This window comes from Diabrotica virgifera, chromosome 2 (genome assembly GCF_917563875.1).
Source record: "Diabrotica virgifera virgifera chromosome 2, PGI_DIABVI_V3a".
NCBI classification, from domain to species: Eukaryota; Metazoa; Arthropoda; class Insecta; order Coleoptera; family Chrysomelidae; genus Diabrotica; species Diabrotica virgifera.
The window spans coordinates 64,134,898-64,249,039 of record NC_065444.1 but is presented as its reverse complement, the minus strand read 5'-3'; the positions used below and the strand labels follow the sequence as shown (position 1 = coordinate 64,249,039).

At 33.1% G+C, this 114,142-nt stretch overlaps 1 protein-coding gene across 1 annotated transcript; it reads right to left on the bottom strand.

The window, feature by feature from the left end:
- Positions 1–10,599: 10,599 nt before the first annotated feature.
- LOC114330082 (sulfotransferase 1C4-like) lies at positions 10,600–108,938 on the bottom strand. The gene is made up of 8 exons (XM_050642606.1): positions 108,863–108,938; positions 87,983–88,115; positions 76,513–76,647; positions 59,578–59,677; positions 52,790–52,988; positions 48,855–48,981; positions 22,527–22,621; positions 10,600–12,891 (listed from the first exon to the last, which is right to left on the bottom strand). The coding sequence occupies exons 1-8, from the start codon at positions 108,863–108,865 to the stop codon at positions 12,601–12,603; spliced, it is 1,083 nt and encodes a 360-aa protein (XP_050498563.1). The 5' UTR covers positions 108,866–108,938; the 3' UTR covers positions 10,600–12,600.
- Positions 108,939–114,142: the final 5,204 nt, after the last annotated feature.

Below are 114,142 nucleotides of genomic sequence, written 5' to 3'. Positions count from 1 at the left end.
ATTTTCTTCGATTCATTTTGATATGTGCATAGTTCCCTCCAGTTTCTCACTTCCACAATTTTGATATCTCTCATGACCTGGTCTTTCCATCGCTCTCTGGGTTTTCCCCTTGGTCTTTCAGTTTCTGGTTTCCATCTGGTGATCTTTTTAATCAGTAGGTCGTTTTTCCTTCTCTGCATGTGTCCCAGCCATCTCAGTCTCTTAATCTCATTAATAAATCTAACTATATCTTCTTCCTTCATTATGTCTCGTTCATGGTTCATTCTTCTTCTCATTTATCCGTTGTCCATTCTTATCGGGCCCATAATCCGTCTGAGGATTTTCCTTTCGAATATTCTCAATTTTTCTTCATCTGTTTCCGTGAGGCACATTGTCTCAGCTGCGTATGTAACTACTTGTCTGATTGCAACTCTGTATATCCTACGATATCTCTAGTATGTTTTGTTGCCTGCTAGTATTGGCTCTGTTACTTCTTCACTTCTCTTATTTTGGCCATTTACTACTACACCCAAATATTTGAATTGTTGAATTCTTTCAAAAGTGTAGTTTTCTATTTTGATTTATCTCATCCTGTTATCTTGTCTTCTAGAGCAGAGTAGATATTTTGTTTTTCCTTCGTTAATTGCTTCGTTATTGCCTGCTAGTATTCGCTCCGTTACTTCTTCACTTCTCTTATTTTGACCATTTACTACTACTCCCAAATATTTGAATTGTTGAATTCTTTCAAAAGTGTAGTTTTCTATTTTGATTTATCTCATCCTGTTATCTTCTCTTCTAGAGCAGAGTAGATAATTTGTTTTTTCTTCGTTAATTTCTAGACCTCTTTTCCGTACTTCCTTTGCCAGGATTGTTACTGCTTCTTTTAATATTTCCTTGTCTCTTCCCATAAGAACTATATCATCTGCATATGCAACTATTTGTGTTGAGGAATGGGCTGTAGTTCATTTACTTTTGCTGGTCTTGACTGTACCTTCTACTGCTCAGCCGATTACGATACTTTAATTTCACTACCTATATTTGGGAAAATGCAGACTCACACAAGTACGTTGATGCAAAGAATGCTGTGAGCTAGCAGATATACTTGCCTCAAAGATGAATATTTGTCAGACGATACAAAAGATCAAAATTGTCGTATTGGTCGCTCTGGACTTAAGGTATATATCCGAAATTATTTTCAGTATCTCATTTTGGACGGAATTGATCTTAGTATTGAAAGTAATGGATATTTCAATGACAAATTTTTTCACGTATTCACAAAAAAAATGGATTAGACATGAATGTTACTATATCTGTCAGTTTTTTAAAATCAGCGAAGCGTCTTTCAAACTTGCTATGAACTGCTTGCAGCTCCGCGATCGACTTCAAAAACTTTGGCGATCGACCGGTCGATTGCGATTAACACTTTGAGCACCACCGGCTTACAGTCTTGCTATTATCGTACAGTGTATACATATATATGTAAGTTGTGTTTTATAAGATTTATTATGAAAAACGATTAAGATGTAACACTATTAGATATTTTAACTATTGAGAAACCGAGAAAAGTTATTTTAACACCTGACAAGTGAGCTGAGTCAGTAAGCCCTTCACTCAGCAAGTCTCTCCATGCGCTCTTACCTTATTTGACTTACATTTCCATTAAAAAATTTTGTGATGATTCTTACCCAAAAAGTATTTAGATCTAACAGTAGATATTTTACCTATTGAGAAACCGGAGAAAGTTATTCTAACACCTGACAAGTGAGCTGAGTCAGGGAGCCCCTCACTCAGCAAGTCTCTCCATGCGTTCTTACCTTATTTGACTCCCATTGCCATTAAAAAATGTTGGGATGATTCTTAGCCCAAAAAGGATTAAGATGTAACATCTGTAGATATTTTAGCTATTGAGAAACCGAGAAAAGTTATTCTAACAACTGACAAGTGAGCTGAGTCAGGGAGCCCCTCACTCAGCAAGTCTCTCCATGCGTTCTTACCTTATTTGACTCCCATTGCCATTAAAAAATGTTGGGATGATTCTTAGCCCAAAAAGGATTAAGATATAACATCTGTAGATATTTAACTATTGAGAAACCGAGAACAGTTATTCTAACAACTGACAAGTGAGCTGAGTCAGGGAGCCCCTCACTCAGCAAGTCTCTCCATGCGTTCTTACCTTATTTGACTCCCATTGCCATTAAAAAATGTTGGGATGATTCTTAGCCCAAAAAGGATTAAGATGTAACATCTGTAGATATTTTAGCTATTGAGAAACCGAGAAAAGTTATTCTAACAACTGACAAGTGAGCTGAGTCAGGGAGCCCCTCACTCAGCAAGTCTCTCCATGCGTTCTTACCTTATTTGACTCCCATTGCCATTAAAAAATGTTGGGATGATTCTTAGCCCAAAAAGGATTAAGATGTAACATCTGTAGATATTTTAGCTATTGAGAAACCGAGAAAAGTTATTCTAACAACTGACAAGTGAGCTGAGTCAGGGAGCCCCTCACTCAGCAAGTCTCTCCATGCGTTCTTACCTTATTTGATTCCCATTGCCATTAAAAAATGTTGGGATGATTCTTAGCCCAAAAAGGATTTAGATGTAACATCTGTAGATATTTAACTATTGAGAAACCGAGAAAAGTTATTCTAACAACTGACAAGTGAGCTGAGTCAGGGAGCCCCTCACTCAGCAAGTCTCTCCATGCGTTCTTACCTTATTTGACTCCCATTGCCATTAAAAAATGTTGGGATGATTCTTAGCCCAAAAAGGATTAAGATGTAACATCTGTAGATATTTTAGCTATTGAGAAACCGAGAAAAGTTATTCTAACAACTGACAAGTGAGCTGAGTCAGGGAGCCCCTCACTCAGCAAGTCTCTCCATGCGTTCTTACCTTATTTGACTCCCATTGCCATTAAAAAATGTTGGGATGATTCTTAGCCCAAAAAGGATTTAGATGTAACATCTGTAGATATTTAACTATGGAGAAACCGAGAAAAGTTATTCTAACACCTGACAAGTGAGCTGAGTCAGGGAGCCCCTCACTCAGCAAGTCTCTCCATGCGTTCTTACCTTATTTGACTCCCATTGCCATTAAAAAATGTTGGGATGATTCTTAGCCCAAAAAGGATTAAGATGTAACATCTGTAGATATTTTAGCTATTGAGAAACCGAGAAAAGTTATTCTAACAACTGACAAGTGAGCTGAGTCAGGGAGCCCCTCACTCAGCAAGTCTCTCCATGCGTTCTTACCTTATTTGACTCCCATTGCCATTAAAAAATGTTGGGATGATTCTTAACCCAAAAAGGATTTAGATGTAGCATCTGTAGATATTTTAGCTATTGAGAAACCGAGAAAAGTTATTCTAACAACTGACAAGTGAGCTGAGTCAGGGAGCCCCTCACTCAGCAAGTCTCTCCATGCGTTCTTACCTTATTTGACTCCCATTGCCATTAAAAAATGTTGGGATGATTCTTAGCCCAAAAAAGATTTAGATGTAACATCTGTAGATATTTAACTATTGAGAAACCGAGAAAAGTTATTCTAACAACTGACAAGTGAGCTAAGTCAGGGAGCCCCTCACTCAGCAAGTCTCTCCATGCGTTCTTACCTTATTTGACTCCCATTGCCATTAAAAAATGTTGGGATGATTCTTAGCCCAAAAAGGATTTAGATGTAGCATCTGTAGATATTTTAGCTATTGAGAAACCGAGAAAAGTTATTCTAACAACTGACAAGTAAGCTGAGTCAGGGAGCCCCTCACTCAGCAAGTCTCTCCATGCGTTCTTACCTTATTTGACTCCCATTGCCATTAAAAAATGTTGGGATGATTCTTAGCCCAAAAAGGATTAAGATGTAACATCTGTAGATATTTTAGCTATTGAGAAACCGAGAAAAGTTATTCTAACAACTAACAAGTGAGCTGAGTCAGGGAGCCCCTCACTCAGCAAGTCTCTCCATGCGTTCTTACCTTATTCGACTCCCATTGCCATTAAAAAATGTTGGGATGATTCTTAGCCCAAAAAGGATTTAGATGTAACATCTGTAGATATTTAACTATTGAGAAACCGAGAAAAGTTATTCTAACAACTGACAAGTGAGCTGAGTCAGGGAGCCCCTCACTCAGCAAGTCTCTCCATGCGTTCTTACCTTATTTGACTCCCATTGCCATTAAAAAATGTTGGGATGATTCTTAGCCCAAAAAGGATTTAGATGTAGCATGTGTAGATATTTTAGCTATTGAGAAACCGAGAAAAGTTATTCTAACAACTGACAAGTGAGCTGAGTCAGGGAGCCCCTCACTCAGCAAGTCTCTCCATGCGTTCTTACCTTATTTGACTCCCATTGCCATTAAAAAATGTTGGGATGATTCTTAGCCCAAAAAGGATTTAGATGTAACATCTGTAGATATTTAACTGTTGAGAAACCGAGAAAAGTTATTCTAACAACTGACAAGTGAGCTGAGTCAGGGAGCCCCTCACTCAGCAAGTCTCTCCATGCGTTCTTACCTTATTTGACTCCCATTGCCATTAAGAAATGTTGGGATGATTCTTAGCCCAAAAAGGATTTATATGTAGCATCTGTAGATATTTTAGCTATTGAGAAACCGAGAAAAGTTATTCTAACAACTGACAAGTGACCTGAGTCAGGGAGCCCCTCACTCAGCAAGTCTCTCCATGCGTTCTTACCTTATTTGACTCCCATTGCCATTAAAAAATGTTGGGATGATTCTTAGCCCAAAAAGGATTTAGATGTAACATCTGTAGATATTTTAGCTATTGAGAAACCGAGAAAAGTTATTCTAACAAGTGAGCTGAGTCAGGGAGCCCCTCACTCAGCAAGTCTCTCTATGCGTTCTTACCTTATTTGACTCCCATTGCCATTAAAAAATGTTGGGATGATTCTTAGCCCAAAAAGGATTTAGATGTAACATCTGTAGATATTTTAGCTATTGATAAACCGAGAAAAGTTATTCTAACCACTGACAAGTGAGCTGAGTCAGGGAGCCCCTCACTCAGCAAGTCTCTCCATGCGTTCTTACCTTATTTAACTCCCATTGCCATTAAAAAATATTGGGATGATTTTTAGCCCAAAAAGGATTAAGATGTAACATCTGTAGATATTTTAGCTATTGAGAAACCGAGAAAAGTTATTCTAACAACTGACAAGTGAGCTGAGTCAGGGAGCCCCTCACTCAGCAAGTCTCTCCATGCGTTCTTACCTTATTTGACTCCCATTGCCATTAAAAAATGTTGGGATGATTCTTAACCCAAAAAGGATTTAGATGTAGCATCTGTAGATATTTTAGCTATTGAGAAACCGAGAAAAGTTATTCTAACAACTGACAAGTGAGCTGAGTCAGGGAGCCCCTCACTCAGCAAGTCTCTCCATGCGTTCTTACCTTATTTGACTCCCATTGCCATTAAAAAATGTTGGGATGATTCTTAGCCCAAAAAAGATTTAGATGTAACATCTGTAGATATTTAACTATTGAGAAACCGAGAAAAGTTATTCTAACAACTGACAAGTGAGCTAAGTCAGGGAGCCCCTCACTCAGCAAGTCTCTCCATGCGTTCTTACCTTATTTGACTCCCATTGCCATTAAAAAATGTTGGGATGATTCTTAGCCCAAAAAGGATTTAGATGTAGCATCTGTAGATATTTTAGCTATTGAGAAACCGAGAAAAGTTATTCTAACAACTGACAAGTAAGCTGAGTCAGGGAGCCCCTCACTCAGCAAGTCTCTCCATGCGTTCTTACCTTATTTGACTCCCATTGCCATTAAAAAATGTTGGGATGATTCTTAGCCCAAAAAGGATTAAGATGTAACATCTGTAGATATTTTAGCTATTGAGAAACCGAGAAAAGTTATTCTAACAACTAACAAGTGAGCTGAGTCAGGGAGCCCCTCACTCAGCAAGTCTCTCCATGCGTTCTTACCTTATTCGACTCCCATTGCCATTAAAAAATGTTGGGATGATTCTTAGCCCAAAAAGGATTTAGATGTAACATCTGTAGATATTTAACTATTGAGAAACCGAGAAAAGTTATTCTAACAACTGACAAGTGAGCTGAGTCAGGGAGCCCCTCACTCAGCAAGTCTCTCCATGCGTTCTTACCTTATTTGACTCCCATTGCCATTAAAAAATGTTGGGATGATTCTTAGCCCAAAAAGGATTTAGATGTAGCATGTGTAGATATTTTAGCTATTGAGAAACCGAGAAAAGTTATTCTAACAACTGACAAGTGAGCTGAGTCAGGGAGCCCCTCACTCAGCAAGTCTCTCCATGCGTTCTTACCTTATTTGACTCCCATTGCCATTAAAAAATGTTGGGATGATTCTTAGCCCAAAAAGGATTTAGATGTAACATCTGTAGATATTTAACTGTTGAGAAACCGAGAAAAGTTATTCTAACAACTGACAAGTGAGCTGAGTCAGGGAGCCCCTCACTCAGCAAGTCTCTCCATGCGTTCTTACCTTATTTGACTCCCATTGCCATTAAGAAATGTTGGGATGATTCTTAGCCCAAAAAGGATTTATATGTAGCATCTGTAGATATTTTAGCTATTGAGAAACCGAGAAAAGTTATTCTAACAACTGACAAGTGACCTGAGTCAGGGAGCCCCTCACTCAGCAAGTCTCTCCATGCGTTCTTACCTTATTTGACTCCCATTGCCATTAAAAAATGTTGGGATGATTCTTAGCCCAAAAAGGATTTAGATGTAACATCTGTAGATATTTTAGCTATTGAGAAACCGAGAAAAGTTATTCTAACAAGTGAGCTGAGTCAGGGAGCCCCTCACTCAGCAAGTCTCTCTATGCGTTCTTACCTTATTTGACTCCCATTGCCATTAAAAAATGTTGGGATGATTCTTAGCCCAAAAAGGATTTAGATGTAACATCTGTAGATATTTTAGCTATTGATAAACCGAGAAAAGTTATTCTAACCACTGACAAGTGAGCTGAGTCAGGGAGCCCCTCACTCAGCAAGTCTCTCCATGCGTTCTTACCTTATTTAACTCCCATTGCCATTAAAAAATATTGGGATGATTTTTAGCCCAAAAAGGATTTAGATGTAATATCAGTAGATATTTTACCTATTGAGAAACCGGAGAAATTTATTCTAACATCTTACAAGTGATCTGAGTCAAGGAGCCCCTCACTCAGCAAGTCTCTCCATGCGCTCTGACCTTATTTGACTCCCATTGCCATTAAAAAATGTTGGGATGATTCTTATCCCAAAAAGGATTTAGATGTAACATCAGTAGATATTTTACCTATTAAAAAACCGGAGAAAGTTGTTATTCTAACAACGGACAAGTGAGCTGAGTCATGGGAGCCTCTCACCCAGCAAGTCTCTCTATGCGTTCTTACCTTATTTGACTTCCATTGCCATTATAAAATGTTCGGGTGATTCTTACCCTAACTTAGGGGTCAAAGTGAAACTACCAAAAATACCGGAAAATGTGTCCCGCTTTTATCAACAATTAATGAAATAACGTCAAATATCTGGTAGAAGATTTTGAGCTATTCAAAAAGAGTTATAATATCTTATTACATAATTAATAAATAATTACCAGAGAACGGCAGTTCTCGTCAGTGGCGCGCACACACACCCCCTACACGTACTATATATACACGAAATTTTTGATTTTCTCAATCTGACTGAATTGAAAATTGGGCCAACTCCCATCCTTAACTTCAGGAAAAGACTTACCCATTCATATGTCGACCATCCATTTTGGTCCAACGTTGTGGATTTTACGGTCCTTCCTATTTAGAGACTGTTTTTAGTCCTCATTCCCAAAACTCCCAAAAACTTCAAAAATTTAAGTCGGACCTTTGCGGCTTCTAATAGTACTGATCATTACCTTTCCAACGCATGTCTAATTTTGAAAATCGGTTACACCATTCAAAAGTTACCGAGCTCAAAAATATGACTCAATTTCTGTTTAAAAAAGGGAAAATGTTTGTGGATATGTATTGTTGTGATCTTACTTTTGAAATCTAATGATGTTCTCAGATGTAATTTATCTTAATTAATTAATCAATAATTATCTCATCAATCAAACAGATCAAATACCAATATAGTGTCAATCTCAGGGCTAAATTATAATATCAATTACTTACTTTCGTGGCTTCAAAGTATTTCTCAGTGGATTCCTAATCGGGATAGATAAAAGAGAGTAAAATAATACACACATACGGATTTCAATTAGAAATTATAAAAATCGTTTATTTTATCTAAATGGCAATAACTGCTTAATATTTCTTATATCTTATCTTTCTATCTTTATTTAATACAACAGTTACAAAAATGGGAATCTTATTTCTTTATGTCTCCAAATTTATTTTATTTATAATGAACTATTATGATTTATCCGTAACAAATTGATTTAGGTTTGATGAAAAATTTTTTTACTAGTGATTGTGTGGCTCAATTTTAAATGTGGTATTTAATACACAAACCATACATTCATGTCATAACAAATTAGACTGACCTTTACTGATGATTTGACAATGTCTTCACACAAAACACGTTTCCTATTGGCATGGGTTGCGATCCAACGACTCGTCCAAGTCTTCCAGTAATGCCTCGGCTCCTTTGAAAACTACGCCTCGTACAGCACTCGTTACTGCCTTCTCCTGATGCCGTGTTCCACTTTTATATCGGCCTATCACTCGTTCCACGATATCTTACTTTTTAATTTTCAAAAAACAATACTAACTAACCGGGCGTTTCACTTTTTTGTACACTCTTCTCGAAAACTGGACTTCGCCTCTCGATCGCTCAAAACACACTGACTCTCATTGCTCATTCATTCTCCTCCTTCCAAATACCCCTTCCAGCATTCAAAAATCAACCAATCCAAAGCAACTTTCAATTATCCGTATTTACCAACACAAACTTTCGTTTTTCTAAATATCTTAATGGATTTCAAGAAAAAATAATATTCCACATTTCAATTTTACTTTCCACATTAACCCTCTTTACAAATTTAATAACCTATTATATTATTTACTAGAATATGAATTATCGGTATTCACACCTTTCCACGAACACTTTCTTTTTAAACATCACTCTAATTGTTTACTTGAGTCGTATTGTTCCTGGGGTTCGTAAACACTTCTCCGAAACACTTTCTTAAAAACTACCTATACATAATTTGTTTTATACAGGGTGTTCCAAATTTACATGCCCGCGGTCGAGAAAAACGAAAACCTTTATTTTTATTTTAATTTTAAATATAACTATAGACTTTTATTTCTTATGTCAAATAGGAATATAACAGTATGTATGTGGAAAAGTTAAACCAATCTTAATTTTTTTTCTGTGTTTGAAGAGGGGGTCAGGTCCGAATCAGAACCGGTGTAATTTTTAAATTTTGACCAACCATAAGCCAGCTATAGGACTTGGTAGGTACAAAATGGTATATTTTTGGGGGTATATATCTTCGGTTCAAGAAGAGACAGGAGAATCGCAAATACACTAAATCAATGTGTTGAGTTAATGCTTTCAAATGGTGTCTAAGCCGTCAGGATCAGACATACACACGGCTCAGTATAGCCGAAAAACTGAAAAACAAACTTCGAAAATTTTGGTTTTTCAACAATTACTCAAAATTTCAACCTACGAATTGCGCCAATAACTGAGCGTTTGTAAAAGGACTCTAGACGAATCTAACGGTGTATACCTCATATCCGGAAAAATTCGAATTTTTAAGTTATAGGCTTCATAAATATGATCAAATCTATTTCCTATGGGAAAAAACGGTTTTTCAAGCTCAATAATTCCTGTAATAGCTTTAGTTATCATACTTGACTTTAGATGCATCAGATACTACTTGTCAATACGTTTCAAACTCATGTTTAGTGATCAAAATCGATCAAAAGCCGTTTAGAAGTTATTAAGCTACAAAAGTATAATCCAATCAACGATTATTCCCGAAACGGTTTATGTAGTTGTAGTGGTTACGACGCTAAATTTGATCTGACAACGGGCAATCCGAGTATATTTACCGACCATCCCAATATTTTTGTCGATCTATTTCGAATAGAAAAAAGTCTAGTGTACATTCGACGGACACTAGATCATTTGGGAGATAATGCGACAAAGGCGACCATCTATAAAGCTTAACGTACCATACATTTAATTTATAAATAACTTTGAAAAACTCCTGATACAAGAATAAAGAACCGCTAAACGCCGTAAAAATAAGTGGTGCATATAATATTCCAGCTACAAAAGATCTGATATAAATATTACGTGGCGCGAAAATGTATTTTCCTTTTGATGCAAAAAAAAATTCTAGTTTTATTTTAAAGGATTTTTCCATAATATTTGCTAAATTTGAAGTAAACGCGCCACAAAAGAGTTTCAAAATTCAAACTGTATCAAAGTTACTCTTTTGTGGCGCGTTTTACTTGAGCAAATTGAGCAAATATTATGAAAAAATCTTTTAAAATAAAACTAGAATTTTGTTTTGCATCAAAATGAAAATAAATTCTCGCGCCACATTATATTAATATCAGATCTTCTGTAGCTGGAATATTGTATGCGCCACTCATTTTTACGGTGTTTAGCGGTTTTTTATTCTTGTTTAATATATACACTGTAAAATGACAAACGTGTTTATTACAACAATTACAATAGTAATATTAAAATAACTCAATATTAAATAAATAAGTTAACTGCATTTATTCAGTGGCGTGCTGGAACTTTTCAAGCGGCCCGGTGGTTTTATAGAAAAGCGGCCTCCCATCCTCATTTTACCTTCTATTATCAGGATGTTTTATTCGTTATTTAAAAAAACAAAAAAAAAAAAAACAAAAATAAAAATTATTTTTGAATCAAATATAAAACTTCGAATTCAATGATTTTTTTAATTTGCTGTATTTTTTCATTTAAGAATAATAATCTTACAAATAATAAATGACATGTATGACAATATTGTATGCAGTAACGCAGAAACCATAATTTCCTGAATAAATATAATATGAATTTGATGTAAATTAAGATGAAAGTAAAATAAGATTTTAAGAATTTTTCAATTATGTATTAAGCTCAATTTTAGTAAATTAATTATGCAAGAGAGTACAAATGCAAGTAGAGTGCAAATACTTTAATTTAAAAATATTTAAAATGTTAATACAACGCAATAATCTAAATATTCTTTTGCGATTATTTTATAAAATAATTACTTAACTCTTGATCAATAATTGCCGCATTAAAGTAGATTGTTGAGCAAATACGTCGATTATTCCATCATTTTTAAGCTGATACAAAGCTTCTTTTTCTATAGCCATTAGCATAAAAGTGATCTTGTGTTAAAGTACTTCTTAACCGATTTTTTATGCCTTTCAATGTTGAAAAGCTTTTTTTGCAAGTTACTGGTGTCACTGAAAGAGTTAATAAATGCTTTATATTATACTACATATTTAAATTTGGATAAGCACACAGCACACTGATATAAGTTGTACTCATGCAAAACAGCGTAACAGCAAGCTATACAATCTTTACACTTTTTAGTACCACACGGAGGTGAAGTTTTCACGATATCGATATTGTCATTTGTTACTTCATGTTCATTATCACTTAGATTAATAAGTTTTCTTCAATCCATTTATCCGCTTGACCATTGATTTCATCATCAAAATAAGATCTCCATCCTCCACTGTTTCCAGATCGAACAAAATTTCCTTCAGTTCGATTTAAAATGCCCAAATCTTTTGCAAGTTACTGGTGTCACTGAAAGAGTTAATAAATGCTTTATATTATACTACATATTTAAATTTGGATAAGCACACAGCACACTGATATAAGTTGTACTTATGCAAAACAGCGTAACAGCAAGCTATACAATCTTTACACTTTTTAGTACCACACGGAGGTGAAGTTTTCACGATATCGATATTGTCATTTGTTACTTCATGTTCATTATCACTTAGATTAATAATAACATATTATTATCCTTCATATTTTCTGTAGACTGAACATATTCATCATTAACTCGATCTTCTATAATCTCAGGATGTATTGTGCAAAATCCTATTTTTAATACAATCCATTTATCAGAAAAATCCACGAGTTCTTCTCTAATAGCAGTTGCAGAAATGGTAGGATAAAAATTTCTTAATTTTTTAGTATACCATTTTTATTATATCAAAATTTCTAGGATGTAGAGTGCTTAGATCATCATAAAACGATTTCATTTGTCTTGATCAAATCGTTTTTCGATACTTCCAATAATTCGGTCAAAAATGTGCAAGACGTTTTTCCATTTTTATTCTGCAGAGTACATACATGTTTGAAGGAAATTGGAAAACTATAAATATACTTGTATGTATGAAAATAAATAATATTATCTGTAGCAGTCTACTTATGTATATAGACTATAGAGTCTTATTCGTTTACTTAAACTGTATTTCACAATTAAAAAAAAATTTTTTTAAATGTTTTATTCATATTATTAGCAAAATTAACATCCGATTGGAAATTAAAAAATATTTTTTTTATTACATCTAAAAATGTTTGTGAAAACCTATTTGACCGGCCTCAAGAGGCCGCGGCCTCTCGGTGATTGCACCGATTCATTTATATGGCCAGCACGCCACTGCATTTATTTAGGAAATTCAATATTCAGTAGCCTTAAGTTTTCTTCAATCCATTTATCCGCTTGACCATTGATTTCATCATCAAAATAAGATCTCCATCCTCCACTGTTTCCAGATCGAACAAAATTTCCTTCAGTTCGATTTAAAATGCCCAAATCTTTGAAATCTTCGTTATTTACTGACTTATTGTTCTTGAAGTTGTCTATACTAAGATGGTTGCTTAGATGGGACAATTCTTCTGTTGAGTAGCTTTTCCCCAAAAACTTTGATAACTTTTGAAGGACTGGATCAAGATTCTAAACAAAAACAAAATGAGTGTAAAAAATATACAACTGTGAAAATTAAGGGAGTGGGCGCAAAATGTTGATCCAATATTATTTTAATGCATTTATTTTTTTCGAATCCTGAGAAAACTAATAAATATTTTGAAAAATTTAAAAGCAGAATGAAAGATTACATAATTATCGAGTGCCGAAAGTCCCTTAGAACAAACAAAAAATTCTTTTGACTGAAATATTTGAAATTAAAAATCACACTAAATTTTCTCTTTTTATTTTCAACCCTGTAACTTATTAAGCGGGTAGTAAGCGGTGGTAGCGGGTAGATACTTCTCTGCGATCCCGGCAGGGAATAGATCTACTTCAGGAATAGCACACCTGCCCACGCGAGCTCATGGATTTCCCCAGCATCCCTTCACCGGGGAAACCATGTCCTATCCCAAAGCAATCCCATCTCCACCCTTTCCTCCCTCCACATCCAGTCCAACTCGCCAACACGCACTAGCCAAGCGTGGCGTTTTAATGGCTTAAAACCCCAAAGGCAAATTTTCATGAAAGACGATAGTACTGAACGGCCCTCAGTCTCCGGCCGCTCCAATACCCCCAACCAAGGTAGCGGATGGAAAAGGGTTGGAGCAGAGGGTGCTAAGAATCCCCGGAAAAGATCAGGCTACCACAAAGAACGACAAATGCATATCACCTCATACAATGTTAGAACCCTTATATCGGACCAGAAGATGATGGAACTGGAGGAAGAGCTGAAAACAATAAAATGGGACATCATCGGCCTCAGCGAAATCAGACGAAGAGGAGAAGCCCAAATTACTCTTAAATCGGGACATTTATTTCATTTTAGAGGAGAAGAAGACACTTCACACGGTGGAGTAGGATTTATTATACATAGAAAACACACCCAAAATATAACTAAAATTAACAGCATAAGTCCCAGGATTGTATACCTCATCTTCAAACTAAATGCAAGATATAACCTTAAGATAATCCAGGCATATGCTCCAACGACAAGCCACTCCGATGAAGAAATTGAAAAATTTTATGATGACCTAGAAACAGCATTACATACTACACCAGCATATTATACAATAATTATGGGCGACTTTAATGCGAAAATTGGCTTCAAACAAGATGATGCAGAAGTAGCAATGGGCAAGTATGGGTATGGCGACAGAAATGAACGAGGACAAAGACTGCTTAATTTCTTACACCAGGAAAATTTATCCATGATGAACTCTTTTTTCGATAAAAAGCCTCAGCGTAAATGGACATGGATAAGCCCAGATGGCAGTGTCAAAAATGAGATAGATTTTATCATAACAAACAGAAAAGAAATCATTAAAGACATTGAAATACTTAACAAATTTTCGGTAGGAAGCGACCACAGATTAATCCGAGCAAAGATACGATTAAATGTCAATTTCGAAAGAACCAAGATGATCTTCAAAACACGAAAGACGAAATGGATTCCCCCAGGAAACAACAACCTCTATGAAGATGTACTAACCAGACGTATACAAGACCTTGAAAACGACATAGAAGACATTGAACAAGCAAATAATGTCATAACGAAAGCACTAAAAAAAACAGAAAGGGAGTGCTGCCCGACTGTCGTGACCCATAAAGAAAAATTAAGCCAAAATACCAAAGATTTAATAAGTAAAAGAAGACAATTGACGGAAAAATACGACTCCAACTACACAACACTGAAGAAATTAAATAAAGATATCCACCGATCAATCCGAAAAGACATAAGAGAAAACAACACAAGAGAAATAACTCACATAATTCAAGAAAACAAAGGTTTAAAAGTTTTGAGGCGTAATACGAATAACATCGGTAACAAAAATATGTACAAAATCAGAAACAAAGATGGCAACATTGCCACGGATAAAGCCGAAATCCTCAAGGTTGTCGAATCGTTTTATCGCGAAATGTATGAGAGCACCAACGAAAGGCAAGATCAGCCCCTGCCCAAAATCACAAACCAGGGATCAGAATTAATGCCAGAAGTAACACCACATGAAGTTAAAAAGGCACTTTCAGAAATGAAAAATAATAAATCCCCTGGCGATGACGGAATAGTAATCGAAGCAATCAAACAAGGTGGAAATAAAATTATCCAGGCTTTGGCCAAACTTTTCACCCAATGCATTTACCAAGGAAAAACTCCTTCTCAATGGAACAATGCAGTCATTGTTTTATTACACAAAAAGGGTGACATAACAGATCTGAAAAACTACCGTCCTATCAGTTTGCTATCACACATATATAAACTTTTCACAAAAATTATCAAAAAAAGACTGGAGGCTAAGTTAGACTTCTATCAACCTAGAGAACAAGCTGGATTTAGATCTGGATATAGCACTAACGACCACTTACTGGTAATAAAAAATCTAATAGAGAAGTCTGCGGAATACAACAAACCATTGGCACTGATATTCGTGGACTACGAGAAAGCATTTGATACCATAAGCCAGCAGAAAATGTTAAAAGCATTGACAGAATGCCGAATAGACCATCGCTACATTAACATGATCAAATATATCTACCAAACGGCAACGGCTAGCGTAAGACTGTCTGAACAACAAACAAATACATTCTGTATACAGCGAGGAGTACGGCAGGGAGACACCATCTCACCAAAGCTGTTCACAACCCTTTTAGAACACACATTTAAGAAGGCAGATCTAAACGAATATGGTATCAATATAAATGGAGAGAAGCTCAGTCATTTGAGATTCGCAGATGACATTGTCCTTATAGCCGATCGTATGGATGATGCAATAATAATGTTGAACAAATTATATTACGCTTCCTTAGAGGTCGGACTAAAGATTAATATCAACAAGACGCAAATAATGACTAATCTGGTGCTAAATCGTAATATTGTTGTTGATGGAATGGATATTGAGCAGACTGCATCTTATAAGTACTTAGGACATGAAATTCGGTTGGGATGAGATAACCAGACGTGCGAACTCCCACGTCGCATAGGATTAGCCTGGGCAGCGTTTGGTAAACTTAACTATGTATTTAAATCGGACTTGCCCAGATGCCTCAAAAGGAAAATCTTTGACCAATGTGTGTTGCCTGTACTCACTTATGGAGCCGAAACATTAACACTAACAAAAAAGGTAGTGAACAAGATTCGCGTAACTCAGAGGGCTATGGAGCGCCAGATGTTGGGTGTCTCCCTGAGAGACCGAATCCCAAACGAAGAAATACGCCGTAGAACAAAAACAACAGACGCTGTCGAAAAAATCGCGTCGCTTAAGTGGAATTGGGCAGGACACGTCTCCAGATTGCCAGACAACCGATGGACAAAACGTATTGTCGAGTGGAGGCCGCGAGAAGAAGCACTACGGAGCAGAGGACGCCCACTAACCAGATGGGCCGATGATTTGAAACATGTTGTCGGTAACTGGATGCAAGCCGCACAAAATAGAGATGAATGGAAAGAGCTGAGGGAGACCTATGTCCAGCAGTGGACGCGTACGGGTTGATGATGATGATGATGATGAACTTATTAAAATAAACATAGAAGTTTTCAGAGAATTTCGGCCGTCGGTAATAATGTAATCTTTCATTCTGGCTTAAAATTTTTCAAAAATACTTATCAGGATTTTATCAGGATTCGAAAAAAAAAATGAATGCATTTAAACAGCATTCGACCAAGATTTTGCTACTACCCCCTTAAGAATTTATTTGCAATAATTACTCGAACAAAAAGAAAAAGCTTTGGATACACCATTATAAGTGTGAGTGAATATAATTAGTCTAAAATGTATCAGACGAGAAGTAATCCAGTGATACCAATCATTTCAGTGTCTTTTCACTGATTTAGTATATATTTGTTGGACAGTGTCGTTTTGATCTTCTTGTTACCTCTGATTAAAGATACAATTTTCTTGTTTTCTGTCGTAGATGTTCAAGGTAGTTTCTTTTTAATCTTCTGATTTCTTCTGCAACAAAAATATATTCCAAATCCGTCATGTAAGAACCACCAGATGAAACCCGTCACCCTGCATTGAATATTATTAGGAGTGTCTTAGACTGGATTATTTGAATGATTTTCTTATTAACAGGGCTAAGTTATCATCTTATGTCTGCTAATAAAATCTTTATCTTTATTATGTTTTATCTTTAGTTTCTAAATTTACATGAACATTAGGTATATGTATATTTATTTTCAGATGAATAATCCAGATACTTTGTTTTTAAACCTTTTTCTTTAAGAGCTTGTGTTTTCTACTATTTCAGTTTTTGTTCTGAATCCTTTTCAGTATTTTTCACAACACAATATGATCATCATACATTAGAAAACAGAGAATCGTGTTCTGTAGTTTCCTTGTTATCAGATTCAACACTAATGAGATTAAATAATAAGGACTAGACACTGAGCCTGATGTAACTCTACTTTCTCATATACTTTATGTATGTGAAATCCTCTTCTAAATATTATGTCCTAACACTAGGTGTTACTTCCTTTACTTCCTCATACATATCTTACACAAATCTTCACTTATTCATTGATGACTTCTTTCACACCAGAGAACCTCTCAATGAATTAATCATAGGTATGCTTTCGGAAGATTAATAAACGTAAAATAAGATAACAGAAAATAAAAATCTTAATCAAAAGGAGCATACCAAAACAAATAAATCATGAAGTGGAAAAAGTACAATACAATTTATTCATCTGACACAAACAAGAACTCTTGAACAACTAAATGACGAAATAACTTTTGACTAAGTATGCAAATAATCAGAACCTTGTTATTACAGGTACTAAAGGTACTGATCAACAAGGCCTACCACAGATAATCACAGGTAGTAAAAGTATAGCAATATAAAATCTGTTGCCTTGCTTGTATGCCGTTTAAGAGATAAAATATACTAATATGACGTACTCCAGATTTAGCCATACGGCCCTCACTCCCTCTAAGGGGAAAACTCACTCATCCCAGATACCTACGGGTAAGATTGATCTCTGGCGTTACTCTTTTCGTGTTATCGAGCCCTAGGTGACTTGGTATACATGAGTATCTCCCAAAAATTTTCGTACACATCTGGCCGTCCTCGAGAGTAGTAGCAGATATGTTTCTTCAGACCCAGCTTTTTTAAGTTTTCTAGGAGGTTGTTCGGAATGACTCCAGTAGTAGAGACACTAATAGGTATTGTCTGAGTACTTTGCATTCTCCATTGTTATCCTTATCTCACAAGATCGAGAACGATATCGGCAAATTGTTATGGAAGCTACCCACGCCTAAAAATTTGGGCACGGTACTTAAACAAGAAGATTGTCTTCGTATTTGAATTTTCGGATCTCTGTACTTGGCGATCTTTTCAGTGTATTTAGAACGTATGGTCCAAGAGCTGTGAGACATTTTTGAGTAGGTATTTTAGGCAACCTGAAAATTTTTCAGGTGACTCTTCTATAACAGCCTAATACAAAAATGCCGGTCTGGCTGGAGGGTAGCGGTTATTTTCCCCAAAAATCCCCCCAAAAGTTAAAAAAAAGGGTAAAAATTGTTATTGCAAAAAATATCATTGACGTGACTTTAAAGTAAATTTAAATATTCAAATATAAAGAAAATAAACAGGCCAGGCGATTTGAGGGCGATTTTAACTCTGCAAGATACTTGCATGGGCGCCCCAGGATTATTTTCGGGGGATGCATCTGAACTTTAGAAGATTTCATCTGAATCTGTACATACTATTAACGAGTATAAAATATACAAATATACACGCAAAGCTATGTACATTCCTTCCGGACAGGGAAGTATAATGATTATTTTGACAGGGTATTTTTTAATATTAAAAATAAATATTCTAAAAAAGACAGGTTTTTTTTTGGTGAAATTTTCCAGCTGCCATGTGATCAAACAAATTACGCGTACATATAAATAAAAAGCGCTATAGGTAAGCAGCAGTGTGAGACAGAGCGTATACCGATAGCTGTTTGTGTCCTCTGTTGTACCTGAGCGAGTTCGTTCGCTCGAGAAAAATCACGTGACCTGGCGATCCCATGTTGTTGTGCCTCGAAACGTTAGAGTAATTGTTATATATTATAGTTTTTTAAGTAACTTTTTCTTAATTAAAGGAAAATAATACGTACTATGCAATAGATTTTGCAAATATGATAGAAAAAGACAGATTTATTATTATCAATATATAGGTAGAAAAGTATAAAAGTATAAACTAAATTAATTCTGTGTCCGAATCTTGTACTTCATCTTCAAACTCCTCATCTGAGCTTAAATATTCACTGTCTTCTTCTTCGTCAGACTCCCCTCGAGACTCAGATTCCTCTTCTTCATGATCTGTAAATAGTTGTAATATGTATTTAGAATTAATTAAAAATTAATTAGCGATAATTTAATTGAATTACTACGTATTCTCTCTCCTTTTATACGGAGTCGAAGCCTGGACAATCACGGGCGCATCTGAAGAAAGACTTGCCATTGTTGACATGTGCTGTTATTGAATAATGTAAAAAATATCATGAACACAACACGTAACAAACACGGAAACATTAAGAAAGATGAAAAAGGCAAAAGAAATACTCAACACTATAAAGGAAAGAAAAATAAGCCAAAATAAATATTCATTCTCTTCTTCTTCGTCAGACTCCCCTCGAGACTCAGATTCCTCTTCTACCTGATCTGTAAATATTTGTAAATATGTATTTAGAATTAATTAAAAAATAATTAGTGATTAATTAATTGAGTTGCTACGTATTATTACTTATATAACTAATACTTAATACTTTCTCTTATATTATAAATTACATCACGTTTTTTATTTCTTAGTATATGACCAAAGTAGCTCATTTTTCTTTCCTTCATAGTGTTGAGTATTTGTTTTGCCTTTTTTTATATTTCTTAAGGGGGGGGATGGTTTGAAATATTTAATTTTTTTATTACTTCAAATAAAAGTGCATACTTTCAACAATACTCTATGAAATTTTCAAAATAATCGGAGTAAAATTATCAGAGACACAGGGTGTTGAATATCCCTATCTTCGACTCGCGTTGCCGCGGCTTCGCGCCAGCACGCTTGAGCGTAGTGAGAAACGTTAAACAACTGTTCGCCTTCTCTTTTGTAGATTACTCCGCAATTTAAAAAACATATTCCAATGTTCATAAATTTACGATTTGGCAGACAAATCAGAAGATGAAGATGCAGTTGTCAAAAGTTAAAACGCATTTTTCTCAAAACTGCTTTTTCAAATGCGGTGGACATTGTAACTGAAAAACTACTCGACCGATCTACCTGAAATTTTGCATAGATTTTCTTTAGACATTTCGTGAGGTAATAACGTCGAGATATTTTTCATTTTTTGCTTATTTTTTGTTCAACAATATTATATCTGTTGGTTTTCACAAAATTTTTATCAAAAATTTAGTATTTTTGACTTCTGAGTATCCCAAAAATTCAAAAATCGCTAAAAATAAAAAAACTCGACGTTGTTACCTCGTGAAACTCATAAGCTAATTAAATATTTTTGAATTTTTTGTTTCGTATGATCCAGTGATGAGTCCAGTGATGTCCTCCGCAAAATTCATTATTTTTGAGCTGCCTGCCAAAATTTGTCGCCCATGGCTTATTTTTCAATATTTTGGATTTAATTTTTTCTTAAATATTCTTTGAATTGTACTTAATATGTTTATTTAATTCAAAAATAAAATAATTCTACCATAGCTTCGAAAAAAATCACAAAAATGTGCTTGGTATGTTGATTTCAAATCATACCCACCCCTTAATGTTTCCGTGTTTGTTACGTGTTGCGTCCATGATATTTTTTACATTATTCGATAACACCACATCTCGACAATGGCAAGTCTATCTTCAGATGCGACCGTGATTGTCCAGGCTTCGACTCCCTATAAAAGGAGAGAGAATACGTAGCAACTCAATTAATTTTTCAGTAATTAATTTTTATTTAATTCTAAATACATATTACAACTATTTACAGATCATATAGAAGATGAATCTGAGTCTCGAGGGGAGTCTGACGAAGAAGAAGACAGTGAATATTTAAGCTCAGATGAGGAGTTTGAAGAGGAAGTACAAGATTCGGACACAGAATTAATTTAGTTTACACTTTTATACTTTTCTACCTACATCTTTATAATAATAAATCTGTCTTTTTCTATCATATTTGCAAAATCTATTGTATAGTACGTATTATTTTCCTTTAATTAAGAAAAAGTTACTTAAAAAACTATAATATATAATAATTACTCTGACGTTTCGAGGCACAACAATATGGGATCGCCAGGTCACGTGATTTTTCTCGAGCGAACGGACTCGCCCAGGTACAACAGAGGACGCAAACAGCTATCGGTATACGCTCTTTCTCACACTCCTGTTTACCTATAGCGCTTTTCATTTATATGCACGCGTAATTTGTTCGATCACATGGCAGTTGGAAAATTTCACCAAAAAAAAAACTGTCTTTTTTAGAATATTTATTTTTAAAATTAAAAAATACCCTGTCAAAATAACAATTGCACCTCCCTGTGCGGAAGGAATGTACATAGCTTTGCATGTATAGTTGTATATTTTATACTCGTTAGTAGTATGTACAGATTCAGATGAAATCTTCTGAAGTTCAGATTCATCCCCTGAAAATAATCCTGGGGCGCCCATGCAAGTATCTTGCAGAGTTAAAATCGCCCTCAAATCGCCTGGCCTGTTTATTTTCTTTATATTTGAATATTTAAATTTACTTTAAAGTCACGTCAATGATATTTTTTGTAATAATAATTTTTACCCTTTTTTTAAATTTGGTGGGGATTTTTGGGGAAAATAACCGCTACCCTCCAGCCAGACCGGCATTTTTGTATTAGGCTATCACAGAAGAGTCACCTGAAAAATTTTCAGGTTGCCTAAAATACCTACTCAAAAATGTCTCACAGCTCTTATACTAGTAGGTTAGTGTAGTTAGGTATCGCCACGTCAATGAATGTTGTTTGTTTCGTTAATTTATTAATTAATACGAGATCCGGTCTACTATGTGTTACTGCTTGGTCTGTCAGCACAGTGCGGTCCCAGTATGGCTTGTAGTTTTCATTCTGAAGCATAATCTCCGGAATGTATTGATAGTATACGATATGGTTTGTTTGAAGAAGTCTCAGTTTGATGACTATGTCTTAATGAATGATCTTTCATATTGTTCATCGGCTATAACTTTTCCAATGCGTCACGAATCATTTTCAAACAAATTAAGTTAAAACATAAAGTGAAACGTACGCCGATGTGTGTAGTATATAGTATAAAGTATACAAAATGTATCTACACATCGACGTTCGTTTCACTTTATGTTTTGACTTAATTCGTTTGAAAATGAATCGTGACGGGAAAAGTTATAGCGGATGAACTATACTAAGTCATGCCGTTCCTTATACTCAGTTGTAGCAAATGCCTGGCAGCGTCCGGTAAGATGTTGAATGGTTTCTTGAGCTTGACATTCATATACGCATTTGCCATTTTTGACCCGAGTCTTTGACGATACATTTCAGGAAGTGCTTCTATTATTAGATTATTACGTATCAGGTAAACAAATGAAGCTCTTATCTGATAGACAGCCACGATTTGATACTACCAATATTTAAAAATTTAGTTTCTTTTACCTTGTTCATATCTTCATAGAACAGAAAAATTAAATTGCTTTCATGCCTTCTACTCCATCCTTCTTTTATATGCTCCCAGTATGGTGCCCAAGAAACTAAAAATTAATTATTTTTACAAAAGTATTATTGTCAAACTAAACATAAACATTACAATAATGCGAGGATAACAGTGTAAATTTAAAATTATTAATCCTGATAATTTGATATATATGTATATGTAGATATGAAAAGAGAAGAAGAAGAAGATGTATAATGGAAAAATGTGGTGAGCAACTTAAATAGTCCATAGCGGCTAGCTGCAGCTTTTGAACTGAGTAGAGAGCTGTGGAAGAGTTTGCTGTGAAAGAAGAAGAGTTTGCACTGGTTAAATGACACCAGTCTATGCCATAAAAAAAAGAAAAAAAAAACAGAACATCTGACATATATTTTAAAATATGAATATTATAAAGTAATTACAACAAATCAAAACAAGAAAATTAAATAATTGAGACATTATTGTGGTATATTTCGGTTTTTGTTATATATTATATTAGAAAATTCAGTTAAGAGCGTAGGCGCAAAATTTAGGATCAATGCTTGTTAAATGCATTAATTTTTTCGAATGCTCAGAAAACTAATAAAATTTTTTCTACGGCCGTGCTAAAACAGCCACTTTCCCGCACGGAGTGCGGGAAAGTAGAATACCTTTGTAATATGGCATTATAATATATTATAATACATGCAATAAACTAATATTTAGATATTATTCATTCATTTATTTCAAATTTATCTTACTGTGTTAATGTTTTAATGAAATTAACGCGATTATTTCATTCATAGGAGATTCTGACCAATAGAAAGCTACAGAAATAAAAATTAAACTGATTATTTTTTGATGATTTTAACTTTCAATCGTATAGTAAGATATGTGATCACGTGTTTAATTCTGTCCAATCAGATTAAAATTATACTGAGAATTATCTACTGTAGACAATTACCGATAGAAATTTTTTAAGTAGATTGTTTCTGTTTAATTGCAATCAGTTTCCTAGTTTTGACAACTGTCACATTTAAGAAAATATCCATAATATACGTATTAAAAAATAATCTTACGAATATCACACGACAGTAAGAATAAATAAGAAAATAATGCTTCATTTTTACACAAATTTGTTGTTATTGGGCAATAGCCACTCGAGCCCTGCGGGCTCTCGTGTCTATTGCCAGACAACAAAACACACTACCTGGGGTTCAAGACTTATTACAACCAAAGAAAAACATCTCCTGGAAACAGTTCAACAAAAAAATCTTAACTATTTATCAACTGGCGAGGCAACTTATTGGCCCACTGATAGAAATAAAATTCCAGACCTATTAGATTTTGCTATAATCAAAAGTATACCAATCGATCGATGTGATATTAAATCAAACTTTGACCTTAGCTCCGATCATAGTCCTATCATCATCAATGTGAGTAGTGAAATTCTTCAAAAAGTTTTCCCTCCTAGACAGTGTTCTAAACGAACTGACTGGCTAGAATTTCAAGAAATCGTAAACACCAACCTAAGTCTCAACGTAAGGCTAAAAACAGAAGAAGAAATTGAGACAGCAGTTCACGATTTCACAAATCTAATGCAAAACGCGGCCTGGAAAGCAACACCTGTACATCATAAGAGAAAGACAGATGATGTTCCCAGATATATTAAGGAGTTGGTAACCGAGAAGCGTAGGGCACGCAGAATCTGGTAGCACACAAGAAACCCAGCGGACAAAACCAATCTCAATAGACTGACACACAGACTACATTCAGCACTTCAAGAATCCAGAAATACATCTTTTGAATATTTCATCAAAAACCTGACTCCCAGTGATCACCCATTGTGGAGAGCGACCCAAAAAATAAAAAGACCTGTCGTAACAGCTTCTCCATTAAGACAGAACGATAATGCATGGGCTAGATAAAATGAAGAAAAAGCAAGAGTTTTTGTAGAACACCTTGAAAAAGTGTTTGCACCAGTAGATTTATTCGAAGATGAAGAAATAAATAGCTATTTAGATGCTCCCTGTCATCTATCACCACCTGCTAGATCAATTACTCCATCAGAAATTATGGAAGAGATAAAGAAAATCAACTCCCATAAAGCTCCAGGTTATGATCTAATAGTGGGAGAAATTCTCAAACATTTACCAAGAAGAGCTATCGTGTTTCTCACTACTTTATACAACCGAATTCTTCATCTTTCCTACTATCCAACGCAATGAAAATTTGCTGAAATTATCATGATCGCCAAACCTGGAAAGCCACCAACAGAAGCTGCCTCTTACAGACCCATAAGCCTGCTGCCTATACTCTCTAAAATATTTGAGCGACTACTGCAAAGTAGAATAAATAGTATAACCTCCATAAATAATTTAATACCAAATCATCAATTTGGTTTTAGGGAAAAACACACCACAACTCAGCAATGCCATAGGATAGTAAATTTAATCAGAGACGGTTTAGAAATAAGAACATTTGCACTGCGCACTGCAGCATTTCTAGATATTCAGCAAGCCTTTGATAAGGTTTGGCACCAAGGTCTGTTTTACAAATTAAAAACAAACATGCCGAGTCAGATTTACTTACTTCTAAAATGATACCTTTCCGACAGACATTTCGATGTCAAAATGGAAAAAGATAACAGAAGCTACCAACTCATAAGGGCAGGAGTACCCAAGGCAGTGTTTTAGGACCATTTTTGTACTTATTATACACTGCTGATATATATAATTGCGCTTGACCATGATCCAGTAGTGGCCTCTAACAAGCTACAAACACATTTAGATCGATTACAAAACTGGCTCCAAAAATGGAAAATCAAAGTCAACCACGAAAAATCGGCTCACATAACATTTACGAACAGACATGTAAATTGTCCACATGTTACAATAAACCACCAAGTTATCCCAGTGAAAGCTGAAGTCAAATATTTAGGTATTCACCTTGATCAGAAACTAACATGGACAGCGCACATTAAAGCTAAAAAACAACAACTCCAAATAAAAACCAGACAAATGAATTGGCTTCTTGGTAGAAGATCACAATTATCCATAGAAAACAAACTGGCAATATACAAAATAATACTAAAACCTATATGGACCTACGGGATTGAACTATGGGGATGTACGAAACCATCAAACACCAAAATTCTGCAGAAATACCAATCAAAAACTTTAAGAATCATTGCAAATGCACCCTGGTATATTTCAAACCAAACATTACATGAGGACTTAAAAATACCATTCATAAAGGATGTAATAGGACTGTATGCGACCAAACATAGAAAAAGAAGTATCAATCACAACAACGAGCTGATTTCCACGCTTTCCAATCGTCCATTACCAGTTGGGAGACTCAAGAGACAGTGGCCAGAAGACTTGTGTGAGTGACATTTGTGTTAGTGAATACAGTGGTGAATAAGGTGAACCGGCACTGGCCGGCAACACCTACAAAACATTACATAATTATCAGTTTTACTTAATACTCCTTTGTACAGAGTAGATTGTAAATTTGCAAGTTTTCAAATAAAAAAAAACAAATTTTCGAAAAACTGTCACATTATTTTCAATTTATTCTCACTCTCTTGTGATACTATACCCGATAATTTTTGATAATTTTCCATCGTCAAGTAAATTACGTCAGATGCCCTTCGTTGCTATGAAAAAATACATTTAGTGACATTAATGACAATTAATGTTTTAAAAATTATAAAAGTGATGACCTTCAACCGTCAAATATTTTTAACAACTGTGTGTTTAATTGTACTAATTTGTACTTACATAAATAAATTACAATAAAATTTTGGTTTTGAACAGTTTTATTCATGAAATAATCGCAACAAATTGCACTCGATCTCTAAAATTAATATAGAATTTTAGAGATCTTGTGCAATTACTACTAATAATTTTTGATAAAATCCCGCCGTCAAGTATATTACGTCAGATGCCCTTCGTTGCCAAAAAAAAAATACATTCAGTGACATTAATGAGAATTAATGTTTTAAAAGTTATAAAAGTGATGACTTTCAACCGTCAAATATTTATAAAAACTGTGTGTTTAATTGGTTTCACCCCTATTCAGCGGTTCCCATAAGCGCGGTCCCCGATTGAGCGGTCTCATTACAGCGGTCCCCGTTTCAGCGGGTCCCCGTTTCAGCGGTACCCCGACTCCTCGGTCCCCAATAGAGCGGTCTCAATAAGAAAATAATAATATGACAATGACAAGTAATTAGTTTTATTGTAGGATATTATTTTAACCTATTCTTGTTTGAAAATATACAGGTAATATCTAAGTATCTGGTATATACCCCAGTTAATAGGGAAAAAATCATCGATTTCAGGTAAAAATGTTCTACAGGGTTTTCAAAGTTTTAAACGTTAGATGAGGGATAACTGATGATAATTCCGTGAAGACGTACAGCTGTTTTTGCTTTTTTTTTAAACAATTGCAAAGAATGAAAAAAGCAGTTTTTTGACTATAAAACGTTTCTTGTACATTTTAGAGAAAAATGTTTCAAATAAATGTGGATCTTAAAAAGTTCTTTAATTTGGTGGTAAGCATATTGTAATATATAAACAATTGACCGAGATAATTGCAAAAAACCCTCATTTTTGCAGTAAATTATAAATATTAATTACTTTATTTTTTGCACAATGACGTAAAATTTAATGACTTTAAATTATGTCAATTAATGAGTTATTTAAGTGTGCTAAATTTCAACCAGATCGACCAAATAGTTTATAAGTTATTCAATTTGTTTATCCCAGAGAGCAATTGTTTATACAACTGTTCTTGCCCTACAGTGACTCTGTGAGATATTTAGCAGATCGCAGTCGATTATTTGAGACTTTAATTTTAAGACGTATTAAAAAATTTTTAACATTTTATTGAAATTGTTATTAAAAAAACTGTTTGAAAAAGACCTGACTTTTTAGCTTATAAACAATTAGAATAACTTAGATATTTTTTATGTTCCGTGCTTGTATGTAGGCGTAGGCTCAATGAAAAGCTGATGAAAAAATGCATATAAAAAAAGAAAAAATAATTTTATAAAATTCATTTTTTATTGTTAAAACTACTGTCCCCAAGAGGGTCCTGTTTTTACTCATTTTCCTGAACGATGCCTCTCAAACGGCATGCTGCAGAACCAAACGCCGCTGAAACGGGTCGGTGGAATCGAGAACCACCGAAACGGGGACTGCTGAAATGGGTACCGCTGAACCGGGGACTGCTGAAAAGGGTCGGTGGAATCGAGAACCGCTGAAACGGGGACTGTTAAAATGGGGTCTTACCGTTTAATTGTACAGTGGAACCCCGATAAGTCGGCCCCCGATAACCCGGAAGTCCGGCTAACCCGGACCGATTTTCATCAGATAAACATTTTGATTTTCAATATTTTGTATTTTTCAATTTAATTGTGGCTTATTTCCAATCAAAATAGTTAATTATCAGACAAACCTTTCAACAATAAAAATGTATGTAATATAATATTTGAGAGATAATGTGTACTTATGTGTGTAATTTGAACTATACGATATTAAAAATGACTCATAGCACACGCCGCAGGAACAACAGCCACCTGTCTGTAATATATATTCCTTTTTATTTCAAACTGTCAGCATTGTTTAGGAAAGACTATTTAAAAAATTCTTTTATAAACAATGGTCTTTAGTATTGTGTGTCTTGTATTGTTCGCTTCCATTTGCTTACGTTTGGGTTTGGTGTTTTTTTTAGTAATTTTAATGAGTAGGTACTGTGCATATTTATAAATATATTTCATGTTATTTCAATTCTAACGGAGTTTATCTGTAAGTATACCGTATTTTATTAATTTTTACCATATTCTCCGGCTATCTCGGATTTTCGATAACCCGGATCGGTCGCGGTCCCGATTAATCTCGAGTTATCGAGGTTCCACTGTACTAATTTGTACTTACATAAATAAATTACAATAAAATTTTGGTTTTGAACAGTTTTATGCATGAAATAATCGCAGCAAATTGCACTCGATCTCTAAAATGATTATCGAATTGTTGCCCTCGTGACACTTTGACATAATTTCACTCCCCTTCGGGTCGTGAAATTAAAACTGTCGCAGTGTCACTCGGGAAAAATTCGATAATTTTAGAGCTCTTGTGCAATTACTACTGATAATTCGTTGAAATATAATTATTTTGAGATAATATTCAAAAGTCACATCACTAGACAATACCAACGGTTTTGAAACGCCGTCATGGAAACCAATATCGTCGTCATGGTAACTAATTTTTTGAAAGTTTGGTTTTGACAACCTTGTCAAAGAACGTATTAATTTGTGTATTTTCACTCCTAAATAAAAATTTATATAACTTTATTTGTTGCTGCTTTTTTCCAAACGTACAGCCCTAGAAAAAATATTGTTCCTAACTCATGCGGATAGTGTCTTTCCCGCACTCGACTCCCGCACTCCGCTATCGCGTCGTTCGGGTCAACGGCAGTCTCGTGCGGGAAAGTATCACTTTCCGCACTAGTTAGGAAATAGCTATTTGAAAAATTTCAACGCAAAATGAAAGAGTAGGTACATAACGAGTATTACCGAGAACCGAAAGTCCCTTAGAATAAACAAAAAGTTTTTTTTAATGAGATACTGGAAATTAAAAATCACACTAAATTTTCTCTTATTTTTCACCTCTGTAGTTTATTAAAATAAACATAGAAGTTTTCAGGGACTTTCAACCTTAGGTAATAATGTAGCATTTTATTCTGCGTTTAAATTTTTCAAAAATACTTATTAGTTTTCTCAAGATTCCAAAAAAAAATGAATGCATGTAAAAAGCATTAGCCCGAAATTTTGTGCCTACATTCTTAATAGTATACGCGCCCCTTCCCATGTCAGTTGGCCCAACATTAGATTAAAAAGAAAACAATTTCACGCTACAAAGTTTCTATCGGGGACAACTCGGGACTGTCAGAATGCCTTCCAGAAATGGTATAACATGCTTTTCATTCCATTTTAAACTCTTTGTTAAGGCACGACAACCTGCACCGTGTTGTTGGAACACAAAATCTTTCGCTGATGTTAAACTTTGTTCCATAATAGGTAAATCGTATATATAGTATAATGCAAATCTATGGAATAAATTCATTATTTCAGAAGAAGACGACTTTTAAAAAATGTTAAAAAGCGTCAATTTAATTTTTGAATGGCCATCAATTGATGTATGTATATTTGAGATTACGTTATCAGTGTTACATTATTCTACATATTATTCGGTCGACTTCGATATACTTTGCTCTTCATATATCCCATAAAAAAGTATAACGGAGTCAAATCTGGAAACCTTGGTGGCTACTCTATAGATCCTCTTCCCTATCCACCTACCTGGGAAAAATGATATTTAAGTAATTTCGTACCTCAACGTCATAGTGTGGAGGAGTCCCATCCTGTTGTAACTAAAAATCATTTCTATTTGGAGACAGCTTATTCAGCTGTGGCATCATACCTAATTCTAAAGGCATTCCAGATAACGAGGAGTAGTGTTTTTCACAAAAAATATGGCCCCATAATGTGATTGTTTGTAATGCCGGCCCAAACATTCATCTTCTAAGAATATTGTGTCCTATATATTCTTCCATCTAAAGTGGATTTTCAGTGGCCCAGAATGTTCCTTAAAATGAAACTGGACCAGTGAGACCAACGAGGACAAAGAAGAAGCATAGCAAGATGACAACAAAGATGGTACGAAGACTTAAAAAGAACATCGGGGCTAAATTGTTACCAGCTAGCCAAGAATAGAGAAAACTGGAGAACAGTGAGCCAGGTCTATATCGAAAAGATAGAAAACAAAGAAGAAAATGAAGAAGACGAAGAAGATATTTATTTTAAAAGGACGAAACCTATTGATTCTTTCAGAATCTTAACAGAAGATAAAGCAAAAAACAAAGTAAGTCCTAAAGATATAAATGTGAATACAAGCTTTATAATTTTATCGGTTTTTAAAACACTGTAGATTTTAGAAACGTTTATCAGTTACCTCAGAGAAGAGGTATACCCCTAATAGTCCAAGAGGCAGCGCTGAAAAATTTCTCTGAATTTACTAAAGCTAGTTATTTCACAGTTGATTATCGTGATTGTGTAAAAAAAGATACTGCGGTCGGTCAAGCGAAACGTAGAACAGGTGGTACTGACAGCTTGTCAAAGTTGCTACCTGCGGAGGTAATTAAATCCATTTACTAAGGCTGAAAATTAGTACACACATTCTAAATAGAATATAAATAAAAGTTATTATAGTCGGTTGGCCCCAATTAATGTACAGGGTTATTCACTATATTTTGACCCCCCTCTAAACTGCTTTATTTACAGAATTAGAAAAAAATGTAAAATACAAAACTTATTCAATTTTTAAATTTTGATTTTTTGACATATATATATATATATATATTTATATATATATATATATATATATATATATATATATATATATATATATATATCAAATAGATGAAATAGAGAATGTGGAAAAATCCCCTTACGAACAATTCACACATCCACCATTTCGTAAGGGGATTTTTCCACATTCTCTATTTCATCTATTTGATTTCGTACGAGTGGTCGTTAAACCAATAACCTTGGATCTTTGGTTCACTGAGTGTGTTTCAAAGATCTACATCTTATGTTATATATATATATATATATATATATATATATATATATATATATATATATATATATATATATATACATCCTACTATCAATTTGGCATCGATACATTATGCATTTACCATCGATTTGGCATCGTCTTGCAAAGTGGCATCTGTATATCGATGCCACTTTACACTACCTTAATAACTTTTTTTCTGCACTTGTTACCAGAAGTCTAATCAACTCGGTAGTTAGAGATTTGATTTCTTGATGTTACTTTAATATATCAGCTTTCTTTGTTTATCCCTTACTAAGTTATATAAGTATATTCCATAAAATGTATGAGTCCAAAATTATGGTACAGTGAAAATATTATATACATTTAGTTCAGTGTTTTACCGTTTTGTCGCTGCCGCTATATACATGAAAACGTATATCCCACTTTCATTATCAATCATTTTGGCATCAGAAATTTGGCATCACTGTTGAATATAATATTATCCACACCGAAAAATAGGCAATTTGAGAATGTATATATTATTTTCATCAACAAATCATTCTGGCATCATGTTGTTTTCACCCAATTTTGAAAAAATGTGAAAACTTTGTATTATCCACGTCCGTCTGTCTGTAATCACAACTCCTCCATCAACATACCAGCTAGAATGACAAACGAGGTGTCAACTGAAAGCTGATAATCCAAGGATGGTACTAAAGGTGAGATATTTGACCTTGGCGGTCTGTTTGTCGGTCTGTCCGACCGCGAATATAATTCCTCCATCATTATACCAGGTAGAATGACAAATGAGGTGTCAAATGAAAGCTTATAATCCAAGGATGGTACTAAAGGTGAGATATTTGACCTAGGCTGTCTTTCCGTCGGTCCGTACGACCGCGAATATAACTCCTTCGTCATTATACCAGGTAGAATGACAAATAAGGTGTAAAATGAAATCTTATAATCCAAGGATGGTACTAAAGTTGACATATTTGACATATGCGGTCTGTGCGTCGGTCCCTCCGACCGCCAATATAACTCCTCCATTATTATACAAGCTTGAATGATAAATGAGGTGTCAAATAAATGCTTATAATCCAAGGATGGTACTAAAGGTGAGATATTTGACCTAGGCTGTCTTTCCGTCGGTCCGTACGACCGCGAATATAACTTCTCCGTCATTATACCAGGTAGAATGACAAATGAGGTGTCAAATGAAAGCTTATAATCCAAGGATGGTACTAAAGGTGAGATATTTGATCTAGGCTGTCTTTCCGTCGGTCCGTACGACCGCGAATATAACTCCTCCGTCATTATACCAGGTAGAATGACAAATGAGGTGTCAAATGAAAGCTTATAATCCAAGGATGGTACTAAAGCTGACATATTTGACTTGGGCGGTCTGTGCGTCGGCCCCTCCGACCGCGAATATAACTACCAGCTTGAATGATAAATGAGGTGTCAAATAAAAGATTATAATCCAAGGATGGTACTAAAGGTGAGATATTTGACCTAGGCTGTCTTTCCCTCGGTCCGTACGACCGCGAATATAACTTCTCCGTCATTATACCAGATAGAATGACAAATGAGGTGTCAAATGAAAGCTGATAATCCAACAATGGTACTAAAGGTGAGATATTTGACCCAGGCTGTCCTTCCGTCGGTCCGTACGACCGGGAATATAACTCCTCCGTCATTATACCAGGTAGAATGACAAATGAGGTGTCAAATGAAAGCTGCTAATCCAAGGATGGTACTAAAGGTGAGATATTTGACCTTGGCTGTCTGTCCGTCGGTCTGTCCGACCGCGAATATAACTCCTCGATCATTATACCAGGTAGAATGACAAATGAGGTGTCAAGTGAAAGCTTATAATCCAAGGATGGTACTAAAGGTGAGATATTTGACCTAGGCTGTCTTTCCGTCGGTTCGTACGACCGCGAATATAACTCCTCCATCATTATACCAGCTTGAATGATAAATGAGGTGTCAGATGAAAGCCTATGATCCAAGGATGGTACTAAAGGTGAGATATTTGACCTAGGCTGTCTTTCCTTCGGTCCGTACGACCGCGAATATAACTTCTTTGTCATTATACCAGGTAGAATGACAAATGAGGTGTCAAATGAAAGCTGATAATCCAAGGATGGTACTAAAGGTGTGATATTTGACCTAGGCGGTCTGTCCGTCGGTCCGTACGACCGGGAATATAACTCCTCCGTCATTATACCAGGTAGAATGACAAATCAGGTGTCAAATGAAAGCTGATAATGCAAGGATGGTACTAAAGGTGAGATATTTGACCTTGGCGGTCTGTCCGACCGCGAATATAACTCCTCGATCATTATACCAGGTAGAATGACAAATGAGGTGTCAAATGAAAGCTGATAATCCAAGGATGGTACTAAAGGTGAGATATTTGACCTTGGCGGTCTGTCCGTCGGTCTGTCCGACCGCGAATATAACTCCTCGATCATTATACCAGGTAGAATTACAAATGAGGTGTCAAATGAAAGCTTATAATCCAAGGATGGTACTAATGGTGACATATTTGACCCAGGCTGTCCTTCCGTCGGTCCGTACGACCGGGAATATAACTCCTCCGTCATTATACCAGGTAGAATGACAAATGAGGTGTCAAATGAAAGCTAATAATCCAAGGATGGTACTAAAGGTGAGATATTTGACCTAGGCTGTCTTTCCGTCGGTTCGTACGACCGCGAATATAACTCCTCCGTCATTATACCAGGTAGAATGACAAATGAGGTGTCAAATGAAAGCTAATAATCCAAGGATGGTACTAAAGGTGAGATATTTGACCTAGGCTGTCTTTCCGTCGGTTCGTACGACCGCGAATATAACTCCTCCATCATTATACCAGCTTGAATGATAAATGAGCTGTCAGATGAAAGCTTATGATCCAAGGATGGTACTAAAGGTGAGATATTTGACCTAGGCTGTCTTTCCTTCGGTCCGTACGACCGCGAATATAACTTCTTTGTCATTATACCAGGTAGAATGACAAATGAGGTGTCAAATGAAAGCTGATAATCCAAGGATGGTACTAAAGGTGTGATATTTGACCTAGGCGGTCTGTCCGTCGGTCCGTACGACCGGGAATATAACTCCTCCGTCATTATACCAGGTAGAATGACAAATCAGGTGTCAAATGAAAGCTGATAATCCAAGGATGGTACTAAAGGTGAGATATTTGACCTTGGCGGTCTGTCCGACCGCGAATATAACTCCTCGATCATTATACCAGGTAGAATGACAAATGAGGTGTCAAATGAAAGCTGATAATCCAAGGATGGTACTAAAGGTGAGATATTTGACCTTGGCGGTCTGTCCGTCGGTCTGTCCGACCGCGAATATAACTCCTCGATCATTATACCAGGTAGAATTACAAATGAGGTGTCAAATGAAAGCTTATAATCCAAGGATGGTACTAAAGGTGACATATTTGACTTAGGCGGTCTGTGCGTCGGCCCCTCCGACCGCGAATATAACTCCTCCATTATTATACCAGCTTGAATGATAAATGAGGTGTCAAATAAAAGATTATAATCCAACGATGGTACTAAAGGTGAAATATTTGACCCAGGCTGTCCTTCCGTCGGTCCGTACGACCGGGAATATAACTCCTCCGTCATTATACCAGGTAGAATGACAAATGAGGTGTCAAATGAAAGCTAATAATCCAAGGATGGTACTAAAGGTGAGATATTTGACCTTGGCGGTCTGTCCGTCGGTCTGTCCGACCGCGAATATAACTCCTCGATCATTATACCAGGTAGAATGACAAATGAGGTGTCAAATGAAAGCTTATAATCCAAGGATGGTACTAAAGGTGAGATATTTGACCTAGGCAATCTTTCTGTCGGTTCGTACGACCGCCAATATAACTCCTCCGCCATTATACCGGGTAGAATTACAAATGAGGTGACAAATGTCAAAGTTTAGTAAAAATGACTCAAAATTAGTAAATTCGTATATCAATCCACGCAAAGTTTCACGTAAAATTCAAATATCGTCTTCCAGTTCTACTTTCGATTACTTTGGGTGAAAATCTAGGACTTACGAAGTCCAATTACTCGTTTTGTTTAAAAATAAGGCATATCATAGACATGCCTTAGGCATCATAGAAGACAATGACACAGAAAAATCAAAACACAGCAGCATGTCAAAAAGGCCTTAGTTATGTATCTTCGGTCCTGTTAGTCCAATCGTGATGTATAGCACCTCAAATGATAGGATTTGACAAACAGAATACAATGACATAGAAAAATCAAATACAACAGCATGTGAAAAGGGCCTTAGTAGCGTATCTTCGGTCCTATTAGTCCAATCGTGACGTACAGCATCTTAAATAATAGGACTTCATAAATAGAATCAAATTTGACACAAACAAATCAAATACAGCAACAAGTCAAAAGGGCCTTTGTTATGTATCTTCGGTCCTATTGGTCCAATCGTGACATACAGCAACTCAAATGATAGGGTTAAACGAACAGAATACAATGACACAGAATAATCAATTGCAGCAACATGCCAAAAGGGCCTTATTTACGTATCTTCGCTCCTATTGGTCCAATCGTGGAGTACAGCACCTCAAATAACTGGATTTGTCAAATAGAATACAATGACATAGAAAAATCAAATACAGCAGCATGTCAAAAGGGCCTTAGTCTTGTATCTACGGTCCTATTGGTCCAATCGTGATGTTCAGCACCTCAAATAATAGTATTTGACAAATAATATAAAATGGCACAGAAAAATCAAATACAGCAACATGTTAAAAGGGCCTTAGTCATGCAGCTTCGCTACAATTGATCCAATCGTGACGTACAGCGCCTCAAACGATGGGATTTAACGGGCAGAATGCGGCTGTAGACAAATCAAAATGGCGGCATGTAATAGCACCTTAAAATTGTAGAAATAAAATGGATTAACGCACAGAGGTGTATGACATATTATGTGACAGTATTTAATAAATTAAATACGATTACATATGTCCAGTTTTTGACAAGTGACTTCTCTACATGATAAACGCGAAAAGGCTCCGTTCGTTCACTGTTCGACATAGGCCTCCCGTTCACTGCATATATCCACTGCTTCCTGAATCCGTGACATAAGAGGATAGAATTTAACGAATTAAACGACAAAGAAGACTAAACAAGGCAGCGTGCGGGAAAAACAGGACCATCCTTTGTATACTCCACAGGAAAGCATTATATATTCAACGTTAGAATTATGTTATAGTATAAGGGTATATATTTTTAAATGATAAATATATTTTTTTATTTAGTACATTCCGTACGTTTTTTAAACATGATCAGGAGAATTTGTTGCCTGAAGTCTATAAAAGAATTTCCTAACAATCCTTGTGTTATGGATTATTTTTGAGAATGTGTTTAAAAGGTAGCTTACATGCTTATTGTTCAATGGTCTTATCAGTTTTAAGCGCTTGTCTTTTTGTAGGGCTATTAATTGTGATTTCAACCATTCTTGCGGGACAATGCCTTTTCAGTAAATGAAGTGAATATTGTTATACATTTAATTTTTTTCCTCAATTAATTGGATGCCCCCTACTGGTGTTTGGTCTAAGCTTACAGCTTTTCCCCATTGAAGCTATTTTATAACTAATTATAATTAGGGGTACGGAATTTTCGCAAACAAAAACATGAATTTCGCATTTACTTTTTTTTATAATTACAAAATTTCGCATTTATTTTTAACTACGAGTAAAACAACAGAAAACATTAAGTAAAAGCTAGCATCGTTGTAATTTCGACATTCGACTCTTTAAGAGCTGTTCTTCGATCTGTCACTACAATATTATATGTGCTGAAGAATCGTTCTGCGTCTACGCTGTTCGTTGGACTCCAAATGCTCTGTAATGCTGCTTTAGCAAATGACGGAAAACTGCACTGTGTAGCAATTGTGTCTTGTGTCACACAGATATAGGTCATCTGTTGCAAATTCTTTGACTCGATCACTCAAAATTGTTTTAGGGCGTCCCATTTTAGGGGATACTTTAAGTAACTTTATGTTACTATGAAAACTTTTTTGATAGACCATGTTCTTAATAAAAATTGACGGAATGAGCACTGATTGTCCTGTTTGACTAATTTATATGTTTAGAAAATAAGAATTAGCCGACTTTTATTCCTACTTAGATTTTTACCAATACAAAAGACCGAAATGCAGATAACAACAGTCAGATTATTTATATTTCTCAAAGAATCAACATTGAAAAATATCAATTCCTTATCTTATCTTTATCTATTTAATGTTGAACAATGAAAGTTCCTTCTGTTTCAACACGTGTTAGAAAAATAAACAACCTTTCAAAAATTATGTACAATAGAAAACTTTCCTTAAAATCTTTCCATGCCTTATTTACTACGTAACTACCTACTTATTTACGGGCGAGTTGGGCACCTGCAGGTATTTCGCGGAAATAAACAAAAACTCCATATTTCACATTTTTAGCATTTATGTTCAAAATTTCGCCGAAATTCGCATCTATTTCGTAAAAACGAAAATTCCGTACCCCTAATTATAATAAAACAGTTGGTCCAGAATCATTATCTCGTTGACTGTTTCTTGTTTATCGTTGATAATTCTGCCGTTTGAACCTTCTGATAATCCATATATTTTCTCTATCTGCTCTTAAAGTGTGTTTATTATATTATTTTCTTTCTCATTTAATTTACACCGATCCAGACTAGTATAGCTCCATATAACAGTTCTAGTTCTGCAGTAACGAATCAATACTTTTATTTAGCACATTAATTTTTGTTTTGTCTTCGGGTCTATTAAATAATTTTCTTGCACTGTTTCTCGCAATTTTTAATTATCCATTTATTACTCTACTTGTCTTATTTTTTGAATATACGACTTGAATAAAGACTTTAATGTTTTTCCAGTAGTTATTGTTTAGTAGACTGGAATATTGAGATATTAATTCTTTACATTACATATTTGTCTTTCGGTGATTTTCTATTATTAATATGAAGCTGGAAGTGTTAGGTTACACTGGTTTTTGGTATTTGGTCCAGAGTTCCCTCTCAATTCTTTTGTCGGATTTCTCTTTAATATTATCACTGCATGCACTGGTACTAGGTTCTGAGTGCTCCAGTGCATGCACTTATCAGTGCATGCACTGGTACTAGGTTCTGAGTGCTCAGGTGACCTTTGAAGGACTCCCAATTACTCTATTTCGTCCACTTCTTCTGAGGTGGGTTCAGAAGTGGATATCAACTTCTATTCCATTATTCCATATCTATTTATATGCCATCTAATGATTTTACTTTAAATTTAGCTGCTTGATCTTCTTCATGAGTAATAAAATTTTTGTTATTTTTGCTACTTAGCATAAAGCATTAGAAAGTCTGTAAGCTTTTTTTGTGAACTGCTGAAGTGCGTCCTATAAAAGTAGACATATTTTCATGAAAAACATGTTTTCATGAAAATTCTTTAATTTTATTCAATATGTTCAATACAGCGATTTTAACGGTTTTACAAATTTTTTATGTCGATGCCGTGCGCATAATACGATTCTGAAAGCTCTGAAAAATAGTTATTTTTTTCTTCAATTATCTCAGCTGATTTTTTTATTTACGAGTCATTTCTTCAGATTTGGGAACACTTAATAATCGGAGGGGGCCAAGTCAGGAGACTAAGCCGCATGAGAAAGTAATTCGAACCCCAACTCGAATTTTTGCTACTGTGACAACGCTCTTGTGAGTCGATGTATTGCCTTAGGTCTTGAGAACACTTTAAAGAACACTTTTTTCTTCTGTTTATAGAGTCGTTTTTCATTCATCACATACCGGAACTCACCATATAAATTTTGAAGACCCTGACATCAAAACTGTATTAAATTATATGTGATCTAAGTAAGTTATAGAAAAAGTCAGAATAGATAGAGTAGAACACTTATAAAAAAATTGTAACAAGCAATTGGACATCGTAAGTTCTAATTTTTCACCCAAGGTGACCGGAAGTTGAACCGGCAGTCGATATTTGAACTCTTCGTGTAACTTTTTGTCAGTTGATATGACGGATGAATTTTGTTCACCGACAGACATGGACGAACAGACAGGCATGAAACCGGAAGTATGTATTTGTTCTGGTCTTTCTTAGTCGCGTTGAATAATAGTTTGTACTATTTCGACAAATTTAAAACAGTACTTTCGGTTGCAACTCTGGAACCAGTGTTACCAGATCTCCTGTTTTAGCAGGAGATCTACTGTTTTCATACTTCTTCTCCTGTTCTTCTGTTTTCAATCTCAAATCTTCTGTTATATTTTCCACTAGAATATGGTATGTTTGTATTAAATTTGAGAGATTATCTAGCGTTATCAGACAATAAGTTTAAACATTTGTGAAACCTGAATTTAAACTTTGTTCATGGTGACAGTCCATCACATTCAAGGCCATTAATTAAATAATTAATTGAGCAGTAATTAATAGAAGTGAAGCAAGACAGTCCATGACTAGTTTCTGACTGATTCGCATGCGCAGCTCCGTTTTCAAGCGCTTGAAAACGGAACTGCGCATGCGAATCAGTCAGAAACTAAGCATGGACTGTCTTGCTTCACTTCTATTAATTACTGCTCAATTAATTAAATAATTAATTACTTAATTAATGGCCTTGAAAAATAGCCATAAGATAGTTATTTTGTTCAATTTAACTACATTTTATTGTTTTATTTAAAATTATTAAAATCTCCTGTTTTCTCCTGTTTTTTTATGTCCAATTCTACTGTTACGAAAAATTTTCATCTGGCAACACTGTCTGGAACAGCCAGTCCGAGGTCAAACTTCTCACATAAAATATCATATTTTGGTTATAGGCTTTCATTTGACACCTTATTTGTCATTCTTTCTGTCCTACTAACAGAGGAGTTGTGTTTATTGACGGACAGACATGGATAATTCTAGGTTTTCACATTTAATAATAAAAACAATAATTATATAATTCAGTTAACCTGACTATGTCATTGTGATAATGACTTCTTATCTAAAAGTGACAACGGCAATCATTCCATTCACTCACGGTAAAATATCGCAAAACCTCCAGATTTTAAAGAACCGCTTGGATTGACATGAAATTTGGCACACACGTAGCTAAGATGCCAAAGAAAAAAATGAGATTATGCCGATATGTTCTCTTGCCCTGGATGTGACTTTCACTCCTTCTTGGGGGTGAAAAAACATACGTTCAAAATAAGTCCGGGAGTGGATAAACTGACTAATTCTAATTCTAAGCAAATTTTGTTCTATAAAAGTTTTAAACGGCTGAAAATATTATAAGAATTTTTTGCTCTACATTGTGCTTTCTATCTATACCTTTAAGGAACGCACTATTTTCGGGGACACCCTGTATATGATCTGTAAGTTGCATTGGTTAAAAATGCTTATTTTTGAAAGGGGTTTTGTTGAAAGGGCTCTAACGAATCACTAGTCACGAGTATGTATATGCAAATTTTAAACAGCCATTTCTTAACCAATTTTTGTCTTCCAGAAAATCAAAAAATCCCAAATATTTAAAAAAGCAAAACCTACATTTTTTACTCTTTAAGATATTTGGTATCACTAATAATTTTTAAGTTATTTTGAAAAAGTCTTTTTTTTTTTCAAAATTAATGATTTAAAATTTACTTTAAAACCAAATTTTTTCACAAATAAGCACTTTGAACTGATGAAACTTACAAACACAAACAATACATAAAGTTACTTGTGAAGTGGTAACGATTAATTCCATTTGGGCTGTTAATTAGAGGGAGATTTTTACGATATTTTTAACCAAAAAATAAGGAACAACTGTATTTTGAGCGTAACTTGCTTACTCTTGCTGCTAGAAACTTTTTAAAAAAATAAAAATAAATGTTTTCTTAAACACTTTAAAAAAGTTGTAATAAGTTTTCCCAGAAAAGTGTTTCATTTTTTTATTTCACGTTAAAATATTCGATTTGGAATTTGACATATAAGAGCTTATTTTTCACTATAGTCTGTTTTTAAATCAAGAGGAGTAATTCAAATTTCCCGCGCCGTAAACCTTGTTTGTAATTGGTACAACCTCAGGCAATTTTACTCATATCAAATTTTGACAATAATGACATTTATAAAATTTTAACACTATTGGCATTTCATAGGTTAGTTTATTTATTTTATCAGCGATTTTTGCATTTTCTGCGTTATTCCTTTTATTTTTAGATTTTTAGTCAATATTACCGTCAAAGGCCGATATGATCAACCAAAAAAGAAGATGTATCTGAAGATATTTCTAGTGACTTTCTTGGGTGTGAATCTGTCTTTTTACCCTAATAGCACAAGGACGTCCAATGGACGTCCATAGGACGTCCTTCACGGACTTTAAGGACGTCCGTTTACGTCCGAGGAACGTCCTTTATACGTCCTATTTTGGTCCAAATGTCGCGCTACCGAACGTCCATTGGACGTCCATCTAAGGTCCGAGGGGACGTAAATTGGACTTTAATCGGACGTAAATTGGACCTTAATCGGACGTCCTAGGGGACGTAAATTGGACCTTAACAGGACGTCCTAGTTTGGTCCAAAGCCACATTGCCAAATGTCCAATGGACGTCCACCTAACGTCCGAGGGGACCTAAATTGGACCTTAATGGGACGTAAATTGGACGTTAATCGAACGTCAATTGGACCTTAATCGGACGTAAATTGGACCTTAATCGGACGTCCTAGGGGACGTAAATTGGACCTTAACAGGACGTCCTAGTTTGGTCCAAATGCCTTGTTGCCAAACGTCCAATGGACGTCCATCTAACGTCCAATGGACGTCCACCTAAAGTCCGAGGGGACGTTCGGTGGACGTCAATTGGACCTTCATAGGACGTCCCAGTTTGGTCCAATGTCGTGCTGCCGAACGTCCATCTAACGTCCTGAGAGGACGTTCGGTGGACGTCTAGCGACGATATTTAGACCTGTGGAGAATGTATTGTGGGAAATAAAAAATACATTTTTTAAGGAACTTATATTACATCTTATATTAAATTACAATTATTGGATATTACATTATTTACATTAAATTACAATTACACTTCTCCAAGAAATTAACGCACCACCTTAAAATGATGCATTTTTGATGTCTCGAATTTCCTAAACCTGTTGTCCAATCTCAGTGATTTTTTTTATAATATTATAGCCTAGACTACAAGGTTACCTCCTTAAGCTTGTCATGAACGGGGAGCTATACTGTAATATATTATGTATATTATATCATATCACTCCCTATAGTAATGAGTGAGCCTGGAGACACGGAACTAATGGTTCCGTGTGTGCAGGCTCACTCATTACTATAGAGAGATATGTGATATAATATATATTACAGTATATAGCTCCCCGTGCATGACAAGCTTAAGGAGGTAACCTATAGCCTAGGCTATAATATTATAAAAAAATCACTTAGATGGGACAACTGGTTTAGGAAATTCGAGACATCAAAAATGCTCAATTTTTAAGGTGGTGCGTAATGGGCTGTATATTATACATATACATATTATTTCAAATCGACACCTTGCTCATTTGGAGATAATGGACAATTTCTTAAAAAGAAGATATTCTATCTATGTATACTTATTATACAGAGAGCACGTAAAGGTTGGAATAAATTCATTTTTTTTGAGAATGGAGGATTTTGGAGAAAAATCCCGAAACAGGTCAATTTTTGTTTTTAAATTACGACTTTTTGGCATATATATCATACTAGTGACGTCACCCATCTGGGCGTGATGACGTCATCTATAATTTTTTTAAATGAGAATAGGGGTTGTGTAATAGCTCATTTGAAAGGTAATTCAATTCTCTATTCAGTAATATAAACATTAACATAATTATTTATACAGGGTGTCCAAAAATTTTTTTTGATTAAATTAATTGACATGGAAAGAAGAATGTATGTAATTTATTTAATTCAAAATACATTTTACTGCTCTCAGAAAACAAAAAAATGTTTATTTGAAAAATATTCATGGCTTTTCGCTTAAATTAAATATTCAAACTGTCACGAGGCTGGTGGGTGGCTGCTTTAATATTGAATTTAAGCAAAAAACAATATTTATTTGCCAAATAAACATTTTTTGTTGTCTTCTGATAGCAGTAAAATGTATTTTGAATTAAATAAATTACGCACATTCTTCTTTTTATGTCAATTAAATTAATTCAAAAAATTTTTTTTGGACACCCTGTATAAATAATTATGTTAATGTTTATATTACTGAATAGAGAATTGAATTACCTTTCAAATGAGCTATTATACGATCCCTATTTTCATTTAAAAAATTCATCGATGACGTCATCACGCCCAAATGGGTGACGTTACTAGTATAATATATATGCCAAAAAGTCGTAATTTAAAAATAAAAATTGACATGTTTCAGGATTTTTTTCCAAAATAGTCCATTCTCGAGAAAATGAATTTATTCCAACCTTTACGTGCTCACTGTATAGTGTAATATTATATTATAATATTATAATAATCATTCAACTTTTGTCTAATTTTTTTTCATCCGCCTTCGCTTTCTGTCTTTAGATAATTCAATATTATAAATAGATTATAAAATACTGAGATAAATACTTTTTGCTTACTAGGTACAATAACCAACCCAATCTGTTGGACAAAAGAACCGTTATGGGTAAAGGTAATAAGTTAAGACGAACAAAAGGCGACCGCGGTAGCGAAACTTTCCTTTAACAATTGTAATTCAAAATTCAAGGAAGTCTATACTTTATAGAAAATCAAAAAGATTGGCTAGAATACAAATATGTACTTATACAGAGTGTTTGGTAAAGAATATGCCATAGATTAACCTTAGATTTCGGAGGGTAAAATAGGTCGATTTAAGTTAACTTACGTTAGTACTAAAGTTGATAATAACCGAAATACAAGGTGTCAAATTTAAACTTTTATTTTATTTATTCTTGAATATTTCCTAACAAGCATGGGATAATATCACGAAATTTGGTAAGCGGGGTTTTTTTTGGGACAAGAAATCTAAATTCAACACCAAAATTGATGTATTGCCCAGGAAATAATCAAGAATAAAATAAAAGTTTAAATTTGACACCCTGTATTTCGGTTATTATCATCTTTCGTACTAAAGTAAGTTAGCTTAAATCGACCTATTTTAAGCTCAGTAATCCAAGGTTAAGCTATGGCCTATTTTTTACCAAACACCCATAAGATTGAAAAATGTATGAAAAATATACCAGAAAGAATAAGAAATATATATCAAAGAGCATGAAAAAATATGTAAATGTAATAAAAAACGTAAATAATACCAATGTTTGGATACCAGTTGTCCTGGCTGGTGGTTTTTTCCATCATTCTCGGTGAGTTTGTCCTCTAGGCCATCAGGGATCGATAGGCTATGTCCAGACGGTGGTAGCAGCAGAGTCTGAATGCTTCCTCTTTGGCGTTCACTTACCAAGAAGTGACTGGCTGCAACGTGGAGCTCCAGTAGCTGTCTGGGGTTGATGGCTCCGAAAACTCCTCATCTGATCGAGGAATCAGGAACATAGACTGTTTCGGCACTTCAGAAAAACTCCAGGAGCAGGAATCCTCAGGGTGGTAGATTAAAATGTTGTGCGCCTATGTCAAAGGGGCACATAATAATCCATTGGATGGGCTTATGCATTGATGCTCTAAATGGCCCGATGAGGCGGTCGGACTCTGTGTTATGTTGTGAAACAGCGTCTTCATAGTTTTACGTAATATATAGTATATGTATAAGTATATTATACTTTAATTCGTATATAATATAATTTCTTACATTATGAAAATCAGTGGTTAATGAATAAAATTCTACGCGGGAGCCCTAACGACGACAACGACTGAGAGATCAACTCTCCAACTTCGAACTGATATCGGTGGGTGAATCGAAAATCTATCGCCTATCGTTATAGTTTTGTGAACAGAGGAACCAAGTAGTGGGGGTGATTTTCAGACGTCCACAAAAAGTCCGTATTTCGTCCAGTACGGACGTCCAAAGGACGTTCGTATTTATTCCACCATCGGACGTCCACCATCGGAAGTCCGAAGGACGTACATATTTAGTCCACCGAAGGACGTCCAACGTCGGACGTCCGAAGGACGTACATATTTAGTCCACCGAAGGACGTCCAACGCCGGACGTCCAAAGGACGTCCATTTATAGTCCATGGACGTTAGGACCAAAAATGGACCTATTTTCGACGTCCAGAGGACGTCGTGTGCTATTAGGGTTAGTTTACCTACTCCTCTTAATTTTAAAACAAAGCTTAGCAATAACTCTGCTTCTACTGGGTCTACAGACCTGACACATATACCATTTTTTCACTTTTCTATAAGCTATATTTGCTATTTGCTAATTTTTTTTTTCAATAAAATAGGTACCTACTTTTTGAGTTATTTGCGAAAAACCGTCTAAAAACGTGTTTTTTTTTTGTTGAAAAATGAACATATTCACTCGCAAATATCTCTAAAAGTATTGACTTAGTGAAAAACTCTATAAAATAGAAGTTGCTTAGAATTAGTCAGTTTATCCAATTCCGGACTTATTTGAACGTATTTGTTTTCATCCCCGATAACGGACGAAACTCACCTCCAGATCAAAAGCACATATCGGCACAATATCACTTTTTTTCTTTAACATATTAGCTATGTGTGTCCCAAATTTTATGTCAAACCAAGCGTTTCTTCAAAATTCTGAACAAAAACCGTAAGTAAATTAAATGAAAATGTAAAAGGTACATTCCATGTCAAATCACTTAGGCAAAAAAATTTGGATCTCCGATTTGAAAATTGGTATATAGCTTCTGCGGGACGTAAAAAGAAGATATTTAAGGTCAAAAAATCTTCTTCTTCTTTTTTTCTCAAAATGTTATTTTATGCGATTTTACAGTGATTTGGTGTTTATTTAAACAAATTTGCATTTTCTGTCGTAAAGTATCAATAAAAAACATAATATTTTAATAGAAATGACTCAAAAATGTCATTATATGGCATTATAACAAGTTATTTTGAATCAAAACAAGATTTTGATCAAATTTTATAGTGTAAAAAACGTTAAAATACCGTTTTTTTCCTGGACATTTTCCTCCATTCCCAAAATACATCATCATCGATTTGGCTAAAAATTTGCCCGCAGATAGCTAAAAAAAAGGACTTTAAGTGGTTAGAAGGATTTGAATTATATTACAATACCAAAACAGTTACATGCAGTAATATCATACTCAAAAGTATATATTAGTCCAGTCGGGATAGCATTTGACCTTGAATGCCAAGCTGCACAAAAATTTATTTTTCTGATCTTTAGGGGAGTCAATAGTAGCCTAAATTTAAAATCGCGAATGAATTCCTCCGTTACGTTAGCGGCCATCTTGATTTTAAAGGAGAACCTGTTTTGCTCAATATCTCCGCCATTTTTAACTTTTCCACAAAAATGGAAGGAACTGAAATTGTTCCAAATAAATCGTATTTACAATTATTACAATTTATTTTTAACAATTTTTGTCGTGAGGTCGATATTTTCGAGTTAATTTTACTTACAGTAGACGCCTATATTTTTGACTATAATATTGCATGTAACTTTTTGGGTATTGTAATATAATTCAAATCCTTATGACCACTTAAAGTCCTATGTTTTGTCTATCTGTGGGCAAATTTTCAGCCAAATCGATTATGATGCATTTTGGGAATGGAGAAAAATGTAAAAAAAAAACGGTATTTTAACGTTTTCTACACTATAAAATTTGATCAAAAGCTTGTTTTGAATCAAAGTAACTTGTTATAATGCCATATAATGACATTTTTGAGTCCCTTCTATTAAAATATTATGTTTTCCATTGATACTTTACGAGAGAAAATGGAAATTTGTATAAATAAACACCAAATCACTGTAAAATCGAATAAAATAACATTTTGAGAAAAAAATAAGAAGAAGATTTTTTGACCTTAAATATCTTATTTTTACGTCCCGCAGAAGCTATATACCAATTTTCAGACAAATCGGAGGTCCAAATTTTTTTTGCTCCAAAATTGAGTGATTTGAAATGGAATGACACAAAATTAATTTTTCAAACAAATATTTTAAGTCGTTATGAGAAAATTATAATTTAACAGATGAAATAAAATAAACACAATTCAACTCGTAAAATATTTGGACCCTTACCAGCCGAACAGGTAAAGAACCCACCTTTTATATAGTTTCTAATATACCTTTTCTACCTGGCCTCAAACGCTCGATATTTTTAACTCGTGGCAACCTCGATTGACGGCAAATAGATCGCAAATACACATTTTTATGTGGTGGAAGTCAAAATGGCTGTGAAGTGTAAAAATTTTTGTATATAATTTAAATTTTTAAAATCAAAATTTTAGAAAACTGAGAACGATACAGGGCATTAAAAAATGCGCTCAACAAACATACACGAATTAAAATTCGAAAATGATAGTATTTCTTAGTGATGCCAAATGACTGCAACATGAAAAGATGACATAATGATAGCGGGATGTATATATATATATATATATATATATATATATATATATATATATATATATATATATATATATAAAAATGGGGTTGAAGTTTATTGGGTATCCAGCTGAATAAAACCAAGTGGTACTCTGTTTAACAAAACGTTATATTTCGCTGATTTTCATCAGCATCATTAGACGAAAGCTACAATATTTAAAAATGGTACAATTTTATAGTATGGTTTTATATATATATATATATATATATATATATATATATATATATATATATATATATATATATATATATATATATATATATATATATATTGTACTAGTGACGTCATCCATCTGGGCGTGATGACGTAATCGACTATTTGTTTAAATAAGAATAGGGGTCGTGTGCTAGCTCATTTGAAATGTTATTCGATTCTATATTCAGTAATATAAACATTAATATGATTGTTTATACAGGGTGTCCAAAAAATTTTTTTAATTAGATTAATTGTTTAATTAATAATTCAAAAATATTTTTTGGACACCCTGTATAAATAATGATCTTAATGTTTATATTACTGCATAGATAATTGAATACCCTTTCAAATGAGCTAGCACATGAGCCCTATTCTCATTTAAAAAAATAGTCGATTACGTCATCACGCCCAGATGGATGACGTCACTAGTACGATATATATGTCAAAAAATCATAATTAAAAAATCGAATAACTTTTGTATTTTCCATTTTTTCTAATTCTTCAAATGAAGCAGTTTACAAGGGGGTCAAAATATAGTGAATAACCCTGTACATTCATTGGGGCCGACCGACCGGCTCTGTCCCGTCATACAGCTGACCGACTATAATAACTTTTATTTATATTCAATTTAGAATGTGTGCACTGATTTTCAGCCTTAGTAAATGGATTTAATTACCTCCGCAGGTAAGCAACTTTGACAAGCTGTCGGTCCACCTGTTCTACGTTTAGCTTGACAGACCGCAGTATGTTTCTCTACACAATAACGGTGATCAACTGTGAAAAAACTAGCTTTAGTAAATTCAGAGAGATTTTTCGGCGCTGCCTCTCCGTCTATAAGGAAACTAGTTTATCTTAAAGTGTTGTTTTAGCCTTATAAGTATAATATACTTATTTTTTCAATATTTAATTTATTCTTAGTTTTTGTATTACCTAAACCACTTTGAAAGAAGTTCCAGAATTGGGCAAAATCGCCAGTGAATCCTTGCGTCCTATGAGCTCTGCATAAATGATAATACGAAACTGCAACGTCCTTAGGATTTCGAGCGACATATATAACCTAAAAAATTGATAGGTTGTTTTTACCACTAAATACATTAAAAATATCACAAGGAAAAAATTCCTATACTGGCTGTATACCATAACTCACAAAAAATAAAAACCTTATCTTGTAAAAGGTATATTTAAAATCCCTAAAAAGGGCTGTATTACAACAAAACGTTTTCGGAATCAATATTCCATCATCAGTGTTATCACAGGTTTACATGCTTTAAGCCACCAAAATGTACGGGTAAAAACCCTTAAATTGATAGTAAGCAGTTGGGGTTACCTTATATTATCTGATTTTAAAGGATGTTAAAAATATTTCCAGATTAACCCTTGGCATCACATGACATCAACCATATTGGTTGGGAAATTGTAGGTCGAACCTTACATGGCAGAGTTTAGGTGATAACTCAGTTGTCACCTAAACATCTGGATCATGTTAATCTGGAAATATTTTTAACATCCTTTAAAATCAGCTAATATAATGTAACTCCAACTGTTTACTATCAATTTAAGGGTTTTTACCCGTACATTTTGGTGGCTTAAAGCCAGTGGCGTACTGAGCATGGTTCCGCGGTTTCCGCGGACTCTGACCCCTTTTGCTTCTTCTTTTCTTAATTTCTAATTTGATTGAGACTTGAACAAGTACACACTAGGAAATGTAACTGCTTAATAAATTTTAATTTTTGTGTAAGTACTTATAAATAAAAACGAAGAATTTCTCAAAAAGTTTGAAAACAAAATTTATTAAGAAACACAGGGAACGTTTTTGTAAGGTCCCTTACTCGTTTTACCTGCTTACCAAAGCCTTTGTTTCAACACTTTTTTTAAAAACTTACCGCCGATGGCTGCCTACACGTGTTATTTGTATTTTTTTTTATATTAGCACGAATTATGAATGAGTTATAGGTAAACTACAAAGTTGCAGAAACTCGGAAACTGAGATATTTAATGCAAATTTTATACGCTGGGTCATAAAATAATCCCAATACAGATGCTTGATAATTTTTTTCAAAATCATTTTTTTTTAATTTATAACCCAATTTTTTTCAAAAATGAGCACTTGAACCGATAAAACTTACAGATCATACAAACAATCCATAAGTCAAGTAACTTGTGGAGCGTTAACAATTAATTTCATTTGGGATGCTAATTAGGGGGTGATTTTTACGATATTTTTACCAAAAAAAGGTACCAACTTTATTTTGAATTTTACTTACTTAATATTGATGCTAGGAACTAAAAAAAACAAAAATAAAGCTTTTTTAAAAACTTTAAAAAAGTTGTGATGACTTTTTTTTCGAAAAGTGCCTATTTTTTTAGTTATTTCACGTTGGAATATTCTATTTGGAATTTGACGAATAAGAACCTACTTTTCATCTTCGAATATACATAATTTTTTTACTTTTTGATAAGCTATATTTTTACTAAGAATATTTTTTTATAAGAAACTTATTTTTTGTTGAAAAATGACCATATTTACTCACAAATAACTCAAAAAGTATTAATTTAGTGAAAAAAAAATTAATTATAGATCTAAAGTTGCTTAAGTTTTTTTTTCTCTGATTCTGGCCTTGGTTTAGAGCTAGAACCTTTAGCCACGTAATTGTATAACTTATCACTAACTCAGGTGTAATGTGTAGTGTGTGTGTGTTGAGTAAGTGTCTTGTTACTTTACAAAGTCGACGTCATTGTCTTTGCAAAGAGACGCTAATTGTATCCGAACATCTGCGGTCCCTGTTGCTTAAGTTAGTTAATCTAATTCCAGACTTATCTTGAACGTCTGTTTTCCACCCATGAGTAGGGATGAAACTCACCTCCAGAGCAAGAGCACACATCGGCACAACATCACTTTTTTTGTTTGATATGTTATCTATGTGTGTGCCAAATTTTATCTCAATCCGAGCGGTTCTTTAAAAATTACAGCAAAAACCGTGAGTAAATGGACTATACATATTAATTTAATTTAATTTATTCAATAAACGGCAGAGCCAATTTACAAAAAATGTATAAAAAAAATGAAATATTATGGTAAACAGTAAAGATATCCAATTTTAACCTAAAATAACAAATAACAAAAGATAATAAAAATGACAACAATGACAACAATAAAAACCAACAAAATTAAATTAGTAACAATAATAAATAATTAATAAATTATAGGAACTTAGTACTTTACTTCAGTTACTGAATTATGTATGCTTCTTTTAAATACACGAAGACTGTCCACAAATGGATCAAGACTGTTTTGATTATGATTAATTAGACGCAAGGTGCGTGACAATGGGGAGTAAAAGCAATAGTTCGTATTGACTGCGTTCACCAGATGCAAACACATTCACAAATGTTTGCGCTTTGATTCTAAACTTGTTGACAGCGAACTGAACGGTTGGTTGTTTAGGTTAAAATTTGACATTTTGCTTGCTTGGTTTGAACGTAACCTAAAATAAATTTTCTCAATAAATACGTTTTTGAATTTATTTTTTTTATTAAAGGAAAAAAGAAAATTTATTTAATAGATAATAACGTAGCAGAATGTCTTCAGTAGCCTTTATTTTATATATAAAACCCTTATCAATATATTTTACAATATATACAATTTAAATTCCCGCCATATTTCAACACGTTTGCAAAGTTCAACTTAAATATCTTATGTTTGCAAAAATGGCGACCGCTTTCCAAACATGTTTGACGTTAGCAAGTCGTTCAGAACCATAAAGCGCAAACTGATTGCCAACGTTTGCATCTGGTGAACGCGCCCATTATGATAAGGTATGCGAAAAATTGGGGAAACCCGTCTTTGGACAGTATTGAGGCTTATATCTTGTAAGATAGTTGGGCAATGATATAGACCATTTAATATTTTATAAATGATTGTTAAATCTGATTTAGCCCTTCTTACTTCCAAGCTATCCAATTTAAATGTTTGATTAACCAGATCATAATTAATGTTAAAACCCTGACAAATATTGATATGAGCTCGAAATGCCAAAGAACGAAGAAATGTTTTCTGGACGGACTCAATATTTCTAATGTGACAAGCATAGTAAGGTGACCATATAATTGAGGCATATTCCAGCAATGAGCGCACAAAAGAAACATATAACCTTAAAAAACAATTCGGTGACAGTTGAGAACTATTACGTGTTATAAATCCAAGATTTCGCATACTCCTATTAATCATGTCTGTAATATGTGGTACAAAAGTTAATTTTCTGTCAAACAAAACACCTAAGTCTTTAATACAGTCCACAGATTCAATAACAGTATTGTTCAATATATACGTTTTTACAATGGTATTGTTAGAGCGACTGAAGGTAATACTAAAGCATTTTTTAACATTTAATTCTAGACCATTATCAGTACACCATACACATAAGTCCTTTTGTAGCAGATGTAGCAGATGTATTTTAGATCCTATATTAGCTTGACTTTTTATTAATATGTTTGATATATGATAATTATAATATATATGATGATTTATATTTATTGTTTATTAAAAACTTTTGATATGCAATGTTTCTTTTTATTGGGCGGGCGGGCGAGCCAGCAACTCAACTGGAACTAGGGCCCGCTGATCTATCGGTACGCCACTGCTTAAAGCATGTAAACCTGTGATAACACATATGATGGAATATTGATTCCGAAAACGTTTTGTTGTGATGCAGCCCTTTTTAGGGATTTTAAATATACCTTTTACAAGATAAGGTTTTTATTTGTACTAAATACATTATTTTGTATTTGTTGTCTATACCTAAGTTATGACCCCTGCCGTTCCTACCACACTATGATCTAATTTGATGAGATAATAATCTTCTTACCTTGGCTCCACTATCAAGTAAATTTGGTGGCAATAAACTCAGTGGTAAATGTGTTTTAATAAAACGTCGTCCATTCGTACCCTGTAAGTGTTTCCAACGCGGATAGCACAAATTTTCTATCATAGCACATCTTTCTGGATATGACTGGTTTTCTTCCAAAAATTGCTCCATCATTTTTTTATGAACGAAAGAACTAAACCTAAAATTGAGAGAGCAAATGAAATATTTACATATATGGTGTATGTTGCGGATGGCATGGGAGGTCTGGATATACTCCATCACTTGAAAAGACCAGTAAAAACTTCTATAGAAGTGATACAGTAAAAGTAAAGATGGGAACGATATTTTCCGAAAGATTTAAGATAACACATATGTAGGTTGCCGCAGGGCTGCTACACATCGTCAACGCTTTTTAAAATATTTTTAGAAGTAACCCTTAAACCTTCGAAGAGGAAATATAAAGGAACTGGGGCCGCAGTAAGAGACACACATTTATACACAATAAACTTGATCAGGTGATAGTGACGGGATAGATGATCAGGTGGTCATGACACATGATGAGGGAGATTAAGTTTTATGGTAAGAAAATAGGGCCAATAGTACTCCAAGAATGGTTTAGAAAAAAAATTTCAGGAAACAGAACACCTAACAACAACAAAAGAAGTAGTAAAAAAATAACTAAGAACGTGCTGGAATATATCGAAGAAAAAAAAATACTAAATTGGTATGGGTACGTCAAAACAACAGACAGAAATAAAGAGGCAGACTCAGGTAATCGTAGAGGGATTAAGCAGACGAGGCAATGGAAAAACGCTGAGGAGTAGACTTACGAAGAATGGCAGGACAGAGATAGATGGCGATAAAGGTTGAGAATAGGAGGAGAGCAACAGCTCTAGAATACTGGAAATATGGAGAACGAACAAAGAATATGATACAGTTCTTCGACGATTTCTGTGGGGGGGGGGGGGGAGGCGGTACTTAATACAAATGTAATCCCAGGTAAATGAAGACTGTGAGCAAGTGAAGATTTTAAGAGATGTGTATGATTGAGCAACAACTAGTGCTACTAGATATATGGGAGATACTGATAAATTTCAATTTAAGTTATATATTTATAAAAGGAGGATTGCATCCTACTTTTCAAATAGAGTCAATGTTTGTCTCGGGTTTATTCTTATTACTATTGGTGGTAGGGAAGCCCAAGCGGGGATTTTTGCAGTTACCCGAGAGCGTTAGAAAACCACATGAGGAGAAACCTTCTACCCTGTAAATGTACCCCTACCATTTTTGGACTCTAAATACAGGGGAGTTCAACGGCGTCACCAGGATGATTCTAAGGGGGGTTATAACTACTGGAGGGTCGCTGGGGGGTATGGAATAGTAATGGTGTTAAGCGTATAGAGCTCAAAGTACATCCCAATAGGGGGTTACAACCCCCCAAACTCCCCCCCTGGTTACGCCACTGTGGGAGTTCGTTAAGGGGGACCCGAAAAAAAAATATATCATTAGAAAAACTCGAAATCGTCAGATTAAGATAAGGTAAGTTATGTAGAACAGTGTACATAACATTTCAAAAATCTGACGATTTCAGCGGAACGTAAAGAAATTGGCAAGTCACAAAGTTTCACAAAAAAAAAGCGAATATTTCGCGAAAAGAACGTCAGATCGAAACACTGAAAAATACGTGTTCGATATTTTTTTAAAATCTATAGAATAACATCAAACACGACCACTCACGGAGGTGGGGTGGGGGTTACTTTAAAATCTTAAATAGGAACCCTCATTTTTATTGCAGATTGGAATTCCTTACGTAAAAATAAGTAACTTTTATTCGACACATTTTTCGAATTTGGGATATATGGCGCCATAATCGGAAAAAAGATTGTTGGAAATGGAAAATTAAATTAAAAATGGAAAGTTCCCACTAAAATGGAAAACTTAACTCTACTTTTTTTGGTTTTAGGACCTAATCTTCACAACCCATTAGACCATTCCAGAGTGACGTCATTTGACAGCGGTTGAGGGGCAAACATCTTGTAAACAAAGTACGTTTAGTGCAGAAAACCATTGTTTAATTTAAAAATATGATTAAAATACCAGCGTTTTGTTCAGTTGAAAAGTGCTCCAGTAAAGGTAAAAGAGATAAAGTGAGTTTTTTTAGTTATACGAGTATTTTTTTTATTGCGCATTTCAAGATCGAGTAATTTCAAATGCACTGTCAACAGAACATCGGGAATTGTGGGTCAAGAATACTGATTTTCTGATTATGCCGGGTTTGCATCCCCTGTGAAGGTGTTATAATATCCAATATTTGACATTTTTGTAGTTAAAATCACATCATTTTTATAATAAAACCAGAAAATAGCAAAAATTGCACTGAAAACACAATATTTGCCCCTCAGCGACGCTGTCAAAGTCCCGTGACCTGGAATGGTCAATAGGTCCCATAACGCTAGAGTAACTGCAAATTTAGCATAGGGTAACGGGTACAGTGATTGGCCACTTAAGGGATTTCAAATTGAATTAAAATTGTAAATTGGTATATTTTAATGTGAAATATTTTGTAAGGGTTTTTTAATAACAATGAATTATCAAATTTTATAAAAACTCAGGTTATTTTAGTAAAAATAATAATGTACATAAAAAATTAACACAAATTTAAAAACATACAAAATTACACAGTTATTGGCCATGCAAACATAGCTATTGGCATATAGAATTACAGTTATTGGCCACTCATAAAATTCCTAATTTTCTTTTTTTGTTTGTGCACTGAGGGCGCACAAAACTATTTAGATTGTCAATTTCTTGTTGTTTTTTAACACAACTACCAATATGGGAGCCTCTGACACAAAATAAACATTTTATTCCAACTTTTGATTTAGTTTAGGAACAAGAATAGCACAATTCTGTATACAAAAGATTATTATTTACAGGTATGTTGGTGTTGTCTGATTGTTTCACCAATATATCTGAGAGAATTTGTATTTTTTCATGTTCTGGATATCCCTCTGTTTCGAAAAACAACTTTCTTTTAGCCGACTCACCAGCACGTTTTTCTTGGCTGGTTTCCAAATTTGTACATTTGCTTTGGGAAGTATTACTTCAAATTTGATGAATTCTTATTGTTGGAGACATCAAAAGATACGTTATCAATTGAGGGCTGAATAGCGTTTTCCTCTACAGAATCAGGAAATTGGTTCCGTGGCAGTTCGTGGTTTTCTTTGGCGTTAATCACTTCTGGTATATGTACTCTAACTCCACTTCTCAAAGTAGTGCTTTTAATTGTATGATCAAGAAGTGTGTCTGATTTAAAAGTATTTGTATCTACAATATCACCTGTATTTAGTGTAACATTTTCTTTATTCTTCACAACATTTTGACATTTTTTGCTCTCGGAATTGGCTCTTGTGGCAATTTTTTTTATTACTTCCTTCTTGGTTTCTTTATTTTGTTTACCTTTATTGTTTGCTTTTGCGTCAATTCGCTTTTGTTTTCGTTTTAATTTTATTTTTTCTTGTTCGTCTTTCTCTTCAATTTTACGCCTCTCTGCATTTTGACGATCTGAAGAAGTAAGCACGAAGGGCAACCGTTCTGTTTGCTTTTTACCCTTTCTTTCTGGGGTTTTTGGCCAAAAAAGAATTTGTCAATTGAGATGTCAATTTCTTTATATAATGAGTTGTCTTGATTTATTAAAGGCAGATTATCGGATGTCGATTGAATATCTAAAGTCATTGTATCTTCTGTGACAATAGTATCTTTTTGTTTGGGTTTTCTCGTCTAAACTTTAATACTGCCCGGTTCCAATTTGCCTTTAATGGTTTAAATGCAGCAACATCTGCAGGCTGTATAATTCTGGTCGCATTGGGATATAATGCCACTAAAATAATTTGTAACTTTGAGCATAATTCACTGGTTTGAATGGTTAAGTGAGTTTTATGTCCATCAACGAACAAAATGACTGGAAATTTAGTGTTTTTTGCAACTAGGTACTTATATAAGACGTTTCCTATGTATTCATAGAAGTTTTTATTCTTCATCCATCCCGTATCGCTACAGCCTATGCCCCATTCTCGAGGAACTGAATTTATAACATTGCTAGGAAGTCGTTTGTATGGGTAAATAATCATCTGTGCTGTTATTTCTTCAGATGCTGCAAACCTAAACATAACTGTCAAATTAACTTTGGAGTGATGTTCTATTTGATATACATTTTTGCTTCCCTTTACAGCCAACACTCGTTTATTTTTGGGACACAAGAGGAAGCAGGTTTCATCCCCATTAAAAACACGTGAAGGGTCTTGAAGAATATCAATGTAACGTTTACGGTGTAAATATTTTTGAACACCGGTGAACCATTTTCTTATATCTTTTTCAGACACAACTGAACTTGCTGCTGTTATCGCTTCTGGAGTTTGCTCGCTTAAATCTGGATGTCTCTTTAAAAAGAATCTATACCAACCTCTTCCGGGCCGATTATCAATAAAAAGATTAGCACGTGGATTTGCATCAAGAAAACCTTTAACCGAGTCTTGTATATTTTCCACTCTTACTGGAAAACCTTTGTCTTGGCATGTTACTATCCAATTCTTTAAACGACTCTCTTCCTCCAAAGAAAGAATAGGATTGGGACCAAGGTTAGTTTTTTCATTAAATTTTTCGCTTGCTCTTAACTGCAGTGTTGCTCTTGCCATATTAAATTGTTCAGCGGCTTTCCTTTGGCTCATGTCATTTTCTATGGCCTGAAAAGCAGACTGAAGATCTTGTTCTGTATATTTTTTGTGATACGTTTTATCTTTCCGGATATTTGGCATTTTTTATTCTAAAAATAAAAATCATTTAATAGTATCTAATAATGTTATCTACAATACCGACGTTTCAAATTTGATTCAGATTGCCCGCATTGGCATTAATTTTATAACAACTAAAATAATTGTAATTTTATAAAAACGAATCCTGACAAAAAATATATTCTTATTACACATTACAGTTATTGGCCACCCTGTGGTTTAGTGATTGGCAGTCGGCCAACCACTAGTTATTGCCATAAAAAATAAGAAAAAATGCTTGAAATATGTTGTGTTGGGCCAAACTAAGCTAAAAGAGCCTAAATTATAATAAATATTTTAATTTAAAGTAGGTACAGTAATTGGTCGGTAGGCCAATCATTATAATGCGGACATATTTAAGATACAGTGCTTGGTCACTAAAATTTACCGCCAAAAAATTATAACCTTACTATTAAAACCACCGATAACGTAACATGTACCCCACTAAATCATCACAAAACATTAATATAAGCAGATACACAATATTATTAGCCAAGATAACTCACCTCATGAATGGCCTTCCTTAACAAATTCTTTAAAAACTCTTAAAACTGGATGCACCTGTTAAGCTTCGAACAACACACGCTGTCACAACTAGACAATATTAACTGACATAGATAATGGCTACACCAAGTATATAGCAATGTTGCCGAATTGCAATGCAAATACATTTATTTCCTTATACTTTCTAAAAATCTTAATATTTCGGATTTTTGTGAAAGTGGCCAATCACTGGTGACCGGCCGACAACTGTACCCGTTACCCTACTTGCCTCCCCTACTATGGAACAGATACAAGGGAAATACAAGATAACATTCTCGGCTGCCTATTGTAAGTAAACGATGTAATGTTAATAGGGAATAATAATAGTATATTATTCAACGAGCATGTAATGATGGCCATTACTCACGATGATGAAGTTTCATCAGAGTGAGTAATAGCCATTACATGCAAGTAGAATACTATACTTTTTCTACGGCTTTTTTTATTTGGATTTTTTTTTATTAAACACAAGCTGTGTTTAGACTACTGAAATCTGGTCATCAGTTGACCAATTACCAGTTCTTCTTTAACTTATATTACTAAATGATACATAATCTGAGATATTAACCCTATGGTGTCCTCTTATTTTTTTTTAACAAGTTTTATTTGGATGAGTAGAAAAATATAATTATCAACTACTAACATTATTTTAAAATCGAAAGATTTCATTTTTCATAAGAAAACATATTTTATATAACTATGGCAACACTGTTAGAATTACCCTTCTTGAGCTTATGAAACAATCAAACAGATGTCATTAATAGCAAATACTATTGACAGTCAATAGTATTTGTTAATAGTGTTATGGAATGGCGGATGGCGGTGGCTTTTAAAAATAAGACATATTTTAAGGCAATTACATGAAAAAGAACGTGTGCTCTCAATAAAAATCTATTGTACAATCAACAGTAAGTAAAACAGAATTCATTGATATAAATTTCATATCCGTAATTCCTTTTACGGAATTAATACCAATTGCTTATTTAAGTACCTTTTGATAACGTCAATCTTAAAATGTCAAATGTTGAAATTTAAACGTAAAAAATATGCTGATCCATTGTTACAGTTAAAAATACTTTAAACATTTTTCGAATTTAATTGTTGATATAAACTACAATGATTATTTTATTAAATAAACAAGTTTGAGTAATTTTATTTGCTAATAGGTATATTAAAAGTGCCATGCACCACTTGAATCTAACTTCAACCCGTGAGTAATGACCCGTGAATAACTTCAGCCCGTGAGTAATGAACTATTACTCACGGGTAAAGTAATGTGTGTTATTAACTACCTATTTAAAAATAGCGAATAATGAGCATATTATTAAACGGTCGTAGAAAAAAGATATTTATAGAAAACACTACAACAGTGGAGAAAACCTTCTAATAAAGTTAAAAGCAGAGTAGTAAACTTACTCTAAAAAAGGAAATCGTTGCTTTAAGGGAATTCCAGCGGCTGTTGAGTAATCCAAGTTGTTTTCCAAAAGCCATACCATTTCTTGCGTCAATGTTGTACCTGAAATAAGGGTCATATTACCCGTATGCACGCTAATGGTGAATATAACATTCTTAATACTTGTATATCAAAAAATGCGCAATAACTACCTCTTAAAACTTACCAAATTTCATTTTCCTATCTCAACCGGTTTTAGAGCAATAATTAATAAATCATCAGTTTGGAAGAAAAAATTCAAGATCCCGTATCTCGGAAACGAAGCATTTGCGGATATATGTTTCAGAATCAGAATCAGAATCAGAAATATGCTTTATTGTCATGAAAAATTGTACAATTTTATCGACAAAGCTTATAAAAAGTCAAGACAACAAAACAATAACAATCCAATTTACTAAAATTACATAAATCGTTAATATATTTACAATAATAACAATAATAATGAAGTTAAACAGAAGTAGTCAATTGCAAAATTTAAGTAAATTGCAAATGCATAGTCTACCTAGTAATTAATAAGTTTAAAAGTTAAGCTGCTGCATATGACACCCAAATATACACAAAAAAAAATGATAATAAAAATACTACTTGTGCAAAGGGTACTGTAATTTCTTAGTTATTGATTAAGAAAATCTTCTACTGAATAATATGGTCTTTCAGATAGGTAGGCTTTTGTCAGTTTACGGAATTTGGGGAAAGATGCTGCAGATTTAAGTTGTAGAGGGAGATGATTGTAAAGTTTTTTTGCGAAATATAATATAGATTTCTTTACTAACTCAGAGGACGGGGTCGGCATATAGACGTCAAACGTAGAATTTCTCGTGAAGTAGTCATGATTAGGTCTTGGTGGAAAGACATGTAGATGTTTACGAATTAAGCAAACAGTTTCTAAAATATACAAAGATGGAAGGGTTAAAATTCTGTGATCTTTGAAGTAACTTCTGCAATGTGTTGTTCTTCTGAGGCCAAACACATATCTAATTGCTCTTTTTTGTAATTTGAAAATAACATCGAATTGGGCAGCTGTACCAGAACCCCAAAAAGGAAGACCATAACGAAGATGTGACTCGAACAAAGAAAAATATGTTATTTTGGAAGATGCTAAATTGAGTTCATTCGAAACAGATCTTATAGCATAGCAAGCTGAGGATAGTTTCTTCCTTAACAAATCGATATGGTGGGACCATTTAAGGTTGCTGTCTAAAAAAATACCAAGAAATTTCACAGAATCAACGGTACTGATCTGGCTGTTATTAAGAGGTAAGGGTTGAAGGACTCCTTTATAAGACAATGCTACTGTTTTATCTACGTTAAACGAGAGTAAATTAGAGTCAGACCAGGTTTTTATTGTAAGTAGATCAGAAGTTATAGTAGCATGAAGAGTTGCAATATTTGAGTTGCTCCAAGTGATACTGGTATCATCAGCAAAAAGAAAGATTTTTCCATCGATTTTTAAACTAGTGATGTCATTAATAAAGATAAGGAAAAGTAGAGGACCCAATACTGAACCTTGAGGTACCCCACATACAATGTTTTTGAGACTAGAGTCTGTATCATTTGCTCTAACCAGTTGTTTCCTATCATCCAAGTAAGATTGGAACCAATCTAAAGAAATACCTCGAATTCCGTAGAAATTTAGTTTTCTTATCAAAATGTTATGATTTACACAATCAAAAGCTTTGGCGTAGTCACAAAAAACGGTGGCAGTGTGAAGATTATTGTTCAGTGCTTGATAAACCTCATGTAGTACAGAAAAGATGGCATCAGTGGTGCATTTATTATTTAAAAAGCCGAACTGATTTTGTGATAAAATGTTGTTTTCAACTAGAAAGGACATAAGTCGGGCTTTTATGAGTCTCTCAATAATTTTGGAGAGTACCGGTAGTAGTGCAATAGGTCTATAATTGCAGGTATTAGATATTTCACCACCCTTATGAAGAGGAATAATGATGGCTGTCTTCAGGCACTCTGGAAAGTTTATAAAGCAAACGGTCATTATCATTTCATGCAGAATTACCCCTTAAAATGTATCGCACTTATTTAGAAATACTCTGTATTGAGGTTAAAGTACCTAACCTTTTTATTATTCAACACAAGCGAATGAATAAAAAAACAGAATGTTAGGAAAACCTAAGGCTATAGTTAGGTTTTAATTTCAGTATTTTATAAATGCTAGAATATTCCACAGGGTGTGGTGAACTTTTAGAAAAAAAAAACACCGTTTGATTGGTACCCCCGGTATACAATGTCAATTTACCTGTCTAGCGACAATATGATTACAGCGATATTGTTAAAGAACAAGGCTATAACATATTAAAAAAATCACTTAAATCGGACAACAAGTTTAGGAAATACGAGACATCAAAAATGACCCGTTTTCTCTGACGCGCAGTGTATTTATTATAATTTTATATTATAATTAAATTATAAATTAATTTAGGTTGATATCAAAGTTGTAATATTATAAGTACCCTATCATTTCCCATCTAAGTTAATAATGGTATAAGAAGGAGGTGTTACTGATTTGTGTATAAAAATTATAAAATCTAATGTGTTTATACATTATACCTAATTAAAAAAGTAATTAGTTTCATTTTAAAGATAAAAACTTAAGATTTTATCAAAAAGTGGGAGAATAAATTAATTAGAATAGAATAAAAAATTAAGCTTTCTAATGCAAGCAAAAATCGAAAAATTGAATTTTTTACAGTAAATTGTTAATAATATTAGTCTCCCGTTTTATACCGCTAACGCGGCTTTGGGATTATAGCAGGGTAGTCTGCTATTGTAGGGGAGCAAAGTATGCTAAATTTGCAGTCACTCGAGCGTTATAGGGACCTATTGGGTTGTGATTATTAGGTCCTAAAATCAAAAAAGTTAATCGGTTTTTTCCGATTATAGCGCCATCTATCATCCATAATTCGAAAAAATGTCTCGAATGAAAGTTGCTTATTTTTACGTAAAGAATCCAAATCTGCAATAAAAATTTGGGGGTCCGATTTAAGATTTTTAAGTAACCCCCACCCCGCCTCCGTTGTGGGGGGGGTCGTGATTGGTACCATTCGATAGATTTTTCAAAAACATTTTGAAAGTATATTTTGCAGTTTTTCGATCTGATGTTCATTTTGCGAAATATCGCGGGGTTTGTATTTAAAATTTTAAATTTACCCCCCACCCCTCTCCGTGGGCGCCTTGTTTAGTACCATTCGATAGATTTTTGAAAAATATTGAAGACGTATTTTTTAGTTTTTTCTATCTGACGTTCATTTCGCGAAATATTTGCTTTTTTTGTGACACTTTTTGGCTCACCCATTTCCTTATGCCCCGCTCAAATCGTCAGATGTTTTAAATATACACTCTTTTGCATCTACTTTACTTACCTTATCTTAATCAGGCAATTTCGAATATTTTTAAGGATATATTTTTCAAAAAGTCGCCGAAATATCTACAGGAAACATAGCTATAAGTTTTCTAGGTCTATAATAACTGATAAAACTTTCAGTTACATTGATTTACACATTCCCGAAGAGGGACTTTTTGATTATTCCCCTACAGTCTATTAGTCTGGGCTGATTATCGGAGAATAGGCCATTTTTGGGAAAAGTTATTTACCAGCAATTTTATTGCTGGAATCGAATCTTATGATGGTATATATTAATAATATAGGTATGCAAAGTCCGCAGATAGTGTGCTACTTTTTTTTATAAACAAAATGGCGCCCGAAAATCGTGATTTTTTCAATTTTTGCTCTATAACTCCAAAGATTTTAACTTTACACCAAAAACACTCAAATAAAAATTCACCGCAATTAAATTCTGCATAGAGACGTGTTTTTCCCGATTCATTTCGACGAAAACTTTCTCCGGAAAAAGCGGGTTTTTTCAACAAAATCTTTAATTTTTAACTAAAATTTTAGATAAGTAATTGTTAATCAATAATTAAATAACTTGGTAATGTAAAAGCCCTTTTTGTATAGATTATAATTCCAGAAGCCGATGGAAATTGAATGAACAGTTTAGCAACAATTGAATTGTTAATTAAAAATTTACGGTCGCTATAATAACGACAACAATTATGGTACATAAGAATAACTATGATTTTTTCATAAAAATACACTGTGCCTATCTAATGTACTTTACAGAATTAAAATTGGAATATTTAAGCGGCCTCAGGAATATTTTAAAATTATAAACAATTTTTTGGCTTATAAACAAATAGATTATCTCGGGAAATATTAAACTAAATTAAATTGTAAAAACGTTATTCGAAAAAAAGCGGCAGCACGCTTCTTCTAAAAGAAAAAACGTTTAATTATGATGAGCAGTTCCTGAGATACAACCGGTCAAAGTTGACCGGAATTTACGACAAAGATATAAACAATAGGATCATAATTTTTAAACCATCACCTTTTTATTTGTATCCTCTTTCTCCATACCAATTTTCATATTCTTAAAATACTCATAACATATATTATTATAATAAAAACTATCGATAATACGTGTGAAAATTGCCAAAAATAGCAAAATTCCAATCAAAAATTAGGTTGGAGAAAATGTAACACTTAAAGTTCAAAATCGGTATACGTTAAAAAAATGCATTTTCTCATCTTCCCATGGAGCAATTTCCTTCATTCTTTTTTTGTTCCCAAGTAACTCGAGTAGAGCCATCGAACTAACGTATTATTAAATGTCAAGCTTGCTTTTGTTTTGCTATAATAAATTAATTTATTTATTATAACACAAAATTTTAATTTGTTTACATAAAAATTGTTTAAATAATTATACAGCTTTCAAATGAGAATATTTATATTTTTAACTTTAAAAGGTACACTTGTAGTAAGTTTATCTAAAAAAAAGCCTACAACTGGAAAAAATATGTAGTTTTCTGTTCTTATAAATAAATTAATCTATTATAACAAAACAAAAGCAAGTTTGACATTTAATAATGCGTTAGTTCGATGGCTCTACTCGAGTTATTGGGGAACAAAAAAAGAATGAAGGAAATTGCTCCATGGGAAGCCGAGAAAATGCATTTTTTAACGGATACCGATTTTGAACGTTGAGGGTTACATTTTCTCCAACCTAATTTTTGATTGGAATTTTGCTATTTTTGGCAATTTTCACACGTATTCTCGATAGTTTTTATAATAATATATGTTATAAGTATTTTAAAGATATGAAAATTGGTGTGGAGAAAGAGTATAAAAATAAAAAGGTGATAGTTTGAAAATTATGATCATATTGTTTATATCTTTGCCGTAAATTCCGGTCAACTTTGACCGGTTGTATCTCAGGAACCACTCGTAATAATTAAACGTTTTTCTTTTAGAAGAAGCGTCCTGTCGGTGGTTTTCAAATGCCGTTTTCATAATTTAATTTAGTTTAACATTTCCCGAGATATTCTTTTTGTTTATAAACCAAAAAATTGTTTATAAATTTAAAATATTCCTGAGGCCGCTTAAATATTCCAATTTTAATTCTGTAAAATACATTAGATATGTATAGTGTATTTTTATGAAAAAATCATAGTTATTCTGATGCACCATAATTATTGTCGTTATTATAGCGACCGTAAATTTTTAATTAACAATTCAATTGTTGCTAAACTATTCATTCAATTTCCATCGGCTTCTGGAATTGTAATCTATACAAAAAGGGCTTTTACATTACCAAGTTATTTAATTATTAATTAACAATTACTTATCTAAAATTTTAGTTGAAAATTAAAGACTTTTTCCGGGGAAAGTTTTCGTCGAAAGGAATCGGGAAAACACCTCTCTATGCAGAATTTAATTGCGGTGAATTTTTATTTGAGTGTTTTTGGTGTAAAGTTAAAATCTTTGGAGTTATAGAGCAAAAATTGAAAAAAACACGCTCTTCGGGCGCCATTTTGTTTATAAAAAAAGTAGCACACTATCTGCGGACTTTGCATACCTATATTATTAATACATACAATAATAAGATTCGATTCCAGCAATAAAATTGCTGGTAAATAACTTTTCCTTGTTTTGTGCTAATTAGCCCAGAGTATATAGACTTTTTGGCCTACGACGCTTCCGAAGCCCTTACCAGCTGGACTTCTTTTTGCGGAGCTACTTGAAACAAAAGGTGTACCTTGAGAACCCATATAAAAATGATAATTATCTTGAAAGGGTAATAAAAGAAGAATGTGACGCTATTATATTCGATGTAATTAGAAATGCCATTAATGAGTTTAATCAAAGAACAATCACCTGCTTAGAAAGTGACGGTGGATACATCTAAGTTGAAGTTACGTTGTAAATTATATCAATTACGTAGGTAGGCATTATAGATGTAATTTTTACTACGTTGATAAGGAGGAGGCAGAGCCGTGCAGTACATCTTTTCAATATGATGCAAGTCTTCGAAATGCCGCCCCTTAAATATTGTTGAAATTGGATTTTTGTTGTTATTAAATGCAACTGCACAAAATGAACTAAAACTTTTATTTTAAAAACAACACATACTTTAAATTAAATGAAATATGTATTAACATTAAAAAATAATAGTTGCAAAAATTTCAATTTTATCCTTCTGACTATAATTTTGGTAAATTCGTCAGATTGGTGTAGTCTAAAGTAGCAGCTAGTGAGGACTCTTGAAATGAGTGCTAAATTTTTTAGTTTTGTTTGTCTTATGGAGCTTCGTAAATAATTTTTAATCAATTTTAATTTTGAAAGACTTCTTTCACCACGTTTGTTTTTAAACCAAGAGGAGTGATTCAAATTTACCGCGCTGTAATGTTTGTAATTGGTCCAACCGCAGGCAAGTTCACTCCACCCCATATAGCACAAGTACGTTTTATGGACATCCAATAGAGTAGAACGGGAAACAACCGAGGAACTCGAGATCAAAAAAGGCGTAAGGCAGGGATGCATACTTTCACCAACCTTGTTTAACTTATATTCAGAAGATATTATAAACAGAGCCCTTGCTGACCAAGATATAGGAGTTAAAATAAATGGCACTTTAATAAACAATTTGAGATACGCTGATGACACAGTATTAATAGCAGAAACCCCGGAAGATCTCCAAACACTGATAAACAGAATAGTAGAGTGCAGCGAAAAGTTCGGTTTATCACTTAACATCAAAAAAACAAAAATAATGATGGTGTAGAAATCTCCACAAAATTTTTCTGACATAACCGTACATGATCAAAGAATTGAGCGTGTTAGAAAATATAATTACCTGGAAACTGTGATTAATGAAAACAACGACAACTCTGAAGAAATCAAGATCAGAATAGAAAAAGCTAGAGCTACTTTTACCAAAATGAAAACAGTTTTATGCGGAAGAGAGCTAAGTTTAAATCTTAAAATTCGCCTGATGAGATGTTACGTGATGTCAGTTCTTTTCTATGGAATGGAAGCTTGGACACTGAAAAAGATCGATGCAAGGAAAATAGAAGCATTCGAGATGTGGATGTACCACAGGATACTGAGAATATCGTGGACAGAGAGAGTGACAAACATGGAAGTGTTGCGAAGGATGCAGAAAGAAAAAGAACTTGCGCTTACTATTAAAAAGCGCAAACTGCAATACTTGGGACATATAATGAGAGGACAAAAGTACCAGCTACTACAATTAATTATTCAGGGAAAAATAATAGGTAAAAGATCCATTGGCAGAAGAAAACATTCATGGTTGAAGAATTTAAGAGATTGGTACAAGTGCAGCAGCTGCCAATTATTTAGATCTACGGTATCAAAAATACGCATAGCCTTGATGATAGGCAAACTTCGGAACGAGGACGGCACCTGAAGAAGAAGAAGAATGGACGTACATCTGTGTACATTGGAACGTCCAATAGACGTCCCGCTAAGGTACAATGGACATCCGATGGACGTCCAACGAATGTCCAGAGTTCACAAAATTGGACGTCCATAGAACGTCCGCTACCAACGTACATTGTACGTTGTATTGGAGCTTTCAGTGTACACCTTATGTACATTCAATGTACGTCTTATGGACATTTGTAGGGCACTTTTCAGAAAGCAATCCAGTGTCCATAATTTTATGAATACATAGCAAAAAGCTTTTATAGGAAATAGTTCCTTATAATACTAAACTTATAGATACTTAAAAATATTACACAAAAGACCTTTTTTATTTCTCTTTACTATAACTTCATTATAATATACTTTATTATAGGAACTAGGAACTTCATTAATGCACGACTGCACTTGCACGATAAACAGAAAACACAAATATATCACAGGATGTATTTTCATAAAGACGAGATTCAGATAATGACGCCCTAGGAAGCATGCACATTAAAAGAGGTTTAATCTCTGTTCTGTTTCTGTTCCAAACTATTTTTAGAGTCAGTACCGTTGTTGTATATTACAAGCGCGTTTGCCATTCTGTGAATTATCATAAATAAACCATCCTTCAGTATTCCACAACAATTAACAGCGATAATCCCAATGACATATATTATATGTCAATGGATAATCCCCTAAAAGTACCTGCCTAATACTACACCTTTCACGACCGACAGCGCGAAGAGCGACAACGTTGTCAAGAAGATTCTCATTTAGTTTGTATTGGGACTTAATATAATAGTCGCGTTTTGTGTAAAATATCCATGGACCAGAAATAGATGTCCAATGTACGTTGAAATCAAACGTCCAATGGACGTCCCGTAATGTACGTACATAGTACGTCCAGTTTTGGTCCATGGACGTTTGAACTTTAAATGTACGTTATATGGACGTACATCGGACGTTGTGTGCTATATGGGACTGTTATAAAATTTTGACACTAGTGACATTCCTTTAATTTTTAGATTTTTAGTATGCTTTTATATAAAAAGCAGTTATTTTTAGAACTCTGTAGCGACGTATTAATATAATTTAATATTTATGGATTGTCGCCGAAGGCCGACAGGATCAACCGAAAAAGAAGATTTATTTGGTTATTTTTCTAGTGACTTTCTTGGGTGTTAATCTATCTTTTTAGTTTACTCCTCCTGGTTAAAAAATAAACATAGCTATCGAGACAGGGAGTATTAAGAGGAAATAGTAGCGATCAACAGGTAGCAAAAATGCGTTCCAAGATTGCGGCTGTAATTTTGAATATTTTCTCGAGATATTTGGCACACGTATTCGTAATATAATAAAGAATGGCGGTACAGAGCCCAATTTGAAAAACATATTAATATGTGGAAATTACTCTGTAATTAAATAAAATATTAAAAAAACGAGCCTGTACCGCCATTAAGAAGAACAAAAAAGTACACTTTATTCAAATAAATTTGTTGTAATTCATTAACTTGTTTTTAATATTGACCATTTATCTAATTTCAGAAAATTGTATGTGTTATTGTTATTTTTTTTGACTCTATGTAAGCTTTGTCTGTAAAATTGTAAAATAGTTTGTAATTTATGGAAGACTATGTACTGGGCCTGATGATGAGGCAACGAAGATGTAAGCCTTGAAACCGGTTGCTCCACATTTTTTAACATCAATTAAATATAAACTCAAAGATTGCGAGTATTGACTTAATTTATATACAATAGTATAATGGACTCGCATTGGCGACCCTTTCATGATTTATCTTCCTCTGTTAAGAGCTCATCCACAGATTTTTCGTAATCAAATTGACGCTTTTTTCTCCTAGTTCGAATTTTATTTTCAGCTGGAAATTCGAATTTATATCAAGATTTTCTTCAATTTCATTAGCATTAATTTTCGTTAAGTCATAGCCAGATTGTCTGCGACTTTTCATTTTTTTTTTCTATAGTTTCTGACAACATTTTTACACAATCTGACAAATTTATAGTTACCTGTTGCAACATCTTCGAGACTGAATTTATATAAAATAAAATAGCATGCCAAAGAACTACACCGCATATATAAATTTATAATTTTTAATATTTTTTGCTAATCCTAGTGCTTTAACTTTAGTTTCTGATTTCTTAATCTTTGTTGACTTCTTCTATTATTTCGAATGTTTTTTCGGAACTTCCCAACGATTTGTATAATTAGAAAAAAAGTGTACAGTTCTTGTGTAATACAAAAAGGGTTTTTGTTTCTGTAGAAGAAGACGCTTTCTTCACTTTTAAAACTAAGTTTAAAGAGTGGCATGCGCAGGGCACGTCAAACGCCCTCTGATATTTTTCAAGTGTTCTATTTTGCACACCCTATCTTACTGCTATGACTATTTTTATGTATTTTGATTTTACTGATTATGCCGCCCCCCTTATGATGCCGCCTGATGCGACTCACCGCATCATAGCACCGCACGGCCCTGAGAGGAGGTATTAAGTTATTTTGTTATTATTTTATTCTATAAATAATGTAACAATAATTGATGATGTAATTGAACGTAGGTATACGTAACAAGTTCAACGGACATTTTTTCTCCATTTCAATTTCAACATATTTTATTCTACACCACAAATTTAGACGTCGGCCCTGATCATGTTTACAATTTTCCGAAACCTTTCTCCAGGGCCGTGCGGTGCTATGATGCGGCGAGGCAGTCGCATCAGGCGGCATCACAAGAGGGGCGGCATCACAAGTGGGGCGGCATCGGCATAATCAATAAATTAAAAAAAATTGTCAGATTGTTTAAAAATGTTGTCGGAAACTATAGAAAAAAATAAAAAGTTAATAAATAAAAATAAAAGTTATGACTAATGAATGACCAAATAAAAATTTAATGAAATTGCGGAAAATCTTGATATAAGTTCCGAATTTCCAGCTGTAAATGAAATTCGAGCCAGGAGAAGCGTTAATTTGATTACGAAAAATCTGTGGACGAGCTACACTCGGGTGCAAAATTAACCGGACACCTTAAAAATGGGTAATTTTTGATGTCTCGCAATTCCTAAACCTGTTGTCCGATTTAAGTGATTTTTTAATATGTTATAGCCTTATTCTTTAACAATACCGTTTTAATAATATTGTTGCTAAACAGGTAAATTTTCATTGTATACGAGGTGTACCAATGAAACTGTGTTTTTTTCTTAAACTTCGCATCACCCTGTGGAATATTCTAACATTTACAAAATACTGAAATTGAAATCTAACTATAGCCTCATGTTTTCTAAACATTTCGTTTTTTGATTCATTCGCGTACATTGGACCATAAAAAGTTAGGTAATTTAACAACTAGCCATGTTTTTCATCAATACGGGGTCTTTTCAAATAAGTATGGCAACGTTTAAAGGGTAATTCTGCATGAAAAAATAATGGCAGTTTGGTTTATAAACGGTATGTCCGCAATTGCTTCGTTTCTGAGATAGGGGGTGTTGAAATTTTTCTTACAAACTGATGATTTATTTATTGCTTTAAAACCGGTTGAGATATGCAAATGAAATTTGGTGGGTTTTAAGACGTAGTTATTGCACATTTTTTGACATACAACTAAGAATTTAATATTCACCATTGGCGCGCATACGGGTAATATGACAGCTCATATTACCCGTATGCGCGCCAATGGTGAATATTAAATTCTAACTTGTATGTCAAAAGTTGTATAATAACTACGTCTTAAAACCCACCAAATTTCATTTGCATATCTCAACCGGTTTTAAAGCAATAAATAAATCGTCAGTTTATAAGAAAAATTTCAACACCTTCTATCTTAGAAATTAAGCATTTGCGGACATAGGTTTATAAAGCAAACCGTCATTATTTTTTCATGTAGAATAACTGCATAAAGTTTGCCATGTTTATTTAAAAACATACTGTTTTGATAAAAAACATGGCTAACTCTTAAAGTACCTAACTTTTTAACGGTCCAACATAAGTGAATGACTCAAAAAACAGAATGTTGAGAAAACAAGAGGCTATAGTTGAGTTTAAATTTGAGTATTTTGTAAATGTTAGAATACTCCACAGGGCGATGCGAAGTTTGAGAAAAAAACACAGTTTCATTGGTACACCCGGTATACAATGAAAATTTACCTGTTTAGCAACAATATTATTAAAACGGTATTGTTAAAGAATAAGGCTATAACATATTAAAAAAATACTTAAATCGGACAACAGGTTTAGGCATTGCGAGACATCAAAAATTACCCATTTTTAAGGTGTCCGGTTAATTTTGCACCCGAGTGTAGATGACGCTAAATTTAAAATAATTTTGTTCATCTATATTTTAGACATTGCTGTTAATTCTTTGATTGGTCAATTTTTGCTTCTATAAACTTCTTCTTGTACTTGATGTAGATCTGTCGATTTGTTAATTTTAACGTTGAAGTATTTCTTAAGAGGTAGACTACCGGCTATCTTTCCATCTTTTTAGTGATCTCCCCGGTGGGCGGTTGCCAGCAGGTTTTCCTTCAAGCGCAATTCTTGGTAGTCTGTGCCCCTCCATTCTTTTTACATGACTGAACCATTCTCTTCGTCTTTGCCTAACCCATGTTACTACATCTTGCACGCCACATTGTTCCCTGATGATGTTGTTTCTTATTCTATCCCTTCTTGTCTTCCCTACTATTGCTCTTAGTATCTTCTTTTCGGCTGTTCGTAGCATGCTTTTGGTTTTATTGGTGCCTTATCTTGATTCAATACATAGGTCATAACAGTTCTGATGCAAGTTTTACAAATTCTAACTTTGTTATTCATTCTCATATATGGGTTATTCCAGACCACGCCTCTCAGATGCTTCTAGAAGCTCGTAATAAAAATTTTAAAATTTTATATATTTTTAAATTGAGGGAAATAGATGATAATAGGTCTGGATCCCGCGTATGAAAAAAAAAAGTTGATTAATAGGAAGCTGAAAATTTGTTTATAGCTTAAAGGTGTCTAGTCGGACAAACTTTGATATATAGGAACACTGGAACAGAAGAAGTTTTAATTGTGGAACAGGTTAAAAATTTGGAACCATCAGACCACGAAAACATCACATGTACTTTGTCCGACAGAACTGCCAATTAATTTGTTACCCTTTCATTAAACTCTCCTGCAAAAATCAGGCTGCTATTTATCACCAAATGGGAATTATAATGAGTGGAACACGTAGAATATGTCAAATGACAGGAATTATGACAGGTGATAAATAGCAGTCTGATTTTTGCATGAGAGTTTAATGAAAGGGTAACAAATCAATTGGAAGTTCTGTCGGACAAAATTAATGTGACGTTTTCGTGGTCTGACCGTTCCAAATTTTTAACCTGTTCCACAATTAAAACTGCCCCTGTTCCAGTGTTCCCATTATCAAAGTTCGTCCGACTGGACACCCTTAAGCTATTAACAAATTTTCCGCTTGCTATTAATCAACTTTTTTTTCATACGCGGGATCCAGACCTATAAAGCACTAAAAAATATTGTATGTAACAATAAAAAACTGAAAACGTTTGTTTTCTATACTTCCACAAAATTTATTATATCTAAGTGACTACAGCTGTTTCGGCGGAGTGCCTTTCTCAAGTAATATAGTTTACAATGTGTTTGCCTTTTTAATCTTCAACTGAAGAGGTTGAGGAGTGGGGAGCTGTTTGTCTCGAGTTGGTCATTCAGAATTATATCTGTATTTTTCAGTTTATTAATTTCCATAGATTCTAAAAAAGATAGCTTAAGGCCTTTATTTTGAATATGTAGAATTTTAAACTCTTCATTGAAAGAATGATTATGATCTAGAAGGTGAAGTGCGTATGTAGAAGTGTCTGTTTTTCTATTGTTGAATGCTCTTTTGTGTTCTGCTATCCGTTTGTCAAAAGTTCTGCCAGTTTGACCGATGTACGTTTTCGGACAGTCACCACAAGTTAGTTTGTACACACCACTCTGTAGTTGCTTTCTCTTTCGGCTTTTATTGTTCTTAATATATTTGCTTAAGTTGTTGTTAGTTCTGAAAGCTGGTGTTATTCCTTTCTTTTTTATGTATCTGGCTATTGTTGTTGTTATCTTGCCAGTATATGTGAGAGAGCAGAAGGTACTGGGTTCTTTCTGTGGTGGTGGATACACTAATTTCAGGGCTTTCTTATGGAGTTTTTGGTTTAAAATTTTGTTAACTGTTTGTTCGTTATAGCCGTTGTTTACTGCTATTTGTTTAATGATGTTTAGTTCTATTTCGAAGTTATTTTTTGTCATGGGAATTTCTGTCAGTCTATGTATCATGCTATGGTAGGCTGCTAATTTGTGTTGTGTAGGATGGGATGATGAATTGTGTATAGTTGTGTCAGTATGGGTAGGTTTATGATATATGGAGAACTCATGTTGGTTGTGTAGTCTGGAAATCGTTACATCTAGAAAGTTTATAGAGTTATTCTGTTCTGTTTCTACTGTAAACTCAATATTATTATGAAGTGAATTAATATATGATAGAAATTGGTCAAGTTGTCTGTTAGTTCCTGTAAAGCATACTAGTATATCATCCACGTATCTCCACCAATATAAGAACTGTTTAAATACGGGATGTTTAGAAATTGTTGTTTCAAGTTGGTTCATAAATATATCTGATAGCAATGGGCTTAGAGGATTACCCATAATAAGTCCTGCACTGTTGTTTGTGTATATTTGATTATTGAATTCAAAATAGTCTTGATTTATGCAAATTTCAAGAAGGTGTAAAATTTCAGATGCAATGATCGGATTTGTACTATTATGGTCTAAAAGATTCTTAACTAAAACAAAAGTTTCTGTAGGAGGAACACTAGGAAAAAGATTTTTTACGTCAAATGAAATTAGTCTGGAGTTTTTGGGCAATTGAAAATTGAACCAACTTGAGTTTATGAACCAACTTGAAACAACAATTTCTAAACATCCCTTATTTAAACAGTTCTTATATTGGTGGAGATACGTGGATGATATACTAGTATGCTTTACAGGAACTAACAGACAACTTGACCAATTTCTATCATATATTAATTCACTTCATAATAATATTGAGTTTACAGTAGAAACAGAACAGAATAACTCTATAAACTTTCTAGATGTAACGATTTCCAGACTACACAACAAACATGAGTTCTCCATATATCATAAACCTACCCATACTGACACAACTATACACAATTCATCATCCCATCCTACACAACACAAATTAGCAGCCTACCATAGCATGATACATAGACTGACAGAAATTCCCATGACAAAAAATAACTTCGAAATAGAACTAAACATCATTAAACAAATAGCAGTAAACAACGGCTATAACGAACAAACAGTTAACAAAATTTTAAACCAAAAACTCCATAAGAAAGCCCTGAAATTAGTGTATCCACCACCACAGAAAGAACCCAGTACCTTCTGCTCTCTCACATATACTGGCAAGATAACAACAACAATAGCCAGATACATAAAAAAGAAAGGAATAACACCAGCTTTCAGAACTAACAACAACTTAAGCAAATATATTAAGAACAATAAAAGCCGAAAGAGAAAGCAACTACAGAGTGGTGTGTACAAACTAACTTGTGGTGACTGTCCGAAAACGTACATCGGTCAAACTGGCAGAACTTTTGACAAACGGATAGCAGAACACAAAAGGGCATTCAACAATAGAAAAACAGACACTTCTACATACGCACTTCACCTTCTAGATCATAATCATTCTTTCAATGAAGAGTTTAAAATTCTACATATTCAAAATAAAGGCCTTAAGCTATCTTTTTTAGAATCTATGGAAATTAATAAACTGAAAAATACAGATATAATTCTGAATGACCAACTCGAGACAAACAGCTCCCCACTCCTCAACCTCTTCAGTTGAAGATTAAAAAGGCAAACACATTGTAAACTATATTACTTGAGAAAGGCACTCCGCCGAAACAGCTGTAGTCACTTAGATATAATAAATTTTGTGGAAGTATAGAAAACAAACGTTTTCAGTTTTTTATTGTTAGATAAAATGAACTTCCATCAAGTAACGGTCGAATCCATCAAATATTGTATGAATCTTCATTCAATACTTTTAATAGAAAAACAATTTCATATAGATCTTCTATGATCTTCTAGAAGAATTGCGTGATACACAGGTATATCCCAAATGATACCTTTAGAGGTTTTGAACTACATATTTGTGCCAAAATGAGCTAATTTCATTATACCTATTAATGTAGTTGTATCACTAAGAATTCTATTAACACTCCCTGTCTCAGTAGCTAGTAGAGAAAGAAGTTATTAAAAATTAGTTCAATAAAAGTTGTTTAAAAAGCTCCATGAGACAAACAAAACTAAAAAAATTAGCACTTATTTCAATAGAGTTCTCACTAGCTGCTACACCTATTTATCCCCAGTAGACTACACCAATCTGATTGACGAGTTTGTCAAAATTAAAGTCAGAAGGGTACATACTTCATTTAACTTAAAGTATGTTTTGTTTAAAAAAAATAAATTTTTTTTCGTTCATTTTGTGTAGTTTCATTTAATAAAAATAAAATTTATGTTTCAATAACATTTAAGGGGCGGCACTTCGAAGACTTGCATCATATTGAAAAGATGTACCGCACGGCTCTGCTTCTCTATAGGCAGCTGAGCAAAATAATTCTTCTACTGTGGAACCACACCATTGTCTAATATTACGCAGCCATGGAAGTTTCTTTCCCTACACTTTTCCTTGGGATTTAGGCCCCCTAATTATATGGTTAAAGTATTCAGTTTTTCTACCCTTTATGATTAGACTTTCATTATTCATCATTTGAAGAACATCTTCCTTGGAAATGTGCGAAACCCACGATATCTTTAGAATCTCTCGATTGCACCAAAATTCAAATGTTTCTAATTTGTTTCAACCTAATTATTTGCAATAATGTACTGAAACTAATGATTCGTGATTTTTCTACTTATTATCGATTTATAGATAATGCAGAGCATTTGAAAATTTTTTTTGTGAATTATAAGATAAGCGTTTCCTCTAAATACATACATTTTTTTGGGACACACTGTATATACATATTTTGAAAATGAATTAAAAATGATTACCTGAACGGGGAAAGGTAACTATAAACACATCATCTGGTCTAATTGAAAAGTTGTAATAATTCGCTGCTTCAGCTTCGTATCCACTTGGAAAAAGCCATTTCTTTGGACCTATTTGTAGAAATCTGTCTTTTTCTCCTGAAAAATATTAAATCCTATTATTAAATTTTAATTTAAATTCTAACGCCCGAATAGGCAACCAAGTAATACCCGGAATTAAGTAAAACATACCGAAAATGGAGAGCTGATGATAAACTTCTTTAGGAATATGTAATTTAGAAAACAACACATTTTGTGACTACAAATATCAACACGAATATAATATATTCAATAGCACCTGTGACCAAACATCTATGATATATTATGTTATCAAAAAGAACCGACGTAAGTAGTCACCATAGCTAAGTATTAGGAAAAATAAGAGACATCATAAAATAAAACACACATAGGAGAACGGCACCAACACAAACAAAAATCAGGGCGGAAGAAGTAAATTCGGAATCCACGGAATACTGATGCCATCAGAAAACAAAAAAACCATCGGAGAAAATTACTGAGAATAAAGTAGTAAAAACGATAACATCGAGGAACACGGTGACAAAACTAAGTAACACAACAACAGAAGCACTTGGAGAGAGCGAAAAATTAACGAACACTAACAAAAACGAAAAACCCATTGATTAGGGAATAAGAGAAGACAAAATATGAATAAAATAAGAAAGTCTTTTTACAATATAGAACATAAAAAACATAACAGGTATAATCTACTATAAACGGAACACTTGGAGAGCTTTTTAAAACAGACCTCTACGGAATACAAAGAGAAATACGAAGAAGGATCAAAGGACAAATAAAAGAGATGATAGGCAGACTACTTTCAATCCCTATTTTTTAAAGGTGACGATAGTGAACCACCAACACCAGAAGTAACGAAAACGAAGAAATAAAAATTGGGGAGGGAGGGATAAATAATACATTAAGAAAATTTAATAGTAGATTATACCACGAGTCAATAATGATGGCTATTATTCCCGAGGAATATTTACGAACCGAGCCGCGTTAGCGGCGAGGGAGTAACATTCCGAGGGAATGAGAGCCATTATTGCGAGTAGTATACTCTACATTATCTACGACAAATTAATTAATTTAAGATTTTTAATGAACAACTTTATTTGTTAAAAACATTAAAATTAGTAATAATACAATTAATAAACTGAATTGGTTGAGAATCATCATTAACTTTAGTAGAGTTTTTAATACAAATATTTGGGAACTCGATTGCTGTAGAACAAGAAGATGGTACATTACTGTTTATCTCTTTAGCGATAGTATGTTTTTGTACAATTTCTGGTGGTGTACAATTAAAAGATTCTTCATTTTCGTCCATCTCAACACAAACTGTCAAATATACTATTCGTTTGACAGTGACACTTTTTGAGGTTGATTATTTTGTTTCCGTGGTGAATTTTGTGATTGTTGTGCCAGAGGGATTAATAGCTATTAATCCCGCATTATTAATCCCTACGGGATTATTATATGGCATTATATTGCAAACACCACAAGTATAATACATATATTATGTATCAGTCGTAGATAAAAATATAAAATCATCAGGAGAGGGCAGGATACTGAACTAACATTTAAAGTATAAAGGACTAGATCTGAATAAACAACTATTAAAACTAATCCAAAAAATATTAGAATATGTAAAACATAATACCAAAAGAATGGAGATCAAGCTTACTAATAACTATCTTTAAAAAGGGGAACAAATCTTATCCAGAAACTACAGTTCAATCAACCCATTAAACAGAACACAAAAATGAACAGCCAAAAAACTATTAACAACTAATAGAAAAACAACAAAGTTGTAAATTGTAAAGGTCATGCACCGATGTTATTATTGAGGCAAGTGCAAGAAAAAACACTATAGTACAACAAACCGGCATATTTACAAAATGACTATCTACAGAACATTGATTAGACCCGTAGTAACATATGGTTGTGAAACCTGGGTAATGACGAAAAGGGATGAAGCCCAACTCAGGACATTCGAGAGAAAAATACTGAGAAAAGTATATGGCCCGGTGCAAGAGGAAGACGGCACATGGAGAATCAGGGGAAACAAGGGAATAATGAATTGAAAGAAGGTTACGATATTGTACGATTTGTGAAATGTCAAAGACTGTCATAGCTGGAACATCTGCAGAGACAAGACGATGAAAAAACAACAAAGAAAATATTACAATGCAAGCCGATAGGAAGACGAAAAAAAGGAAGGCACAGAACGAGATGGTTGGATGACGTGGAAGACGACCTGAAAACCATGATCATAAGATAATGGAGAAGAAGGGCACAAGAAAGATCCGAATGGAAGGACATAGCCAGACAGGCAAAGACCCATCTAGAGTTATGATGCCAAAAGAAGAAGAAGAATGAGGACCCGAAGAAGGCATTTAACAGAGTCAAATGCTTTTCACTTATTCTACCCAATAAAAGTAAAAGTAGGAGGGACTAAAACTAATCGGCATAATTGAAGATGGCAATGGGATTATACAGAGGGATTCTCTTAGCCCTCTATTATTCAACCTGGTAATCGATGAAATAACGAAAAAATGGGAGAAAAAGAACTTAAAATAATATAAAATCAATGGGAAAATCCCAGTAGTTGGCTGTATACCATAGTTTAAAAAACTCATACAGAAGTAAAAACTTCAAGTTGTATATTGGTATATAATCGTTTCTTAAAAAACTTCATAAAATGTCATCCAAATGGATTGCAAAACGTTTTCGTTCTAATTCAGAACATCTTCAGTGCATTCTGCTGAGTAATTGGAACTAGCACACTATTTAAAGTGGTAACCTCATAATATATGGTTTACATAGTATAGTTTACAAAAATATGGTGACTACAAGTCGATGTTAGTAGATTAAATTAAATACATGCTCAAAGGGCAACACGTTTTCCTGCTCGAAAATACTAGGTTCTTGCCAGTTCAATGGGCACAGACCAACCAACCCACCCAACACAAGACAATTGGTCTGTGTCCATTGAACTGGCAAGAACCTAGTATTTTCGAGCAGGGAAACATGTTGCCTTTTGAGCATGTATTTAATTTAATCTACTAACATCGACTTGTAGTCACCACATTTTCATAAACTATACTATGTAAACCATATATTATGAGGTTACCACTTTAAATAGTGTGCTAGTTCCAATTACTCAGCAGAATGCACTGAAGATGTTCTGAATTAGAACGAAAACGTTTTGCAATCCATTTGGATGCCATTTTATGAAGTTTTTTAATAAACGATTTTATATCAATATACAACTTGAAGTTTTTAATTCTGTATGAGTGTCTTAAAATAGTATGTTATGGAGACAACACAATACTGCTCTCTCAAAATCAAGATAATTTACAAACGATTTCACCAATGTAATATTACCGATAGAAAATTTACCAATAATAATTTCACAAAAAAAAAAACACAAAGTGTATGGTCTTCCCAGAAAATCTACCAAGATGGAGATAAAACAACTAACGGAGTTTAAGTATCTAGGCATCGAGAAGTGGGTGCTTCATTTTTTATTAAACAAATGAATTGCGAAATCAGATGTTTTTTTAAATAACTCCGAAAATATAAATTTTAGAAAAAAACTGACTTAACCATTGAAAAATTCAGAAAATTTTACAAAAAAAACCTTATATAAAGAATTTTCTAAAATTAAATCGGTATCTTCTAACATTTTTTATTTATAACGCTAAAGTCGCCCTTCTCACAATAATTGGCGCACTGTAAACTAACGTACGACGAAGTGCACGGTTGAGTTATTTTAATGTAATTCTTTAACTAATGGATCAAATGAAATTTTACAAATTGAACATGAAAGAAGAATAATTAAGTTATCTTATGTGAAAGTAAGCCTTACATGAATTCTGTTCAAAAATGATTTAAAAATATGTAACTAATACCTACAATGTTTCTTATAAAACTCTCAATTTTGCACAACTTACCTTTTAAGCATCTTACTAAATAATGTTTCATTCAAAAAAAATCTCAAAAATTTAATTCAAATGATACGACGTCTCAAAAAATGTAATTTTTGAAAACTTCATAGTTTTACAGAATTAAAACCACTTGACGGTATTACTCAAATTTGAACAGATCTATTACAGTTTTATAAGTGCTTTTTTAAAGCTTATGATGTAATACTTAAAATGAACTGAATTATTTTACTTTAAAAATGAAATAAACTATTTCTTTTTAAGAAAATTAAGAAAGATAACAAAAATGTAATACAAAAACCGAAAATTACCAGCTAAAAAATGTTTATACAAAGTGATCAAAACTTTTTTCTGTAAAACTTACCTAAAATACATTTAATAATAAACTTCAAAAATAATAAATGATCAGCAAAAAAAAATTTGTTTTAGCTCTTATACAGTATGTCAGCGTAAGTTACAGCGTAACTTGGAACCTATTGATAACTTTTTTATGATCAGTTTTACGAAAAAAATTATTCTTTATAAAATACTCTGAATCGTATATAATCTAAGATGCAATCATCATATATCAAATTTAATTAATGTTATATGAGGTTTGTCAAAAAATATGAATTTCACTCAAGAGTAAAGTACCTTTACATTTCACAATATCGAAAATTGTTATTAGGAAAAGTTGTTTGGAATTAAAAAATTTGTTTTAGTATTCAATTACATTCATGCATTACATTTAGTGTTCAATTAAAGTATTGTGAATAATAAAGGCACTTAACTCTTAAGAAAAATTCATATTTTTTACATACCTCATATAAAATTAGAAAAGTTTGATATCTGATGGTTGTATCTTAGATTTTAGACTAGGGGGAGCATTTTATGATAAATAACTTTTTTTCGTAAAAGGGATAATAAAATAGTTAATTGTAATAAAATGATGATGAGTATCCGTAATTTTAGAAAAAATTGAATTTTTTTTATTAGAATGATGTAGTTGTATATTTTGACATAGTTTCTAATTTCAAACAACTTTTCATAATAGCATTTTTTGATATTCTGGAATATAAAGATACTTTACTCTTTAACGAAATTCATTTTTTTGACATAACTCGTATAAAATTGATAAAATTTTATATCTGATGGTTGAGTTTTAGATTTTTGACTATCCAGAGCATTTTAGTAAGAATAACTTTTTTTCTTAAAATTGATAATAACAAAGTTTTCCATGTGGTTCCTAGCTACGCAGAAACACTGTATAAGAACTTCTGTATAAGAATTTTCAAATTGTAATGCCATATTCGGATTCAGCATAATCAAAAACAAAATAGAAACATATTTGTAGTAAGTAAAATGACAAATTTAACGATATTTTAACATTATTTATACAAAACAATTGTTATTGTTTAAACAATTAATAAACAATTAGCGGCCAAATCTGCGAGTAGAACTTTTTACTTTAACATGTATATAAACTAACAAAAAAAGTTTTAGAAAAATATAAGCTTGTTTGAATTTTTCCGAAACAATGCATGTTTTCGTTCTAATTGCACTCCCCTGTTAAAAAACAATTATCAGACCAATAATGACATACGCTGCAGAAATACGGCTCGACGTAGAGATAACTAAAAGAATGATTTTACCAAAAGAAAGCAACTTGGACTCAAACTTCAACAAATGTACTGGATTCTGGGCAGATATTCAAGACTGTCAATTGAAAATAAATTAGTGGTATACAAAACCATACTTAAACCCATAAATGACATACAGCTATGGGGCTTAGTCCTGTCGCCAGGGGGGGTACAACGGCCTCGTTAATTCAGATGGACTTACCCAAGTTTTTTTTATGTATTTTGACCCGTAGAACACGAATTTTTTGGGTAACAGTTGATCCGGATGTCGATAAGATTGTTATAGACCAAGAACTTGAGGAATCAAATAACAGCGATTTTTGGCAAAACAAAACAATATTTTGTATTTTTTGGGTCATTTTAAGCAAAAAATATTTCTACAAGTTTTTTAGTAGGATGCACAGTTTTCGAGATAAACGCGGTTGAACTTTCAAAAAATCGAAAAACTGCAATTTTTAAACCCGAATAACTTTTGATTAAAAAATAAAATAGCAATTCTGCTTAGCGCCTTTGAAAGTTCAAGTCAAATTATGTCGGTTTTGATTATTTGCATTGCTAAAAATTTATTGTGTTATTGTTAAACAAAGCTACAAACAACTAGTGCGTGAGTGATGTTTCTATGATTTCTCATTTAAAATCGAACGAGTAGGTAGAATAGGTACTAGTGCAATCAAGTCTATTTCTACGTTACATGCGTTAAAACGCATGTAAAAGCACGGGAAACCCTACGTGTTTATAGCTTTGTTAAACAATAAAAAAACAAATTTTTACCAATGCAAATAATCAAAACCGATATAATTTGACTTAAACTTTCAAATGCGGTAAGCAGACTTGCTATTTTATTTTTTAATCAAAAGTTATTCGGGTTCAAAAATTGCAATTTTTCGATTTTTTTAAAGTTCAACCGCGTTTATCTCAAAAACTGTGCATCCTACGAAAAAACTTGTAGAAATATTTTTTACTTAAAATGGCCCAAAAAATACAAAATATTGTTTTGTTTTGCCAAAAATCGCTGTTATTTGATTCCTCAAGTTCTTGGTCTATAACAATCTTATCGATATCCGGATCAACTGTTACCCAAAAAATTCGTGTTCTACGGGTCAAAATACATAAAAAAAACTTGAGTAAGTCCATCTGAATTAACGAGGCCGTTGTACCCCCCCTGGCGACAGGACTAGCTCAGCCAGCAACTCTAACTTGGAAATCATACAACGTTTTCAAAATAAGGCATTAAGAACCATAGTGAACGCTCCATGGTACGTCCCCAACGCAATAATAAAGAGAGACCTGAAAGTTCCCAGCATCAAAGAAGAAATCAGCAAATACAGTGAAAAGTGTGAAGAAAAACTTGGTGCGCTTCCGAATGATTTCGCGAGTGAATTATTAAACACGGAGGGTGAAGTTCGCAGACTGAAGCGTTATAAACCAACTGACTCACCATTCTCACCAAATAGACTTTAGAAAAATTAGAACTTTTTTAAGTGTTACTTTATTTTACTAGTAGTACTATCTATACATTTGTTGATAATTTAGAAAGGAAAGTTTTCATTGAAATTCTTACCTACATGTCATAGCCTAAGAAAGTCATAACTTTAACTGATTGTTCCGGGATTAGATTGTTAAATAAACGGAACAGATTGTTAAATAAATTGGAGTAATAAATAAAAAGAATGCTAGAAACAGTAGAGATCAAAACCCTTGAACAATTGATGGTAAGATGGTAAGAAGAGGAGAACATAAAGGGGTGGGTAAGAAAGAGAAGGGCAGAATGGAACGATCAGATAAGCAGAATGATAACAAATAGAGCCGTAAAGACGACGAGAGATAGTTCCCCCTTGGGAGAAGATCATTGGTAAGACGAAATCGATGGAACGACAATTTACTGAAGGCACATTAAAAAACAAGGTCATGTTTACATAACAAGAAGAATAAAAACATTAATCTTATTACATTTTAATTCGTTCTGTCTGTTCTTTTAATTTAAGAGGACCAATGGCGTACTGATAGATCAGCGGGCCCTGGTTCCAGTTGGGATGCGCCCCCCTCCCAAGACATTAAATATAAATCTTCATATTATATCATAAAATGTATCATAAAAACTCAAGCTAATTTATAGTCCATTTACTCACGGTTTTTGCTGTAAATTTTAAAGAACTGCTCGGATTGAGATGAAATTTGGCATACACATAGCTAACATGTCAAACAAAAAAAAGTGATACCTATTGTGCCGATGTGGGCTTCTGCCCTAGGGGCGTTTCACCCCTTCTCGAGTGTGAAAAACATACGTTCAAGATAAGTCCGGAATTGGATAAACTGACTAATTCTAAGCAACCTTTAAGTTCTATAGTTTTTCGCTAAGCCAATACTTTTCGAGTGAGTGAATATGTTCATTTTTCAAAAAAAAACACGTTTTGAGACGGTTTCTCGCAAATACCTCAAAAATTAAGTAGTATGTTAACGAAAAAAATATTCTTAGTAAAAATATAGCTTATAAAAAAGTGAAAAATATGGTGTATGTATATACGAAGTCTTTAAACCCAGTAGGTCATGAAATGTGGGTTCTTATTCGTCAAATTCCAAATCGAATATTTCAACGTGAAATTACTAAAAATTAAGCAATTTTCGAGAAAAAGTCATCCCAACTTTTTTTAAGTTTTTATAAAAGCCATATTTTTGTTATTTTTTAGTTTCTAGCACTAATATTCAATATTAACTATGTAACGCTCAAAATAAAGTTGGACACTTTTTTGGTAAAAAAATCGTAAAAATCACCCCCTAATTAGCATCCCAAATGAAATTAATCGTTACCTCTTCACAAGTTACTTGACTTATGTATTCCTTATATGATCTGTAAATTCTACCGCTTCAAAGTAATCATTTAAAAAAAAATGGTTTTAAATTAAAAAAAAATTTATAATTGTAAATTTTTTTTTCAAAATAACTTACTAATTATTGGTGATACCAAAAATCTCAACTAGAATACAAATGTAGGTTTTGCTATTGTGAATATTTTGGACTTTTTGTCTTCCTGAAGACAAAAATTGGTTATAAGATATTTCTGTTCAAAATTTGCATACACTCGTGATTAGTGACTAGTTTAAGCCCTTTTGACTACAGCCCTTTCAAAAATAAGCTCTTTGAACCAACGAATCTTAGATATCTTATAAACAATAAGTAAATTGATTTGTGAAGCGGTAACGATTAATATATTTTTGAATGGTAATTAGAAGGCGATTTTCACGATTTTTTTTACCAACCAAAACAAGATACCAACAAAATAAACTGATCGACATTTACTTACTTTTGATGTTAGGAACTTTTTTAAAAAAATAATAGACTATTAAAACAGTAAATTAATATTATCTTATCGTCTTTCATACTGACATGACTGATCACTTCACACCAGCCGTTTTTATAAATAATAAAACTCAAAAATGTTATACATCCAAATCTCCAGTCATAATTAAAAACCTTAATATCGGAAAACTAACACAGCTTTTAAAAAATGACGTTGGAATGAAATTTATATCAACAAAATAGATTCTCAAATTGCATATGATACATTTATAAATAAGTTAAATAATTACATACAAACCTCTAAGGAGATAAAACGCTTAAATAAAAAAAAAATATAAAAAAAACTTTGGATAACGGTTGGGTTGATATCTTTTATCAAACGACGATATTTTCTTAAAAAGAAATTAGTGTCTATATATACAGGGTTTTGTTATCCTTGCCACTATTGTCTATATTTAGAATATAATTTCAATTTTTAAGAATTACACTTAATTTTATATAAACACGAGTATCGAGCCTATTGTATTGGGAATATTTTTATGACCCAGTACAAAACTTACAATGCATATCTGCAACTTTGTAGTTTACCTACATGCATCTTATTCATGAATCTTGCTAATATAAAAAATACAAGTCTTTGAGTTATCACGTGTAGGCAGGCTCTGGCGGTTAGTCTTTACAAGTGTTGAAATGAGGGCTTTGGAAAGCAGGTAAAACGACTAAGGAACCTTACAAGCGTTTCCTGTATTTCAATAAATTTTGTTTTCAAATTTTTTGAGGAATAGGTAGGTATTTTTCGTTTTTATTGATAAGTACAAAACAAAAATTAAAATCTATTAACCAGTTACATTTCCTATGTGTGTACTTCTATAGTTCAAAATGTCCCCATCAAATTAGAAACAAAAGAAGCAAAAAGGGAGTTAAAGCAGGCCCCTGCGGGGCCCGGGCCCTCGTTCCGCGGAACCCGCGGAACCATGCTCAGTACGCCACTGAAGAGAACTTAAATTATATCCCGGTATACTTAGCAGTATACCGGGGTAGTTTGCATCCGGTCGACAATATAACATATACAGCGTGTCTACTTGAGTTGGAAACATATGGGAAACTATTTTATTATTAATTTTACGAAAAAAAGTTATTCTTTATAAAAAGTTCTGCATGCCCAAAAACCTAAGATTCAATTATCAGATATCAAATTTTCTCAATATTATACGAGGTATGTCAAAAAATATGAATTTCGGCTAAGGGTAAAGTACCTTTATTTCTCTCAATATCGAAAATTCTTATGATAAAAAGTTGTTTGGAATTAAAAACTAAGATGAAATATGCAATTACATGCTTCTTATTGAAAAAAAATATTTTTCTCAAATTTATGGATACCCAACATCGTTTTTAATTATTACAAATATCATAACTCGTTTATTATTCATTTTACGAAAAAAAGTTATTCTTCATAAAAAACTTTGCATGGTCTAAAATCTAAGACACAACCATGATATATCAACTTTTATTAATTTTATACGAGGTGTGTCAAAAAATATGAAATTCGCTCAATATTATAGCACCTTTATATTTCACAGTATTTCAATTAGAAGGATGTAATTGCATATTGACACATAGTTTTTAATTCTAAATAACTTTTTTAATAACCGTTTTCAATATTGTGAAAAATAAAGGTACTTTACTCTTGAGTGAAATTCATATTTTTTGACATAACTCGTATAAAATTAATAAAATGTCATATCTGTTGGTTGAATCTTCGGTCTTAGGACATACAGAGATTTTTATAAAGAATACCTTTTTTTCGTAAAAGTAATAATAAAAGAGTTATCGTATGTGTAATGAATAAAAACGAAGTTAGTATCAATAAATTTGAGAAAAATTTGGAAAATATTTTTTTCCAATTAGAAGCATGTAATTACATATTTGAGCTTGGTTTTTATTTCCAAACAACTTTTCATAATAAGAATTTTCGATATTGAGAGAAATAAAGGTACTTTACCCTTAGCCGAAATTCATATTTTTTGACATACCTCGTACAATATTGAGAAAATTTGATATCTGATAATTGAATCTTAGGTTTTGGGGCATGCAGAACTTTTTATAAAGAATAACTTTTTTTCGTAAAATTAATAATAAAAAAGTTTCCCATATGTTTCCAACTCAAGTAGACACGCTGTATATATGGAAATTAAAAATATTATTAAATAGCGCCTACCTTTGGATCGAAAGGTCCGAATGGTTGTGAGTTCGAATCTCACCAGGGTCAGAAATTTTTCGTTTATTATAAATTAATAAATGAAAATACATAGTTTCTGTCCTTCTGAGATCGGTACTCACCGGAGGGACCGCAGACGTTCGGACACAATTAGCGTCTCTTGGCAAAGACAATGACGTCGACTTTGCAAAGTAACAAGACACTTACTCAACACACACACTACACATGACACTAGATACCTAACTGCAAAAATTTAGCGTACCCACTATGCCAATGGCCATTAGTTGTCGAGACAATAGCTAAATAAAAAAAATATTATTAATATTACTTACCCTTAAAAAAATTTAGTAACTCTTGATTGGTTTTATCACAGACTTGAACAATCTCATACGGAAACGTTTTCTTCTTGCCATCACTCTTATCACTAACATTTTCGATGTAAGTTGGCGTCGGTGGCATCTTTAACTTGAAAAAGAATGCAGATAAACAACAATCTATCACAAGACCACAAATAAACTAGTAGCACCTTTTACTGACTTGTTCATAGCTTTCAATGGCTATAATAGTAAATTTTGTTACGAACGGAGACTAACCATGTATTGCTCAATTAGGAACATAAAAAGTTTAACAACTGGTGAAAGTCTTTCGGACAAAGTATTGATGTTAATCTGAAGTGTTTTAAATTATTATTTAACAAAAAAATTAATTATCAAACCGTAGCATTAATGTTGTTGGCTTTCAAAACAGTAATCTAGAAACCATTAGTATCTAGTCATTGTCACCGAAGAAGAAGGTTTTATTTAAATATTTACACAAAGTTATTTAATATCATAAAAAACTATAATAGCCTAGTCAAAATATAAAAAACATCTATTGGATTCAAGTTGGGGCCTTGTTCAAATCAAAGTTTAGGTGAAAAGGAATGATTTTTTCATACATTAGGTATCGATTTCATTTTATTGGATCATCATCTCGCGCAAAAATGCTAGGACCAACAGAAAGATATATTTATATGCTTTATAGACTTCGAAAAAGCATTTGATAGAGTAAGACACGACCTACTATTAAAACGTTTGCAAGAAGTCGGTTTAGATGAATTTACTAAAGAACTTGTACTGCAACCAAAACGCCAGAGTTAGGATCGAGGGTTCCACATCCGCAGAGGTAGAAATTAGGAGGGGCGTTAGACAGGGATGTGTTCTGTCGCCTCTGCTGTTTAATCTTTACTCCGAGTTTCTATTTAAAGAGGCACTGGAGGACTCCAAGGATGGAGTCAAGGTGAATGGCGTAAATATCAACAGTATCAGATACGCCGATGATACGGTGTTAATCGCGGATTCCGACTTGGTTCTACAACGACTCATCGACAAGACCAACTCGACCTGTGAGCAGTTTGGTATGAAAATAAACATTAAAAAAACCAAAGTGATGTCAATCCGAAAAAACCAAAACGTACCTAAACCTTGCACAATAAATGGGCACATTTTAGAACAAGCCAATAGATTTAACTACTTGGGATGTTGGATCGATAGCAGCTAAAATTCTCATCTAGAAATAAGATCGAGAATAGAACAGGCCAGAAAATCTTTCGAAAAAATAAAAAAACTGCTTTGTGATTCTCGAATAAATCTCGAAATTCGACTACGTTTATCCAAATGCTAGGTCTGGTCGACTCTTCTCTATGCAGTTGAGACATGGACGCTTAAAACATCAACCATAAATAAGTTGGAGGCCTTTGAAATGTGGATCTACCGGAGAATTCTCAAAATTTCGTGGACATCGCATACCTCAAACGAAGAAGTGCTGCATATAAAGGCGGAAATACATATCCGCGCCGCGAACTCCGCGCCGTGTGAGCGCCGCGCGTTCGTGGCGCGGTTAATGTTGGTTAAAATTTTTCATTTTGACGAACCTTCCGCGATCCAGAGGAAACTTACGAACATTTAGTAATTGTAGATAATTAGTATTAATTATTGTGGGTGCCTACATAGGGCTTTTCATTCACAGTCATTTGTTTCGAGCTTCTGTCATGTGTCACATAATATTAATATATCTACGTCATACGTTATTGGTAATAACAATGACAGAAACCAAAGACGGATGGCGTAGATATATTAATATTATGTGACACATGACAGAAGCTCGAAACAAATGACAATCGATGAAAAGCCCTATTGGATCCGTTTTTCTCCGATCAGAGCAGATCCGATATCGGCCGACGTCGGGAGTAGCTTCTCCGATTCTCATCGAGAAGTGTTTGGTTTCTGGTTGCAAGTTGAGTTGCAAGTTGGTTGCAAGTTGGTGGCAAATTGGTTGCAAGTTGGTTGCAAATTGGTTGCAAGTTGGTTGCAAGTTGGTTGCAAATTGGTTGCAAGTTGGTTGAAAATTGGTTGCAAGTTGGTTGGAAATTGGTTGCAAATTGGTTGCAAGATGGTTGCAAGTTGGTTGCAAGATGGTTGCAAGTTGGTTACAAGTTGGGGGTTGCAAGCTAACATGTTTAAATATATTCAATGTCATCATCTCATTTTCACTTTCCACGGTAAACATCAATAAGTTTGATATTTCCTTCCTAACACTCCATTACTAACAAATATTCAACTCAGGCGCCCCAAAACCAACAAACCACTCGCAAACCTGTCCAAATACGTATTGCGAACCATCAAAGCATTTGTTGAAAAGCCGACAGAAGCTAGATCGTGGTGCGCCGTGTGCGAGCCGTTTGTGTGCCACTTGAAAACACGTACTAATCTAACAAATATGCTGCGCGCGAGCGGCTCGCACACCGAGCAGAGCGCATATGTATACCCGCCTTAATAGGCAAGGCAAGAGAACTTTTCAACGCAGTGAAAGTTAGAAAAACATCATACCTGGGCCACATACTGAGAAATAATAAGTACCAATATGCTCAACTTATAGTGAAAGGATAGATCGAGAGAAGGAGAGGACTAGGAAGGAAAAGACTGTCGTGGCTCAGAAATATCCGACAATGGACAGGGCTAAATTTTGAGCAGCTAATAAGAACAGCTGAAGACAGAGAAGAGTTTGCAATTGTAGTAGCCAACCTCCATTGAGGAGACGGCACTTTAAGAAGAAGAAGGATCATTACAAAACGTGGATTACAACGTCAAAATTACCAAAAAATTACTAAAATTGGAATTGTCATTTGAATAGTTGACAGAAGTTGACATTTGACACCCTTAACACGTCATTACACGCACGTGCGCCAATTCTATTGGGACCGTGCAAGTTCGGTAAAGCGACACCTGGTTTCTACGCTCTGCACTTTTATTCGCACTTTTAATTATATTGGCCAATTATATTAGTTCTGGTTACTGGATAATTGTCAAGGCCATAGTCCAAAAAAATAATAAGGAGAAAAAATAAGATTTAGGTTATGTTATTAAAACGTAAACAATTGTATGTAGTAAATAAAATTAGTTATTAAAATGCAGTACTGCAAGCAAAATACAATTTATTAAATTTACCTTTATATAATAATTGCATATCATATCAATATTGTGGAGCAATATATAATTTTCCTTCTTCAGTGACAATAGGTATGAAATGTAAGTTAATTTGACAATTTCAATTGACAATATGAATTATTTAAGAAAGTTGCAAGATTTCTCCGCTATTTACGCACGATCGTTTCTCGTATCCCTTCCAAGTACTTGCACGCCGCGAAAGGCCGATTTATGTTAGGAAGGGGACGTGGACGACACGGCTGTATTACGGGGCACGTTGAAGAATAATCTGATATGAAAAGCATTGGCTAGTTTATTATATAACGGAACGGGGCGACTCCGGAGACGTGCTGCGACGTCCGCTTTCTATTGTTCTACGGCACGTATCGTATAGAATAGAATAGAAATATGCTTTATTGTCACTGAAAATACAAATGTTATGGACAAAGCTTAATTAAAGTCAGAAAAAATAAATAAATACTATCTAACAATAACAATAACAAATACAATTTTCTGAAATTTGATAAATCGTCAATATAAAAAAAATATACATAAATACAAAATATAAGTTAATAAAGTAAAGAAAAAAAAACAAAATCGATATATTGCAACAATTTATAGAAATTGCAAAGTGAATATACAACAAAGTAAACTATCTATAGACATAGGAACTAATAAGTTTAAGCTGCTGCATGTGACACCCAAATATAGATAAGTTTGGTTACTTGTATATTACTGTAATTTCTTAGTTAGTCATTAAGAAACTCTTCTATTGAATAATATGGTCTTTTAGATAGATGAGCTTTTGTCATTTTACGGAACTTGGGGAAAGATGTTGCAGATTTGAGTTGTAAAGGAAGATGGTTATATAGTTTTTTTGCGGAATATAATATAGATTTCTTTACTAACTCAGAGGACGGGATCGGTAAATAGACATCAAAATTTGAATTTCTGGTGGAGTAGTCATGACGAGGCCTTGCTGGAAAGACATGCATGTGTTTACGAATTAAGCAAACAGTTTCTAAAATATATAAAGATGTAAGGGTTAAAATGCCGTGATCTTTGAAGTAACTTCTGCAATGTGTTGTTCTTCTGAGGCCAGACAGATACCTTATTGCTCTTTTTTGTAATTTAAAAATAACATCTAATTGGGCAGCTGTACTAGAACCCCAAAAAGGAAGACCATATCGAAGATGAGACTCGAACAAAGAAAAATATGTTAGTTTAGAAGATGCTAAATTGAGTTCTTTCGAAACAGATCTTATAGCATAGCAGGCTGAGGCGAGTTTCTTACTTAACACATCGATATGAAGGGACCATTTGAGGTTGCTGTCTAAAAAAATACCAAGAAATTTTACAGAATCAACGGTAGAGATCTGGCTGTTATTAACAAGCAGGGGTTGAAAAGCACTTTTATAGGATAATGCTACTGTCTTATCCACGTTAAAAGAGAGTAAATTAGAGTCAGACCAGGTTTTTATCGTAAGCAAATCAGAAGTTATAGTTGCATGAAGAGATGCAATAGTTGAGTTGCTCCAAGTGATACTGGTATCATCAGCAAAAAGAAAAATTTTTCCATCGATTTTTAAGTTAGTGATGTCATTTATAAAGATAAGGAACAGTAGAGGACCCAATACTGAACCTTGTGGTACTCCACATACAATGTTTTTGAGACTAGAGTCAGTATCATTTGCTCTAACTAGTTGTTTCCTATTATTCAAGTAAGATTGGAACCAATTCAAAGAAATACCGCGAATCCCATGGAAATTTAGTTTTTTAATCAAAATGTCGTGATTTACACAATCAAAAGCTTTGGCATAGTCACAGAAAACAGTGGCAGTATAAAGATTATTGTTTAGTGCTTGGTAAACCTCATGAAACACAGAAAACAAGGCATCAGTGGTACATTTATTAGTTAAAAAGCCGAACAGATTTTGGGATAAGATGTTGTTATCAATGAGAAAGGACATAAGACGGTTTTTTATGAGTCTCTCAATAATTTTTGAAAGTACCGGTAGTAAGGCAATAGGTCTGTAATTGCAAGCATTAGATTTTTCACCACCCTTATGAAGGGGAATAATAATGGCTATCTTTAGGCACTCTGGGAATTTGCCTCTTTCAATGGAATCATTAATTAGTGAGACGAGGTTTTCCAACACATTTTCTGTGAGATTTGAGAAGATTTTTATGGATAGTCCATCAGTACTACAGGATGATTTGATTTTGATACTATTGATAGTTTGGATCAGTGCAGATATATCGATTGGTCTTAAAAAGAATGAATTCGAGAACACTCCTGAATTGGGGAGATAGGAAATGGGATCTTTTTGTGGCAAAATAGTAGAAGTTATATTTTTACTCACATTAACGAAATATTCGTTTAGATTTTCCGGGTCTGGAAGGGCAAATGTTTGAACTGCGTGAGTTCTATTTCGAAGATCGTTTATTATGGACCAAGTTTCTTTTGCAACACTTTTAGAGCTTTCCATACGATTTTGATAGTAGGCTTTTTTAGCTGATTTGATGAGTTTTAGATAGGTTACCCTGTACTTGGTGATATATTGAGTGACAGAGACGTTGGTAGCAAATTTCTTGATATACAATAGTGAGCGCATATTTTTGGCTGATATGCGAATACCTTTTGTAGCCCAGGGTTTGTGATGTTTTGGCTTAATTGAAATTAAAGGAAATGCCTTATTGAAGATAGGGACAAGCTTTTCTATAAAATCATTGAAATTATAGTCCACGTCCGCAGAAGGAAAATGCCACTCAGAAGTTAAGCATAAATTTTGAAAGTTATGAAAATTCCGAGCGGAAAAAATCCTACCTAAACGTCGGGTTTTCGAGGAGGGTTTGCTAAAGATGTTAAACTTCGTAAATACTGCTTCATGATCTGATAATCCCGCATTAATAATTGTAGAGCAGACATCACGGGGTGAGAAATCTGAGACAATATAGTCAATTATGGTAGATGAAGTTTTTGTAATCCTTGTAGGAGAATTAACGTGCATTGAGAGACCATATGATTCAAATATGTTGACCAAGGACATTTGGGTAGCACAAGCAGCATCATAATTAATGTTGAAGTCCCCGCATAGAATTTTTCTGCTTCTATGAGGCAAGTCATCTAACAAATTTAGCAGGTTCTGAAAAAATAGTTCCACAGGAGAGTCAGGTGATCTATAGATGCAAATAATGTAAAGATTAAGATTTTTATTATAAACTAGGGAAAACTCAAAGAAGGCTTCATTTAACAGAAAGTCATATTTTGTAATCAGAGAAAAATCATTATTTCTAGAAAGAATTAGGGTGCCTCCATGAGCTGAACTTGGACGATCATACCTAGCAATTGTGGTATATTTTTCTACAAAAAAAGGCTCGTTGACACGCTCCGTCCTAACATAAATCGGCATTTATTCGTATAAAAGAAAAGGAGCGGTTCCTCCCGCAATCCTATTCAGTACACTCTTAGGTAAAAGTCATGGACGTATAAATAAAGGAGAGAGTATCTGGTGTAGAGATAGCAGCCTATGAATTCTCTGAAGAGCCTCTAACAAGAGGTGAAATCGTCGATAAGAGTGCTGGCCGCGTTCTCTAACCTAAGTAAAAGTTAAGACAGTTTTGGTTTCGGATTGCAACTGAATAAAAATGGTATACATTTTTATTTTATATTAGTATTACTCCTATAGAGTAACTAGGTCTATTTTCCGTTGGAACTATACCAAGCTGCAGACGGGGGTTGTGAATTGCATAGTGTAGAATTCCTTGTTTTCACTGCACCATCCATTTGGCTTGCATATAGTAGAAGCCTTGGAGGTGTCACCAGGAAAATTGTCCAATAAGTTTTTCAATTAAAAATCTTTTAAAAATATTTTATTTTAAAAATATTTTTATTAAGTTGAAAAACTTAGACTTTTAATTTCTTTTTATCTAAATTCCCAATTTAGTCCTGTCGCCAGGGGGGGTACAACGGCCTCCTTAATTCAGATGGACTTACCCAAGTTTTTTTTTATATATTTTGACCCGTAGAATACGAATTTTTTGGGTAACAGTTGATCCGGATGTCGATAAGATTGTTATAGACAAAGAACTTGAGGAATTACATAACAGCGATTTCTCGCAAAACAAAACATCTCTTTGTATTTCTTGGGCCATTTTAAGCAAAAAATATTTCTACAAGTTTTTTCGTAGAATGCATAGTTTTCGAGATAACCGCGGTTGAACTTTCAAAAAATCGAAAAATTGCAATTTACGAACCCGAATAACTTTTGATTAAAAAATAAAGTAGCAATTCTGCTTACCGCATTTGAAAGTTTAAGTCAAATTATATCGGTTTTCATTATTTGCATTGCTAAAAATTAATTTTTTTATTGTTAAACTAATCTATAAACACATAGTGTTTCCCGTGCCTAATACATACGTTTTAACGCATGCTACGTAGAAATTGCCTCGCTTGCACTTGTATCTACTCTACCTACTCGTTCGATTTTAAATGAGAAATCATAGAAAACATCACTCACATACTAGGTGTTTATAGCTTTGTTTAACAATAAAATAATAAATTTTTAGCAATGCAAATAATCAAAACCGATATAATTTGACTTAGACTTTCAAATGCGGTAAGCAGAATAGCTACTTTATTTTTTAATCAAAAGTTATTAGGGTTCAAAAATTACAATTTTTTGATTTTTTGGAAGTTCAACCGCGGTTATCTCGAAAACTATGCATTCTACGAAAAAACTTGTAGGAATATTTTTTGCTTAAAATGACCCAAAAAATACAAAAAGATGTTTTGTTTTGCGAGAAATCGCTGTTATGTAATTCCTCAAGTTCTTTGTCTATAACAATCTTATCGACATCCGGATCAACTGTTACCCAAAAAATTCGTATTCTGCGGGTCAAAATATATAAAAAAAACTTGGGTAAGTCCATCTGAATTAAGGAGGCCGTTGTACCCCCCCCCTGGCGACAGGACTAATTTTGAAATTTCTAAAAGGTCCAAATTTGAAAATTAATAGATATCAAATAATTCACGTTTATTAAAATTTTATTTGACTGGTCTATAAGGAGATATTATACTATAAGTAAAGTTTACTTATATTATAAAAACTTTATTGTTATTAGAAATAACCTCGAGAACAAAATTAATGATACCGTTTACTTTTGAGTTTTTGCATTTCTTTAGTGTGTACATAGATACTTCAAAAAAAAATTTTGTGGGTCAGTAGGTCAAAAATTGAGTCAGACTTTAACCCTAACTTTATCTCTTATCTCAAAGTAAATTTTGTGAAACATTAAATAAAGTAGGTAGAGGGGACAGCCCAAGTCCAAGCTGTAAATGTTACTTTAAAATGATGAAATTTTAAAAGACAACAAATTTATGTTACATCAAGCGAGCCCCCTTTTGATTGAAGTAGAGGTTCAGTTGAGCCTCTACTCAAGAGGCTCAACCTCTTGAGTAGAGGTTGAGCCTCTTGGCTCAACCAAAGACTTTTGGTCTTTGGTTGGTTTGGGTAGGACAAAATTTTATGAATTTTGTTTTGAAAAAATTGCTGGGTTTTGTACTATTTTAACCTTCCGATTAGGGACGGGAAAAACCTACCGGTTATAACCTAAAAACCGGTTTTTGTACTCCGCAATAATCGGTTTTTCCGGTTGTTTTTTTGTCCCGGTTAAAACCGGTTTTTTCTTTTTCAAGTAATAACCGGTGAAAAACCGAATAAGTGGAAAAAATAATGCAAGCGGAGAAAAAATGGGAAAATTTTTCGCCCCTGGCACGCGAACGAGAAATTTTAAGCTGACCGAAACCGATTTGACAACACTGATGACTGATATCGATTCGTATGGGGTATTGCAAACTAAAGAGCAATATAATTGTAACCTACTGGGTATTGGCTATTGACTAAAATAACCGAACACCGGTTTTGGAATAACCGGTTTTTTTGACCGGTTATAACCGCCAGGTTAAACCGTAGGTAAAAAAACCGGTATAACCGAAAACCGGTGTTTTCCAACCGTTTTTTGTTATACGGATGACCAACGGGGGTAAAAAATGACCCCAAGTCAAAAATGACAATTGACAAAAAAATGAAGTTGTTTTAAGAAATGTAATAATGTATTCGTAAGTTTTAATGTTAATATTGTATCAATAAATTATAAATAAACGTTAGTAACACATATTTTTAATTACAACTGAACAAAAACAGGAATCATCATTCTAAACTTAGAACTAAAGAAATTTTAAAATATACACTAATTATGTCGCCACAGGTTTAACAAAAATTTTTTTTTCAATATTGAAATGTTTCTTATATACAATTCCACATAATAGGCGGTATTTACTTAAGAGGATCGGTACGTATTTTCGGCTGCAATGCTATTCAAATGGGGATTCATTTTTTTCGAATCCTGAGAAAACTAATAAGTATTTTTGAAAAATTTAAACGCAGAATAAAAGATTACGTTATTAGCGAGGGCCGAAAGTCCCTGAGAACTTTTATAATGTTTATTTTAATAAGTTACAGGGGTGAAAAACTAAGCGAAAATTTAGTGTGATTTTTAATTTCAAATATCTCATTCAAAATAAACTTTTTATTTATTCTAAGTGACTTTCGGCCCTCGGTAATAATTTAATCTTTCATTTTGCATTTAAATTTTTCAAAAATATTTATTGGTTTTTTCAGGATTCCAAAAAAATGAACTCAGTGCCGTGGTAATATTTTCCAAATCTATCTTTGTCTTACAACGCACTCAGCCGAATATAATATTGTCAGCATATATTGTCAATCAGACACTGACAATCAGTGACAATTTTAAATATTTGACATTGCATCGGGAATATTTTAAGTTGATTTAAGACGTGAACTTAATAAAAAGTTATTTATTGTGTATTATTTGTGGAAGATCCAAGCAGAGAATACATCAGGATAATATATTCTGTGATCCAAGTATTTTGTTGTTAAAGATGTTCAAAATTGTAAGCGTTCCATAACAATATATTATTGAAAAATCACTTTAACACTTTTCCTCTTTTCTCGATTGAGTATTAGTTTTTGTTGTACAAATAAATTATTAGAATCACTGAATACATAGTTAGTGAAAAAATTATCACATTTATTATTAACTGAATATAATAATTTTAATAATTTGCAATTATAAAAATAACAGTTATCCAAGAACATTCAAAAGCCATCTCTTTAAATTAATGATGACATTTTCATGTAGAATGACATTCTAGTAATGTTTACATATCCATACCAGTGTGAATTTTACTACACGTAATTTGCCGTGTAAAGACAGAAAAAGTAGGGATACATGTAAAATATTTGCGAATTATGTACCCATAGCCTTAATATAAAATTGGAATAGGGAAGGCCAACGGAGTTCGTCTTTGACCCCAAATTTAGAAAATATTTTTTTTGTAAAATATAGGGAATTTTTTTATTACAAAATATGAGGATATCTAGAATGATATAAAAGTCAAATAAAAAAATAATGAGTTTAAAATTGAAAATATTTCTGAATTTATTAAATAAAAACATGTATTGGGGTCCAAATTTCCCCCTTGGTCATCCGAAGGTTAAGCTATGCGTTTTGTACTACTGCTGGGATAGGCGATTTTAGCATTTAAGTCATCTCCTATAATCTAATATAGGTAGATCTATTATTTATTCCTTTTTACCTTCCTATGGGGCATAAACTCCAATAATTTTGATTATTTCATTCATAGGAGATTCTGACCAATAGAAAGCTACAGAAATTTAAATTAAACTGATAACTTTTTTGATAATTGCCCGTTGTTAAGCATATTACGTCAGATGCCCTTCGTTGCTACGAAAAAATACATTCAATGACACTAATGACAAACGTTTTAAAAATTATAAAAGTGATGACTTTCAACCGTCAAATATATATTTATAACAACTGTGTGTTTAGTTGTACTAATTTGTACTTACATAAATAAATAGGGAACTTGCATAAATTTTTAAATTCGAAAAAATTGTTATAAATCACAACAGAACATAATTTAAAACATGTATCAAAGATAAAAAAGTTTTGTTTGTCTTTTGTTTGGCCCCTAAAGACGATTAAAAATCCAAATTAAAACAGGTGGTCCAAAACGCGTCGTGACGTCACTTGGTTTTACATTTACATTTTTCCAATAAAGTAAACAGAATTTTAAATTAGACGTTATAAACGTCAGTAGAAAATACATTTATGTGACGTTACAAGTGTTTTTGATCGTTAGACCTATTCATAGAAAATTTGTACTTTTACAAAATGGTTTTATTTTCAATAGTAAACCTTCGTCCCTTTCCTTCAAAAACAGTATAAAACTACAATTTTAACAAACTGGTATATATTATTACAATGATATACGATAAATATCATTAGAATATAAATATTTTTGACTTATTCCACGACGATGAGCTTGCCAAATACCCAAGTAGGTGGAGGCCAATAAACTAAAGAAGGAGAAGAAGAATATACCTAAATATAAGGTTGTGTCTAGGTATACGCTAACGTGTACGCAAATAAAAAAGTTAGTGTCAGGGATTTCTTATTTTTTATTTGTTTAGTGTTTGTTTTTAAATTAACTACGGAGTGTGGACAATTATTTAGTTCTTTTAATGAGTTTAAGAACATTTTAAAACAGTACGAAAAAGATAAGAGACTATAAATTAATATATATTTTTTTTTAGTTATAAATGAAGTAGTATTACCGTAAAAGATTAAAATAAAAGGAAGACCTAAAGCTTTCACAATAATAATTAACTTGTTCTGAAGCTATTATCCTTGTGGCATTTTTGTAATCAACTATTCTAAATGAGAACTAAGCCACAATTTAACTAAAAAATTGATTTTATTAACGTTTCGACTTCTAAACCTGATTCGTTGTCAAAATACAAAATATTATTAAATTAAACAAAAATGTTGTTGCTTAGTAAAAAATGTTTTCTTATAATTTATTTAATCTGACTAATTTTTGTATTTTGACAATGACATCCTATTTGGACGTCTAAACGTTAATAAAATATTTTTTTAGTTAAATTGTGGCTTATTTTGCATTTAGAATAGTTGATTGTAATAATTCACTTACGTATAAAAATTATTTTAACAATATTTTGTACCTACATGTCATTTAAACTAAATACATATAATTATTTTGCTAACCTAAATATATATTTTATATATACATGGATTTATTACAATTAAGTTTGAAACATCTGAATAGTTCTGCTTTCCTTCCCTTAACAAATATGTTTCTATCAAACAAACACTAAACATATCAAAATAGCATGTTCCAAAATATATAGTTACTGCGCAAGCTAAATAATGACGTCCCTGGCTTGATGAAGTTTAATTCGCGTCTACCTAACTTTTTTATTTGCGTACACGTTATCGTGTACACAGCGAAATATATCCATAATAAAACCTAATGCAAAACTATGTGACGTCACGAGCCGTTTGAACTACTTTATACCGCAGAAGACTTTAAATATGTATTTCTAAGTTATTACGAGTTTTTGAAGCGTGACATTTTGGAAATCTCATTTTTAAACAAAACTGAATATTATTATCTAATAAAAAAAATGTGCAAGTTCCCTATTACAATCAAATTTTGGTTTTGAACAGTTTTATTCATGAAATAATCGCAACAAATTGCACTCGATCTCTAAAATTAATATAGAATTTTAGAGCTCTTGTGCAATTACTACTGATAATATGGCGTCTATTAAATTTTAAACTATTCGTGTATTTATAAGTACGAGTAGAATCTACTCCACTGTATGTACATCATTGTGTAACCGTCCAAATTTCTGGTTCCTCGAACTTTCTTTTTTTTTTCAATTATCTATGATGGATATGTTAATTTTATGATTCTTTAGTAATCGTTTTTAATTCATAAATAATATTATATAATGCTTTTATATTATCCGATTACTAATAGTAGGGGAGCCCGAGCGGGGATTTTTTCAGTTACTCGAGCGCGTCAGATTATCATATGGGGAGAAACCTGGTGCCCTGCAGATGTACCTCTACCGTATATTATTAGCTCTTAACACAGGAGAGTTCGTTAAGGGGGGCCCGAAAAAAAATCTATCCTCAAAAATACTCGAAATTGTCAGATTAAGATAGGTTAAGTTAAGGACATGCAAAACAGTGTATATTTAAAAAATCTGACGATTTGATCGGGTAAGGAAATGGGCGAGTTAAAAAGTTTCACAAAAAAAGCGAATAATTCGCGAAATGAACGTTAGATCGAAAAACTAAAAAATACGTGTTCAATATTTTTCAAAAATCTATCAAATGATACTAAACATGACCCCCCACGGAGAGGGGTGGCGGGTAAATTTAAAATTTTAAATACAAATCCCGCGATATTTCGCAAAATAAACATTAGATCGAAAAACTGCAAAATACACTTAATCAATATTTTTGAAAAATCTATCGAATGGTACCAAACACGACCCCCACTGAGGTAGGGTTTAGAGTAGGTTACTTTAAAATCTTAAATAGGAGCCCCAAATTTTTATTACAGATTTGGATTCTTTACGTAAAAATAAGCAACTTTTATTCGAAACATTTTTTCAAATTATGGATAGATGGCGCTATAATCGAAAAAAACGATTGTTGCAAATAGAAAATTAAATAAAAAATGGAAAGTCTCCACTAAAATGGAAAACTTTACTTAACTTTTTTTGGTTTTAGGACCTACCCTTCACAACCCAATAGGTCACCAAAGCGCTCGAGTGACTGCACATTTAGCATACTTCGCTCCCCTACTATAAATTATGTATTTTGAACATTTTAAATTAAGAATATTATGTTATAGTGTAGTTGTTAATGGTTGACAACACAGTTCCCTTATTATACAGGGTGTTAGTAAATAAGTATGAAAAATTTTAAGGGCTAATTCTACATAAAAAATTAATACCAGTTTGCTCTATAAACATATGTCCGCAAAGTCTTAGTTTCGGAGATACGGGGTGTTGAAATTTTTATTTCAAACTGCCAATTTATTTATTGCTCTAAGACTAGTTGAGCTATGAAAATGAAATTTAGTGAGTTTTAGGAGGTAGTTATTACGAATTTGTTGACATACAATTTAGAATTTTGTATTCATCATTGGCGCGCCTACGGGCAATGGTCTGAATTATTTTAAAGAAAAAAATAGTACGCCACTGAGATATTTCGAATTAGAAATTATTTTTAAATTCCACGTCTAATTTATGATAAAAAACCTTTCTTGCCTTGTTTTCATATGATGCACCGTTTTTATGCAGAAAAATATAACATCTTGGCGCATATTTTTTAATTTCTTAATACATCATCAAGAACTATCCAATATAATAATACTAAACTAGAACAATAACAGAAAATATTACTAATAAGATTTCAACTAGGTGCAAAGCTGCAAGAAATGTTTAAAATGATCTCCTTTACAGAAAACAGAAGAATTTTATATTCATCATTGGCGCGCGTACGGGTAATGGTCTGAATTTTTTAAAGAAAAAAATAGTACGCCACTGAGATATGTCAAACTAAAAATCATTTTTGAATTCCTCGTTCAATTTACAACAAAAAATCTTTCTTTCCTTTTTTTCATACGAGGCGCCGTTTTTATACAAAAAATAAAACATCTTAACGCTTACCAAGTATTTGAGGTAGTTTCCATATGCATAGAAACTTAGTTCAAATACTTTGTAAACGTTAAGATGTTTAATTTTTTTGCATAAAAACGGCGCCGCATATGAAAAAAAGGCAAGAGATATTTTTTGTCGTCAATTAAACGAGGAATTCAAAAATGATTTTTAGTTTGACATATCTCAGTGGCGTACTATTTTTTCTTCAAAAAATTCAGACCATTACCCGTACGCGCGCCAATGATGAATATACAATTCTTCTGGTACCTGTAAAGGAGATCATTTTAAACATTTCTTGCAGCTTTGCACCTAGTTGAAATGGTATTAGTAATATTTTCTGTTATTGTTCTAGTTTAGTATTATTATATTGGATAGTTCTTGATGATTTATTAAGAAATTAAAAAATATGCGCCAAGATGTTATATTCTTCTGCATAAAAACGGTGCATCATATGAAAACAAGGCAAGAAAGGTTTTTTATCATAAATTAGACGTGGAATTTAAAAATAATTTCTAATTCGAAATATCTCAGTGGCGTACTATTTTTTTCTTTAAAATAATTCAGACCATTGCCCGTAGGCGCGCCAATGATGAATACAAAACTCTTAATTGTATGTCATAAAATTCGTAATAACTACCTCCTAAAACTCACCAAATTTCATTTTCATAGCTCAACTGGTCTTAGAGCAATAAATAAATTGGCAGTTTGAAATAAAAATTTCAACACCCCGTATCTCCGAAACTAAGCATTTGCGGACATATGTTTATAGAGCAAACTGGCATTAATTTTTCATGTAGAATTAGCCCTTAAAATTTTTCATACTTATTTACTAACACCCTGTATATTTAACCCGAGAATTATCAGTCTAGGAGTAGGAAGTGTTAAGTGTTGAGCGGAATGGGACGTTTCATCGCCGCCGGTTCATCGCTGCCTTTTCGATGCCGCCGATTCATCGCTGCCTTGTGGATGCCGCCGATTCATCGCCAGTCCATTTCATCACCGTCCGTTTCATCGCCGTCCGTTTCATCGCCAGTTAGTTACATAGTTGATTTTGTATTATGGGAGATGACAAGACACGACGTTAAATTCAGTTCAAAACTTATTAGACAAGGCGAAAACGGCGGGTTCTTTGGAGAAAATATTCCCATGAGATTTTTTTGCATAATCACATTCGTGAGACATTCCAGAATAAGATTCAAGATGTCGCCCACGCGAAAAGTGGTCCAATTGTTTTTAATCAAATTGCAAAAATCAATATTTTTGGCCAGAGCAATTTTTTTAGGCTTTTTGGACCATTCTGGATAAAAAATGTCTCTTATAATTTTTCTCTAAAGTTAATCGTTTTCAAGGTAAAAGCATTTTAAAATTGAAAAAAAAAAACGAAAAATGGCGATTTTTAAGGCTTAATAACTCGGTTAAAAGTTATTACTATGAAAGTCAGAAAGTAACTAAATCAAAGTATAAAGCCCCCCTACAAGATCCTGAGATTTTTGTCATTATTTGATTACTAAGCTGTTATTTTTAAGTAATAATAATGAGCGCCATTCACGTATTACGCGGTCGCCCATGATGAGTGCGAAAGAGATGCCATTTAGGCAGTCCAAATGAGCATCTCACTCGCACTCACATTTACAGCCGCATCAATACGATCTTACCACTCATTATTAATAATTAAAAATATCAGCTTAGTAATAAATTAATGACACAAATTTCTTCAGGATCATGAAGGGTGGGTTTTAAATTTGATTTAGTCACTTTCTGACTTGTATAATAATCATTTTTAACCGAGATATTAAATCTTAAAAATGGCCATTTTCGCGTTTTTCAAATTTTAAATTTGCTTATAACTCGAACACTATCAACTTTGGAGAAAAATTATAAGAGACATTTTCTGTCCGGAATGGTCCAAAAAATCTAAAAAAAAAAATTCTACGGGCCAAAAATATTGTTTTTTGCAATTTGATTAAAAAAAATTGTTAAAAAAAATTGGACCACTTTTCGCGTGGGCGACTTCTTGAACCTTAATTCTGGGGTGTCTCACGAATGTGATTATGCAAAAAAATCTCATGGGACTATTTTTTCCAACGAACCCGCCGTTTTCGCCTTGTCTATGTGACAATTAAAAAGATAAAAAATATTATTATATTTACTGTTCTATTTCTACTTCCTCTAAATTTTATACTAAATTTGTAGTTGTAGTGTTAGGTAAATGGTCTTTGTAGAAATATATAATAGTATATGTTCAAATTTATGTGGTGTTAGGTTAGGCTAGGTCATTTCCCAGAATTCCTAATTAATATTAAACATAAGTAATATAAAATGTAACTGTCCAAAATTGGTCGGAAATTGTTGTGTTAGCGATTAACTGACTGGCGATGAATCGGCTGGCGGCATCGAAAGGGCGGCGATGAAACCTTCTATGGGCCATTCCACGAACATACGCCTGTTTTGGATTACTTTGACAACGAATATTTTACTGTACAACATAAGAAGTACGAAAGTAAATGGCGCTAATAATTATTCCAATAAACAAAAATGTAATTTGCAATTTACTTTCGTTCTTCTTATTTTGCACAGTAAAATATTCGTTGTCGAAGTAATCCAAAACAGGCGTATGTTCGTGGAATAGGGTATAGACCCGTGTTGAGTATGAACTTTTAGGTCTGCAGTTTTAGGTATGCACTTGACGTTTTTTTATGTTTTATTTGTGCGTAGATTCGATTTTTCCAGGTTACCAGACTGGAAACCCGCTGAATAATTTGTTATTAACAATTTATTTGTTTAAATGATTGTGTCTCCTAATAAGAGATATTTAATTTTACCAAAATGAAAATTGTTCCCTTTGAAAAAATGAACAAAACGGCATTTGGTAAGCTTTTATCTGATTGATAGAACCTAAGTTATAACAAATTTCCTGAAATTCCATTAAAAAATAAGATTTTGATGGGGCTTTTTCAACTATAACAGTTTTATATAGATTTCATGCTCGGTTTATGTTAATATAAACGTCTACTGGAAATATAAGACTTGAGCAGACTGACAAAACACAAGCTGCCTATCAACATCTTTATAGTCATTTAATTATTACAAAAATATATACTTCAGATAATAATTACTCAAATAACTTAATTTTTAAACTTGTCGAGATATTCGCGGTGTGCAATTACTTGGAGGGGATACGAGAAACAATCGTGCGGGAATAGCGGAGAAATCTTGCAACTTTCTTAAATAAATCATAATGTCAATTGAAATTGTCAAATTGACGTATATTTCATACCGACTGTCATTGAAGAAGAAAAATTATATGTTGCTCCACAATATTCATATGATAAGCAATTATTATATAAAAGTAAATTTAAATAATTGTATTTTGCTTGCAGTACTGCACTTTAATAATTAATTTTATTTTTTACTACATACAATTGTTTACCTTTTAATAATACAGGGTGTTTCATTAATAATTGTCCATATAGTAACTGCAGAAACTTTAGCACAAAATACGAAGATTTAACCTAAAACACTTATATAAAATGTGGTTCCTTACTGAGTTACAGGGTGTTTTATCTAAAAATTTAAAAACTATTTTTGCTCAGCATTTTAAAACTATTCGACGTATCCTTTTCATACTTGGCAGAAAGTGCGACTACTAGACAGCCTACTAAATTATGATAAACAAACGTTTCTAGCTACTACCAGAGACGTGCGACAGGGGATGGTGGATGGTTGACTCTTCTCAAATTTTACGCCACTGGAGAAATTACTATTTTAGTGCCATTTTTAGATTCTCCAATACTTTCTACCTAAATATTATTCTCTTCATTGGTAACGATAAAAGCATTAGTTTTCGAGATATTTGAAGTTAAATATGAAACGGCACAGTTATTTTGATTAATTTATGATAATATGATTCATATGATTAAAATTTAAAAATTATTTTTATTCAGTACTTGAAAACTATTTCGCATATCCTTATCATACTTGGCAGAAACTGTAGGTACTGTACACCCTACAAAATTTGAATAAATAAACGTTTCTAGCTACTATCAGAGGCGTACGACAGGGGGTAGTGGCTGGTTGACCCTTCCCAAATTCTACGCCACTGATGAAATTGCTATCTTAGTGTAATTTTTTGATTTTGCAATATTTTTTATGTAAATAATATACTGTTCATTCGTAACGATAAAATTATTAGTTTTCGAGATATTTGAAATTAAAAATGAAGCGACACAATACATTAATCAAAATAACCGTGTCGTTTCATTTTTAACTTCAAAGATCTCGAAAACTAATGACTTTATCGTTACCAATGAAGAGTATATAATTTTCATAGAAAGTATTGGAGAATCCAAAAATTGAACTAAAGTAGCAATTTCACCAGTGGCGTAGAATTTTGAAAAGGTCAACCATTCACTTTCCCCCGTCGTACGCCTCTGGTAATAGCCAGAAACGTTTGTAGTTTGTACAGTACCTATGCTTTCTGCCAAGTATGAAAAGGATACGTCGAACAGTTTTAAAAGTTTTAGGTTAAATCTTCGTAGTTTGTGCTAAGGTTTCTCCAGTTACTATATGGACAATTATTAATGAAACACCCTGTATAACCTAAATCTTAATTTTTCTTCTTATAACTTTTTTGGGCTATGGCCTTGACAATTATCCAGCAACCAGGACTAACATAATTGGCCAATATAATTAAAAGTGCGAAAAATGTTGCTGAACTATGAAACCACGTGTCGCTTTTCCGAACTTGCACGGTCCCAATTACTTACGTACGATTCAGATCCAGATCCAGAGTGGGTGTTTATACAGGGTGTCCAGAAACTCTACCGACAAACGAAGACAGGAGATTCCTCAGATAATTTTAGGACAATTTAACTTAATTCACCTAGTCCGAAAATGCTTCCTAAGGAAGCTAGAGCTCTTTGAAGATGGCGTCATATAATTAGTTTTTCTTAAATACCTCCAGAACGCTTCTATTTAGAAAAATGAAAATTGGTGTACATATTTACTTTCCAGAAATGAATCGATTCCATCCATTACGAATTTCAAGTACCGGTCATAGGCGTCCTTTTTGGGTAGGGCAACGGTTATTTTATCGCCTAACTTTTTTGTCTTTAATTTTTAAGCATTTTTGACTCTGAATTATTAAATTCTGAGGTATTCTAGTACTAAAAGGTACTCTTACTTTAAGTCGATAGGATACACCGTTTTCTAGAAAAATCGATTTGAAAATTTTTCAAAAAATTATTTAGAAAGATGAAAACTGGTACATTTATTTATATTCCAGAGATTAATCGATTTCATTAATGGCGAATTTCTAGTTCCGGTCATAGGCGTCCGTCTTGGGTAGGTCAACAGTCATTTTATAGCATAACTTTATTATCTTTAATTTTTAAGTATTTTTGACACTAGATTATTCAATTATGTGATATTCGAGTACTAAAAGTTACTCTTGCTTTAAGTTGGTAAAATACATCGTTTTTTTTTAATTTTTTTCAATTTTTTTTTTCAAATTCCCAAAACCAAAAACTTTCAAATCGATTTTTCTAGAAAACGGTGTGTCCTACCGACTTAAAGTAAGAGTACCTTTTAGTACTAGAATACCTCACAATTTAATAATCCAGTATCAAAAATGCTTAAAAGTTAAAGACAAAAAAGTTATGCGATAAAATAACCGTTGCCCTACCCAAAACGGGCGCCTATGACCGGTACTAGAAATTCACAATGGATGGAATCGACTTATTTCTGGAAAGTAAATATGTATACAAATTTTCGTTTTTCTAAATGGAAGCGTTCTGGAGGTATTTAAGAAAAACTAATTACATGGCGCCATCTTCAAAGAGCTCTAGCTCCCTTAGGAAGCATTTTCGGACTAGGTGAATTGGGTTAAATTGTCTTAAAATTATCTGAGGAATCTCCTGTCTTCGTTTGTCGGTAGAGTTTCTGGACACCCTGTATTATAGTAAATAAATTTTTTCTGTGAATTGTACACTACACGTTTGTGGTCTACAACTGGTTTACAACCACTGACCATTTATGACCCTGTAGTGTGCTGTCAACAATTAAGAAATAAGTTATAAGAAATTTTCTAAAATATACATACCATACTTAATTCTTGTGTTATTGTACCACCAACACGTTGTTGCAATAAAAAACGATTTAGTGCTATAAAAGTAAAATAAAACTACTCCTTTTAAAATTGCATAAATTAATGGGAAATACAAAATTTCGGAATTCGTTTTTTATATAACCACAAGTTTGCGGTTATTTTACAATAAGTGATAAATTTCCGTTAAAATTTCCCTACGGTTAAATCCAAGTCAAGTGTTTCTATGAATTGAATTTCATTCATTTATGAAGATGATTGATTCGCCATCGGTTGGAAACCTATGGATTTGTAACCTTGAAAATAGTCGGTATAGTTCTTCCACTGTATCTTTGCACATGCATCGTCATCATTGGTATTATAGAAAATAAACCAAAATATGTGAGCCAAACGTAGTGCGTCCATTATAAAAATTAGAAAATGATTAGTCTTACAATGGAGGTTTGGCATTTATTGGCATACACAGTCCCTGGCCATATTATTATGACCACCTATAAATTTAAAAAAAAATCAACTGTTCCACTAGGTAGGTTTTGTTTCTAATATGATTTTTAAATTTAATTTTGTTATATAATGTTAATGTTATACATTAACTTTAATATATTTATTAATAAAAAACAATAAAACATTTGAAAATATTACATGTTTATATACTTTTTAATACTTTGTTAAACTTCTGACCCTAATCAGATGGAAAATATTTGGGGGCTTTTAAAACGAGAAATTTCCGATGAAAAGGTCTCTAACGAAATTGTTTTGATTAAAGAACTAATATATTATTGAAATCACAATGACAAATTGAAGCAAAAAATTTTTAACTGCATGCAAAGTATGTCAAGACGGATATGAGCGCTAATCAAAATTAAAGGTGGCTCAACAAAATATTGAAAAAATAAAAATCTGTGATATTTTTAAATGTTTTATTGGTGTTTATTATTAAATATAATACATTTAATAATAAACAGCAATAAACCATTTAAAAATATCACATATTTGTATTGTTTCAATATTTTGCTGAGCCCCGTCTAACTTTGATTGCCGCTAGTACCCGTCTTAGCATACTTTGAATGCAGTTAATTTTTTTGCTTCAATTTATCATTGTGGTTTCAACGATGTATTAGTTCCTTAATCAAAATAATTTCGTTAGTGACCTTTTCATCGGAAATTTCTCGTTTTAAAAGCTCCCAACTATTTTCCATCTGATTAAGGTCAGAAGTTCAACAAAATATTACAAAAATATAAATATGTAATATTTTCAAATATTTTATTGCTGTTTATTTTTAAATATATTATAGTTAATGCTTAACATTAACATTGCATAACAAAATTAAATTTAAAAATCATATTTTAAACAAAACGTACCTAGTAGAATATTTGAATTTTTAAAAATTCATAGGTGGTCATAATCATATTAGTCCAACCTGTGGGTGAAAAATAGGTCGATTTCAGGATATAATTCAGGAATTTTTGAAACCTATCAGGTGTTGTAAAGGACGATGCCAGGAATAACTTATACTAAAATGTAACCAAAAATTTTCTGCGGTTTTTTATTTATGACGATTTTCATTTGTTAAATTTGCAATTTTTAAAGATTTTTAATTTTGCAGCTTAGGATATTCATTTTAGAGAAAAACTTTGTAATAGAAACTTGTAGTAAATTAAAAAAAGAATGTGTGTGTACTGTGTACGCACGTAAGAAGTTATACTTCTATTATATGATTTCAACGAAATTAATATACTTTAAACAGTTTATTTATATATTTTTTTAAATATTTAACTAATTTTAATACTTACTACTTCTCAAAAAATTTTATTAAAACTGCCAAAATTTAAAATAATAAAAGAATAAAACACACACAAACAAACACATTGAAAATGCAGGAAACAAACAAAAAAAAAATGCAAACAATGCAGGAAAAAATTTTAACTAAATACGTATTTTCTGAAAAATATATAAATAAACTTACAATCATAAAATGTATAAAAAAAATAAAAAAATAAAAGTTTCCATTGGGGTTCGAACCCGCTTATCAGCGCAGCTAGTATAGAAATTCATTCACCTTAAACTTTTACCCACGGAGACCATGTGTGATCATTTGCGAAGATCAACTAACTAAACGGATTAAACTTTTGACGGTTCTGAATTTAACAGAAGATTTAATTGAAGAAGAAAACAATATATTAGGTTAATATTGATAGAAATTTTGATGGTAATCAAATTATGTTAATCAAAGCATTACATACTATTTTGGTAGGTTCTTTTTAAATTTTCCAAATAGGTAGGTAGGTAAATTTTTTATAAGGATACTGAAACATTTACAATTACATATTACGTACCTGTCGCTATTAAAAACTATTTAAAACGTCACTACAATATTATAAACTTGCTTTTTTCTCTGCCATCACCACAATAAAAACTAATATACACAACATTAATTTGTTTATCCAAAATTTCCATATTGAACAATTATTGACAGATGATTTTAATTAAGTATTTTCTATGGGAAATAAGCCACAATTTTACTAAAAAATGAATTTATTAACGTTTCGAAGCCCAAATCGAGTTTCGTTGTCAAAATACAAAATACTACTTTGTATTTTGACACTATATTCAATAGTATTTTGTATTTTGACAACGAAACCCGATTTGGGCTTCGAAACGTTAATAAATTCATTTTTTAGTAAAATTGTGGCTTATTTCCCATAGAAAATACTTAATTATAAAAATGCCACAAGGAAATAGCTTCAGAACAACATTAAGATGATTTTAACACCCAATCAGATCCCGTATAACGTTTATACCATATTGTCTGTGTGCGCATGCGCGCAGTATTATGAAATTTTACTCTCAATCGCGCCTAAAGAAGTATAACTTCAAAAACCTACAATTTGAGCTATGACATGTTTAATTTCGTTAATAGGTTATTGCAAAGCAGCCTGCGAAAGGTCCAAAATGGCCGTTTTTTGCAATGGCCTTATTTATTGAAAAAATAACTTTTATGTATTTTTTAAGGCTTTAAAATGAAGATCTTTCAATACTAAACATAAAAAAATTTGTAGTGCCCGATTGGTGAACTTTTTGCTTAGATATTATAATTTGTTTATCCCAAGAGGTCAAATGTCCAAGGCTATAATTTTTGAAAAAAAAAATCGTATAAAGTTAATCCAAAATCCACTCTCCTTCTAAAGACTTATATTTTCATATTCTGATGTAAATAAATGCGTATAACATTTTTCAACCTCTTATTTCGGGTTTGAAAATAAGGGGGCAAATTTCGTTACAAACATTTAGAACTGAAGCCGCCCCTGTACATCTTATGAGTCTAACTTGCAGAGATTCAAAACTAAATAAAAATTTTCTACGACCAACTGAAGCCGAGATAATTGTTTTTGTTTTCTTAAATCGTAGTGACTTTATTTATATCAATTAAGAAATTATTTCACAGTCAATGACTAAAGAAAGACTTATATTATCTTAAAATAAAAATTATTTTAACCGAAAATTACTTTTAATTCTTAAAAATGATTTTTAAAGTGTAGTGGAGATTTATTTTTCGTTATGACTGTGATTTATTGTGTCGGTTGCCCTTAGCAACGGCTAGCAACTTATAATACATTGAATCACGGTTTTTGCTTTAAATTTTAAAGCACCGCTTGGATTGACATGAAATTTGTCAAACACATATATAACATGTTAAAGAATAAAAATGATATTGGGCCTCCGTGTGCTTTCCCGACTTTCCCGAGTTTTTTGACCAAAAGAAAAAGATATCAACTTTATTTTCAGCGTAACTTGCTTACTTTTGATGGTATGAACTTTTTTTAAAAACAGATATACATGTTTTTTAAACACTTTAAAAGAGTTGTAATGATTTTTCTGCAAAAAGTGCATGCTTTTTTGGTAATTTCACGTTTCACTTTGAAATTTGACGGATATGAACCTATTTTTCATTAGCTAGAACTTTGTTTCTACTGGGTCTAGAGATTTCATGCATACATCATTTTTTTTTAATTTTTAATTTGCTATATTTTTGTTAAAACTCTTTTTTTCAATAAAATACTTACTTTTTGAGTTATTTGTCAAAAACCGCCTAAAAAAAGTGTTTTTTTTTTGTTGAAAAATGAAAGTATTTACTCGAAAATAACTCGAAAAGTATTAACTTGGTAAAAATATGCTATAGAACAAAAGGTGCTTAGAATTAGACGTTTTATCCATTTCCGAACTTATTTTGAACATATATTTTTTCACCCTTTATAAGGGGTGAAACTCACCCCCAGGAGAAAAGCACACAGAGGCCCAATATCATTTTTATTCTTTAACATGTTATCTATGTGTTTGCCAAATTTCATGTCAATCCAAGTGGTGCTTTAAAATTTAAAGCAAAAACCGTGTTTCAATGTATTATAAGTTGCTAGTCGTTGCTAAGGGCAAACGACAAATAAATCACATTCGTAACGAAAAATAAATCTCCACTACAATTTAAAAATCATTTTTAATGATTAAATGTAATTTTCGGTTAAAATAATTTTTATTTTAAGATAATATAGGTCTTTCTTTAGTCAATGACTGTGAAATAATTGCCTAATTGTTATAAATAAAGTCCCTACGATTTAAGAAAACAAAAACAATTATCTCGGCTTCAGTTGGTCGTAAAAAATTTTTATTTGGTTTTAAATCTTTATTTTGTCTTCAGCAACAATAACCTGTAAGTTAGAAACTCATAGGATGTACAGGGGCGGCTTCAGTTCTAAATGTTTATAACGAAATTTGCTCCCTTATTTTCAAACCCGAAATAAGAGGTTGAAAACTGTTATACGCATTTATTTACATCGGAATATGAAAATATAAGTCTTTTGAAGGAGAGTGGATCTTGGATTAACTCTACGATTTTTTTTTCAAAAAGTTATAGCTTTGGACATTTGACCTCTTGGGATCAACAAATTATAATATCTAAGCAACAAGTTCACCAATCGGACACTACAAATTTTTTTTATATTTAGTATTGAAAGATCTTCATTTTAAAGCCTTAAAAAAATACATAACAGATATTTTTACAATAAAAAAGGCAATTGCAATAAACGGCCATTTTGGACCTTGCGCAGGCTGTTTTGCAATAACGTATTAACGAAATTAAACATGCCATAGCTCAGATTGTAGGTTTTTTAATTTACTACAATTTTCTATTTAAAAGTGTTCCTCTAAAATAAATATCCTAAGCTGCAAAATTAAAAATCTTTAAAAATTGCAAATTTAACAAATGAAAATCGTCATATAAA

Excerpts from the sequence above, each read along its gene's own strand:
- LOC114330082 (XM_050642606.1), bottom strand. Across the intron at positions 52,989-59,577 it reads CAACGATTTCCTTTTTTAGA|GTTTAGTTCTTTCGTTCATA; the intron begins GTAAGTTTACTA and ends TCTCAATTTTAG. Across the intron at positions 22,622-48,854 it reads CTTCTTTCAAAGTGGTTTAG|TTTCTTGGGCACCATACTGG; the intron begins GTAATACAAAAA and ends ATTAATTTTTAG.